The 144179-nt window shown below is 39.2% G+C and overlaps 3 protein-coding genes and 1 long non-coding RNA gene across 7 annotated transcripts; 2 read left to right on the top strand and 2 right to left on the bottom strand.

The window, feature by feature from the left end:
• Positions 1–48042: 48042 nt before the first annotated feature.
• On the bottom strand, positions 48043–66831 carry LOC130409653 (uncharacterized). 2 transcript variants are annotated; one of them, XM_056733737.1, is made up of 8 exons: positions 66140–66831; positions 53147–53316; positions 52832–52922; positions 51001–51195; positions 49531–50639; positions 49283–49451; positions 48550–48682; positions 48043–48138 (listed from the first exon to the last, which is right to left on the bottom strand). In XM_056733737.1, the coding sequence occupies exons 5-7, from the start codon at positions 50399–50401 to the stop codon at positions 48553–48555; spliced, it is 1170 nt and encodes a 389-aa protein (XP_056589715.1). In that variant the 5' UTR covers positions 50402–50639; positions 51001–51195; positions 52832–52922; positions 53147–53316; positions 66140–66831; the 3' UTR covers positions 48043–48138; positions 48550–48552. The 2 variants fall into 2 exon arrangements, with proteins under 2 accessions (XP_056589715.1, XP_056589716.1); XM_056733738.1 differs by lacking the exon at positions 66140–66831 and having other exon boundaries at positions 53147–53625.
• Positions 54223–60585, top strand: LOC130409655 (uncharacterized). The gene is made up of 3 exons (XR_008904877.1): positions 54223–56802; positions 59326–59480; positions 59637–60585. It is a non-coding gene; the product is annotated as an uncharacterized LOC130409655 (long non-coding RNA).
• A 9786-nt stretch (positions 66832–76617) lies between the features above and the next one.
• Positions 76618–80753, top strand: mtg2 (mitochondrial ribosome-associated GTPase 2). Of its 2 annotated transcripts, none has more exons than XM_056733742.1 (6): positions 76618–77119; positions 77200–77347; positions 79146–79176; positions 79280–79364; positions 79844–79982; positions 80071–80753. In XM_056733742.1, the coding sequence occupies exons 1-6, from the start codon at positions 77012–77014 to the stop codon at positions 80436–80438; spliced, it is 879 nt and encodes a 292-aa protein (XP_056589720.1). In that variant the 5' UTR covers positions 76618–77011; the 3' UTR covers positions 80439–80753. The 2 variants fall into 2 exon arrangements, with proteins under 2 accessions (XP_056589720.1, XP_056589719.1); XM_056733741.1 differs by adding an exon at positions 78733–78848 and having other exon boundaries at positions 76625–77119; positions 79146–79364.
• Positions 80754–81116: 363 nt separating this feature from the next.
• samhd1 (SAM domain and HD domain 1) lies at positions 81117–141851 on the bottom strand. 2 transcript variants are annotated; one of them, XM_056733735.1, is made up of 16 exons: positions 141619–141851; positions 141292–141358; positions 133054–133126; positions 132818–132978; positions 122485–122600; positions 121276–121346; positions 111723–111878; positions 103989–104089; positions 103773–103881; positions 85408–85499; positions 85178–85293; positions 82908–83047; positions 82214–82303; positions 81856–81960; positions 81647–81784; positions 81117–81448 (listed from the first exon to the last, which is right to left on the bottom strand). In XM_056733735.1, exons 1-16 carry the CDS (start codon positions 141779–141781, stop codon positions 81287–81289), a joined length of 1860 nt encoding a protein of 619 aa, XP_056589713.1. In that variant the 5' UTR covers positions 141782–141851; the 3' UTR covers positions 81117–81286. The 2 variants fall into 2 exon arrangements, with proteins under 2 accessions (XP_056589713.1, XP_056589714.1); XM_056733736.1 differs by having other exon boundaries at positions 82220–82303.
• Between the last annotated feature and the right edge of the window lie 2328 nt (positions 141852–144179).

Below are 144179 nucleotides of genomic sequence, written 5' to 3'. Positions count from 1 at the left end.
TTTGCACTGAAAACAGCATTCTGTTTAGAATGCAAAGGATCACAGTCACTTTTCACAAACGCTCATTCTGAGTGCTGGAGATTCAGAAACATGAGGTTTGCACTGAAAACAGCATTCTGTGTAAAACTGGCTGTGTGCATAATGAAAAAATGCGTTTAGCAAAGGATCATAGTCAGTTTTCACAAACGCTCATTCTGAGTGCTGGGAGATTCAGAAATGTGGGCTTTTCACTGACAATTGCATCTTGTGTAAAACTGGCTGTGTGCATAATGAAAAATTGCGTTCAGCAAAGGATCATAGTCACATTTCATAAATGCTCATTCTGAGTGCTGGGTGAGTCAGAAACATGAGGTTTGCACTGAAAACAGCATTCTGTTTAGAAACTGGCTGAGGACATATGAAAAAGTGCGTCTAGCAAAGGATCAGAGTCAGTTTTCACAAACGCTCATTCTGAGTGCTTGGCAGAATCAGAAACATGAGGTTTGTACTGAAAACAGCATTCTGTGTAAAACTGGCTGTGTGCATAATGAAAAATGCGTTTAGCACAGGATCATAGTCACTTTTCATAAACATTAATTCTGAGTGCTGGGTGAGTCAGAAACATGAGGTTTGCACTGAAAACAGCATTCTGTTTAGAATGCAAAGGATCACAGTCACTTTTCACAAACGCTCATTCTGAGTGCTGGAGATTCAGAAACATGAGGTTTGCACTGAAAACAGCATTCTGTGTAAAACTGGCTGTGTGCATAATGAAAAAATGCGTTTAGCAAAGGATCATAGTCAGTTTTCACAAAGGCTCATTCTGAGTGCTGGGAGATTCAGAAATGTGGGCTTTTCACTGACAATTGCATCTTGTGTAAAACTGGCTGTGTGCATAATGAAAAATTGCGTTCAGCAAAGGATCAGAGTCAGTTTTCACAAACGCTCATTCTGAGTGCTGGGAGAGTCAGAAATATGTGCTTTTCACTGAAAACTGCATTCTGTGTAAACTGGCTTGTGTGCATAATGAAAAAATGCGTTCAGCAAAGGATCATAGTCACTTTTCGTCGACGCTCATTCTGAGTGCTGGGAGAGTCAGAAATATGTGCTTTTCACTGAAAACTGCATTCTGTGTAAACTGGCTGTGTGCATAATGAAAAAATGGGTTTAGCAAAGGATCATAGTCACTTTTCATAAACATTCATTCTGAGTGCTGGGTGAGTCAGAAACATGAGGTTTGCACTGAAAACAGCATTCTGTTTAGAAACTGGCTGAGGACATATGAAAAAGTGCGTCTAGCAAAGGATCAGAGTCAGTTTTCACAAACGCTCATTCTGAGTGCTTGGCAGAATCAGAAACATGAGGTTTGTACTGAAAACAGCATTCTGTGTAAAACTGGCTGTGTGCATAATGAAAAAATGCGTTTAGCAAAGGATCAGAGTCAGTTTTCACAAACGCTCATTCTGAGTGCTGGGAGAGTCAGAAATATGTGCTTTTCACTGAAAACTGCATTCTGTGTAAACTGGCTTGTGTGCATAATGAAAAAATGCGTTCAGCAAAGGATCATAGTCACTTTTCGTCGACGCTCATTCTGAGTGCTGGGAGAGTCAGAAATATGTGCTTTTCACTGAAAACTGCATTCTGTGTAAACTGGCTGTGTGCATAATGAAAAAATGGGTTTAGCAAAGGATCATAGTCACTTTTCATAAACATTCATTCTGAGTGCTGGGTGAGTCAGAAACATGAGGTTTGCACTGAAAACAGCATTCTGTTTAGAAACTGGCTGAGGACATATTGAAAAAGTGCGTCTAGCAAAGGATCAGAGTAACTTTTCACAAACGCTCATTCTGAGTGCTGGGTGAGTCAGAAACATGAGGTTTGTACTGAAAACAGCATTCTGTGTAAAACTGGCTGTGTGCATAATGAAAAAATGTGTTTAGCAAAGGATCAGAGTCACTTTTCATAAACATTCATTCTGAGTGCTGGGAGAGTCAGAAATATGTGCTTTTCACTGAAAACTGCATTCTGTGTAAACAGGCTGTGTGCATAATGAAAAGATGTGTTTAGCAAAGAATCAGAGTCAGTTTTCATAAATGCTCATTCTGAGTGCTGGGAGAGTCAGAAATATGTGCTTTTCACTGAAAACTGCATTCTGTGTAAACTGGCTGTGTGCATAATGAAAAATGCGTTTAGCACAGGATCATAGTCACTTTTCATAAACATTAATTCTGAGTGCTGGGTGAGTCAGAAACATGAGGTTTGCACTGAAAACAGCATTCTGTTTAGAAACTGGCTGAGGAGATATGAAAAAGTGCGTCTACCAAAGGGTCATAGTCACTTTTCACAAACGCTCATTCTGAGTGCTGGAGATTCAGAAATATGTGCTTTTCACTGAAAACTGCATTCTGTGTAAACTGGCTGTGTGCATAAAGAAAAAATGTGTTTAGCAAAACATCAGAGTCACTTTTCATAATCATTCATTCTGAGTGCTCGGAGAGTCAGAAATATGTGCTTTTCACTGAAAACTGCATTCTGTGTAAAACTGGCTGTGTGCATAATGAAAAAGTGCGTTGATCGAAGGATCAGAGTTAGTTTTCACAAACGCTCATTCTGAGTGCTGGGAGAGTCAGAAATATGTGCTTTTCACTGAAAACTACATTCTGTGTAAACTGGCTGTGTGCATAATGAAAAAACGCGTTTAGCAAAGGATCATAGTCACTTTTCATAAACATTCATTCTGAGTGCTGGGTGAGTCAGAAACATGAGGTTTGCACTGAAAACAGCATTCTGTTTAGAAACTGGCTGAGGACATATGAAAAAGTGCGTCTAGCAAAGGATCAGAGTCAGTTTTCACGAACGCTCATTCTGAGTGCTGGGAGAGTCAGAAATATGTGCTTTTCACTGAAAACTGCATTCTGTGTAAACTGGCTTGTGTGCATAGTGAAAAAATGCGTTCAGCAAAGGATCATAGTCACTTTTCGTCAACGCTCATTCTGAGTGCTGGGAGAGTCAGAAATATGTGCTTTTCACTGAAAACTGCATTCTGTGTAAACTGGCTGTGTGCATAATGAAAAAATGCGTTTAGCAAAGGATCATAGTCACTTTTCATAAACATTCATTCTGAGTGCTGGGTGAGTCAGAAACATGAGGTTTGCACTGAAAACAGCATTCTGTTTAGAAACTGACTGAGGACATATTGAAAAAGTGCGTCTAGCAAAGGATCAGAGTCACTTTTCACAAACGCTCATTCTGAGTGCTGGAGATTCAGAAATATGTGCTTTTCACTGAAAACTGCATTCTGTGTAAACTGGCTGTGTGCATAAAGAAAAAATGTGTTTAGCAAAGGATCAGAGTCACTTTTCATAATCATTCATTCTGAATTCTCGGAGAGTCAGAAATATGTGCTTTTCACTGAAAACTGCATTCTGTGTAAACTGGCTGTGTGCATAATGAAAAAGTGCGTTAAGAAAAGGATCAGTCACTTTTCACAAACGCTTATTCTGAGTGCTGGGAGAGTCAGAAATATGGGCTTTTCACTGAAAAGTGCATCTTGTGTAAAACTGGCTGTGTGCATAATGAAAAAATGCGTTTAGCAAAGGATCAGAGTCAGTTTTCACAAACGCTCATTCTGAGTGCTGGGAGAGTCAGAAATATGTGCTTTTCACTGAAAACAGCATTCTGTGTAAAACTAGCTGTGTTTATAATGAAAAAGTGTGTCTAGCAAAGGATCACAGTCACTTTTCACAAACGCTCATTCTGAGTGCTGGAGATTCAGAAATATGTGCTTTTCACTGAAAACTGCATTCTCTGTAAACTGGCTGTGTCCATAATGAAAAAATGTGTTTAGCAAAGGATCAGAGTCACTTTTCATAAACATTCATTCTGAGTGCTGGGAGAGTCAGAAATATGTGCTTTTCACTGAAAACTGCATTATGTTTGAACTGGCTGTGTGAATAATGAAAAAATGCGTTTAGCAAAGGATCATAGTCACTTATCATAAACGCTCATTCTGAGTGCTGGGAGAGTCAGAAATATGGGCTTATCACTGAAAAGTGCATTCTTTGTAAAACTGGCTGTGTGCATAATGAAAAAGTGCGTTTAGAAAAGGATCAGTCACTTTTCACAAACGCTAATTCTGAGTGCTGGGAGAGTCAGAAATATGGGCTTATCACTGAAAAGTGCATTCTGTGTAAAACTGGCTGTTTGCATAATGAAAAAGTGCCTTTTGCAAAGGATCAGAGTCACTTTTCATAAACACTCATTCTGAGTGCTGGGTGAGTCAGAAACATGAGGTTTGCACTGAAAACAGCATTCTGTGTAAAACTGGCTGTGTGCATAATGAAAAAATGCGTTTAGCAAAGGATCAGAGTCAGTTTTCACAAACGCTCATTCTGAGTGCTGGGAGAGTCAGAAATATGTGCTTTTCACTGAAAACTGCATTCTGTGTAAACTGGCTTGTGTGCATAATGAAAAAGTGCGTCTAGCAAAGGATCAGAGTCACTTTTCACAAACGCTCATTCTGAGTGCTGGGTGAGTCAGAAACATGAGGTTTGCACTGAAAACTGCATTCTGTGTAAACTGGCTGTGTGCATAATGAAAAATGCGTTTAGCACAGGATCATAGTCACTTTTCATAAACATTAATTCTGAGTGCTGGGTGAGTCAGAAACATGAGGTTTGCACTGAAAACAGCATTCTGTTTAGAATGCAAAGGATCACAGTCACTTTTAAAAACGCTCATTCTGAGTGCTGGAGATTCAGAAACATGAGGTTTGCACTGAAAACAGCATTCTGTGTAAAACTGGCTGTGTGCATAATGAAAAAATGCGTTTAGCAAAGGATCATAGTCAGTTTTCACAAACGCTCATTCTGAGTGCTGGGAGATTCAGAAATGTGGGCTTTTCACTGACAATTGCATCTTGTGTAAAACTGGCTGTGTGCATAATGAAAAATTGCGTTCAGCAAAGGATCATAGTCACTTTTCATAAATGCTCATTCTGAGTGCTGGGTGAGTCAGAAACATGAGGTTTGCACTGAAAACAGCATTCTGTGTAAACTGGCTGTGTGCATAATGAAAAAATGCGTTTAGCAAAGGATCAGAGTCAGTTTTCACAAAGGCTCATTCTGAGTGCTGGGAGAGTCAGAAATATGAGGTTTGTACTGAAAACAGCATTCTGTGTAAAACTGGCTGTGTGCATAATGAAAAAATGTGTTTAGCAAAGGATCAGAGTCACTTTTCATAAACATTCATTCTGAGTGCTGGGAGAGTCAGAAATATGTGTTTTTCACTGAAAACTGCATTCTGTGTAAACAGGCTGTGTGCATAATGAAAAGATGTGTTTAGCAAAGAATCAGAGTCAGTTTTCATAAATGCTCATTCTGAGTGCTGGGAGAGTCAGAAATATGTGCTTTTCACTGAAAACTGCATTCTGTGTAAACTGGCTGTGTGCATAATGAAAAATGCGTTTAGCACAGGATCATAGTCACTTTTCATAAACATTAATTCTGAGTGCTGGGTGAGTCAGAAACATGAGGTTTGCACTGAAAACAGCATTCTGTTTAGAATGCAAAGGATCACAGTCACTTTTCACAAAAGCTCATTCTGAGTGCTGGAGATTCAGAAACATGAGGTTTGCACTGAAAACAGCATTCTGTGTAAAACTGGCTGTGTGCATAATGAAAAAATGCGTTTAGCAAAGGATCATAGTCAGTTTTCACAAAGGCTCATTCTGAGTGCTGGGAGATTCAGAAATGTGGGCTTTTCACTGACAATTGCATCTTGTGTAAAACTGGCTGTGTGCATAATGAAAAATTGCGTTCAGCAAAGGATCATAGTCACTTTTCATAAATGCTCATTCTGAGTGCTGGGTGAGTCAGAAACATGAGGTTTGCACTGAAAACAGCATTCTGTTTAGAAACTGGCTGAGGACATATGAAAAAGTGCGTCTAGCAAAGGATCAGAGTCAGTTTTCACAAACGCTCATTCTGAGTGCTTGGCAGAATCAGAAACATGAGGTTTGTACTGAAAACAGCATTCTGTGTAAAACTGGCTGTGTGCATAATGAAAAAATGCGTTTAGCAAAGGATCAGAGTCAGTTTTCACAAACGCTCATTCTGAGTGCTGGGAGAGTCAGAAATATGTGCTTTTCACTGAAAACTGCATTCTGTGTAAACTGGCTTGTGTGCATAATGAAAAAATGCGTTCAGCAAAGGATCATAGTCACTTTTCGTCGACGCTCATTCTGAGTGCTGGGAGAGTCAGAAATATGTGCTTTTCACTGAAAACTGCATTCTGTGTAAACTGGCTGTGTGCATAATGAAAAAATGGGTTTAGCAAAGGATCATAGTCACTTTTCATCAACATTCATTCTGAGTGCTGGGTGAGTCAGAAACATGAGGTTTGCACTGAAAACAGCATTCTGTTTAGAAACTGGCTGAGGACATATTGAAAAAGTGCGTCTAGCAAAGGATCAGAGTAACTTTTCACAAACGCTCATTCTGAGTGCTGGGTGAGTCAGAAACATGAGGTTTGTACTGAAAACAGCATTCTGTGTAAAACTGGCTGTGTGCATAATGAAAAAATGTGTTTAGCAAAGGATCAGAGTCACTTTTCATAAACATTCATTCTGAGTGCTGGGAGAGTCAGAAATATGTGCTTTTCACTGAAAACTGCATTCTGTGTAAACAGGCTGTGTGCATAATGAAAAGATGTGTTTAGCAAAGAATCAGAGTCAGTTTTCATAAATGCTCATTCTGAGTGCTGGGAGAGTCAGAAATATGTGCTTTTCACTGAAAACTGCATTCTGTGTAAACTGGCTGTGTGCATAATGAAAAATGCGTTTAGCACAGGATCATAGTCACTTTTCATAAACATTAATTCTGAGTGCTGGGTGAGTCAGAAACATGAGGTTTGCACTGAAAACAGCATTCTGTTTAGAAACTGGCTGAGGAGATATGAAAAAGTGCGTCTACCAAAGGGTCATAGTCACTTTTCACAAACGCTCATTCTGAGTGCTGGAGATTCAGAAATATGTGCTTTTCACTGAAAACTGCATTCTGTGTAAACTGGCTGTGTGCATAAAGAAAAAATGTGTTTAGCAAAACATCAGAGTCACTTTTCATAATCATTCATTCTGAGTGCTCGGAGAGTCAGAAATATGTGCTTTTCACTGAAAACTGCATTCTGTGTAAAACTGGCTGTGTGCATAATGAAAAAGTGCGTTGATCGAAGGATCAGAGTTAGTTTTCACAAACGCTCATTCTGAGTGCTGGGAGAGTCAGAAATATGTGCTTTTCACTGAAAACTACATTCTGTGTAAACTGGCTGTGTGCATAATGAAAAAATGCGTTTAGCAAAGGATCATAGTCACTTTTCATAAACATTCATTCTGAGTGCTGGGTGAGTCAGAAACATGAGGTTTGCACTGAAAACAGCATTCTGTTTAGAAACTGGCTGAGGACATATGAAAAAGTGCGTCTAGCAAAGGATCAGAGTCAGTTTTCACAAACGCTCATTCTGAGTGCTGGGAGAGTCAGAAATATGTGCTTTTCACTGAAAACTGCATTCTGTGTAAACTGGCTTGTGTGCATAGTGAAAAAATGCGTTCAGCAAAGGATCATAGTCACTTTTCGTCAACGCTCATTCTGAGTGCTGGGAGAGTCAGAAATATGTGCTTTTCACTGAAAACTGCATTCTGTGTAAACTGGCTTGTGTGCATAGTGAAAAAATGCGTTCAGCAAAGGATCAGAGTCACTTTTCATAATCATTCATTCTGAGTGCTCGGAGAGTCAGAAATATGTGCTTTTCACTGAAAACTGCATTCTGTGTAAACTGGCTGTGTGCATAATGAAAAAGTGCGTTAAGAAAAGGATCAGTCACTTTTCACAAACGCTTATTCTGAGTGCTGGGAGAGTCAGAAATATGGGCTTTTCACTGAAAAGTGCATCTTGTGTAAAACTGGCTGTGTGCATAATGAAAAAGTGCGTTGATCAAAGGATCATAGTCACTTTTCATAAATGCTCATTCTGAGTGCTGGGTGAGTCAGAAACATGAGGTTTGCACTGAAAACAGCATTCTGTGTAAACTGGCTGTGTGCATAATGAAAAAATGCGTTTAGCAAAGGATCAGAGTCAGTTTTCACAAAGGCTCATTCTGAGTGCTGGGAGAGTCAGAAATATGTGCTTTTCACTGAAAACTGCATTCTGTGTAAACTGGCTTGTGTGCATAATGAAAAAGTGCGTCTAGCAAAGGATCAGAGTCATTTTTCAGAAACGCTCATTCTGAGTGCTGGGTGAGTCAGAAACATGAGGTTTGTACTGAAAACAGCATTCTGTGTAAAACTGGCTGTGTGCATAATGAAAAAGTGTGTCTAGCAAAGGATCACAGTCACTTTTCACAAACGCTCATTCTGAGTGCTGGAGATTCAGAAATATGTGCTTTTCACTGAAAACTGCATTCTCTGTAAACTGGCTGTGTCCATAATGAAAAAATGTGTTTAGCAAAGGATCAGAGTCACTTTTCATAAACATTCATTCTGAGTGCTGGGAGAGTCAGAAATATGTGCTTTTCACTGAAAACTGCATTATGTTTGAACTGGCTGTGTGCATAATGAAAAAATGCGTTTAGCAAAGGATCATAGTCACTTATCATAAACGCTCATTCTGAGTGCTGGGAGAGTCAGAAATATGGGCTTATCACTGAAAAGTGCATTCTTTGTAAAACTGGCTGTGTGCATAATGAAAAAGTGCGTTTAGAAAAGGATCAGTCACTTTTCACAAACGCTAATTCTGAGTGCTGGGAGAGTCAGAAATATGGGCTTATCACTGAAAAGTGCATTCTGTGTAAAACTGGCTGTTTGCATAATGAAAAAGTGCCTTTTGCAAAGGATCAGAGTCACTTTTCATAAACGCTCATTCTGAGTGCTGGGTGAGTCAGAAACATGAGGTTTGCACTGAAAACAGCATTCTGTGTAAAACTGGCTGTGTGCATAATGAAAAAATGCGTTTAGCAAAGGATCATAGTCAGTTTTCACAAACGCTCATTCTGAGTGCTGGGAGATTCAGAAATGTGGGCTTTTCACTGACAATTGCATCTTGTGTAAAACTGGCTGTGTGCATAATGAAAAATTGCGTTCAGCAAAGGATCAGAGTCACTTTTCATAAATGCTCATTCTGAGTGCTGGGTGAGTCAGAAACATGAGGTTTGCACTGAAAACAGCATTCTGTGTAAAACTGGCTGTGTGCATAATGAAAAAATGCGTTTAGCAAAGGATCAGAGTCAGTTTTCACAAACGCTCATTCTGAGTGCTGGGAGAGTCAGAAATATGTGCTTTTCACTGAAAACTGCATTCTGTGTAAACTGGCTTGTGTGCATAATGAAAAAGTGCGTCTAGCAAAGGATCAGAGTCACTTTTCACAAACGCTCATTCTGAGTGCTGGGTGAGTCAGAAACATGAGGTTTGTACTGAAAACAGCATTCTGTGTAAAACTGGCTGTGTGCATAATGAAAAAGTGTGTCTAGCAAAGGATCACAGTCACTTTTCACAAACGCTCATTCTGAGTGCTGGAGATTCAGAAATATGTGCTTTTCACTGAAAACTGCATTCTCTGTAAACTGGCTGTGTCCATAATGAAAAAATGTGTTTAGCAAAGGATCAGAGTCACTTTTCATAAACATTCATTCTGAGTGCTGGGAGAGTCAGAAATATGTGCTTTTCACTGAAAACTGCATTATGTTTGAACTGGCTGTGTGAATAATGAAAAAATGCGTTTAGCAAAGGATCATAGTCACTTATCATAAACGCTCATTCTGAGTGCTGGGAGAGTCAGAAATATGGGCTTATCACTGAAAAGTGCATTCTTTGTAAAACCGGCTGTGTGCATAATGAAAAAGTGCGTTTAGAAAAGGATCAGTCACTTTTCACAAACGCTAATTCTGAGTGCTGGGAGAGTCAGAAATATGGGCTTATCACTGAAAAGTGCATTCTGTGTAAAACTGGCTGTTTGCATAATGAAAAAGTGCCTTTTGCAAAGGATCAGAGTCACTTTTCATAAACACTCATTCTGAGTGCTGGGTGAGTCAGAAACATGAGGTTTGCACTGAAAACAGCATTCTGTGTAAAACTGGCTGTGTGCATAATGAAAAAATGCGTTTAGCAAAGGATCAGAGTCAGTTTTCACAAACGCTCATTCTGAGTGCTGGGAGAGTCAGAAATATGTGCTTTTCACTGAAAACTGCATTCTGTGTAAACTGGCTTGTGTGCATAATGAAAAAGTGCGTCTAGCAAAGGATCAGAGTCACTTTTCCCAAACGCTCATTCTGAGTGCTGGGTGAGTCAGAAACATGAGGTTTGCACTGAAAACAGCATTCTGTTTAGAATGCAAAGGATCACAGTCACTTTTCACAAACGCTCATTCTGAGTGCTGGAGATTCAGAAACATGAGGTTTGCACTGAAAACTGCATTCTGTGTAAACTGGCTGTGTGCATAATGAAAAATGCGTTTAGCACAGGATCATAGTCACTTTTCATAAACATTAATTCTGAGTGCTGGGTGAGTCAGAAACATGAGGTTTGCACTGAAAACAGCATTCTGTTTAGAATGCAAAGGATCACAGTCACTTTTCACAAACGCTCATTCTGAGTGCTGGAGATTCAGAAACATGAGGTTTGCACTGAAAACAGCATTCTGTGTAAAACTGGCTGTGTGCATAATGAAAAAATGCGTTTAGCAAAGGATCATAGTCAGTTTTCACAAACGCTAATTCTGAGTGCTGGGAGATTCAGAAATGTGGGCTTTTCACTGACAATTGCATCTTGTGTAAAACTGGCTGTGTGCATAATGAAAAATTGCGTTCAGCAAAGGATCATAGTCACTTTTCATAAATGCTCATTCTGAGTGCTGGGTGAGTCAGAAACATGAGGTTTGCACTGAAAACAGCATTCTGTTTAGAAACTGGCTGAGGACATATGAAAAAGTGCGTCTAGCAAAGGATCAGAGTCAGTTTTCACAAACGCTCATTCTGAGTGCTTGGCAGAATCAGAAACATGAGGTTTGCACTGAAAAGAGCATTCTGTTTAGAAACTGGCTGAGGACATATTGAAAAAGTGCGTCTAGCAAAGGATCAGAGTAACTTTTCACAAACGCTCATTCTGAGTGCTGGGTGAGTCAGAAACATGAGGTTTGTACTGAAAACAGCATTCTGTGTAAAACTGGCTGTGTGCATAATGAAAAAATGTGTTTAGCAAAGGATCAGAGTCACTTTTCATAAACATTCATTCTGAGTGCTGGGAGAGTCAGAAATATGTGCTTTTCACTGAAAACTGCATTCTGTGTAAACAGGCTGTGTGCATAATGAAAAGATGTGTTTAGCAAAGAATCAGAGTCAGTTTTCATAAATGCTCATTCTGAGTGCTGGGAGAGTCAGAAATATGTGCTTTTCACTGAAAACTGCATTCTGTGTAAACTGGCTGTGTGCATAATGAAAAATGCGTTTAGCACAGGATCATAGTCACTTTTCATAAACATTAATTCTGAGTGCTGGGTGAGTCAGAAACATGAGGTTTGCACTGAAAACAGCATTCTGTTTAGAATGCAAAGGATCACAGTCACTTTTCACAAACGCTCATTCTGAGTGCTGGAGATTCAGAAACATGAGGTTTGCACTGAAAACAGCATTCTGTGTAAAACTGGCTGTGTGCATAATGAAAAAATGCGTTTAGCAAAGGATCATAGTCAGTTTTCACAAAGGCTCATTCTGAGTGCTGGGAGATTCAGAAATGTGGGCTTTTCACTGACAATTGCATCTTGTGTAAAACTGGCTGTGTGCATAATGAAAAATTGCGTTCAGCAAAGGATCATAGTCACTTTTCATAAATGCTCATTCTGAGTGCTGGGTGAGTCAGAAACATGAGGTTTGCACTGAAAACAGCATTCTGTTTAGAAACTGGCTGAGGACATATGAAAAAGTGCGTCTAGCAAAGGATCAGAGTCAGTTTTCATAAACGCTCATTCTGAGTGCTGGGAGAGTCAGAAATATGTGCTTTTCACTGAAAACTGCATTCTGTGTAAACTGGCTGTGTGCATAATGAAAAAATGGGTTTAGCAAAGGATCATAGTCACTTTTCATAAACATTCATTCTGAGTGCTGGGTGAGTCAGAAACATGAGGTTTGCACTGAAAACAGCATTCTGTTTAGAAACTGGCTGAGGACATATTGAAAAAGTGCGTCTAGCAAAGGATCAGAGTAACTTTTCACAAACGCTCATTCTGAGTGCTGGGTGAGTCAGAACCATGAGGTTTGTACTGAAAACAGCATTCTGTGTAAAACTGGCTGTGTGCATAATGAAAAAATGTGTTTAGCAAAGGATCAGAGTCACTTTTCATAAACATTCATTCTGAGTGCTGGGAGAGTCAGAAATATGTGCTTTTCACTGAAAACTGCATTCTGTGTAAACTGGCTGTGTGCATAAAGAAAAAATGTGTTTAGCAAAACATCAGAGTCACTTTTCATAATCATTCATTCTGAGTGCTCGGAGAGTCAGAAATATGTGCTTTTCACTGAAAACTGCATTCTGTGTAAAACTGGCTGTGTGCATAATGAAAAAGTGCGTTGATCGAAGGATCAGAGTTAGTTTTCACAAACGCTCATTCTGAGTGCTGGGAGAGTCAGAAATATGTGCTTTTCACTGAAAACTACATTCTGTGTAAACTGGCTGTGTGCATAATGAAAAAATGCGTTTAGCAAAGGATCATAGTCACTTTTCATAAACATTCATTCTGAGTGCTGGGTGAGTCAGAAACATGAGGTTTGCACTGAAAACAGCATTCTGTTTAGAAACTGGCTGAGGACATATGAAAAAGTGCGTCTAGCAAAGGATCAGAGTCAGTTTTCACAAACGCTCATTCTGAGTGCTGGGAGAGTCAGAAATATGTGCTTTTCACTGAAAACTGCATTCTGTGTAAACTGGCTTGTGTGCATAGTGAAAAAATGCGTTCAGCAAAGGATCATAGTCACTTTTCGTCAACGCTCATTCTGAGTGCTGGGAGAGTCAGAAATATGTGCTTTTCACTGAAAACTGCATTCTGTGTAAACTGGCTTGTGTGCATAGTGAAAAAATGCGTTCAGCAAAGGATCAGAGTCACTTTTCATAATCATTCATTCTGAGTGCTCGGAGAGTCAGAAATATGTGCTTTTCACTGAAAACTGCATTCTGTGTAAACTGGCTGTGTGCATAATGAAAAAGTGCGTTAAGAAAAGGATCAGTCACTTTTCACAAACGCTTATTCTGAGTGCTGGGAGAGTCAGAAATATGGGCTTTTCACTGAAAAGTGCATCTTGTGTAAAACTGGCTGTGTGCATAATGAAAAAGTGCGTTGATCAAAGGATCATAGTCACTTTTCATAAATGCTCATTCTGAGTGCTGGGTGAGTCAGAAACATGAGGTTTGCACTGAAAACAGCATTCTGTGTAAACTGGCTGTGTGCATAATGAAAAAATGCGTTTAGCAAAGGATCAGAGTCAGTTTTCACAAAGGCTCATTCTGAGTGCTGGGAGAGTCAGAAATATGTGCTTTTCACTGAAAACTGCATTCTGTGTAAACTGGCTTGTGTGCATAATGAAAAAGTGCGTCTAGCAAAGGATCAGAGTCATTTTTCAGAAACAATCATTCTGAGTGCTGGGTGAGTCAGAAACATGAGGTTTGTACTGAAAACAGCATTCTGTGTAAAACTGGCTGTGTGCATAATGAAAAAGTGTGTCTAGCAAAGGATCACAGTCACATTTCACAAACGCTCATTCTGAGTGCTGGAGATTCAGAAATATGTGCTTTTCACTGAAAACTGCATTCTCTGTAAACTGACTGTGTCCATAATGAAAAAATGTGTTTAGCAAAGGATCAGAGTCACTTTTCATAAACATTCATTCTGAGTGCTGGGAGAGTCAGAAATATGTGCTTTTCACTGAAAACTGCATTATGTTTGAACTGGCTGTGTGCATAATGAAAAAATGCGTTTAGCAAAGGATCATAGTCACTTATCATAAACGCTCATTCTGAGTGCTGGGAGAGTCAGAAATATGGGCTTATCACTGAAAAGTGCATTCTTTGTAAAACTGGCTGTGTGCATAATGAAAAAGTGCGTTTAGAAAAGGATCAGTCACTTTTCACAAACGCTAATTCTGAGTGCTGGGAGAGTCAGAAATATGGGCTTATCACTGAAAAGTGCATTCTGTGTAAAACTGGCTGTTTGCATAATGAAAAAGTGCCTTTTGCAAAGGATCAGAGTCACTTTTCATAAACGCTCATTCTGAGTGCTGGGTGAGTCAGAAACATGAGGTTTGCACTGAAAACAGCATTCTGTGTAAAACTGGCTGTGTGCATAATGAAAAAATGCGTTTAGCAAAGGATCATAGTCAGTTTTCACAAACGCTCATTCTGAGTGCTGGGAGATTCAGAAATGTGGGCTTTTCACTGACAATTGCATCTTGTGTAAAACTGGCTGTGTGCATAATGAAAAATTGCGTTCAGCAAAGGATCAGAGTCACTTTTCATAAATGCTCATTCTGAGTGCTGGGTGAGTCAGAAACATGAGGTTTGCACTGAAAACAGCATTCTGTGTAAAACTGGCTGTGTGCATAATGAAAAAATGCGTTTAGCAAAGGATCAGAGTCAGTTTTCACAAACGCTCATTCTGAGTGCTGGGAGAGTCAGAAATATGTGCTTTTCACTGAAAACTGCATTCTGTGTAAACTGGCTTGTGTGCATAATGAAAAAGTGCGTCTAGCAAAGGATCAGAGTCACTTTTCACAAACGCTCATTCTGAGTGCTGGGTGAGTCAGAAACATGAGGTTTGTACTGAAAACAGCATTCTGTGTAAAACTGGCTGTGTGCATAATGAAAAAGTGTGTCTAGCAAAGGATCACAGTCACTTTTCACAAACGCTCATTCTGAGTGCTGGAGATTCAGAAATATGTGCTTTTCACTGAAAACTGCATTCTCTGTAAACTGGCTGTGTCCATAATGAAAAAATGTGTTTAGCAAAGGATCAGAGTCACTTTTCATAAACATTCATTCTGAGTGCTGGGAGAGTCAGAAATATGTGCTTTTCACTGAAAACTGCATTATGTTTGAACTGGCTGTGTGAATAATGAAAAAATGCGTTTAGCAAAGGATCATAGTCACTTATCATAAACGCTCATTCTGAGTGCTGGGAGAGTCAGAAATATGGGCTTATCACTGAAAAGTGCATTCTTTGTAAAACCGGCTGTGTGCATAATGAAAAAGTGCGTTTAGAAAAGGATCAGTCACTTTTCACAAACGCTAATTCTGAGTGCTGGGAGAGTCAGAAATATGGGCTTATCACTGAAAAGTGCATTCTGTGTAAAACTGGCTGTTTGCATAATGAAAAAGTGCCTTTTGCAAAGGATCAGAGTCACTTTTCATAAACACTCATTCTGAGTGCTGGGTGAGTCAGAAACATGAGGTTTGCACTGAAAACAGCATTCTGTGTAAAACTGGCTGTGTGCATAATGAAAAAATGCGTTTAGCAAAGGATCAGAGTCAGTTTTCACAAACGCTCATTCTGAGTGCTGGGAGAGTCAGAAATATGTGCTTTTCACAGAAAACTGCATTCTGTGTAAACTGGCTTGTGTGCATAATGAAAAAGTGCGTCTAGCAAAGGATCAGAGTCACTTTTCCCAAACGCTCATTCTGAGTGCTGGGTGAGTCAGAAACATGAGGTTTGCACTGAAAACAGCATTCTGTTTAGAATGCAAAGGATCACAGTCACTTTTCACAAACGCTCATTCTGAGTGCTGGAGATTCAGAAACATGAGGTTTGCACTGAAAACAGCATTCTGTGTAAAACTGGCTGTGTGCATAATGAAAAAATGCGTTTAGCAAAGGATCATAGTCAGTTTTCACAAAGGCTCATTCTGAGTGCTGGGAGATTCAGAAATGTGGGCTTTTCACTGACAATTGCATCTTGTGTAAAACTGGCTGTGTGCATAATGAAAAATTGCGTTCAGCAAAGGATCATAGTCACTTTTCATAAATGCTCATTCTGAGTGCTGGGTGAGTCAGAAACATGAGGTTTGCACTGAAAACAGCATTCTGTTTAGAAACTGGCTGAGGACATATGAAAAAGTGCGTCTAGCAAAGGATCAGAGTCAGTTTTCACAAACGCTCATTCTGAGTGCTTGGCAGAATCAGAAACATGAGGTTTGTACTGAAAACAGCATTCTGTGTAAAACTGGCTGTGTGCATAATGAAAAATGCGTTTAGCACAGGATCATAGTCACTTTTCATAAACATTAATTCTGAGTGCTGGGTGAGTCAGAAACATGAGGTTTGCACTGAAAACAGCATTCTGTTTAGAATGCAAAGGATCACAGTCACTTTTCACAAACGCTCATTCTGAGTGCTGGAGATTCAGAAACATGAGGTTTGCACTGAAAACAGCATTCTGTGTAAAACTGGCTGTGTGCATAATGAAAAAATGCGTTTAGCAAAGGATCATAGTCAGTTTTCACAAAGGCTCATTCTGAGTGCTGGGAGATTCAGAAATGTGGGCTTTTCACTGACAATTGCATCTTGTGTAAAACTGGCTGTGTGCATAATGAAAAATTGCGTTCAGCAAAGGATCAGAGTCAGTTTTCACAAACGCTCATTCTGAGTGCTTGGCAGAATCAGAAACATGAGGTTTGTACTGAAAACAGCATTCTGTGTAAAACTGGCTGTGTGCATAATGAAAAAATGCGTTTAGCAAAGGATCAGAGTCAGTTTTCACAAACACTCATTCTGAGTGCTGGGAGAGTCAGAAATATGTGCTTTTCACTGAAAACTGCATTCTGTGTAAACTGGCTTGTGTGCATAATGAAAAAATGCGTTCAGCAAAGGATCATAGTCACTTTTCGTCGACGCTCATTCTGAGTGCTGGGAGAGTCAGAAATATGTGCTTTTCACTGAAAACTGCATTCTGTGTAAACTGGCTGTGTGCATAATGAAAAAATGGGTTTAGCAAAGGATCATAGTCACTTTTCATAAACATTCATTCTGAGTGCTGGGTGAGTCAGAAACATGAGGTTTGCACTGAAAACAGCATTCTGTTTAGAAACTGGCTGAGGACATATTGAAAAAGTGCGTCTAGCAAAGGATCAGAGTAACTTTTCACAAACGCTCATTCTGAGTGCTGGGTGAGTCAGAAACATGAGGTTTGTACTGAAAACAGCATTCTGTGTAAAACTGGCTGTGTGCATAATGAAAAAATGTGTTTAGCAAAGGATCAGAGTCACTTTTCATAAACATTCATTCTGAGTGCTGGGAGAGTCAGAAATATGTGCTTTTCACTGAAAACTGCATTCTGTGTAAACAGGCTGTGTGCATAATGAAAAGATGTGTTTAGCAAAGAATCAGAGTCAGTTTTCATAAATGCTCATTCTGAGTGCTGGAGATTCAGAAATATGTGCTTTTCACTGAAAACTGCATTCTGTGTAAACTGGCTGTGTGCATAATGAAAAATGCGTTTAGCACAGGATCATAGTCACTTTTCATAAACATTAATTCTGAGTGCTGGGTGAGTCAGAAACATGAGGTTTGCACTGAAAACAGCATTCTGTTTAGAAACTGGCTGAGGAGATATGAAAAAGTGCGTCTACCAAAGGGTCATAGTCACTTTTCACAAACGCTCATTCTGAGTGCTGGAGATTCAGAAATATGTGCTTTTCACTGAAAACTGCATTCTGTGTAAACTGGCTGTGTGCATAAAGAAAAAATGTGTTTAGCAAAACATCAGAGTCACTTTTCATAATCATTCATTCTGAGTGCTCGGAGAGTCAGAAATATGTGCTTTTCACTGAAAACTGCATTCTGTGTAAAACTGGCTGTGAGCATAATGAAAAAGTGCGTTGATCAAAGGATCAGAGTTAGTTTTCACAAACGCTCATTCTGAGTGCTGGGAGAGTCAGAAATATGTGCTTTTCACTGAAAACTACATTCTGTGTAAACTGGCTGTGTGCATAATGAAAAAATGCGTTTAGCAAAGGATCATAGTCACTTTTCATAAACATTCATTCTGAGTGCTGGGTGAGTCAGAAACATGAGGTTTGCACTGAAAACAGCATTCTGTTTAGAAACTGGCTGAGGACATATGAAAAAGTGCGTCTAGCAAAGGATCAGAGTCAGTTTTCACAAACGCTCATTCTGAGTGCTGGGAGAGTCAGAAATATGTGCTTTTCACTGAAAACTGCATTCTGTGTAAACTGGCTGTGTGCATAATGAAAAAATGCGTTTAGCAAAGGATCATAGTCACTTTTCATAAACATTCATTCTGAGTGCTGGGTGAGTCAGAAACATGAGGTTTGCACTGAAAACAGCATTCTGTTTAGAAACTGACTGAGGACATATTGAAAAAGTGCGTCTAGCAAAGGATCAGAGTCACTTTTCACAAACGCTCATTCTGAGTGCTGGAGATTCAGAAATATGTGCTTTTCACTGAAAACTGCATTCTGTGTAAACTGGCTGTGTGCATAAAGAAAAAGTGCGTCTACCAAAGGGTCATAGTCACTTTTCACAAACGCTCATTCTGAGTGCTGGAGATTCAGAAATATGTGCTTTTCACTGAAAACTGCATTCTGTGTAAACTGGCTGTGTGCATAAAGAAAAAATGTGTTTAGCAAAACATCAGAGTCACTTTTCATAATCATTCATTCTGAGTGCTCGGAGAGTCAGAAATATGTGCTTTTCACTGAAAACTGCATTCTGTGTAAACTGGCTGTGTGCATAATGAAAAAATGCGTTTAGCAAAGGATCATAGTCACTTTTCATAAACATTCATTCTGAGTGCTGGGTGAGTCAGAAACATGAGGTTTGCACTGAAAACAGCATTCTGTTTAGAAACTGGCTGAGGACATATGAAAAAGTGCGTCTAGCAAAGGATCAGAGTCAGTTTTCACAAACGCTCATTCTGAGTGCTGGGAGAGTCAGAAATATGTGCTTTTCACTGAAAACTGCATTCTGTGTAAACTGGCTTGTGTGCATAGTGAAAAAATGCGTTCAGCAAAGGATCATAGTCACTTTTCGTCAACGCTCATTCTGAGTGCTGGGAGAGTCAGAAATATGTGCTTTTCACTGAAAACTGCATTCTGTGTAAACTGGCTTGTGTGCATAGTGAAAAAATGCGTTCAGCAAAGGATCAGAGTCACTTTTCATAATCATTCATTCTGAGTGCTCGGAGAGTCAGAAATATGTGCTTTTCACTGAAAACTGCATTCTGTGTAAACTGGCTGTGTGCATAATGAAAAAGTGCGTTAAGAAAAGGATCAGTCACTTTTCACAAACGCTTATTCTGAGTGCTGGGAGAGTCAGAAATATGGGCTTTTCACTGAAAAGTGCATCTTGTGTAAAACTGGCTGTGTGCATAATGAAAAAATGCGTTTAGCAAAGGATCATAGTCAGTTTTCACAAAGGCTCATTCTGAGTGCTGGGAGATTCAGAAATGTGGGCTTTTCACTGACAATTGCATCTTGTGTAAAACTGGCTGTGTGCATAATGAAAAATTGCGTTCAGCAAAGGATCATAGTCACTTTTCATAAATGCTCATTCTGAGTGCTGGGTGAGTCAGAAACATGAGGTTTGCACTGAAAACAGCATTCTGTTTAGAAACTGGCTGAGGACATATGAAAAAGTGCGTCTAGCAAAGGATCAGAGTCAGTTTTCACAAACGCTCATTCTGAGTGCTTGGCAGAATCAGAAACATGAGGTTTGTACTGAAAACAGCATTCTGTGTAAAACTGGCTGTGTGCATAATGAAAAATGCGTTTAGCACAGGATCATAGTCACTTTTCATAAACATTAATTCTGAGTGCTGGGTGAGTCAGAAACATGAGGTTTGCACTGAAAACAGCATTCTGTTTAGAATGCAAAGGATCACAGTCACTTTTCACAAACGCTCATTCTGAGTGCTGGAGATTCAGAAACATGAGGTTTGCACTGAAAACAGCATTCTGTGTAAAACTGGCTGTGTGCATAATGAAAAAATGCGTTTAGCAAAGGATCATAGTCAGTTTTCACAAAGGCTCATTCTGAGTGTTGGGAGATTCAGAAATGTGGGCTTTTCACTGACAATTGCATCTTGTGTAAAACTGGCTGTGTGCATAATGAAAAATTGCGTTCAGCAAAGGATCAGAGTCACTTTTCATAAATGCTCATTCTGAGTGCTGGGTGAGTCAGAAACATGAGGTTTGCACTGAAAACAGCATTCTGTGTAAAACTGGCTGTGTGCATAATGAAAAAATGCGTTTAGCAAAGGATCAGAGTCAGTTTTCACAAACGCTCATTCTGAGTGCTGGGAGAGTCAGAAATATGTGCTTTTCACTGAAAACTGCATTCTGTGTAAACTGGCTTGTGTGCATAATGAAAAAGTGCGTCTAGCAAAGGATCAGAGTCACTTTTCACAAACGCTCATTCTGAGTGCTGGGTGAGTCAGAAACATGAGGTTTGTACTGAAAACAGCATTCTGTGTAAAACTGGCTGTGTGCATAATGAAAAAGTGTGTCTAGCAAAGGATCACATTCACTTTTCACAAACGCTCATTCTGAGTGCTGGAGATTCAGAAATATGTGCTTTTCACTGAAATCTGCATTCTCTGTAAACTGGCTGTGTCCATAATGAAAAAATGTGTTTAGCAAAGGATCAGAGTCACTTTTCATAAACATTCATTCTGAGTGCTGGGAGAGTCAGAAATATGTGCTTTTCACTGAAAACTGCATTATGTTTGAACTGGCTGTGTGAATAATGAAAAAATGCGTTTAGCAAAGGATCATAGTCACTTATCATAAACGCTCATTCTGAGTGCTGGGAGAGTCAGAAATATGGGCTTATCACTGAAAAGTGCATTCTTTGTAAAACCGGCTGTGTGCATAATGAAAAAGTGCGTTTAGAAAAGGATCAGTCACTTTTCACAAACGCTAATTCTGAGTGCTGGGAGAGTCAGAAATATGGGCTTATCACTGAAAAGTGCATTCTGTGTAAAACTGGCTGTTTGCATAATGAAAAAGTGCCTTTTGCAAAGGATCAGAGTCACTTTTCATAAACACTCATTCTGAGTGCTGGGTGAGTCAGAAACATGAGGTTTGCACTGAAAACAGCATTCTGTGTAAAACTGGCTGTGTGCATAATGAAAAAATGCGTTTAGCAAAGGATCAGAGTCAGTTTTCACAAAGGCTCATTCTGAGTGCTGGGAGAGTCAGAAATATGTGCTTTTCACTGAAAACTGCATTCTGTGTAAACTGGCTTGTGTGCATAATGAAAAAGTGCGTCTAGCAAAGGATCAGAGTCACTTTTCCCAAACGCTCATTCTGAGTGCTGGGTGAGTCAGAAACATGAGGTTTGCACTGAAAACAGCATTCTGTTTAGAATGCAAAGGATCACAGTCACTTTTCACAAACGCTCATTCTGAGTGCTGGAGATTCAGAAACATGAGGTTTGCACTGAAAACAGCATTCTGTGTAAAACTGGCTGTGTGCATAATGAAAAAATGCGTTTAGCAAAGGATCATAGTCAGTTTTCACAAAGGCTCATTCTGAGTGCTGGGAGATTCAGAAATGTGGGCTTTTCACTGACAATTGCATCTTGTGTAAAACTGGCTGTGTGCATAATGAAAAATTGCGTTCAGCAAAGGATCATAGTCACTTTTCATAAATGCTCATTCTGAGTGCTGGGTGAGTCAGAAACATGAGGTTTGCACTGAAAACAGCATTCTGTTTAGAAACTGGCTGAGGACATATGAAAAAGTGCGTCTAGCAAAGGATCAGAGTCAGTTTTCACAAACGCTCATTCTGAGTGCTTGGCAGAATCAGAAACATGAGGTTTGTACTGAAAACAGCATTCTGTGTAAAACTGGCTGTGTGCATAATGAAAAAATGCGTTTAGCAAAGGATCAGAGTCAGTTTTCACAAACACTCATTCTGAGTGCTGGGAGAGTCAGAAATATGTGCTTTTCACTGAAAACTGCATTCTGTGTAAACTGGCTTGTGTGCATAATGAAAAAATGCGTTCAGCAAAGGATCATAGTCACTTTTCGTCGACGCTCATTCTGAGTGCTGGGAGAGTCAGAAATATGTGCTTTTCACTGAAAACTGCATTCTGTGTAAACTGGCTGTGTGCATAATGAAAAAATGGGTTTAGCAAAGGATCATAGTCACTTTTCATAAACATTCATTCTGAGTGCTAGGTGAGTCAGAAACATGAGGTTTGCACTGAAAACAGCATTCTGTTTAGAAACTGGCTGAGGACATATTGAAAAAGTGCGTCTAGCAAAGGATCAGAGTAACTTTTCACAAACGCTCATTCTGAGTGCTGGGTGAGTCAGAAACATGAGGTTTGTACTGAAAACAGCATTCTGTGTAAAACTGGCTGTGTGCATAATGAAAAAATGTGTTTAGCAAAGGATCAGAGTCACTTTTCATAAACATTCATTCTGAGTGCTGGGAGAGTCAGAAATATGTGCTTTTCACTGAAAACTGCATTCTGTGTAAACAGGCTGTGTGCATAATGAAAAGATGTGTTTAGCAAAGAATCAGAGTCAGTTTTCATAAATGCTCATTCTGAGTGCTGGGAGAGTCAGAAATATGTGCTTTTCACTGAAAACTGCATTCTGTGTAAACTGGCTGTGTGCATAATGAAAAATGCGTTTAGCACAGGATCATAGTCACTTTTCATAAACATTAATTCTGAGTGCTGGGTGAGTCAGAAACATGAGGTTTGCACTGAAAACAGCATTCTGTTTAGAAACTGGCTGAGGAGATATGAAAAAGTGCGTCTACCAAAGGGTCATAGTCACTTTTCAAAAACGCTCATTCTGAGTGCTGGAGATTCAGAAATATGTGCTTTTCACTGAAAACTGCATTCTGTGTAAACTGGCTGTGTGCATAAAGAAAAAATGTGTTTAGCAAAACATCAGAGTCACTTTTCATAATCATTCATTCTGAGTGCTCGGAGAGTCAGAAATATGTGCTTTTCACTGAAAACTGCATTCTGTGTAAAACTGGCTGTGTGCATAATGAAAAAGTGCGTTGATCAAAGGATCAGAGTTAGTTTTCACAAACGCTCATTCTGAGTGCTGGGAGAGTCAGAAATATGTGCTTTTCACTGAAAACTACATTCTGTGTAAACTGGCTGTGTGCATAATGAAAAAATGCGTTTAGCAAAGGATCATAGTCACTTTTCATAAACATTCATTCTGAGTGCTGGGTGAGTCAGAAACATGAGGTTTGCACTGAAAACAGCATTCTGTTTAGAAACTGGCTGAGGACATATGAAAAAGTGCGTCTAGCAAAGGATCAGAGTCAGTTTTCACAAACGCTCATTCTGAGTGCTGGGAGAGTCAGAAATATGTGCTTTTCACTGAAAACTGCATTCTGTGTAAACTGGCTGTGTGCATAATGAAAAAATGCGTTTAGCAAAGGATCATAGTCACTTTTCATAATCATTCATTCTGAGTGCTCGGAGAGTCAGAAATATGTGCTTTTCACTGAAAACTGCATTCTGTGTAAACTGGCTGTGTGCATAATGAAAAAGTGCGTTAAGAAAAGGATCAGTCACTTTTCACAAACGCTTATTCTGAGTGCTGGGAGAGTCAGAAATATGGGCTTTTCACTGAAAAGTGCATCTTGTGTAAAACTGGCTGTGTGCATAATGAAAAAGTGCGTTGATCAAAGGATCAGAGTCAGTTTTCACAAACGCTCATTCTGAGTGCTGGGAGAGTCAGAAATATGTGCTTTTCACTGAAAACTGCATTCTGTGTAAACTGGCTGTGTGCATAATGAAAAAATGCGTTTAGCAAAGGATCATAGTCACTTTTCATAAACATTCATTCTGAGTGCTGGGTGAGTCAGAAACATGAGGTTTGCACTGAAAACAGCATTCTGTTTAGAAACTGGCTGAGGACATATGAAAAAGTGCGTCTAGCAAAGGATCAGAGTCAGTTTTCACAAACGCTCATTCTGAGTGCTGGGAAAGTCAGAAATATGTGCTTATCACTTAAAAGTGCATTCTTTGTAAAACTGGCTGTGTGCATAATAAAAAGTGCGTTTAGAAAAGGATCAGTTACTTTTCACAAACGCTTATTCTGAGTGCTGGGAGAGTCAGAAATATGGGCTTATAACTGAAAAGTGCATTCTGTGTAATACTGGCTGTGTGCATAATGAAAAAGTGCGTTTAGAAAAGGATCAGAGTCAGTTTTCACAAACGCTCATTCTGAGTGCTTGGCAGAATCAGAAACATGAGGTTTATACTGAAAACAGCATTCTGTGTAAAACTGGCTGTGTGCATAATGAAAAAATGCGTTTAGCAAAGGATCAGAGTCAGTTTTCACAAACACTCATTCTGAGTGCTGGGAGAGTCAGAAATATGTGCTTTTCACTGAAAACTGCATTCTGTGTAAACTGGCTTGTGTGCATAATGAAAAAATGCGTTCAGCAAAGGATCATAGTCACTTTTCGTCGACGCTCATTCTGAGTGCTGGGAGAGTCAGAAATATGTGCTTTTCACTGAAAACTGCATTCTGTGTAAACTGGCTGTGTGCATAATGAAAAAATGGGTTTAACAAAGGATCATAGTCACTTTTCATAAACATTCATTCTGAGTGCTGGGTGAGTCAGAAACATGAGGTTTGCACTGAAAACAGCATTCTGTTTAGAAACTGGCTGAGGACATATTGAAAAAGTGCGTCTAGCAAAGGATCAGAGTAACTTTTCACAAACGCTCATTCTGAGTGCTGGGTGAGTCAGAAACCTGAGGTTTGTACTGAAAACAGCATTCTGTGTAAAACTGGCTGTGTGCATAATGAAAAAATGTGTTTAGCAAAGGATCAGAGTCACTTTTCATAAACATTCATTCTGAGTGCTGGGAGAGTCAGAAATATGTGCTTTTCACTGAAAACTGCATTCTGTGTAAACAGGCTGTGTGCATAATGAAAAGATGTGTTTAGCAAAGGATCATAGTCACTTTTCATAAACATTCATTCTGAGTGCTGGGTGAGTCAGAAACATGAGGTTTGCACTGAAAACAGCATTCTGTTTAGAAACTGGCTGAGGACATATGAAAAAGTGCGTCTAGCAAAGGATCAGAGTCAGTTTTCACAAACGCTCATTCTGAGTGCTGGGAAAGTCAGAAATATGTGCTTATCACTTAAAAGTGCATTCTTTGTAAAACTGGCTGTGTGCATAATAAAAAGTGCGTTAAGAAAAGGATCAATCACTTGTCACAAACGCTTATTCTGAGTGCTGGGAGAGTCAGAAATATGGGCTTATAACTGAAAAGTGCATTCTGTGTAATACTGGCTGTGTGCATAATGAAAAAGTGCGTCTAGAAAAGGATCAAGAGTCACTTTTCATAAACGCTCATTCTGAGTGCTTGGGTGAGTCAGAGACATGAGGTTTGCACTGAAAACTGCATTCTGTGTAAACTGGCTGTGTGCATAATAAAAAAATGCGTTTAGCAAAGGATCAGAGTCACTTTTCATAAACATTCATTCTGAGTGCTGGGAGAGTCAGAAATATGTGCTTTTCACTGAAAACTGCATTCTGTGTAAACTGGCTGTGTGCATAATGAAAAAATGCGTTTAGCAAAGGATCATAGTCACTTTTCATAAACATTCATTCTGAGTGCTGGGAGAGTCAGAAATATGTGCTTTTCATTGAAAACTGCATTCTGTGTAAAACTGGCTGTGTGCATAATGAAAAAGTGCGTTTAGAAAAGGATCAGTCACTTTTCACAAATGCTTATTCTGAGTGCTGGGAGAGTCGGAAATGGGCTATTCACTGAAAAGTGCATCTTGTGTAAAACTGGCTGTGTGCATAATGAAAAATTGCGTTCAGCAAAGGATCAGAGTCACTTTTCATAAACGCTCATTCTGAGTGCTTGGGTGAGTCAGAAACATGAGGTTTGCACTGAAAACAGCATTCTGTTTAAAACTGGCTGTGTGCATAATGAAAAATTGCGTTCAGCAAAGGATCAGAGTCAGTTTTCACAAACGCTCATTCTGAGTGCTGGGTGAGTCAGAAACATGAGGTTTGCACTGAAAACAGCATTCTGTGTAATACTGGCTGTGTGCATAATGAAAAAGTGCGTTTTGAAAAGGATCAGAGTCACTTTTCATAAACGCTCATTCTGAGTGCTTGGTTGAGTCAGAAATGTGGGCTTTTCACTGAAAAGTGCATCTTTTGTAAAACTGGCTGTGTGCATAATGAAAAATTGCGTTCAGCAAAGGATCAGAGTCACTTTTCATAAACGCTCATTCTGAGTGCTGGGTGAGTCAGAGACATGAGGTTTGCACTGAAAACTGCATTCTGTGTAATACTGGCTGTGTGCATAATGAAAAAGTGCGTTTAGAAAAGGATCAGAGACTCTTTTCATAAACCCTCATTCTGAGTGCTTGGGTGAGTCAGAAACATGAGGTTTGCACTGAAAACAACGTTCTGTTTAAACTGGCTCAGGACATAATGAAAAAGTGCTTCTAGCAAAGGATCAGAGTCACTTTTCATAAACGCTCATTCTGAGTGCTTGGTTGAGTCAGAAATATGGGCTTTTCACTGAAAACTGCATTATGTTTAAAACTGGGTTTGTGCATAATGAAAAAGTGCGTTTAGAAAAGGATCAGAGTCACTTTTCATAAACGCTCATTATGAGTGCTTGGTTGAGTCAGAAATATGGGCTTTTCATTGAAAACTGCATTATGTTTAAAACTGGGTGTGTGCATAATGAAAAGTGTGTTTAGCAAAGAATCAGAGTGAGTTTTCATAAATGCTCATTCTGAGTGCTGGGAGATTCAGAAATATGGGCTTTTCACTGAAAACAGCATTCTGTTTAAACTCGCTCTGGACATAATGAAAAAGTGCGTCTAGCAAAGGATCAGAGTCACTTTTCATAAACGCTCATTCTGAGTGCTTGGTTGAGTCAGAAATGTGGGCTTTTCACTGAAAAGTGCATCTTTTGTAAAACTGGCTGTGTGCATAATGAAAAATTGCGTTCAGCAAAGGATCAGAGTCACTTTTCATAAACGCTCATTCTGAGTGCTGGGTGAGTCAGAGACATGAGGTTTGCACTGAAAACTGCATTCTGTGTAATACTGGCTGTGTGCATAATGAAAAAGTGCGTTTAGAAAAGGATCAGAGACTCTTTTCATAAACCCTCATTCTGAGTGCTTGGGTGAGTCAGAAACATGAGGTTTGCACTGAAAACAACGTTCTGTTTAAACTGGCTCAGGACATAATGAAAAAGTGCTTCTAGCAAAGGATCAGAGTCACTTTTCATAAACGCTCATTCTGAGTGCTTGGTTGAGTCAGAAATATGGGCTTTTCACTGAAAACTGCATTATGTTTAAAACTGGGTTTGTGCATAATGAAAAAGTGCGTTTAGAAAAGGATCAGAGTCACTTTTCATAAACGCTCATTATGAGTGCTTGGTTGAGTCAGAAATATGGGCTTTTCATTGAAAACTGCATTATGTTTAAAACTGGGTGTGTGCATAATGAAAAGTGTGTTTAGCAAAGAATCAGAGTGAGTTTTCATAAATGCTCATTCTGAGTGCTGGGAGATTCAGAAATATGGGCTTTTCACTGAAAACAGCATTCTGTTTAAACTCGCTCTGGACATAATGAAAAAGTGCGTCTAGCAAAGGATCAGAGTCACTTTTCATAAACGCTCATTCTGAGTGCTGGGTGAGTCAGAAACATGAGGTTTGCACTGAAAACAGCATTCTGTGTAATACTGGCTGTGTGCATAATGAAAAAGTGTGTTTAGAAAAGGATCAGAGTCACTTTTCATAAACGCTTATTCTGAGTGCTGGGTGAGTCAGAAACATGAGGTTTGCACTGAAAACAGCATTCTGTTTAGAAACTGGCTGAGGACATAATGAAAAAGTGCGTCTAGCTATGGATCAGAGTCACTTTTCATAAACGCTCATTCTGAGTGCTGGGAGAGTCAGAAATATGGGCTTTTCACTGAAAAGTGCATTCTTTGTAAAACTGGCTGTGTGCATAATGAAAAAGTGCCTTTTGAAAAGGATCAGAGTCACTTTTCATAAACGCTCATTCTGAGTGCTGGGTGAGTCAGAAACATGAGGTTTGCACTGAAAACAGCATTCTGTGTAATACTGGCTGTGTGCATAATGAAAAAATGCGTTTAGCAAAGGATCAGAGTCAGTTTTCACAAACGCTGATTCTGAGTGCTGGGAGAGTCAGAAATATGTGCTTTTTACTGAAAACTGCATTCTGTGTAAACTGGCTTGTGTGCATAATGAAAAAATGCGTTCAGCAAAGGATCATAGTCACTTTTCGTCGACGCTCATTCTGAGTGCTGGGAGAGTCAGAAATATGTGCTTTTCACTGAAAACTGCATTCTGTGTAAACTGGCTGTGTGCATAATGAAAAAATGGGTTTAACAAAGGATCATAGTCACTTTTCATAAACATTCATTCTGAGTGCTGGGTGAGTCAGAAACATGAGGTTTGCACTGAAAACAGCATTCTGTTTAGAAACTGGCTGAGGACATATTGAAAAAGTGCGTCTAGCAAAGGATCAGAGTAACTTTTCACAAAAGCTCATTCTGAGTGCTGGGTGAGTCAGAAACATGAGGTTTGTACTGAAAACAGCATTCTGTGTAAAACTGGCTGTGTGCATAATGAAAAAATGTGTTTAGCAAAGGATCAGAGTCACTTTTCATAAACATTCATTCTGAGTGCTGGGAGAGTCAGAAATATGTGCTTTTCACTGAAAACTGCATTCTGTGTAAACAGGCTGTGTGCATAATGAAAAGATGTGTTTAGCAAAGAATCAGAGTCAGTTTTCATAAATGCTCATTCTGAGTGCTGGGTGAGTCAGAAACATGAGGTTTGCACTGAAAACTGCATTCTGTGTAAACTGGCTGTGTGCATAATGAAAAAATGCGTTTAGCAAAGGATCATAGTCACTTTTCATAAACATTCATTCTGAGTGCTGGGTGAGTCAGAAACATGAGGTTTGCACTGAAAACAGCATTCTGTTTAGAAACTGGCTGAGGACATATGAAAAAGTGCGTCTAGCAAAGGATCAGAGTCAGTTTTCACAAACGCTCATTCTGAGTGCTGGGAAAGTCAGAAATATGTGCTTATCACTTAAAAGTGCATTCTTTGTAAAACTGGCTGTGTGCATAATAAAAAGTGCGTTTAGAAAAGGATCAATCACTTTTCACAAACGCTTATTCTGAGTGCTGGGAGAGTCAGAAATATGGGCTTATAACTGAAAAGTGCATTCTGTGTAATACTGGCTGTGTGCATAATGAAAAAGTGCGTTTAGAAAAGGATCAAGAGTCACTTTTCATAAACGCTCATTCTGAGTGCTTGGGTGAGTCAGAGACATGAGGTTTGCACTGAAAACTGCATTCTGTGTAAACTGGCTGTGTGCATAATAAAAAAATGCGTTTAGCAAAGGATCAGAGTCACTTTTCATAAACATTCATTCTGAGTGCTGGGAGAGTCAGAAATATGTGCTTTTCACTGAAAACTGCATTCTGTGTAATCTGGCTGTGTGCATAATGAAAAAATGCGTTTAGCAAAGGATCATAGTCACTTTTCATAAACATTCATTCTGAGTGCTGGGAGAGTCAGAAATATGTGCTTTTCATTGAAAACTGCATTCTGTGTAAAACTGGCTGTGTGCATAATGAAAAAGTGCGTTTAGAAAAGGATCAGTCACTTTTCACAAATGCTTATTCTGAGTGCTGGGAGAGTCGGAAATGCGCTATTCACTGAAAAGTGCATCTTGTGTAAAACTGGCTGTGTGCATAATGAAAAATTGCGTTCAGCAAAGGATCAGAGTCACTTTTCATAAACGCTCATTCTGAGTGCTTGGGTGAGTCAGAAACATGAGGTTTGCACTGAAAACAGCATTCTGTTTAAAACTGGCTGTGTGCATATTGAAAAATTGCGTTCAGCAAAGGATCAGAGTCAGTTTTCACAAACGCTCATTCTGAGTGCTGGGTGAGTCAGAAACATGAGGTTTGCACTGAAAACAGCATTCTGTGTAATACTGGCTGTGTGCATAATGAAAAAGTGCGTTTTGAAAAGGATCAGAGTCACTTTTCATAAACGCTCATTCTGAGTGCTTGGTTGAGTCAGAAATGTGGGCTTTTCACTGAAAAGTGCATCTTTTGTAAAACTGGCTGTGTGCATAATGAAAAATTGCGTTCAGCAAAGGATCAGAGTCACTTTTCATAAACGCTCATTCTGAGTGCTGGGTGAGTCAGAGACATGAGGTTTGCACTGAAAACTGCATTCTGTGTAATACTGGCTGTGTGCATAATGAAAAAGTGCGTTTAGAAAAGGATCAGAGACTCTTTTCATAAACCCTCATTCTGAGTGCTTGGGTGAGTCAGAAACATGAGGTTTGCACTGAAAACAACGTTCTGTTTAAACTGGCTCAGGACATAATGAAAAAGTGCTTCTAGCAAAGGATCAGAGTCACTTTTCATAAACGCTCATTCTGAGTGCTTGGTTGAGTCAGAAATATGGGCTTTTCACTGAAAACTGCATTATGTTTAAAACTGGGTTTGTGCATAATGAAAAAGTGCGTTTAGAAAAGGATCAGAGTCACTTTTCATAAACGCTCATTATGAGTGCTTGGTTGAGTCAGAAATATGGGCTTTTCATTGAAAACTGCATTATGTTTAAAACTGGGTGTGTGCATAATGAAAAGTGTGTTTAGCAAAGAATCAGAGTGAGTTTTCATAAATGCTCATTCTGAGTGCTGGGAGATTCAGAAATATGGGCTTTTCACTGAAAACAGCATTCTGTTTAAACTCGCTCTGGACATAATGAAAAAGTGCGTCTAGCAAAGGATCAGAGTCACTTTTCATAAACGCTCATTCTGAGTGCTGGGTGAGTCAGAAACATGAGGTTTGCACTGAAAACAGCATTCTGTGTAATACTGGCTGTGTGCATAATGAAAAAATGTGTTTAGCAAAGGATCAGAGTCAGTTTTCACAAACGCTGATTCTGAGTGCTGGGAGAGTCAGAAATATGTGCTTTTTACTGAAAACTGCATTCTGTGTAAACTGGCTGTGTGCATAATGAAAAAGTGTGTTTAGAAAAGGATCAGAGTCACTTTTCATAAACGCTTATTCTGAGTGCTGGGTGAGTCAGAAACATGAGGTTTGCACTGAAAACTGCATTCTGTTTAGAAACTGGCTGAGGACATAATGAAAAAGTGCGTCTAGCTATGGATCAGAGTCACTTTTCATAAACGCTCATTCTGAGTGCTGGGAGAGTCAGAAATATGGGCTTTTCACTGAAAACTGCATTCTGTGTAAACTGGCTGTGTGCATAATGAAAAAGTGCCTTTTGAAAAGGATCAGAGTCACTTTTCATAAACGCTCATTCTGAGTGCTGGGTGAGTCAGAAACATGAGGTTTGCACTGAAAACAGCATTCTGTGTAATACTGGCTGTGTGCATAATGAAAAAATGCGTTTCGCAAAGGATCAGAGTCAGTTTTCACAAACGCTGATTCTGAGTGCTGGGAAGTCAGAAATATGTGCTTATCACTTAAAAGTGCATTCTTTGTAAAACTGGCTGTGTGCATAATAAAAAGTGCGTTTAGAAAAGGATCAATATCTTTTCACAAACGCTTATTCTGAGTGCTTGGGTGAGTCAGAGACATGAGGTTTGCACTGAAAACTGCATTCTGTGTAAACTGGCTGTGTGCATAATAAAAAAATGCGTTTAGCAAAGGATCAGAGTCACTTTTCATAAACATTCATTCTGAGTGCTGGGAGAGTCAGAAATATGTGCTTTTCACTGAAAACTGCATTCTGTGTAAACTGGCTGTGTGCATAATGAAAAAATGCGTTTAGCAAAGGATCATAGTCACTTTTCATAAACATTCATTCTGAGTGCTGGGAGAGTCAGAAATATGTGCTTTTCATTGAAAACTGCATTCTGTGTAAAACTGGCTGTGTGCATAATGAAAAAGTGCGTTTAGAAAAGGATCAGTCACTTTTCACAAATGCTTATTCTGAGTGCTGGGAGAGTCGGAAATGGGCTATTCACTGAAAAGTGCATCTTGTGTAAAACTGGCTGTGTGCATAATGAAAAAATGCGTTTGGCAAAGGATCAGAGTCACTTTTCATAAACATTCATTCTGAGTGCTGGGAGAGTCAGAAATATGTGCTTTTCATTGAAAACTGCATTCTGTGTAAAACTGGCTGTGTGCATAATGAAAAAGTGCGTTTAGAAAAGGATCAGAGACTCTTTTCATAAACCCTCATTCTGAGTGCTTGGGTGAGTCAGAAACATGAGGTTTGCACTGAAAACAACGTTCTGTTTAAACTGGCTCAGGACATAATGAAAAAGTGCTTCTAGCAAAGGATCAGAGTCACTTTTCATAAACGCTCATTCTGAGTGCTTGGTTGAGTCAGAAATATGGGCTTTTCACTGAAAACTGCATTATGTTTAAAACTGGGTTTGTGCATAATGAAAAAGTGCGTTTAGAAAAGGATCAGAGTCACTTTTCATAAACGCTCATTATGAGTGCTTGGTTGAGTCAGAAATATGTGCTTTTCACTGAAAACTGCATTCTGTGTAAACTGGCTGTGTGCATAATGAAAAAATGCGTTTAGCAAAGGATCATAGTCACTTTTCATAAACATTCATTCTGAGTGCTGGGAGAGTCAGAAATATGTGCTTTTCATTGAAAACTGCATTCTGTGTAAAACTGGCTGTGTGCATAATGAAAAAGTGCGTTTAGAAAAGGATCAGTCACTTTTCACAAATGCTTATTCTGAGTGCTGGGAGAGTCGGAAATGGGCTTATAACTGAAAAGTGCATTCTGTGTAATACTCAACTCAACTCAACTCAACTTTATTTATATAGCGCTTTTTACAATTTTCATTGTTACAAAGCAGCTGTACATGAGACACATTTAATACAAGTATGAATTCTAAAGCAGCCCCCCCGGCCAGGCAGATAGTGCAAAACAATATGCAAACGGTGGTGAGGAACCCAAAACTCCCATCGAGAAAAAAAACCTCAGGGGAACCCAGGCCCAACCAGGGGATTCCAGTTCCCCTCTGGCAAAAGCTGCTGCCTCTGCACAAGCTCATCAGTGCTTGCACAACAAGGCTTAATAAAAATATAAAAATTAAAGATTATCATTAACAATCTAATAGCATTTGAAATGTTGTAGAAAAAAACAAAGTTGTCGCGTCCTTTATCCAGCTCTATCCTCTTAGCACTTGTCAGGTCACCGCTTCCCATTCTCAGCTCTGCCATCAGGTCTGGGCATGAACTGCATCCTGGCTGTGTGCATAATGAAAAAGTGCGTTTAGAAAAGGATCAAGAGTCACTTTTCATAAACGCTCATTCTGAGTGCTTGGGTGAGTCAGAGACATGAGGTTTGCACTGAAAACTGCATTCTGTGTAAACTGGCTGTGTGCATAATAAAAAAATGCGTTTAGCAAAGGATCAGAGTCACTTTTCATAAACATTCATTCTGAGTGCTGGGAGAGTCAGAAATATGTGCTTTTCACTGAAAACTGCATTCTGTGTAAACTGGCTGTGTGCATAATGAAAAAATGCGTTTAGCAAAGGATCATAGTCACTTTTCATAAACATTCATTCTGAGTGCTGGGAGAGTCAGAAATATGTGCTTTTCATTGAAAACTGCATTCTGTGTAAAACTGGCTGTGTGCATAATGAAAAAGTGCGTTTAGAAAAGGATCAGTCACTTTTCACAAATGCTTATTCTGAGTGCTGGGAGAGTCGGAAATGGGCTATTCACTGAAAAGTGCATCTTGTGTAAAACTGGCTGTGTGCATAATGAAAAATTGCGTTCAGCAAAGGATCAGAGTCACTTTTCATAAACGCTCATTCTGAGTGCTTGGGTGAGTCAGAAACATGAGGTTTGCACTGAAAACAGCATTCTGTTTAAAACTGGCTGTGTGCATAATGAAAAATTGCGTTCAGCAAAGGATCAGAGTCAGTTTTCACAAACGCTCATTCTGAGTGCTGGGTGAGTCAGAAACATGAGGTTTGCACTGAAAACAGCATTCTGTGTAATACTGGCTGTGTGCATAATGAAAAAGTGCGTTTTGAAAAGGATCAGAGTCACTTTTCATAAACGCTCATTCTGAGTGCTTGGTTGAGTCAGAAATGTGGGCTTTTCACTGAAAAGTGCATCTTTTGTAAAACTGGCTGTGTGCATAATGAAAAATTGCGTTCAGCAAAGGATCAGAGTCACTTTTCATAAACGCTCATTCTGAGTGCTGGGTGAGTCAGAGACATGAGGTTTGCAGTGAAAACTGCATTCTGTGTAATACTGGCTGTGTGCATAATGAAAAAGTGCGTTTAGAAAAGGATCAGAGACTCTTTTCATAAACCCTCATTCTGAGTGCTTGGGTGAGTCAGAAACATGAGGTTTGCACTGAAAACAACGTTCTGTTTAAACTGGCTCAGGACATAATGAAAAAGTGCTTCTAGCAAAGGATCAGAGTCACTTTTCATAAACGCTCATTCTGAGTGCTTGGTTGAGTCAGAAATATGGGCTTTTCACTGAAAACTGCATTATGTTTAAAACTGGGTTTGTGCATAATGAAAAAGTGCGTTTAGAAAAGGATCAGAGTCACTTTTCATAAACGCTCATTATGAGTGCTTGGTTGAGTCAGAAATATGGGCTTTTCATTGAAAACTGCATTATATTTAAAACTGGGTGTGTGCATAATGAAAAGTGTGTTTAGCAAAGAATCAGAGTGAGTTTTCATAAATGCTCATTCTGAGTGCTGGGAGATTCAGAAATATGGGCTTTTCACTGAAAACAGCATTCTGTTTAAACTCGCTCTGGACATAATGAAAAAGTGCGTCTAGCAAAGGATCAGAGTCACTTTTCATAAACGCTCATTCTGAGTGCTGGGTGAGTCAGAAACATGAGGTTTGCACTGAAAACAGCATTCTGTGTAATACTGGCTGTGTGCATAATGAAAAAATGTGTTTAGCAAAGGATCAGAGTCAGTTTTCACAAACGCTGATTCTGAGTGCTGGGAGAGTCAGAAATATGTGCTTTTTACTGAAAACTGCATTCTGTGTAAACTGACTGTGTGCATAATGAAAAAGTGTGTTTAGAAAAGGATCAGAGTCACTTTTCATAAACGCTTATTCTGAGTGCTGGGTGAGTCAGAAACATGAGGTTTGCACTGAAAACAGCATTCTGTTTAGAAACTGGCTGAGGACATAATGAAAAAGTGCGTCTAGCTATGGATCAGAGTCACTTTTCATAAACGCTCATTCTGAGTGCTGGGAGAGTCAGAAATATGGGCTTTTCACTGAAAAGTGCATTCTTTGTAAAACTGGCTGTGTGCATAATGAAAAAGTGCGTTTAGAAAAGGATCAGTCACTTTTCACAAACGCCAATTCTGAGTGCTGGGAGAGTCAGAAATATGGGCTTATCACAGAAAAGTGCATTCTGTGTAAAACTGGCTGTTTGCATAATGAAAAAGTGCCTTTTGCAAAGGATCAGAGTCACTTTTCATAAACGCTCATTCTGAGTGCTGGGTGAGTCAGAAACATGAGGTTTGCACTGAAAACAGCATTCTGTGTAAAACTGGCTCTGTGCATAATGAAAAAATGCGTTTAGCAAAGGATCATAGTCAGTTTTCACAAACGCTCATTCTGAGTGCTGGGAGATTCAGAAATGTGGGCTTTTCACTGACAATTGCATCTTGTGTAAAACTGGCTGTGTGCATAATGAAAAATTGCGTTCAGCAAAGGATCAGAGTCAGTTTTCACAAACGCTCATTCTGAGTGCTGGGAGAGTCAGAAATATGTGCTTTTCACTGAAAACTGCATTCTGTGTAAACTGGCTGTGTGCATAACGAAAAAATGCGTTTGGCAAAGGATCAGAGTCACTTTTCATAAACATTCATTCTGAGTGCTGGGAGAGTCAGAAATATGTGCTTTTCATTGAAAACTGCATTCTGTGTAAAACTGGCTGTGTGCATAATGAAAAAGTGCGTTTAGAAAAGGATCAGAGACTCTTTTCATAAACCCTCATTCTGAGTGCTTGGGTGAGTCAGAAACATGAGGTTTGCACTGAAAACAACGTTCTGTTTAAACTGGCTCAGGACATAATGAAAAAGTGCTTCTAGCAAAGGATCAGAGTCACTTTTCACAAACGCTTATTCTGAGTGCTGGGAGAGTCAGAAATATGGGCTTATAACTGAAAAGTGCATTCTGTGTAATACTGGCTGTGTGCATAATGAAAAAGTGCGTTTAGAAAAGGATCAAGAGTCACTTTTCATAAACGCTCATTCTGAGTGCTTGGGTGAGTCAGAGACATGAGGTTTGCACTGAAAACTGCATTCTGTGTAAAACTGGCTGTGTGCATAATGAAAAAGTGCGTTGATCAAAGGATCAGAGTTAGTTTTCACAAACGCTCATTCTGAGTGCTGGGAGAGTCAGAAATATGTGCTTTTCACTGAAAACTGCATTCTGTGTAAACTGGCTGTGTGCATAATGAAAAAATGCGTTTAGCAAAGGATCATAGTCACTTTTCATAAACATTCATTCTGAGTGCTGGGTGAGTCAGAAACATGAGGTTTGCACTGAAAACAGCATTCTGTTTAGAAACTGGCTGAGGACATATGAAAAAGTGCGTCTAGCAAAGGATTAGAGTCAGTTTTCACAAATGCTCGCTCTGAGTGCTGGGAGAGTCAGAAATATGTGCTTATCACTGAAAAGTGCATTCTTTGTAAAACTGGCTGTGTGCATAATGAAAAAGTGCGTTTAGAAAAGGATCAGTCACTTTTCACAAACGCTTATTCTGAGTGCTGGGAGAGTCGGAAATGGGCTATTCACTGAAAAGTGCATTCTTTGTAAAACTGGCTGTGTATATAATGAAAAAGTGCGTTTAGAAAATGATCAGTCACTCTTCACAAACGCTTATTCTGAGTGCTGGGAGAGTCGGAAATGGGCTATTCACTGAAAAGTGCATCTTGTGTAAAACTGGCTGTGTGCATAATGAAAAATTGCGTTCAGCAAAGGATCAGAGTCACTTTTCATAAACGCTCATTCTGAGTGCTTGGGTGAGTCAGAGACATGAGGTTTGCACTGAAAACTGCATTCTGTGTAAACTGGCTGTGTGCATAATGAAAAAATGCGTTTGGCAAAGGATCAGAGTCACTTTTCATAAACATTCATTCTGAGTGCTGGGAGAGTCAGAAATATGTGCTTTTCATTGAAAACTGCATTCTGTGTAAAACTGGCTGTGTGCATAATGAAAAAGTGCGTTTAGAAAAGGATCAGAGACTCTTTTCATAAACCCTCATTCTGAGTGCTTGGGTGAGTCAGAAACATGAGGTTTGCACTGAAAACAACGTTCTGTTTAAACTGGCTCAGGACATAATGAAAAAGTGCTTCTAGCAAAGGATCAGAGTCACTTTTCATAAACGCTCATTCTGAGTGCTTGGTTGAGTCAGAAATATGGGCTTTTCACTGAAAACTGCATTATGTTTAAAACTGGGTTTGTGCATAATGAAAAAGTGCGTTTAGAAAAGGATCAGAGTCACTTTTCATAAACGCTCATTATGAGTGCTTGGTTGAGTCAGAAATATGGGCTTTTCATTGAAAACTGCATTATGTTTAAAACTGGGTGTGTGCATAATGAAAAGTGTGTTTAGCAAAGAATCAGAGTGAGTTTTCATAAATGCTCATTCTGAGTGCTGGGAGATTCAGAAATATGGGCTTTTCACTGAAAACAGCATTCTGTTTAAACTCGCTCTGGACATAATGAAAAAGTGCGTCTAGCAAAGGATCAGAGTCACTTTTCATAAACGCTCATTCTGAGTGCTGGGTGAGTCAGAAACATGAGGTTTGCACTGAAAACAGCATTCTGTGTAATACTGGCTGTGTGCATAATGAAAAAATGCGTTTAGCAAAGGATCAGAGTCAGTTTTCACAAACGCTGATTCTGAGTGCTGGGAGAGTCAGAAATATGTGCTTTTTACTGAAAACTGCATTCTGTGTAAACTGGATGTGTGCATAATGAAAAAGTGTGTTTAGAAAAGGATCAGAGTCACTTTTCATAAACGCTTATTCTGAGTGCTGGGTGAGTCAGAAATATGTGCTTTTCACTGAAAACTGCATTCTGTGTAAACTGGCTGTGTGCATAATGAAAGAGTGCGTTGATCAAAGGATCAGAGTCACTTTTCACAAACGCTCATTCTGAGTGCTGGGTGAGTCAGAAACATGAGGTTTGCACTGAAAATTGCATCTTGTGTAAAACTGGCTGTGTGCATAATGAAAAATTGCGTTCAGCAAAGGATCAGAGTCACTTTTCATAAATGCTCATTCTGAGTTCTGGGTGAGTCAGAAACATGAGGTTTGCACTGAAAACAGCATTCTGTGTAATACTGGCTGTGTGCATAATGAAAAAATGCGTTTAACAAAGGATCAGAGTCAGTTTCCACAAATTATGTTTTATTAACAAAGTTCGGGAGGAGCACGTGCAAATAATTAAGCAGCTGCACGGCATCAGAAATCACGCAGCTGCCCGGCATTAGCAATCACATCACTTATCCTTCCAAACCAGAACGAGCTCTATAAATCGTGAAACCGCCTTACCTCCTTCACTCATAGATTTTTGCAGCTTACAGCAGCATGTCTGAGATCGAAAATTCTGAAATGGAAAACAACGACTTCTTTGCCGACCAGGGTCCCTCAGAAAACCCGACCGCTCACCAAAGCACCAGCACAGGACAAGAAGCTGTTACGGGTAAGACGACAGAGACACCAAGAGGCCGCCAGCCCTCCCGCACCGTCCGTCGCACCCCAAAACGACGAAGCAACACGACGTCATCTACTTCGCCATCCAGGGCATCAGCAGCTTCTTCCGCCTCTTCCTACACCTCTGCTCAACGCTCGATTCCTGAGATGAGGAAATGGACCGTCGTAACCCTGAGACAGGCCCTAGAAAATGCAGACATCCCTTTCTCCAAGAAGGCAACAAAGGCGGAGTTGTACCACCTATACACCTCCAGCCTGCCCGGAGTTCTAACAACCGCTCCGACATCAAAACTAAAAACCGCTGACAAGACCCGCAGCACCACAATCCTCCAACACCAGGAATCGTCTACTCCAACCGCGGCTAGGAAGAGGCGCCGTTCACCAAGCAAGCAAGGACGGCACTCGGCCAGCCTAAGCCACGCCCTGGACCACGCGGACACCAGCAACCAGCTGGCTGCAGGATCACCCGAGTCCAGCACCTCCGACGACTCCACGCCGGTCCATCACCACCACGGCGGCGCGAGCACGCGCCCGCCAGCAGCAACCCTCCCTACCCTATCCCACTATCCTCCGTCCCACTTTCCCTCCGGTCTCCGGCCTGCAGCCCCAATGCCTTCAGATACCGCGAGGTTGCCTCCGGCACAGGCGCAGGCCCAAACCTTTTTCAATTTTCCTATTGCCACAGGCTCTGGAGCCGCACAAAGCGTGATGCTGCATCCGTACGCGGCTCCAGCAGCCGCCCCCTTATTCCACAACACTCTATCCTACCCTAGCCACTGGCCTGCAGCCACACTGCCAATTGATAACGCGAGGCTGCCTCCGTTACAGGCACAGGCGCAGGTTCAAGCTTCCTCTCCATTTCCTATTGCCTCAGGCTCTGGAGCCGCCCAAAGCGTGATGCTGCATCCGTACGCGGCTCCAGCAGCCGCCCCTTTGTTCCCACACACCACATCCCGTGCCGCCTTCACCATTCACTCCGCAACACCAATAGCCATCCCCCCGAACGCACCAGCCTGGGAACCTCCTCCCGTAGCCAGCAACATTACGGACCAGATATTAGCCGAAGTTCAGGCAGCTAGTTTCAGAAGCAGTCCTACACCCCACCCTAGTACCTCCCTATTCGTAACCAATATTCCCCTAGGCCACCCACTGAAGCCCCTCCTTGACGTCTCTCTCAGCCACATCATCCTCTCAGTCTCCCCCAGGACCCTACAATCTTATCTCACAGCTTGGAAATGCTTCAAATCGTTCCACGCTAGATTCATCCTAACATTCCCAGACTTCTCAATGCTAGCCATCACCTCATTCATCTCTCACCTAAACACCTTAAAAAACCTCCAAGCCAGTTCCATTAAAGGATACCTAAGCGGATTACAATTTTTCCACAAACTCATTTTCGGATCACCTTCACCCCAAATAGCCAGCTCACAGACCTCCATGCTGATCAAAGGCATCCAAAGAGCCCACCCCTCCCGCCCTGACCCCAGAAAACCCATAACACTAGAAATACTAACTAAGTGCATAAACACTCTCCGCCAAGGCTACCACTCCACGCACACTGCCCGCACACTGGACGCCATGTTCATATTAGCTTTTTTCGGTTTCCTCAGATGTTCAGAACTCACTATCACATCCAAATTCAATCCAGACATCCACCCCACCATTTCAGATCTCTCCGTAATGGATGACGACACAATATCTTACTTTATTAAACAGAGTAAGACAGACCAAACAAAGAGAGGCCATCAAATGTACATATTTAATCTACCATCAGCTCTCCAACCATACCAAACCCTCCAAGCCTACCTCAAGCTCAGAAGCACACAAACCCTAATCCCCTCCGACCCTCTCTTCGTAGACGATTTCAACCGCCCCACCACGCGTTTCTGGTTCCAGAAACACCTCAAGCTAGTCTTGATCCAATCAGGCATCCCAGCCGATAACTTTTCCAGCCACTCCTTCAGAATCGGAGCAGCCACAACAGCGGCCCAAAAAGGACTCTCCCAGCACCAAATCAGAACACTCGGCCGCTGGTCTTCAGAAGCTTTCAAAAGCTACATTCGTTCCGATCGTTCCCACATTAAAGAAGCACACCGAACCCTCATCAACCAAAACCGTTAACCCCAGCCCGCCGGCAATCCCCCACACACACCAGCAGCTCACAGCCACAGCCTTTTCCTATTTTTCCACACTGCCGCAGCAGTGCTACCCGAGCAGGGGTCCTTTCCTATATTTCACACTGCAGCAGCAGTGCTTCCCCAGCAGGGGGGCTTTCACCTGCATTTCCCACCGCAACAGCAGTGACGCCCCAGCAGGGGCTTTTATCTCTATTTCACACTGCAGCAGCAGTGCCACCCCAGCAGGGGCCTTTACCTGTATTTCGCACCGCAGCAGCAATGCCACCCCAGCAGGGGTCTTTATCTATATTTCACACTGCAGCAGCAGTGCTTCCCCAGCAGGGGCCTTCACCTGTATTTCCCACTGCAGCAGCAGTGACGCCCCAGCAGGGGCTTTTACCTATATTTCACACTGCAGCAGCAGTGCTCCCCAGCAGGGGTTTCCATCTATATTTCCAACTGCAGCAGCAGTGCCACCCCAGCAGGGGTCTTTATCTACATTTCACACCGCAGCAGCAGTGCTTCCCCAGCAGGGGCCTTCACCTGTATTTCCCACTGCATCAGCAGTGACGCCCCAGCAGGGGCTTTTATTTCAACTGCAGCAGCAGTACCGCCTCAGCAGGGGCCTCTATCTCACACTGCCGCAGCAGTACAACCCCAGCAGGGGTCTTTATCTATCTCACACTGCCGCAGCAGTACAACCCCAGCAGGGGTCTTTATCTATCTCACACTGCCGCAGCAGTACAACCCCAGCAGGGGTCTTTATCTATTTCACACTGCAGCAGCAGTGCTTCCCCAGCAGGGGCCTTCACCTGTATTTCCCACTGCACCAGCAGTGACGCCGCAGCAGGGGCTTTTATTTCACACTGCAGCAGCAGTACCGCCTCAGCAGGGGCCTCTATCTCACACTGCCGCAGCAGTACCACCCCAGCAGGGGTCTCTATCTATATTTCACACTGCAGCAGCAGTGCTTCCCCAGCAGGGGCCTTCATCTGTATTTCCCACTGCACCAGCATTGACGCCCCAGCAAGGGTTCTACCTATATTCCACACTGCAGCAGCAGCGCAACCCCAGCAGGGGTCTCTCATCTACATTTTCACACCGCAGCAACGCCACCCCAGCAGGGGCCTTTATCCGTTGTTTACACTACCGCAGCAGTGCTACCCCAGCCGGGGCCCCTTTTATCTATATCTAAATCCGCCGCAGCAATGCCGCCCCGGCAGTAGCTTTCTACCGCCTCAGACGTAGCGTCGTCCCAGTAGGGGTTCCCATACACGTCGTTTAAACCGCAGCAGCAGCACCTTCCGCACAGGGGCCTCATCCACATTTCCAATGACCACACCAGTATCCGTACCGCACAGAAGCCCACAGAAATCAACCCCGCAGAGGCTCCAGCCGGGACCCTACTCAAAACGAAGGCCAGCAACTCACAGCTGTAAACCTTGCTAATTTTTGGGGGGGCAATAACGCCCAGCTTTGGCTGCTGTCCTGCACTAGTCGCATTTTTGGGGGAAAGCGCTCGGGGCACGGGCAAACAGAGACCAGAGCCCTCGCCCCGAACAAAGGGGGAGCGCTCCGGGGTCGGGAGAGAATGCCGACCCCGGAGCCCTCTCCCCGGACAGCACGCCAAATACGCATACTAAATTCTCAGCGTATCCACGCTGCCCCCCCTTTAATTATTTGCTGATTATTTGCTTTAATTATTTATATAAGGTGAACTCGTGAAATTATGTTTTATTAACAAAGTTCGGGAGGAGCACGTGCAAATAATTAAGCAGCTGCACGGCATCAGAAATCACGCAGCTGCCCGGCATTAGCAATCACATCACTTATCCTTCCAAACCAGAACGAGCTCTATAAATCGTGAAACCGCCTTACCTCCTTCACTCATAGATTTTTGCAGCATCCCACCTCCACCCCGACTCCTCACCATAAAAAACTATTTTCTACCCAAAAGGGGGGGAGAGCGCTCGGGGCACGGGCAAACAGAGACCAGAGCCCTCGCCCTGAACAAATGGGGAGCGCTCCGGGGTCGGGAGAGAATGCCGACCCCGGAGCCCTCTCCCCGGACAGCACGCCAAATACGCATACTAAATTCTCAGCGTATCCACGCTGCCCCCCCTTTAATTATTTGCTAAGGTGAACTCGTGAAACGCTCATTCTGCGTGCTGGGAGAGTCAGAAATATGTGCTTTTCACTGAAAACTGCATTCTGTGTAAACTGGCTGTTTGCATAATGAAAGAGTGCGTTGATCAAAGGATCAGAGTCACTTTTCACAAACACTCATTCTGAGTGCTGGAGATTCAGAAATATGTGCTCTTCACTGAAAACTGCATTCTGTGTAAACTGGCTGTTTGCATAATGAAAAAGTGCCTTTTGAAAAGGATCAGAGTCACTTTTCATAAACGCTCATTCTGAGTGCTGGGTGAGTCAGAAACATGAGGTTTGCACTGAAAACAGCATTCTGTGTAATACTGGCTGTGTGCATAATGAAAAAGTGCGTTTAGAAAAGGATCAGAGTCAGTTTTCACAAACGCTCATTCTGAGTGCTGGGAGAGTCAGAAATATGTGCTTATCACTGAAAAGTGCATTCTTTGTAAAACTGGCTGTGTGCATAATGAAAAGTGCGTTTAGAAAAGGATCAGTCACTTTTCACAAACGCTAATTCTGAGTGCTGGGAGAGTCAGAAATATGAGGTTTGCACTGAAAACAGCATTCTGTGTAATACTGGCTGTGTGCATAATGAAAAAGTGCGTTTAGAAAAGGATCAGAGTCACTTTTCATAAACGATCATTCTGAGTGCTGGGTGAGTCAGAAACATGAGGTTTGCACTGAAAACAGCATTCTGTGTAATACTGGCTGTGTGCATAATGAAAAAATACGTTTAGCAAAGGATCAGAGTCAGTTTTCACAAACGCTCATTCTGAGTGCGTTAAGCGCACTGCCTTTTGGAATTTTTAAGACATTGGACACACCTGCGCTCTTCCTTCTTGACGCATGCATGCGATCTCAAGTGGCCGAGACCGCACAGCGGTCAAGAATTGTAATTAATTTATATTTAATTTGTTAATTGAAAGAAAAATAATATTGTAGAATGTGTATGAATGTTATGTGAAACCAAATATAATACAAATGATGTAATGAAAGTTGACTTACTTTTATTGATCATAACAAACAATTTTAACACTTTATGTCTACACTCGTCTGATTCAGGGCTAAACCAGGCCATTGAAATTAGACTTTACATTGCCTCGATTTTGCTGGGTTGCCTAAAAGCAGACTGGTCCGTGTATCATCTGATCATTTGATTATTCCATTCAATACAACAAACGGGAAAAGAAAAAAAAGAGTAACATATTACATCGTATTACACAATATAGATTTAATGTTATAAGTATACTGAAGGCTAAACTACCTAGGGGGCTTTTGTGATGGAGGGTACCTTAAAGCTGTTGTGATATCCATTATAAATGAATAAGATCATTAATGAATGGACATGTTTTATTCACATATTCAAAAGTTTATTTACACTTACAGTAACATGGTTTCAGCAAAAAAACTTGAATGATATTACACTAAAACTTGAAAAAACAACGAATTTACTAGGGGTGCTCCGATCAGGGTTTTTTTAGCCGATCACCGATCCTCGATCACTGAAAGCTGTATTGGCCGATACCGATACCGATCACCGATTATAGGAACTATTTGAAGCTTTCTGAGTACCAAAAGAGAAAGTGTCATGAATTAACTAATGAATATTAGTAAGTTACATATTTGGTAACACTTTCCTTGAAGCTTTTATGTATAATGCATTATAAAGAGTTATTAAAGGGTAAAATGCATTATTAATATTCATAATGTGTGTTGTAATGCATTATATGTAGTTGTAAATAATTATAACCAATTTAAAATGTGTCGTGTTACAATGAATTGCTTAGTGTTATAATGTATTAACTGTAATAACAATTATCTATTAGACATTACAATGCATTAAAATGTGCATTACACTGCTTGAAAACTACTTTTACAATAAATTAAACATACATGCTTCAAGGAAAGTGTTACCACATATTTTCATAAAACATAGCAGCATGTGACATGAGTCCCAGAAACCCAAATGTTTCTGTTGTCGGACATAAAATAATAATCTAATTACAAGCAAATGTTTATGTTCTTATGTCCATACAATAACAATTACAGGTGCCTGTAAAAGGTGTTTTGTACTCACAAGAAAGCTGTGGTTTGGTCATATGTGACCCTGGATCACGAAACCAGTCTTTAGGAGCACGGGAATATTTTAGTTATAGTCGAAAATACATTGTAAGGGTCAAAATGATCGAATTTTCTCATGTTCCATTAAGATATTTTGTAAATTCAATATACTAAATATATCAAAACTTTACTTTTTGTGAGTGGATGGCCTTTTATTAACAACTTCAAAGGCAATTTTCTCAATATTTTGAATATTTTGCACCATCAGATTCCAGAGTTGTAAACGGTTATATCTCCACCAGATATGATCATATCATGACAACTTATACATCAATAGAAAGCTTAATTATTCAGCTTTATGTATAAATTATGTAAAAATCTTATTTTCCAAAAATGTACCAATAAGACTTCTTTTGTTGTCCGGTTTCACATATATGTGCTGCTTCACTGAACAGAGAAAACGCAGAGAAATTTTTCCACTCACTGAAAGCTATTATTGATACAAAAAGACGCTATTTATGAAGTAAAAACTCTGTAAAGACGGCACCACAGCGCGCCTGTGTGTATGCGGGGAGTGATGGATGCATCTCGAGTCTCTGTTGACCACATGCGCGTTTAGTAAAACTGAATAGACATTTGAGAGTAAGATCATTAATAGAAACACACGTCCCTTCGCGATAGTCTACCTCCTTCCGCTCACAATCACGTTCATTCACGATCACGTTCTAATGACACGAAATGATAAAAAGGGGAATTACAAATCGCCTTTATTGTAGTCCGTCAAAATGACGATTGCCATCAGATATTTCTATCACTGGTAGAACAAATGAATCTTCGGTTGACGCGATCTCCGCATCTGAGTGGCGCTCGAGATGCTGAACTGCCCGCTCACTTTGCGCGAGGCTAACTTTGAAAACTACTCGCACTCCTTTACGTGACTAACCCTCAAACGTCTAAAGGTTGTTGGTGTAAAAATGTTTTGGGTGCTTCTCGCATCGTGGAATTCACATAGTACACACGCATCAGATTGATAAAGCATTGTCTATTTCACACACATTGTAGAATTGCCAGACCTGTGAAGCCATTTTCATATCGCGTAAAATAAACGGCTTTCTGGATCGGCCTTTTTAGAGACCGCCGATCATACTTCCCAAAGTGATTATCGGCCGATTATGATCGGCGACCGATCAATCGGAGCACCTCTAGAATTTACTTAGTTTTTCATTGAAATAACACTAAAAAAATTCAAACCAATGACCGGTGCGGTCATTGCATAATACCCTCTATACATAAACATGTTCAGAAATGCATATTTAAACATTATGATGTTTCTGGTTGAATTGCTCATTAATACACTTGCGTCTGATAGCTGCTCGCACTACTCGCACTTCATAAGCTGTTGTTTGTGGAAACTCCAGTAGAACAGCATCTGTTAACAGAATAGACAATAGATAGCTGAGCAGTATAGCATTTTCTGTCATAAACTGTCGAAAACAAATACTTTGGGACCTGTATTTTATATGCAGTCTTTCTTAAAGGGGTGCTGCAACTGTGTTTCATGCATTCTGACTTCTTTACAATGTTACGCGCGCTGTCTTCTCATGCTTGACATTGTCAGCTTGTCAAAAAACGAGTTGGCTGTATGAGGTAGTATTTCTGTGCTTGATACACTCCCCCAAGGTTCGTGTAGGTTTCGGAAAGTTATTTTCCAACATGAAAATTTGTTTTCTAACAACTGTTCTTAATTCCTCATTGGACTACTCTCCCAGAAAAGCACACCCACGAGTCAACCAGAGAGAGCAAAGAAGGAGCATGAGCACAAGTCAATCTGTCTGACTTACGGCCGCCTTAAGTAGAAACTCGATGCCACAAAAGTGAATACATGTATGATCATCAACGTTTTTCTGTAGCTCAGAAGAGCATTGCGTGAACGAAGTGTTTCACATACATATACATATGGCACTTTCCCACTGCTGACACAAATGTTTATAAGAACCGTAATGAAAGATTACAAGTATGCAACCATTTTGAGTTACAAAGGTAATAAGCACTGTTAAAAAAAAGTTATCTTACAGATAAAGGTCTGTTTTAATTTACAGAATTTTCCCATTTTTTCATTATTAAATGAAATACTGTTATTTTACAGATATTTGCTGTATTTTAAAGCTCTGCTATTAAATGTACAGGTTATTGCTTGTATTTTGGTATTACATTAATTGTCTGTTATTAAAATGAATTGTTCTGTATTTTTACAGAGCAATGTGTAAATGTACATGATAGGTTAGTTTTTTTTCTGTAAAAATATGAAAATGTTTTACCACAAATCAATTCAGCCAACGGGTTTCCATATCATTTAAGATCATTATGCACTGTTGGGGTTTAAGTGAGGTTTGAAGATTATTTGTCAGTTTTGACAGTTACTTGAAGTTTTATTCTCTTTAATGTCCTAACCACATCTATTGTGAACTTCTATTTATGTATTTTATGTTTTCCCAGAGTTGCACTTGCGGCAGGCTTGGCCCTGTATCACTGCTTTTATTACTATAGTTTTTTTTGCTATTGAAATTTATATAAATTATTACTGTTTAAATTAAAATGTGTGCGTGTTCTTGTTTTACTATTTCCTGGTAAAAAAAAATGCCTGACATAAACAAAAGTTCTTAACTTTCCATATTTTTTCAATGACTTCAATGTCTACAATATCCACAAACCAAAAAAAAAACAATGACACAATTCAAAACTTTTTTATTCAACATAAAAACAGGCATTGAGCTAAAAACAAAAGCCGTGTTTACATTGAACATAAACAGAAGTTGTTTACATCAATATATGCATTACACAATTCAACCTTAAATTTGCTTCAATAATAAAAAAAAACTACTTGCTTCAACAAAAAGACAGCATTAATAAAACTTTAAAAAAAAAACATTCTTCATTTATCTAATATTACAACCAAAAATAAGTGTCAAAAGTGAAGTTACTTGAACTTGTCCTTTGGCTTTAACAGGCCAACTGTGGTTCCCTCCTTGGACCTAGAGAACATATTTGTTGACAGATGTTAAGACCTGCATTCAACTTACCATGAAATGTCTACACAAGTTTAATAATTGTATTATTGTCTATTAACGTAGGCAATATACCCCTTACTAATGTCTGTTTTTACCTTATATAGATGTTGGAGGTTATTTTAGTGTTACAGGGGCATGTTACATTTACATTTTACATTTATGCACTAAGCAGACGCTTTTATCCAAAGTTTTTTGGTTGTGTTAAGGATGTTAGCTGTTAAAAAAACATATAAGTCAGTATTCAACAATGTACTGATCATTTTCAACCGGCTCACCGTCAATTGTTACATCCCTAATGTACTATGTTTTTTAAATGTACGTACTATGCATGTTTAATAAAGTAAAAAGTGTGCAAAGTGACAATAAGCAACTTACCAATTAAGCACTCCATTCATACTCAGAAATGTGGTTAATGAGTGTCAGCACTTTTGGGTTAACTGCATTGCTCTTCTTTTTTTGGAGACGCTCAACTTTAGACCCCTTGTCCGGATTGATCTTAAATATGCACCTGTTGATAAAGGAGTATTACAAAAAACACTGTTTTATATCAACAAAATATAAACTCACGGTATTATAATATTAAATTCAGATTCAAACACAAGAATCTTGCTTAAAGGGTAAGTTTACCCAAAAATGAAAATTCCTTTCATTGATTACTCACCCTCACATTATTTTAAACACACAAGGACTTCGTTCATTTTGGGATTTTTTTTTTAATGAAATCTGAGAGCATTTTAAACAATCCATATGCAGCAAGATATAGCTACTTTCTAGGGCAAGAAAGGCAGTAGTAACAACATTGTTAAAATAGTCCCAGAAATAAGCCCTGACAGTGTTATCAGGACCTGACGCAAAGCGACTGCCTGTTCATTCTCCCTTACTTGTTTTTGTACACAAAAAGTATTCTCTTCGCTTCAGAATATTAAGGTTGAACCACTGTTGTCACATGGACTATTTTAACAATGTCGTCACTACCATTCTGGGCCTGATACGCCATGAGGGTAATTAAAGTAATCAATGACAGAATTATAATTTTTAGGTGAACTAACACTTTAAATACTCAAAAACATTCTCATTCTCAATCTGAAGAGAATTAGGGCATATTTACCTTTGAAGAAACTCCAGCGAAGCCCCGAGTTCCACAGGGTAGTGCATGTTGAAACTGTAGTAACAGATGAACATGCTGACCAGTGCATCAGTGAAGCTCATCAAATTGTCAATTACCACCTCCTGGTCTGCTGCCACCATGAAAGCTGCTGCAGATATTGGACTTGTTCCTGTGAAAAAAGTCAAGGCAAATTTACTACTTTATGTGGCTATGACATGTAGGGCACACAAACTCTGCCGCTTACTTACCACATACAATAATGCATGGTGTGGGTGGAAAGTGTTCAGTCTCAACCTCATCTGCAATGCATGTTTTGTCAACTATGTGAAACATTTTTGTCTGATCTTCTTTAAAGTATGAGAGCAGCAACAACACTGCCCCAGAGGGTCCACCACTTGCCTGGATTTCAGCTCTGTCTTTTGCACCTATGGCTGACTTCTCAATTGGAAGAGACTGAAAGTAGTCAAGAACTCTTTCAAGTTTAGTTGTCATGGCCTCATTAAATGCCTCATGTATGTGTACACCAGTTAAAAGTTTGAAGTGTTTCTTCATGCCAACAAATGAGAAAAGGTAGGGCCATTCTTCTTTAAGGACCTGCATGTCCTTACCAGACGTAATGTCACTTCTCTGAGACACAAAAGTATCAGAGATTAACGCATTTACAAGTTTTTCATTCCTGTCATTTTCCTTGAACATTTCTTGCATCTCTTTTTTTTTCTTAATTTGAATATCCATTTTCACAGGCATGGACTCATACACAATACAGCCATAAGAGTCTAAACGTTTCTTCTTATTTTCAGGATCAGTGCTTGTGTCATTTGCTGGAGTACTGTTGCGCTTCTTCAGAATTTCATTTCGCTTGTAGTTGTCAACTCTACACAGAAGTTGTTTTGTTATGGAATCATGGCCACTTCCAACCACTTCATCTTCTATCATGTCTTTCAAAGACTTTGGATATTGTAGGACCATGTTTCGTGCAATTTGATCAAGGTGCTTCTTTGATGGTTTTTTACAAATGGCAATGATTTTGCCTGAAATTATACGAATCATTTCTCTCCTTTCCCTGGCTGTTGGTAGCTCCTGCTTATCCAATTTCTTCCTCAAAACAGCTGGCAGCATGTTCCAAGGGATTTTAAAATTGTAGTGCCAGTCACTGCTCAATTGTGTAGCAGAACTTGTGCTTTCAGTATCAGACTGAGAGGAGGTTGGTGTTGAAAATGAGCATTGTGAAGTAACAGGCAGGCTTGAGCTTGGGCTTGTACCGAGGTGGTACAACACCGAGGTGGTGTTGCAAAAGTTTGGGTTAAGACTGGGAAATCTTCCTCCATGTTTGAGTGGCTTGAAGCTGTAAAGACTGCTAAATGCACAGAAACATATTTTGTTAAAAAGATTTATTACAATCTTTAAGAGATTAACTTTTAACTGTTTAAATAAAAAATTTGTACAAATTGTGAAATGACTACAGTATTTTTACATCTGTTTTTAATTTTCCAAATACAAGCCCCATGTATAAATATTCACAACGATGTAATTAAAATATATGTAAAGGTAAAAAAAGCCTAAACCTTGTGACTAACGGACACTGTCTAAGTCAGTACAGAGCTATTAAGAACTATGATAAGTAGGTGAAATGGTTTCTTTCCAATCACATGGTAGCCCCAAATGCCATTAGTCTCAACATCATCAATCTGACATATTACATTTTAGGCTTTACTAACTGTTTACATGTGCAAGAAGCTTCCTTGCTTGAATTGGTTTGAGCACTCCTGCAAGGTCGTCCATCTGAACAAGCTTCATATCTTCAACTGTTTCCACCCCAAGGTTTTGGAGGGCATCCAAAATGGGTTGCAGTGTATCTGGTGTGCTGCACGCTGGTAATGCCTCTTTAATAAGAGTGGCTATGTCATCCATGGCTAAAAGGAGAAATAAATGATTATTGAAAATGAAACACAACTACTGGTCTAAAACACCATGCTTCAGGGATACTACTTTCATTGCAAACAAACTGTATGCTGGTAGCGGATAAAAATCGAGACACTGATCAGCATTAATGCAAACCATATCCCTTGCAGCTTCTCCAATTTTATAGAGCCCATACTCTGGCATGTAGGATGATGAGTCTGGCGTAACAAGAAAATACACGTCTTTATTTTCTTTCATCACAACAAGCTCAATCTGTCCAAATTTCAGAGACTCATCATTGTTAAGGCATAGAAAGAACCCTTTTTTATAAAGAGTTCCCCTGAAGTTCACTTCTGTGGACACAAAGTCAGGTTTGACCAAGCCTTTCTCAACAGCACTGCACACAGTTCAGCATGGTAAGGAGAGGAGTATTTTACTTGCAGAACTGGAGGAAAGAAGGAGTTGGAGTTCATGTAGGATTGAAGTAACTGGTGACTGTTTGCAAGACTCTTGCAAACATTTGTGAAGTTTTGTGTCCTCCTCACACATCGCTTGAAATATGAGTGTTTGCTTTCAAACCTCAATGTCCATAAGTGAACAAGTGGGCCAAGCCTCAAGGTCAGTGATGGGTAGTGGAGGAGGTAGTGATGCTTTGGTTTCAATTTGTCAGAGGGAAACAGATGCTTTCTTGTTTCAAGATACTCTTGAATCTGGACCTGAAGAAAGCCTGAAACTTGAGCAGCAGATATTTGGGGGGAACAGACTAGCTCCACTACTTCCTTTAGCATTATCACTAGCTGCCATACCGGGTCCTGAATGTCTGCAATTTTGTCACAAATAATGATGGGAAGGAATCTCAGCAAACACCAATTCTGGACAGCCTGCCCACCAATTTTATTTCCACGTTCACTGACTTCTGAAGGAACTGAGCTAGCATCTGATCCAAGGTACCTGAACTGTCTAATTCGCCGGTTGAGTTGCTGTTAAGTCATCCATTTCTTTTTTTCGTTACTGTCTTTCAGTAGCTGCACTGCCTCTTTGTAGTTTTCAACTGTTCTCACTGGAAAACCGACATTTACATTATCAATTTCCTCTCTGGGTACCAAGCAAAATCTACAGAAGTGAGAGGAAGTGCTGAAATTTTCAACATAACCACCAATACAGTGCTGTCCCAAATTGTATCCAACGATGCACAAGACAGTTGCGTATACAGTGTGACCTGAACAAGTGACTAGACCATTGTCTTCTAAATCTCTCATGTCTGACAGCATTCTTGAGAACAATTTCTCTTGACCAAAGTATTTCATATCTTGCTCTGTGCACAAAAGCAAAAGCTGAAGGTGATCAACACTTGTCCGACAGAATGGCTCAAAGTTGGCAAGTGTAAAGTACACTCCCACAATCTTGTGCTTTTTCTTGGCTGAGCCAAGAGGGTTGACTACCTCAAAAGCATCCTGGTACAGAATAAGCTTAAATCTCATACATGACTGCATACACAAATCATTGGTTTTGAAAACCGATCCATCACACACATCGGTTAACACACCAGTAGGAGCGGAATTTTGAGTCTTCACACATTGCTGCCACACCACAGGATCTTTTAATAAAGCTTTTAAAGTTTCTTTGATAGGGATGTACTGTACATACCTTTCTTTTCTATTGCTGTCTGATCCAAGATGAATGGCTTGTGGTTGAACATAAGAAAAGTTATGGTAGAAAAACTGCTTTCTGCAATACTCTGTTGAAAGAGGAACGCTGCATGAAGAATGCAAATCTGTCAAGTCATTCAAAGCTGCTTCTGCATCAAAGTCTGATATGTTTGTATTTGCTTTAAGTATTTCTTTGAATTGTTTTTTGTGTGCTTACTGCAAATGTCATGTAAGCCATTTATTTCTTCAATAATTATCTGTATAGTGGATGAAGGAATTAGGTGTTTTGCCTGATGTTTCATGTAAAACATACACAGATTGTTGGTGTACATGGCTCTCATGTCCGTGTCTCCAAGCAGATCTTCAGATGGAGTTGCATTTCCACTTGCATCCATTTCATTTACATCAGCAACTGGCCCAGTACACACCAACCCTCCAGAAGTTGTATTGGAGACTTGTGCTGCTATTGCGTGTTTATGAGTCCTGGAAATATGGGATGTAAATGATGACCGTAACTTAAAAGTTTTGCTACAATTTCCAAATGGACAGTTTACCATCTCACATTTAGAAAGATGTGACCTAAGATGTGTAAGCAAATCTTTGATATCAGTGCACTGTTTCTGACAATTTGAGTTGTACATGTATACGGTCCATGCATGGTGTCCAAATGAGTCACACGTGGGTTTCTGTGTTGTCGATAAACATGCATTTTTAAAGCATTGTACTTAAAGAAAACACGTTTGCAGTCAGACACTCAGCATGGATATTGGTTATTAGCCTCATGTCTATGAAATGCCTGATGTTCGACATAACCTTTTATAGATTTAAAAGAAAAGCCACAGCGGCATGTAAAGACGTTTTCCATTTCACATCACACTAACTGTAACCAACAAAACACTTAAAATTACTATAATAACAATTTAAGGCTCTAGAAATGTGTGCAAAGAAACAAAACCAGGATATTTTCACAAACCTATTAACGAAAAATGGTGTAGGAAGCGACGGTGCACCTGCGAACGGTATAAAAACCACAAATGAGCAAGAATTTTTTTAAAAGGAAGTATAAAATGTTAAGCGAGGGACCACGAAGAATATAAATGTCCACGTTGTTAACGCCGTCACGTTGCCGTCCTGTGCATCAGTTTTCTAGAACAACGATGGCGACAGAAAAACGTGCTGTACTGTGTGTGCTGGTCTTGTTCGTTGGTTCAGGTAGCGCTGCTCAGAACGATCGCCGCGTGACACGTCACATTACCGCGAGAGAGGGTTGAGAGCTGACTGATTTTTATGTTTTAAAATCCCTCTCGCGGTACTCTGATGTCACGCTCTGGATGAAGTCGAACAAGCCCAGTGTTGTAGAACATCAACTGCTACAGAAAAAGCTTTAGTGCTGCAGAGCAACAAACACAAATGTACACCTGAAGCTAGTTGTCTTTGTACTTGCCTTTGTAAAAAAGCACTTGTTCTTTATTAGTATCTTTTAAACTGTTGGACTGTTTAATACAATATTACCAATACTGCTATAATCAAAACAACATTTAAAATAGCATTGTTTAGTGGTTAAAATCAAATTACAATTCACACATTTTGCTCTCCAAAGCTGCTTTGTAAAGACCAGAGTTTGATGAAATAGTAGAAGACCATATCATGTGCTGTATGAATTCTTGTGCATGTTAAATATGCATTAACAAACATGGAATGTTTGATTATTTCTATGGGTTAGATTAATACAATATATCTTTGGTTGTTTTGTCATTGCTATTGGCAACGACCTGAAAAGGTATGTCCCTACTTCTGTTTCATTAAATAAAGTACTGCAGAGATAATGCATTTTTGCAAATCCTGGTAGTGAGTCACCATTTTAGCACTTCCGGTTCCATTGCCCCAAAAAATAAACGTTTGTTTACCACAGAGCTTATTTTTTTGCAATCTTCCAAATATAAATGGGAAAACTCCATAGGCTTTCGGTCGAGGGAACCAGTGTCGGGTTATCATCTCTGGACATCCATCCATCCCACATGATTAAATGTAATGAAACCTATTAGGAAAAACAAGAAGTAACTAATGCCAAAAAAGATTAATAAAATGTCACCAAAGAAATTATAAATTAGCAGAATATATATTTTATCTGAAATTATAAGAAGAGACAGATCCTTATCCAAGCATAGGCTTTCCCCGACAACTATTTGATTTGAAATTGATCTCACCTTGAGCTCCCATGATATTTTTGATGTGGTCACAATGTGTCGAGGTCAAAGTGAGCTATATAGTTGTGCTAAAATTGTAACCTCACAGCGCAGTCACTGTGTCTACTCGTGATTTCATTGTGTGTAACTGTGTATCTGTTAGTTTAGTGAGTTCACTGTGATCTATCATTTATCTTATATTGGTCAGTAATGTCACAAACATACACAAGTTCATATATATTTTGTATTCTTGTCAGCCTGCAGTTGACGAAAATATGTCTATTTGACAAATGCATTTAGATTCTGCTGTTGTTTTGGTGACTCGTTTTTGGTATTTCTTTTTCCCCTAGAAAAGACTTCACACATTCTAAAACTGAGGAAGCAATCTCAATGCAATCAGGTGGATTACTGAAGCCAGATGATTCCACACCTGACCTGGCAAGATGGATGGTTCACACATACCTGGCCATGCACAAGTACTCAGCTGACACAGGGCCAGGCCACAGTGCATATTGGCATTAGAATATCATATGTGCATATGTGAATAGCAAAAATACCACTCATTTCTCCAGTGTAACAATTTCATGCTGTGTGTCATTTTGTGACAAAAACTCTTGTTTCATTGAACTATTAAGTGCTATAGCCTATTGCTGCAGCATCTATTGTAATTAGGAATTACTACATTCCCAAATTATTGTTTAACTTTAGATTCTTTTAACCATATTTAAATATGTGACAAAGATATGTTGATATATCTGTTCAGAATAATTGTAACAACATTATTTCAACCAAGAAGACAAATAATAACAACCAAACTTTTATTCACCAAAGTGTATTTATTTAAAAATAAAACATTTAGGCGTGTGTGTGCATGCGTGCGTGCACGCGCAGATTCAAATTTGCCGCCAAATACTTTTCCCGCCTAAGAATTTGTTTCTCCACTGCCTCATTCCGAGTCTGCAATCTGAATCTGCACGTGTTGGAAGAGCGCGCGGCTGATATGGGTATGTTGTTTCGCTGTAAGATACGACAGGGTACACACCATCTTGCCACCTGATCACCGACTGAGGTAAATGTTTCATACTACATGACACGACATTTCATATAGCATGGCTGCGTATTTGTGCTAAGTTTAACATTTTGAAGCTAACATTAGCATTCCTTAATGGTGCTCAGTCACAAAACTGGCACTGAGGGCTCGAAAGATCATTTACCCTTGACTCAAAACAAGTCAACTTGTCGTTTAAATCAAAGTTTGTTCAAGTCTGTTATGGCAGTAACCGTAAGAAACGTTAACGTTATTGCAATATACAAACGTTTTTAAATGTTAAACGTAAAAGGCGGGTTAATGTTAACTGTATCAAGTCGGTGATGTTTATTGATCTTTTTCAGTGGCTGTACACCTTATTGAAGATGCTACAAAATTTACAGGAAAGGAGCATTTTCGTATCCTTTTGTTAAAATGAACTGAATTTGTTTTTACATATTGGATTGTTGGAAAATTGCATCGATACAGATGAACAGTTACAACCCAATGCAGTGGCTAAGTGAAAGTACTAATATATATTGACTCTATATAAATAATATAATATTAAATACATGTCACATGGCAGATGAAAACATTATTGTTTTGGCCTTTCCAGGCTCTCAGATCACTGTCTCAGTGGAACATGTTGTGCAATGCAAGAATGTAATTAAAAATAATTGTTTGTTCATTATATACTATTATGCCAGGTCACGTGGAAAGACTGGAGATCTATAGCAGATGACCATGGCAATCCAGGTGTGTAACAAGTTTTTTTTTTTATGTGCATGAAGAAGTCTTCTGATGATGTTGGGCTTTTTATACTGTATAACAGAGGTACTCATCTTCAGGGGCCTGAAGGGCCACATTTCAACCACATGAGATCCAGAGGGCCATTGGCTCATATTAATACGATTTGAACATGTTTATTCATTTAAACCAGGTTTTGGAGATGAAGGACAGTATTGCATTGTAAAAGAGTATGAGAAAACTATATTTACACATGAATTCTTAGCCTTATCAATAAGCACAAAACATGACTGATGTTTACATTAATGATTACTAATTTATAAAATACTGCACAAAACTTTCAAACAAATAAAATGCAAATTATATTTCACACATCAAAAAACTGTGTACAGTAAGTGTTATCCCAGTATGGTGAAAAAGATGCCATTGTGGATTTGACTAGTGAGACATTTGAGTCTGCATACGTTTCACAAGTACTTTGAGATTTGGTTCCTGTTCACTTGTAGCTGCTCTCAGATAATCTGTCAGATGTCTATCCGTTAGACGGGAGCGTTGCTTTGTTTTAACTATGCCCATGGCAGAGAAGGAGCTCTCCAAACATATGTAGATCCAAAGCAGGTCAGGATTTTCTTAGCACACTGAATTAGTGCAGGATATGTGTCCTTGGGAACGAAAGATATCCAGAATGCGTCGTCGCTTTCTTCCTTGTGCCTTTCTTTGAGAATGGTATTGTGCTGCAACTCAATTAGCTGCTCCTCAAACACAGCCCGTTCGACTCCGAGCTGAAGATCTCTGACTAACACTGAAGTAGAAAGTACGTCCCAACCAAACGCATTTTCCGTAAATGCCAGCACGGGTTTCATGGCCTTAATGTCCGTGAATCGCTGAGAAAACTGCTCTTTTAGTTCAGTGAGGTATGCGCAGTAAGCAGCGGCTGACACTGGTCTTGCAACGGACTGCAGAACGGGAAAGTGTGTCAAGTCGTCTTCCTTAAGTTGTTGAGCGAATAAGTCAAGTTTTGTTTCAAATGCGGATACATCATTGAACATCATCGGCAGATTTTTTTGCCTCCCTTGAAGTTTGAGATTAAGTGTATTCAAATGGCACGTTATATCTGTCAAAAATGCAGCGTTTTCAATGAATGTGTCATCATTTAAGAGAGACAGTCAATTATGTTGACCCTTCTCTTCCAAAAACATGCGCACAGCAGGAAGCAATTGCATGAAACGGCATAACACCTTTCCACGACTAAGCCATCGGACATCCGCATGCATTGTCAAGTCACCGTATGCACTCTCGCACTCTTCCACGAGCGATCGGAACTGTCTATGTTTAAATGCGTGTGCAAGAATAAAGTTCACTATCCTTTCCGCACTGTCCATTGTCTCTTTGAGTGCTCCGCCTCTTAGTTTGCTGCATAATTGCTCCTGATGCAGAATGCAATGATATGAAAATAATGCCGAGATTTCAGGATCCTTTCTGAGCAAGGCAATCAATCCTTTCTCCTTTCCGACCATTGAAGGAGCTTCATCGGTAGTTACAGAAACAAGTTTTTTAAGGTTAATGCTTTTGCCTGGACCATGAAAAAAATCTTTTAGCGCAGAGTAAATGTCCTCTCCTCGCGTTTGGTCTTTTAATGGTAGCAAAGTCAACATTTCTTCTGCAAATTTCTCCCTTTGAGAAAACGTACCCAGACCAGAAGCTGCGCGATGTCCCTGTTGTCAGTGGATTCATCCAATGCCAAACTAAAATACTCGGCACTTTCAATGTCTTTTAAAAGCTGTGAAAAGAGATCATCTGTAATGTCTTCGACTCGCCTAGTTACTGTTGAATCAGACAACCGTAGCTTTGAAATTTGTCTAATTATGTCATCCTTGTTCTTGAAATCCGAAAACAGTGATTCCGCGCAGTCAACGAGTGCAATTTTCAGAAATTCTCCTTCTGTAGCTGGTTTCTTTGCTTTTGCAATATTCCAGGCGATTCTAAACGATGCCTCAGTAACATTGTCACTGCATTTAACATGACTGCAAAACAGGGATTGTTGGGACTGAAAGCCATCTTCGCAAAGTCTTAATTTTCTGTTTACTGAGATTACTGTCAGTGGGATACGCATCCTTGAAGAAAGAAAAACACATCTAAAGTAAAAGTAAAATGTCGATGTAGTAAAATGTAAGTAAAATGTTGATGTAAAAATGCCTAAATGTTTCTTTGAATATAGCTACTTCATAGAAGAATAGCTTAGTTGCCTTAGTTTATTAAACCCTGGGACAAAAATGTTTTTTGTTCATGATTAATATCAATAGAAGCTTGAACTTTACTTGTTCCCTGCTACATCTGGTAATGCTAGGAAAACCTCTCTTACAATACTTCAGGTCTGAATTTAAACCATCATAAAACCATGTAATTTGGAAATTGGTTTAAAAATATTTATTTTTAGATAAAAACTAAAATTTCCGTTGTAAACACTTTATCAAAGAATTGTATTAATAAATAAAAAATGATTGTTCAACCAAGTCTGTTTTTCTCACACAGAACAACCACCTGGACAGCAACTAGTCTGGTGAGGAGAGCAGGGTCTTTCTTTTGCTGAATCTGTCTGCTGCTTTTGACAACTATCCTCCAGTTTGTCCTTTCAACCCTCATGTCTCAGAAACTGCACTTCAATGGTTCAAGTAGTTCTTTCACAGGTAGGTCCTCCAGGTTGTTGAGGAGGGGGTGGGGGGTTCAGTGCTCGGACCACTTCCCCTCTCCATGTATATATTTCATGACTGTAATTCAGAAACATGCATTGCTTTTCATATCACTGCTATCCTGATGATATGCGTATTTACCTCTCATTCCAGCTGGATGCTCTGAAGGTTGCTGCACACATCTCATCCTGCTGGATAGAGACTCCTTGCTGGATAATGAATGGCCTTCAACTCAACCTCGACCAAAACAGAACTGCCCATGTTTTCAACCAACCCAACCTTGGTGTTACAATTGACACACAAACTTCACAGACCACGTGGCTTTGCGCGATCCTGCACATTTGCCTTGGACAACATAGAAGGAACAGGCTTACTATCGGAGCAGACACAACTCCTTGTTGGAACTCTTGCTCTATCCAGACTGGACTATTGTAATGCTCTGCATCCACTGTTAAACCTCTGATCAAGAATACACCAGCAAAAGTTGTCTTTAACAAGCCAAAGAGACCATGTCACACCTCTCCTCATTAATTTGCACTGGTTCACAATTGCCGCTTCCATTAAATTCAAGGCTTTGATGCTTGCCTACAGAACAGCCACTGGCTCTGCACCCCATACCTAAATTCACCTTCTTCAGACCTATGTGCAGAAACTTGTGTTTTGCAGTTATCCCAAATTCAATTTCATGGACCTTCACTTTGACTATTGCCTGCTCTTGGAATAATCTGCCTAACTCAACCCATTTTTAAGAAATGGCAAAATGCATCTTTATGAACACTTTTTAAAATAATGTACAGCCACATGTACTGTGCTATTGGCTAACTGGGATTTGTTACTGCACTTATTGATGCTTCTTTTGTTCTCCTAATTTGAATGTTGCTTTGGAGAAAATGTAAATATTGCTGTTTTGTTTTACATTTACATAAAGAATAAATGTTTTCAGCTAATGTAGGTGTTTTTGCATGTTAATAATGTACTAAAAGCATGTATTCCGTATGATTTAATTTATACATCTTCACATACTGTGCTTCTTATATGGTGAATGTGCAGGTTCCTTTAAAATGCACAAGAATACATGAATTGTTCAGAAATTTCAATTGAAATATTTATTTAAGGGTGATTTTCAAGTATAATACTTCTGAAAATTGAACAAATAAAATTGTATATTTACACACATTTGTCTTTGCAATATGTACATACTTTGTTTTTATACAATGTTGCTTGGTTATTGTAGATTATAATATCCGCATTTTAACTGTAAATTATTTTAGGAAGACAGTGGTTTCATAAAATAAATACAAAATACTTTTTATTTACAATGTTTAGTTGGAATTTTTTAAAATATTTTCTGTAAAAAGACAGATTACTCCTTTAAGTATACAAACATTTGGTTTTGAATATACGCAAGTAAAGGTTTTTATAAATTATTTATTAGTTATTGTACATGGAAACACAATATTTTAAAAACAAATTAAAACCCTACATTTACAGAGATTAACCTGGAAGTCAGTTGTTTTATATGTAATTTGACATAATTTTTCAGGTTTCCAATGGTTTAAAAACTAATTATCAACAGTAATATACTGTAATTTAATTAATTTTGACTGTAAATTTTATTTCGTATTTTTACAGTTATTGCATGTAATTTTGTGAAATGGTTATTTGCTGTCATTTAACAGAATTTGTCTGGAAACTCTGCTGCCATACTTTTTACCGTTTTTTTTACAGATATTTTTTTTACAGTGAGTGACATGTTAGTAAGTACATTTCAAAGAGCTCCATTATCAGCTTATGCAGTTTTGTTACAAAACTGCACACTTGATATGTGTGTTAATCAAAACTGATTACATTGGACACATTGAAACCAAGTATACATTGTTCCACTTAAAGGGTAAGTTCATTTTGGTCAACCTCTACTCACACTCTACTTATTACAAATGTGTTGACATTTATTTGTTATGCTGAACACAAATAAAGATATTTTATTGAATGTTAGCAACTACCACGCTTTGGGTCTACATTGACTTCCATAGTAGTTTTAGAAAATGTCCTTTTCTACTAGGGAAGTCAATGTAGACCCAAAACTTGGTACTTGGTAACATTCAATAAAATATCTTTATTTGTGTTCAGCATAAAATATTTACACAGGTTTATAACAAGTTGAGGTTGAGTAAAAGAAGACAAAATTTTAATTTTAGGATAAAATATCCTTTTAAAAGTAACGTAAATACAGTGAGGAGTGTATGTTTAATTTTATTTAACCTGTATTTGATGTTGAACAGAGGTGTACTCACTTTTGCTTATACTGTATTTAAAATGTATTGTTTTTAATGATCATGCACTTACGGTGAAATGAAGCTCATGGTTGTTTTATTGCTTTGTAAGTACACAAAACATAACTTAATAATTAGATAATTACCTGTTATGGCCTGCACTTTGACAAGATCGAGCTGTGCTTTAGGGGATCCTCCTTTTCCAGATTTCCCTGTCCGTGTGGACTGGGCAAGGACATCTTTAGCTCCTGGGCAAAAATGGTCATTCGAGATCCGTTCAGCCGTTTTATTTAAACAGTTTAATTTAATTTGGGAAAAATGATTTAGGGTAAGACAAGAACTATGCTGGCAATGATGGAACATGCAACAAAAGATGGCTTACAATACCTTTGGAAAGCGCACCCCTGTTCTCAATAAGTCAATAACCAGCACGTATAAAGATGATGCTATTTTTAGTTAATAGAGGGTATGAATTCTACCCCTTTTTTTTACTTAAGTTTCGCATATAAAGCACACTAAAACAAAAGGAAAACTTCATCCCTTACACAGTGAAGATGTTGTGGAAATTCATCCTCAGAACTGGTGCGGTGATCTTGTGTGTCTTGGACCCTTTTTTGGGAAAGGGAAATCTTAAAATTTTCTAGTATCTGGTTTCTGGCTGTGTCTTTGATCTTGGTTGGCTTTGCCTGAAGACAACGTACAATTAAACAACATGAGCAATTACTGACATCCTCACAATGTCTATATGGTGGGGATCCCATAATAACTCCGTAGTGACTAATACATTACTTCATGAGAACTAAGTACTGAATATAGTTTTGATAGCTTATCACAGAGAGTGTAAAGTCTTGTGCAAAAGCCTAGAAGAAAGTAACTGGGCATGTTATATACTAGAGGTGCACCGATTAACCGGTCAGAAACCGGAATCAGGCGGTGTGGTCAGTGCATGATCGGCCGTGACCGGTGACCGACCGATCAGTCTCACGTCTTGCAGATTCGATGCCGATCATATGTTGTCAGCGACATGGGCCATAACGTCAAATACGCAAGTAAACGTCCGTTCAATACGGCTGTCTTTCACAGCTCATTTACGCTGTGACTGCGTGGTTCCACCGAACTGTGCAAGTCTCCGCGTGCGCACACACATCATGTAGTACACAGACAATTTTTGACTGTCCAGTAGTTCACCTTCGTTGTTCCGTCCACTTCGGGTATGTACTTCATGCTAATTGTGATGCTAAACTCTGACAGATGCCAAACTCATGTTCAAGTTTTTCACTATGTGGTAAACAAATGTAAATTCAATCCAACCCGATTAATTGTCTTACATTAAAACTATGGTCATTTCACCGAGGTAAAATGACATTCAACACGACATGAAAAAAAAAAAAACTATAAAAAATGAATAAATCAACAAATATTTGTGATATTTATCTGATTGAGTTCTTTACTAACACAAAAAAGGGCAAATACATATTTAGAGTAGAATTCACTCATAAGATCAATCCCACTTCCTTTAGGCCTACAGACCAAAGATAAATACAAGTTATTTTACATTACAGAAAATAATAATAAAAAATTGATAGTTTTATTAACAGAAACAGACAAGAATAAAGTTGAGGTATTTTATTGTTATCTTAGACTTTTGTGAGAGTAAAAAAATGAAAATGGTTGTGATTAAGTTAAGTTATATTTCATCATTTATACTTATTTTCAGTCACAGAGTTCTTCAATTTAAGAGTTATTTGGGCAACAGAAGATTCTGTAATTTAATGCTGTTTGTAGAACTGTGTTTAGGTAAATTGTAATGTTCTATAATTCATGTAATGATAATAAAAATACATGAAAAAATGTGTATTGAAGAAAAGTTAATCTTTTTTTATATACTGTCAATTATAGTTTGTGGATATAAAATCGGAATCGGCAGGTTTCACTTATAATAAAATCTGCAAAGAAAATTGCAATCGGTGCATCTCTAATATATACCTCACTTTTTATGATAGCATATAAGCAAGTAGTAAGCTACAGTGAGGAAAATAAGTATTTGAACACCCTGCTATTTTGCATGTTCTCCCACTTAGAAATCATGGAGGGGTCTGAAATAGTCATCGTAGGTGCATGTCCACTGTGAGAGACATAATCTAAAAAAAATCCTGAAATCACAATGTATGATTTTGTAACTATTTATTTGTATGTTACAGCTGCAAATAAGTATTTGAACACCTGTCTATCAGCTAGAATTCTGACCCTCAAAGACCTGTTAGTCTGCCTTTAAAATGTCCACCTCCACTCCATTTATTATCCTAAATTAGATGCATCTGTTTGAGGTGGTTAGCTGCATAAAGACACCTGTCCACCCCATACAATCAGCAAGAATCCAACTACTAACATGGCCAAGACCAAAGAGCTGTCCAAAGACACTAGAGACAAAATTGTACACGTCCACAAGGCTGGAAAGGGCTACGGGGAAATTGCCAAGCAGCTTGGTGAAAAAAGGTCCACTGTTGGAGCGATCATTAGAAAATGGAAGAAGCTGAACATGACTGTCAATCTCCCTCGGACTGGGGCTCCACGCAAGATCTCACCTTGTGGGGTCTCAATGATCCTAAGAAAGGTGAGAAATCAGCCCAGAACTACACGGGAGGAGCTGGTCAATGACCTGAAAAGAGCTGGGACCACCGTTTCCAAGGTTACTGTTGGTAATACACTAAGACGTCATGGTTTGAAATCATGCATGGCACGGAAGGTTCCCCTGCTTAAACCAGCACATGTCCAGGCCCGTCTTAAGTTTGCCAATGACCATTTGGATGATCCAGAGGAGTCATGGGAGAAAGTCATGTGGTCAGATGAGACCAAAATGTAACTTTTTGGTCATAATTCCACTAAACGTGTTTGGAGGAAGAAGAATGATGAGTACCATCCCAAGAACACCATCCCTACTGTGAAGCATGGGGGTGGTAGCATCATGCTTTGGGGGTGTTTTTGTGCCCATGGGACAGGGCGACTGCACTGTATTAAGAAGAGGATGACCGGGGCCATGTATTGCGAGATTTTGGGGAACAACCTCCTTCCCTCAGTTAGCGCATTGAAGATGGGTCGAGGCTGGGTCTTCCAACATGACAATGACCCGAAGAACACAGCAAGGATAACCAAGGAAAATCCCTCCTGCAGTGTGTGCAAACCTGGTGAAAAACTACAGGAAACGTTTGACTTCTGTAATTGCAAACAAAGGCTACTGTACCAAATATTAACATTGATTTTCTCAGGTGTTCAAATACTTATTTGCAGCTGTATCATACAAATAAATAGTTTTAAAAAAAATCATACATTATGATTTCTGGATTTTTTTTAGATTATGTCTCTCACAGTGGACATGCACCTACGATGACAATTTCAGACCCCTCCATGATTTCTAAGTGGGAGAACATGCAAAATAGCAGGGTGTTCAAATACTTATTTTCCTCACTGTATGTTTTAAAACACACATTCAGTTAAAACTGCATAAGTAAAAACTGTGCAAATTCAACTTTAACTAACCAGCCTGGCTTTTTTTGCCTCCCAATTGGTCTCCAACTTTTTCTTTTTTCTTTTTTTTTCACCCATGCTTTCTTTCTTGGTCCATATATCTTTCCCCAAAATGAATACATTATTTTTTTTGTGACAAGCTCTTTAAATGAATCTGATGTAATGGGAGAAACAGAGAAGTTTAGCTGTTGGGGAAGCTATCATGAAACTGTGCTTAAGATACATTTAAGATACACATCAACCCAAGCAACCTCGTATCAGTAGGTACCTACACAGTACAAGTTACAATAAAAAGCACTCCATTAACAGTTTGGGTTTATAACAATGCAATACAGTATTCACAAATCCCAAATATATATCTCGAACGCACTGTTGTCAAAGTACACTCCTGTCTATCCTTTTTATAATCATCAGACACAATGTAAACATGCCAAAAGCTTGACATAATACCAACAGATAGTGTTAATACACAACGACGACACTGTGTACTTTCAGTGCATTGCATGTTCATCAAAATGGAATGTAGCTTTTTGGTAAAAAATATCAAATAAGGGATTGAAAAGTTTAGGCATAAATTTGCTCGATTTTTCAAATTTGTATGACATTGCGCATGCGCACTGAATCTAATCCCGCGGAATGTTTTTTGACTAATCTAGCTGTTCCTAAATTGTTATTTTAACGACTATATCAACGCGGAACATACACGTAACGCTTATTAGATCATATAAATATAATTCGCAAAAACATTGATATTTACTTGATTTTCTTATCGTGTCCTTGATACATTGCAATCAAACGACACTATTAAGCAAAACAATAGTAGTGCAAACGGAAAATAACTGGTAAATGTAAACTCACTCCAAATAGCAGAACTTTAGCTGCTACTGTCTTCTCCGGTTCTTTTCGTGTGGGCCATTTTATTTCGAACCAGTCATCATCGCTTTCAAGGTCAGGCTGCGAAGTCACTTGATTAAACTGGTCCAAATTTCCAACAATAAGCGACGTACTTTCCACGTGTAGTGTTTTGTTAAACAGGTAATAAATAGCGAACTGGAACGACATCGTGACGGAAATTTTATTCACCTGCAGAACGTGTAACGGCCACCTAATGTTTTAGTGTGCATGTGCCTTTAAGATGATGCTGTGATGCGCATGCACGGGCTCGTGTGCGAGTACGCGTGGTTGCAGAGAGGTGACGGAGAGTGATGGTTGTGTTTAGCTCTACCGCTGACCACGTGTGTACATTATTTTCTTTGTTTGTGACGGTACCAGAGTGTTTTTGGTTTCCCTTTTCTGTACCCGCTCCTTTTGTATGTGTATTCAAAGAGCGCGGGTGAACACCGCTATTAAAGGTTTTGGAAATGCCTATCTAATGGACTCGTGTTCATTCTTCTCCTCCGGCCAGCGGTTTAATTCCGGGTACCGTTGGACCCTAACTCTCTGGCCTGCCGTTACAAACGCTGGGGCCGAGTAACTGCCTGGGGCCGCATACATCAGACGTGCACCGTCATACGTCAGCAGCTCTGATTGGCTGCAGTGAGCTCCAAATCTTATGCACAGAATTTAGCGCCAAATTCAAATTCAGTCTAGGCAGTGTTGCCAGGTACGGGGTTTACCCGCACAATTGGGCTATTTTGAGAATGCAATTGCGGGAAAAATTATGGAGCCAAAATGTTTATTTATATTCTAAGGATAAATGTTAATTGATGAGTTTCTTAATGTATAGTCACACTCCCAATGAATACCTGCCAACTCAAGGACCGGCCCGGTCTTAAAAGTGTGGGGAATGAGTCTGACAGGCAGGCTTCAGTACATGGAGGGACGCGGGAGCTCAGCTCAACCAAAGAGACACATTGAAATCATCATGTGATGTTATATTGTGTTTAATTACAAAAGTTGTATTAATGTATTTGAGTATTGGAGCAGGGTGGGGGAGCACGGTGGCTTAGTGGTTAGCACGTTCGCCTCACACCTCCGGGGTTGGGGGTTCGATTCCCGCTTCTGACCTGTGTGAGGAGTTTGCATGTTCTCCCCGTGCCTCGGGGGTTCTCCGGTTTCCTCCCCTGGTCCAAAGACATGCATGGTAGGTTGATTGGCATCTCTGGAAAAATTGTCCGTAGGGTGTGAGTGCGTGAGTGCGTGCGTGAGTGAATGAGTGAGTGTGTGCCCTGCGATGGGTTTGCACTCCATCCAGAGTGTATCCTGCCTTGATGCCCGATGACTCCTAAGATAGGCGCAGGCTCCCCGTGACCCGAGGTAGTTCGGATAAGCGGTAGAAAATGGAGTATTGGAGCGGAAATTCTGTCTGACAACATCTCAAAAACGCTACGCACCATTTGACTAGTAAGTACAAATTTTAACCATAGTCTGTGTTCTTCTCACCCAACTGTTAAGAATGTAACTGCTTTCAAATGCTTAGAGACTGTGTCTGCCCCCGAATAATACAACCAAATAATAATTTATTTAAAAGTATGAGAAAAAATCTTATCATGATTAAACCAAAAGACAATATATTTAATGAGCAAAACCAACGCCTAAAGTTTGGGCTACTTAATATTAGATCACTAAATCCAAAGGCAGTTATTGTAAATGAAATGATCACAGACAACAGTTTTGATATACTTTGCCTTACTGAAACCTGGCTTAAGCCAAATGATTACTTCGGTCTAAATGAGTCTACTCCACCAAGTTACGGTTATACATGAGCCACGTCCGGTTGGTCGAGGTGGTGGTGTCGCAACAATCTTTAGAGACTTTCTTACCGTTACTCGGAGAACAATGCATACATTTAAATCATTTGAAGTGCTTGCGTTGAACATAACTGTTCCAAATAAAAGTAAAAAACCATTGGTCTCTCTTACATTGGTTACTGTGTATAGACCCCCTGGGCCTTACACTAATTTTCTGATAGAGTTTGCAGACTTCTTATCGGATCTATTGGTTAACGTCGATAAAGTACTGATTGTTGGAGATTTTAATATCCACGTAGATATTGCTAACGATCCATTAGCTGTGGCGTTTAAAGAACTACTAGACTCTTGTGGTGTAACACAATACATCAATAGTCCTACTCATCGCCTTAATTCATACCCTAGACTTGATTATATCTCACGGAGCCGATCTAACCAATATCGATATTATACCTCAAAGCGACAATGTTTCCGATCACCATCTTATCACATGTACACTGCGCACTGCAGAAATCAGTTGTATATCTCGTTATCGACAGGGTAGAACAATCACCTCAACTACTAAAGATAGTTTCGTAAAGAACTTGCCAGATCTGACTCCTCTAATAACCTTTCCAACTAATATAGAATCGCTCGATGACATGACCAGCAACATGGGCACCATTTTCTCTAATGCATTAGAAGCGGTCGCACCTATGAAGTCAAAAAGGATAAATGAAAAGATCACGGCACCATGGTATAATAACACCACTTGCGCCTTAAAAAGAGAAACGCGTAAACTGGAGCGCAAATGGAAGCAAACCCAATTAGAGGTCTTTAAAATTGCATGGAAAGAGAGTGCAAGCTGTTACAAAAAGGCACTAAAAGCGGCAAAAGCCGAGCACTTCCGTAACCTCATAGAAAATAACAAAAACAATCCAAGGTTTTTATTTAGTACAATTGCTAAACTAACAAACAAACAGACTCCACCTGACCTGGGTATTCCGCCGCACCTTGGTAGCAATGAATTCATGAAGTTTTTTACTGAGAAAATCGAAATAATACGAGACAACATAGCTAAAACCAAACCTCCAAGTGTGTCGGAAGAATTAGTTTCAACCGTCACCCAAAAAGAAAAGCTAGAGTGTTTTTCTCCTATAAATCAGGAAGATTTAATTAAAATAATTGCAACATCCAAACCGACGACATGCTTATTAGACCCCATTCCGACTACTTTATTAAAAGAGTTACTACCTGCTGTAATTGAGCCCATTTGTAACATAATCAACTCGTCAATTAATCTAGGACATGTCCCAGGGCCCTTTAAGATGGCTGTAATCAAGCCTCTCATCAAAAAACCAAACTTAGACCCCAATGAACTTGTAAGCTATAGACCAATTTCAAATCTACCGTACTTGTCTAAAATACTAGAAAAAGTAGTGTCAACTCAACTGTGTACCTTCCTACAAAATAATGACATGAACGAAAAGTTTCAGTCTGGCTTTAGACCGCATCACAGCACTGAAACTGCGCTCGTTAGAATTACAAATGACCTCCTTATTGCATCAGATAAAGGTAACATCTCACTCTTAGTCCTGCTTGACCTTAGTGCTGCTTTCGATACTGTAGACCATAAAATACTTATAGATCGCTTACACAGTTATATCGGTATTGAGGGACAGGCACTGCAATGGTTCCATTTAAATGGGAAATCATCAAATCTTACGCAAGTAAATTATGGATTACCTCAGGGATCGGTTTTAGGACCCTTGCTTTTCTCCATATACATGCTGCCCCTCGGCAACATTATTAGAAAACATGGAATTAGCTTCCACTGTTATGCAGATGATACTCAGCTATATATCTCATCAAGACCAGATGATTCCTTTAAGCTATCCAAACTGGCAGAGTGCATCGAGGACATAAAACATTGGATGACTAGAAATTTCCTCCTTTTAAACTCTAGCAAAACAGAAATATTACTTATAGCACCAAAATCAAGTAAACAGAATATCTCCGACTACACCCTGCAAATTGAAAGCTGCACTGTTTCTCCAACAAATACAGTTAAAGACCTAGGCGTTATATTAGACGGCAACCTGTCATTTAAAAATCACATCTCAAATATCACAAAAACAGCCTTCTTCCACCTTAGAAATGTTGCCAAATTACGAAATAGTTTATGTGTTGCAGACGCAGAAAAGCTTATTCATGCATTTGTGACCTCACGGCTTGACTATTGTAATGCTCTACTTAGTGGTTGTCCTGTATCATCGATAAACAAACTACAGTTAGTTCAGAATGCAGCTGCCAGAGTTCTTACTAGGTCAAGAAAATACGACATCATAACCCCAGTTTTGTCATCGCTTCACTGGCTACCCATTAAGTATCGTATTGATTTTAAAATTCTTTTAATTACTTACAAAGCCCTGAACGGTTTAGCACCTACTTACTTAACCGAGCTTTTATCACGTTACAACCCATCACGCTCTCTAAGATCTCAAAACTTAGGACTTTTGATAACACCTAGAATAACAAAATCCACCAAAGGTGGACGAGCTTTCTCATACGTAGCACCTAAACTCTGGAATAGCCTTCCTGATACTATTCGAGGGTCAGACACACTCTCCCAATTTAAATCTAGATTAAAGACACATCTTTTCAGCCAAGCTTTCACTTAATGCATAGTTAATGAACAGCAGCTACGCTAATTATTCTCTTTATTCTCTTTCCGCCTCTGCCTCGGGATTCCCATCCCGAGGTAAGAAGAAGTTCCACCGTGTCCAGACGACTGACAGATGCCCATCCCCAATTTGAGATTACGCCAGCTACAGCTGCAGACTGACTGACCATCCCAGCTCCATCTAAGGCAATTCCACCACCAGCCAAGAGAAATATGACCATCAGACCATCCCAGCTCAGACCACTACATCCCCAACCAAGAGCAAAGACTGTTTATTTGTCTTATTAATGCTGAAGTTACAATATTTGGTATTAAATGCTAAACTAAAATCACATGTCACCAGTTTGAGTGCAGCTATGACACGTCAGAGGGGATCTGGCCCTACCGGTTGAGCCTGGTTTCTCCCGAGGTTTTTTTCTCCATTAATCAATCATTGGAGTTTGGGTTCCTCGCCACAGCAGGGCAGTGTTGGCCTGCTCACCGGGAGACTGCATTCATTCATTTATTTATTTATAAATTAGATATTATTTATTAGAATGATCTTACTCGTTGTATAAACACCATGCACTGTGCTGTGTTCTAACTTATCTGTTTTTCCTGTTTGCCCCTGTAAAGCTGCTTTGAAACAATACACATTGTGAAAAGCCCTATATAAATAAACTTGAATTGAATTGAATTATTTCTATGTATGACACTGTGCACAATACAGTATTAGCTTTGGCAACTTTCGATGGAAGGATTAATGAATGTAACATGATTCTTTGACAGTATTAGCAAAATAAACATTACTCAACTTAAAACGCCATTACAAGAAACATTTGTGCAATACATATATTTAATTGAAAATACAGTATATTGTAAAGGCAGGCTTTCAAACTTTTTAACACTTTTTGAAATATAAGATATGAAGTGAGTTCCTAGCATAAATAACTTCAAAATATATTTACAGTGTATTGTTTAAAAATAAAATATATTTGAAATACAAAAAGTATATTTTTTTCACCAGGGTAAATAAACGGCTTTTATGAAAATAATGTGAAAGTGAAGTGAAAAAAGTGACCGATTTGTTAGATATGGTGACCCATAACCGAAATGTGACCTCTGCATTTAACCCATCCAGAGAGTAGTGAACACGCGCACAGCTAGTCTTATATAACAAAAGCTCGCGGGTTAAAATTGTGGTAAATGAAAACGTTGCTTTAGGTTTTATTTCATTATATTTTATTGTATACAGCACCGGTGGAGGTTAAGAGTAACTTTAACAACGGGACGTACGGGACCTGTCCTGAAGAGGAACGCTGTATAAAAATACAAACAATCACATTACATATCTTTTATTTTGAAGTGTTTTTTGTGATATTTATTCTTCAGTAATTATTTATCTGAAGTGAATCATGTTCGATACTATGCTTTAAATAACTGTAACAATTATAACTGTTATTATAAGTATCTAAAAAAACACTTTGTTGTTCAAAAATGTTTTTAAACATTGGTTAAAGTTTATTTTTAAAAACATTCCAGCTCATAAGGGAAAAACATTGAGTGTTCGTTTTGTTTCATTTATCCGAGGATTCCTTCGTGAACAAGACAGAGATCGACACTGGATTTGTGTCATGACTAAAAGTATAAAGCAGTGTCGTCAATATTGGACCCGATAGGAATGGTGGAGCAATCTTATGTGAGTAAAACATTTCTTTACTTTGTGTCTCTGCTTTGTAAGAGATCGCTTGATGTGCCCTGAAAACTATTGGCACGAGATTAGTATTACCCGGGGACCTCTAGTAATTTAAGATTGTGCGAATCGGCATCTCTGTGATTTGGTGGGCTCATTCAGTATATATTTTTTCAAGGTTTTATCCACTGTTTGCGAATAATGGAGGCTGTTTTGAAATGTTATTTCGGGTGCTGGATGATATCCATAAATTACCGGGAGTCTACCGTTTGTTTATTTATCATGGAAACTCTTTGACATTTGAGACCCACGGTCCTTTTGTCCGGTCCGCGGGTCTCAAATGCTGACAGGTACGGTCATATATAGGGTGACCACCCGTCCCGCGTAGCGCGTGCGCGCACAGCGTTTGAAGCCCAATTCATGCGTCCCGCAAATTGAGACCGTGTCACGCATAATCAATTCTTGCTCAATAAAAAGTTGGTCGCTCTATATCCTCGAGCCCCAGGCAGCCAAACGAACATTACTTGACAGTTCAGCACGCTACTGTTGCCACACCCACCCATCAGTTGAACTGCTGACTAGGTTGTTCCGTTGTTGTTGTCATGACAGCGCGAGCACATGCACACACTAAGAAGGAACTTTTAGATGCGCGCTCCAATTTGAAAAATGGAGAAAGAGAGTCTGAGCCAGGGGCGATTCTAGGTTTTCAATATTAGGGGGGGCTCAGCCTCCAATGAGAATATATATATAGAGAGAGCCACACTCTAATCACCACATATTGTATACGTTACTAAAATAAATAATTAAGAAAGAATATGCAGAAAAGCATAAATACAAGTTATTGTTATTCAAATGAATATCACATTAATCGGTCAATCTGCAACATTTATATTTCACAGTGACAACAACAACAACAGCCACAAATCCATAAAATAAAATGTCACAATCAACTGCTGAATCATTATTTAGTAAAAATAACTTAATATGTTTCCCTACCATTCATTCTGTTTAGCATTAGCGCTGTCACTCTCTGCAGGACTGCGTGTTCATCTATTACCTCCACAATATGTTTTCAATTAATGATAAAAATACTGAAGCGTGTGATAAACGACATGGAGCTTCTGTACACTCTTATTTCCTCTGAACTCAGAACAATGAATAACACTGCCGCACCGGGCTGAACAACATGTAACTCTGCCCGTCCTCTTTCCAGAGCTGTCAAAACTACCGTCGACTCTCTATAACTATAGCACATCATCATTAATGACACTTTCTGTGCGCTACAATATCATCTTTATCGTGGAGGTATGCCGTCATTGGTTTTTAGTGCTTTCATTTTGCTTGAGGTAACGTTGACAAATAGTTAACGAGGGGTGAACGCACATAAAACTTTTAAACAGTGAATGGGAAAAGGTCTTGTATCGCTTCCACATCATATTAAGATGCATTTATAACAAAGAATGGCAAAAATGCAGATGTCATGTTAATGAACACACCTTATAAAGTTACTCTGCTATTGATGTTAACTCCAATGTGCTGACGTGTGTGAACTGAAGAATGCGCTAAATAACGCAGCCTAACGCCGTTTTCATAATAAGAGTTTTAAAGGGGGGTATAAAGCGATCTCGAATTCTTGTGCAGATTACATTACCAAAATATTTTAGGGCGGACTGAGCTAGAACTTTAGGGGGGCTTTAGCTCCCCTAAAAGGGTCTCGCAACGCCACTGGTCTGAGCCATTAATTAAAAAGAGAAGGTGTGGGTACAAGAAAGACTGGGGAAATTAAATAGCTAAAGTAAATCGTAAGTGGAAGTGCATTTGTCAATTCATTGAATGTTCAAAATATTGTGAATCTTTATTTTAAAACATTGGCTGGCCTATTCATGAGCATACATCAGCAATTACACATGTTTAGGGGAATAGGGCATTATTAATATACCATGTAAGGTGGTATGTGCTAGAAATGGGTAAACCACTATCTGTGAGTCTGTCTGGGGAGTGGGGGCACCGCCGCGCCAGCCAGTGTCCCACATTATCCCTCAGAAACATACCCCCTGTCCCCCCTTGGGCTTATTAGCAGGTGTTCACCCTAGTCATATATCATTAAACACCATTCAAATATAGGCTATACAAACTATACGCAAAGCCTTGCCATCACCTCCGGGAAATAACTCAGTAAATTTGAGTAAAAGCATGCACATTATGTCACAAAGTTATGTCAAGGTGACGAATCCAGGAATTTCAATTTTCCGGTCGCCACAACCATAACTCGTTACGTCGCCACGACGTAAATTTGGTCATTAGATTACGTTGACATTACAATAGTTACGTACTTTGGCTAGCTGGGATGCTTCGTTCCCTTACGGAAATTAACGTTTGCACTACAGTTAAAACAAACAAAAAAACATAATTATTATTGTTAAACAAATTTTGCCATAAAATAACCATCCGCTCGTCGTCCATTTCTGGCCTACTGCCAAAGATGTGTGACCGTGAAATACGTTCGAGAGTCAGCAAAGGGTGGTTATTTTGACATTGACATGTGCTTTTTTGACGCGCGGGACATTGACATGTGCTTTTTTGACGCGCGGGAATGGGGCACTTAAGGGCACTTAAAGAAACAGTTGTTTGGTCCCCAACACCCTTTAACCCTTCAAAGCCCTCACTCCAGGGGGTTACCATTCGAAGGGCTTAGGGCATAGGGACCCTCGAAATGGAACGCAGGGCTATTCTAATTTTGACTGTAAAGTCCGCAAAGTTTTATGTCAAAATGTATTTCACATCACGTTTTTCGACATGAGACCATAAATGGACAAAACTATGGTTATTTTGTGGAAAAAATATTGTTTAACTATAACAATAATGTTATTTGTTTGCCATGGTTAATTTTCGTAAGGTAAACAAACCATGACTCATAGCAACAAACACAACAATGTACCAGACAAACATAACCATTTAGCCAACTTATAACATATTATGATATAATCCTATAAATTCATGAAGAATCACGAAAAATTAACGAAAACAACGTCGGACACGCGAATTCAGCCGCTTCACGTTTGAGACGATCCTGGTGAACATTGAGGGCGGAACAAACCTCGCGGGAGAAGTAACGTGCCGCAGATGCGTGCGGTATTAACACGAGCTGTGTCTGAATTCGCCGAGAAGGGGGAGTCTGCAGACCTGGAGCATGCAGTTTTACGCCCCAGGCAGTTTTACGCCCTATGCAGTTTTAGGACCCTGTTGTTCCTTATTTCTCCAGTAGGGGATCTCAAAAACAATAGTTTTTGATGCCAAGCAATGGCCCAACATGCATATATTTTAAATGATTAATTGATATTGTTATGAATTAATTTAAATATCTTAAATATATATATATATATATATATATATATATATATATATATATATAATATATATATAATAAAGAAATGTGTGTGTGTAATTTAAACTCAATGACAATACAATAAATACTTATTGGCGACCAGGTCAATGTTGTGTCTGGATCAACCTTAGCTGACCACGTGTATGCCAACTCGATATCTCTTACTCATTTTCATATTTATTTTCTTTATGATTTATTCTCATTTTGTGGGTTGATGGCCTTTCCCAGTAAGATATTTTTCTGACCCTGTTAACTTGCATTATATATTATATAAAAACCATTTCAGTTTAGCTGCACACATATTCAAGTTTTTTATAAAAAAATCAACAATTGAGCACCAACAACCACAAACATGTTCAAACTCAAATTGAAAACATAAGTCCCATATGGATCTTGATTTGAGTTGTTAAAGAGATGATCCAATTATCGTACCTAATGTGGGTTTTATCACGTTTGTAGTTGTTAGTGCTCAATTAATATTGTATCTTGTTTTCTTAATAGTAGTTGTTGGCTAGCTAATAAGGCCTATTATGTTGTGATATTATTGATCTCATTTGTAATAATACTTGGAAATAATAAAAAAATATTAAATGATCATGCAGTTGTACTGTCTTGTTATTTCAAAAAGTTTTAGAAAAATAAATCTCTATGAACTTGTATGAATCATACAAGCAGGGGCGTAAAACTGCTTACTCCCCCTATTGGAGAAATAAGGAACAGCGGGGCGTAAAACTGCCGGGGGCGCAAAACTGCATGCTCCAGGTCTGCATACTCCCCATATAGGATTTCGCCCGCTATCTCCTATGTAGTGCACTATATCGGGTGTCTGCCATTTTGTAGTGTGTCCGAAGTCTGAGTAAACAACTCATTCCATACATTTCTTCACTACTATTGACCCACAATGCATTCTGATTTTGATTGTACCTCCGATGTACACTCGCTCACTCATATTTCCCATGATACAATGCGAAAGTGACCGTTAATGCCTGTTTGTTCTTGTTGACAGTTATTTTCTACTTTTTGAGAATAAACAGATCAAATGAATGCGAATGAGCGAATTCAGACGCAGCTACCGCGTTTTTTGGCTAAAGGTTGCAAGCTTTCAATCGAGTGGCTTTTGGCATGAGCCTCTATGGATGCCGTACTTACACGTGTACGCAACACGGATGTTATTTAAGTTGTTTTGGGAGGATGAGGTGAAATAACGCATAGAAATAATAGTTGCTAAGTACCCGGCTTCAATTGTAAACATAACCGATATCTGTAACATTCGGAGGACATAAAATACAATGCATATGTTGATGGTTTAACAAATTGCAAAATGAGTCTTCAGATGTATTCCAGGATTGTGCGTTTATGTAAAGGGCTGATGATTCACACAGCACACAAACACTCCGCAACAACAGCGCAGCTCTCAGAGAAAAAACTGGTGTGTCTCGCAACTCCAAAGACCCATATATGCACATGTCTTATTTTTATTGTTTCTAACGACCTTGTGTCTTCCTGCAGAGCCGTTATTTTGTGGATTGTCGTAGGGTGAGGGTTGTGGCAGGTTCAGGGGGTAATGGAGCTTCCACTTTCCACAGTGAGCCTAGGAAAGAGTGGGGTGGCCCCGATGGCGGTAACGGAGGTGCTGGAGGAGACATTATCATTAAAGGTAACCAAGTAAACCGTACTAGTCTTGCCTCGTGCGATGTTTCAAGATATATTTTCCATGGTTTTGCTGGCTATACAAAATAATGTTAATGCTTTTTTCATCCCGTGTTTACTTCATAAACACTTTTTATACCTGAGATGCTTCCCCGTAAGACAGCTTTTGGGGTAAACATTTTAACACAGTTTAAACGGAAGTTTAAACTAAAGTTGCTAAAACACAATTATCGAGTCCACCACTCATTTTTACAAACCCAGAACACAAAACCAGACCTTTAAACTACATATCTTAACCTCTACTTTTTCTTGAAAAATCAAACAATGTTATCAAAACCATGTATCTGTGCCTAAAATCAAACAATGCTTTCAGATGATTCACATAGCTGCTAAACATTTAAAAACTACAAATCATTCATTACACACTACGTTAATTAATTTAAAAAACACAGCATCAAGGGCATGTATAAATACCCTAAATGTTAATTGTATATAACAAAAACACTGCCCATCTAGTAATCACTAGTTATTTCATTAAATATGTTGTATACTAGATAATGCCAGATAATGGTTTTTGAAATTGAACAGTTGCAATTTGTAGCACTTGCATCCTGTAGTAGGCCTACAACTGCAAAAGAACTAAGATAAACTGTAAATGAAAAACAGAATCAAAGTTAATCAGTTATTATGTCAATGTGGTCCAGACAAATGAGTTAATCCCCATCACATCACAAGATGCTGCCCTTTGTCAGACAACAGAGCAAAAATCCTCTGGTGTGCCAGATTCACTGCAGACTAGTGTTTCTCAAAATTTTCTGGCATTCCCCACTTTGAAGGTATGGAAGGGTTCTGAGCCCTACCTGTCCCCAATCGCACCAACAAATTGGTAAACTTGAGGTCCACTGTCTGTCTTGGTTTCTTCTGTTGGTGTTGAAACTCGAGTTTTCTTTTCATTCCATGTCACAAACTTATCCATTGCAAATTTTTATACACGCTACCGCCTCTCCACAATAAATAGTTTGTTCCCATTTGTCATGTCTCTAATCCACACCCATGGGGCCTGCCCCACACTTTGAGAAATGCTTCCCTAGACAAAACTCCACACGTGTCACTACATTTACGCATTTGTCAGACACTTTTATCCAAAGGGTTAGGGAGAATACATTTATGAGTGAACGAGAGTGTCTAAAATGTCTAAATGTGTCTAACTACCTGAACTTGTTTAAGGTTTTGACAAATAATTGAATAATAAAAAATTTGCTTTAGGCACTGGGCATTTGAGTCAAAATAGACTTTAATGATTTAGCAATTCAGAAAACCATAAAAAAAAGGGAAAAAAAATATGTATGTGTATTTCAAGTAAGCCCTGATTTAAATCTTAATTTTCTGCAGTGGACCCGCGCGTAAAATCACTTGCATCAGTATCAGCAGTGTATTCTGGAAAAAACGGAGAAGCAGGGCGCAATAAGGACCGCTGCGGACGCAGTGCCAGTTCCACTTACATTTTAGTGAGTTACACATATTATTTACACCATATCTCAGCAAACAACGGAATTACCAAATTGAACTTATTTGCAAAAACTCATACATTTGCCAAGCAGAGGCCAGGGTAGACTTCAAAATAGCTGATATCAATTAGTCAATAACTCAAGTCAGTTCCTAACAAAATATATATTGTATGCCTGTGTACACAGTGTAGTGATTACAATTTTCAATATCTTCCCTTTTGTCCATGGTAGCAAAATTAATAATTTTTGGGTGAATTTTACGGCTGTATTTGTGTTGTATCTTATGAATTTGAACAGGTCCCCCTGGGCACCATTATAAAGGAAGGGGGTAAGTCAGTAGCAGACCTCTTATGTCATGGCCAGATGTACACTGCTGCATACGGGGGAGTGGGAGGAAAGGGGAACCACTTTTTCTTGTCTAATGAAAACAGAGCTCCCATTAATGCCACGCCTGGAGAAAGGGGACAGGAACGAGTCTTTCAACTGGAGCTGCGGACCATGGCCCATGCTGGACTGGTATGAGCAAATGCTTGCATTTTACATATATTCAGAGCTTTTTTGGCTGGATCATACATGTTTAATAAAGAAATGCTTCATGCCTTGAATATCAACATAATATTCAACACAATCTCACAGGAGTTCATAACTATTTTATGTGACAGCCAATTCATCTAGTCGTACATTTTAGTACCACTTTGCGCCAGTGATGGTTAGACTTAGAGGGAGGGGCTTTAGTATTGGTTTTCTCTAATAAATGTAATTTTTTAAGTGATTTACATCAAATTATCTAATACAAATTTTCAACCTTACAAAATAGCTACAAATTCCTGAGATCAGGTTGGAATATTATTGGACTTTTTTGGCCTGGGCCAGTAATCAACCATCAAGAGCATCTTGACTCCTCCAGGCCTAAACATTTTAAATTGTTGTATTTTACAGAAACCCCAAAATCTGATGTGCAATCTCGCAGCAAATAACTATGTTTTTCTGAGCAGGTTGGTTTACCAAATGCAGGCAAGTCCTCTCTGTTATGTGCCATATCTAATGCCCGCCCAGCTGTGGCAGCTTACCCCTTCACCACACTAAAACCTCATGTGGGCATTGTTAAATACAGAGACCACGAGCAGGTGGCAGGTGTGTGTTGAATACATTAGGAGAACAAAAGAAACACAGATTTATTTGCTAGTGAAGCCACTAAAATATTTTTCTTATTGAATTGCAGTAGCTGACATTCCTGGGCTTACTCCAGATGCTCATTTGAATAGTGGCCTTGGCATTTCTTTCCTAAGGCACATTGAGCGCTGTCGTATTTTGTTGTACGTACTGGACATGTCTTCTGCAGAACCCTGGAAGCAGCTGCAGCAGCTGTGCTTTGAATTGGACCAATACAAAATGCATCTGTCACAAAGATCTAGTGCTATCGTGGCCAACAAAATGGACTTGCCAGATGCCTTGAACAACCTTAGGTCTTTGAGGAATCACGTCCATCAGCGGGTTATTCCCGTTTCTGCACTGACAGGAGATAACATAGAGCAGCTCATTTTACACTTGAGAGAGCTGTACGACGACTACCCAGTAGACAGTGATTAGTTGATATTCATAAAAAACATTGGTACAGGAATATCTGAGTTGTTATAAAACATTTAATGCTTATGATGTTCTTAAAAAAGGGCAATGACACTTGCGATTTTTTTGGCTTAATTCATTGTTCAATGGAAATGGCATATTTTTTTAATTAACAAAGTTGATTCAATAGCGCAAAATTTTATTTTATCAATATGCTGTAACAAAATCTTCTGTACTGAACTCTCAAAACATCAGTTTACAGCAAAACCTTTAACCGATGATACAATGTGAAAACTATACAAAAGAAGACAAAATAAATGTTAAGTAAATCCCTTAGAACATCTCTATAAATGCTTTGTACTGTTCTACAACATGGTATTGAAAATGTATATTCTAAAAAAAAACCTGATGTCATCGAAATCATATATGAGATCCAGTATACTAAGTCTATTCATTTTACTGCCAGTCATAATACTTTTCAGGAAACATAATGAGTGTCATTATAATAAAATGAAAAGTAAACAACAAACGATAAGTTTTAAAGACAAGATGTAACAATTTGGGTGAACTGGGATCACTAAAACAAAATAAACGCAAAGGACATGATGGTTCCATCATTGTCCCTCATAGCGTCAGATCCAGTTGCATTAAAATATTGGCAAAAGAGAATAACAGTGAAATGACACAAACACTATAAATAAAAACATTTGAATCATTTAATCCTTTTCAATTTAAAGACTTCATGAAAATACTGGCAGATTTGTGACCTAACATTTGTTGATATTTTATAGAATAGCATAATTCTTAAAACATTTTTTTATGTAAAGCTTAACATAACAGTAAAGCTGTTAAGGGAGAAGAAAGTTTTCCCCCTAGGCTTGAAAAAGCTTGACTTTGACGTTAAGACCAGCCTTTTTGGGTGTTTCATCTGAAATTTTGGGATCCTCATCCATCTCGCTGTCTTCATCATCTCTTTCATGGGTGTGCCAGTCTTTTTTAAGCGGGGTGAGCTCTGGAGCAATAACATCTCCATCCTGAAAAAAAAAGTTATTTTAATTTACCACTCTTAATTTTTCCCCTGTAGTTCCTTAAAACGCTAATGTAACTGTCAATTTGTGGTTTTTAAAGCATCCGTTACACCAACTTTAAATTACAACCCATTACAGATTCATTTCTGTAAGATTTTGAGATGAATAATGATGGACATGACAGCATTTGTATGCCTGTTTTACCTGTGGTTTAGTGAAGTTTTTGTCCATGCACCACTGGACGAAACACTTCCTGGCAGTTTTTAGGCTTTTGTCATCAGTCTTTTTACAGAAAACCCTGATCAGCTGTTCTGCAAACCGCTCAGGTAGAAGTTTTGACACCTGCCATAGATGTGAGCATTAACATCAAATGAATTTAGTTAGGGTTAACAAAAAAACAAAACAGAAGGTACCTGATTTTTGCGAATCTTGATGGCTTTGGTGGGATCATTCTTGCAGTAGAAGTGGAAGTTGTTGATGGGGTTTTTCTCCTTCATTCCATAATCCATGTGAATGACCTAATGAATAAAAAAGGGTTATTGACAATTCATTAATTGTGTCAATTAAGACTGCATGAATTTGACAATTATTATATGAAAAACTTGTGCTTGTAGAAATATGTATTGAAAACGAATGGGAACCAGTTACGGGTCTATAGACATACATTTCCCCTTTTTAATTCAGATTAAATCTTGATCAAGTTTATAGACATGTTCTGTGGCAACTATCCATTATTGAATGATCAAAGCAAAATTTATTTCATCAACGTACGCTGACCACAAAGTCCTCTGCCATCAGGTTTTCATCTATGTTACTGGGTTTGGAACCAGCTACCTCTTTTGCCCAATCAAGCAGTTTTTCCTACAAGAGGGTGCAGAAGTTGATTCATTACAGAGCACTTAAATAAAGTTGAATATTATAATTAAGAAAAGAGATCAAAACTTTACAACATTGCATTTTACAAAACCAAGACCCCAACTTTATTCAACATTAGGTTATGTTGTTTTTTTAGACCTACAGTTTATATTTCACTAAAATATGTTACAGCTTAAATCTGGAATACACCAAAATACTTTTGCTGGACTTGTTGCAGAAAAACTGAGCCGGTCTGCAGATTTTAACTCTTAGTGAGTGTGTGATGCCTTTCAAAAAGTATGCAAGTGTGTGATGTCTACTTTTTTAATCTGTTCAAATTTTATAAAGTCGGGTATGGTGCATTCCAGCCTTCAAAGTGTATGTTTTTTCTAGAATATTTTAGTATTTTTAAACAACACTTGTACACACCTTATTATACATAGATACATTTACATCTGTCACAAAATAAATTATATGTATAATTAATTTCCCAGTAAGGTTGTTCTAAACTTTTATCAACAGCAATTTATAGTACACCAAAAGCAGAAACAAACAATGTAAAATTGCTTATATGTGGTTGAAAACGGTATCATTTTGACAGATTTCTCACCTGTGACACATCCACATGTGTCTCCGGGGTGGTCTGACCCACACACTTATACAAACGTCTACAGAGAATGTTTTGTAAGATTGCTCTGGCATCAGACAGCTCCGGTGTGGATGAGTACAAAATCTGCTCAAAGATATGATCTAAAAACAAGACCCTTAAAGTTATAAATCAGCAGACATTTGAATCAGCAACACATGCATCGCTCAAATAATATCAATATGGAATGCATTTACAATTTTTTATGCATGCCTTTCTTGATGTTGTTTGTTTTTATTTCCTTTGATAATTAAATGTGGCTTCATATCATGCTAATATAACAAATAAAACATTTAATAAAACATCAATAAATACAATTACATTTCAAATATAGACTCACTGAATTAGCCTAAAATACAAAAATTCAAAAAATCTAATCTGATCACAGGGTAAAAAACCCACAAATTGGATATTTTTTCCAGCAGATAGACGACCACATAGGCAGACCAACAATTTAAAAGAACACATCTTCTGGATAACATGACAACTGGAACCCAAACAATTAAATTAGAAAATGGATATCAGGCTTATAAATCATTATATTGTTTTATTGCAATTTTATTATAACATTTTTTGTAATCTCTGTCCAATTACTTTGGATTCAATGAAATCTTACTAAAAGTGTGAGTGGCAGTGCCCTGACATTAAAGTAAAGGAGCAAGTCTAAATTGCTGACAGATTTGTTCTTCTCAAAAAGATCAGTTAGTGTAAATCATGTCCTAAACCCAACAACTTTCAAATTATTAAAAAGATGGATAATGCATGAAGCTGAAATAGGTTCACAAACACACATTTCCTGACCTGAGTGTTAATTTGTCTTTGGTGTGTTATAAGTTGCCCATGCATGTATTAGACATGTAAAATTGCTAAAATTAAAGTGTTAAACAAAATATACCTTCTATCTAAAAGAGATTGCTCAACCAGACTTGCCTGAAACGCCTCGTGTAACCACACCCCCACGAATGTACGTCATTTCGTGGTATGACTTGACTAAGACCGCCCAAATGTAAATGCAAGTAAGGTGGTTGTACTTGTAAATCTCATTGTATCGTCACTGATGCAGCCATGTAGTGGAGACGCTGTGTGTTTCGATGCGAAAAGAAAGCCTCTTTGATAGGACAGCTAAAATTATATATATAAGTAACAAACGGTTACATTTTATTTACAACACTGTTCCAGAAAAGTACAATTCGAATATTCAAGTTTGTACACCGCATTTCACCGAAGATTGCTTCATGAACCTGGAAGATCTCAAGACCGGCAATGCACGAAAGCTTTGGTTAAAAAGTGGGGCCATTCCAACCATTACAACTTTGCATGACAGGCGCTTCAGATACGCAGTCTTTATGTATATTGTCATTGTAAAAGCCTTTGCTATGGACCAACATGGGTTGAGTTTGTTGTGTGTTTGTGATCTGCAAATGCAGACACGCACGTAACATGACAAAAGACAACATGAGTCGTAATAATGTTCCATCTAAAGGCAACAAATGTCGTGTTTATAATAGGATTTATTGTCTTTTCTGAATCACGACGAGAAGTGCCGTAACACTGGTTGATCACGAAGGGCCAACGCACTTGCGTTATTTATTATGTTACCATTCCCTGGTGTAATGCCAGCTTGTTTCTATCAAACACTAACTCTATATGATGTTTATAGTCTTTATAACGTCGTAAATAAAAGGTAAAACAGTAAGATATCGTTTTTAACTATTTAACATGATATTTTTTTTTAATAAAACCTTATCAATCCTTTACATCCTGTTAAAGTCGCGCTGGCAAAGTTGATGTATCGGCTTGATCATCTTCATTTTCCGTATCAGATTCGGGCTAGAATTGATATAAGGAAGTACAGATGACATTTTATCACCTGCAAGTACAATTGCTTTGGAACCTAATGTTCCGAATATGGTAAGATATGGTTCCGAAGTATGTTACATTTCCGTGAAACGCTCTAGTATTCGACCAATCACTATGCACTAACCAACTGACCAATCATAGCACACCTCGCTTTTCACAGCAATGAGCTTTGTAAAAAATCAGCGCGTTTCAGAGAGGCGTGGCAAAGAGGAGATACAAACATGCAAGGTATGTGGAAAATACAGCGTTTTTTAACCTTAAAACGTGTATAAACATTACAATTACAATCTTAAACAAACGATAATATTGGTTTTAGCCATGTTATTTGACCCCTTTAACTTTGAGACAGGTTCCCACAGAAGTGTGTCCACTACCTGTAAGTTTGGTGTACGCCTCCATGTCGTCTATAGCTGAAGAGATTGTAAACATCCTGCCAGAGGAACCCTGGATCTGGATATAAGGATCAGCCTTTACAAAGGCCTCTGTGATCCTAATGAAAATTCCCAATGATCATTTACATGAACCAATAAACTTTAAAATTGAAAAAAATAATTTGCTTTATAAATTCTACTATAAATTATGCTTTCTGGTAGAATACACTAACATGGTCTCAATGATGCTGCCCACTTTATGCTGATACGCCCGACGATGGAGGCAGTTCCGGGTGTGAAACATGTCATAGAGATTACCAACTTCCTGTAAAGAGGAACAAGGAACAATTCAATCAAAAAAATTCTCCAACACAATAACATTTTGTTATACAATTTTTCCACTGTTGCACACTGGTAGACTTACTGGAGTTAATAATCCATAAGCATCCTACATTTAACTTGTGTATTTGACTTCAATATACATTCTATTTGCATGATATGTTATTATTACATTTACATTTAGTTGACGCGTTTATCCCAAGCGACTCACACAAGAGCAATACAACAAATACAATAGTTGCCAATACAAAGTTACTGGTTTCAACAAAAGCTAGTCCACTACCTGTTGAGAGAAAGAAAGGGTAAGTGTTTTTATTTTCTTCCGTCAAGTACTCACAGAAGAGATTTAAGTAGTTTTTTGAATGTTGTGAGAGATAGTATATTTCTACATGCTTTGGAACTCAGGAATACAATGCGTTATTGAAATCATCTCGTGCATATGCTCAATCTTCTTGATGTTTCAAATATTCAACTTGTGCTTTTACTTGTATGAAGAACAGCTCTAGTGTGCTTAAGCTTGGAATGCGTGAGCAGAGGAGTTTATGGATTACAAGGAATCTTCTACACTAATGCTTAAGCTAAAGGTTGGCGGAGGGTTCGACTAGCATGGACAGTGCTATTTCACCAAGGAATTAACTTCAATTGGATGACTTTCATCTCAAAGGAACTTTGTCTCCCACTGGCATTTAAAGACTGAAAGACTGTCATTAAGTTTTTTGATAAGAATGTACTTTTGTTTGTTTATTTATTTGTATATAGTCAACTTCACTTAATACATTGGCTCATGGTAAAACGTTATTTCTGTGTGGCTCTCTCAATTTCTTATGCATCACTAAAACAAAGTGTTACAACCTTATACAATGGCTCATTTTTGTAGCATGCGCTTGTTTTAAAAATGTTTAGGCTAATTGTTTTCCCCCGAGGTGCATGTGGTAGGTGAATATTGTTTAATGTTGTTTAACCTATTTCTTTGTGCAACGTGTAATACTTTTTCTATGTGTACAGAGGTTGGTAGAGTACCCAAAATTTTTACTCAAGTACAAGTAACTAGAGAAATTGTTACTCAAGTAATTTTTTAAATAGTGACTTCTACTGAAAAAACTACTCAAGTAGCTAGTTACTTAGTAACTATCTGATACTATAGGCCTACTATTCATAAAACGTATATGATCGTCAATATTTTAATATATGTTAATCAATATTTTTAATTATTATTATCATAATATATTTACAATATACAAACAAAGACTAAAAAATATAAACACACAAAGGAAACAAGCATTTCTGTAATTGAATCTAGTCCCACTATCAATGTAGCCTAAACTACTACAACTTATACTTAATAATATAGACAATGTCAAACTAAAGTAAACTGAAGAGTTTTGCGTTTACAATGCATTTTACCTAAGATGATCTAGATCAGCTGTAGTGCTCTAATACAAACTGATTTTAGACCAAACTCTCGTTTTCTCATGTTGTGTCACGTGTGTGTGTTGTGAAAAGCTCTTACTTGTAAACATACAGTAATACAGTCTTCCTTCTGTTCTTCAAATGTATTTTTCTGTAAGCAACGCATTTTATAATGCATAATTTAAAAAACAAAGGAACGTCACGCATTGTAACAAAGTAAAAGTACAGGTTTTCTATTATAAATATGCTCAAGTTAGAGTAAAGGTACCCATTTTCAATTTTACTTTAAAAGTACATATTTTCCAAAATGTTCCTTAAGTAAATGTAGCGCATTTACTAACCACCTCATTATCTCCAGATAGGACTTACACCGGGGTAAATAAGTATTTGACACATCAGCATTTTTATCAGTAAGGGGATTTCTACGTGGGCTATTTACACAGAATGTCCACCAGATGTAGTCATCAAGCCAAATATTGAATTCATACAAAGCAATCAGAACATTTAAGTATACAAGTTCAGTCATAATAAATAAAGTGAAATGACACAGGGAATAAGTATTCAACACACTTTATTTAATACTTTGTAGAAAAGCCTTTGTTGGTGATTACAGCTTCTAGTATGGAGAGACCAGTCGTCTGCATTGCTCAGGAGTGATTCTGGCCTATCTTCCACACAAATGGTCTTTAAATCTTGAAGGTTCCTTTGGCCTCTTTTATTAACTTTGATCTTCAGTTCTCTAGATAGATTTTCGATGGGATTTAGGTCAGGTGATTGACTGGGCCATTCAAGCAGCTTGATCTTCTTTCTTTGAAACTACTTCATTGTGTCCTTGGCCTTGTGTTTGGGATCATGAGAAGCCTTTACAGGCCATCAATTAGGACTAAAGCAGCTGATATCAATTAGTATTGATAGGGGGCAGGGTTTCTCGCTCAATACTGACAGATTTCAGGTGATCTCCTGGCTTTCTATGCCATTTTGCACCTTGTTACCTTCATGTGTTCAATACTTATTCCATGTGTCATTTCCATTTAGTTATTACGACTGAACTTGTATACTTAAATGTTCTGATTTCTTTTTATGAATTCAATATGTGGCTTGATGGCTACATCTGGTGGACATTTTGTGTCAATAGCCCACTTAGAAATCCCCTTACTGATAAAAATGCTGATGTGTCAAATACATATTTTCCCCACTGTATCTACTGGAATTGTGCAATGTATTTAGCACGTTCTAGGGTAAATAAAAAAGTTTAAATCAAAAGTAAAATAAAAGCTGTATGTGTTTGTTAAACCAGATTTATTACACTTTTGGGTAGTGTGGAGATGGCAATTTCAAGTTTAGGTTTATATTAGGGCCTATGTATTATCTAGCTCTCTAGCTCCAAACAAATTTTTTATTGTACACATACATTACCAGCATTTTATTAATAATAAGCAAAAAGTGTGTTTGTTATGAATATGAACCTTTCGATTAGAGAACGATAAAGAGAAGAGCTAATCAATCCAATTTCTTAGCAAATCAGGCATTTAGTTTCTGTAAGTATTGCCTTGTGCAGTTGTTGGAACTTATGATAGGCAGTGTGTAATATATAAAGTTAACAGTCAGAAAAGCTTTAATCACATGGTTCCTCTTATTATTTAGAGGATAGTTCCCAATGGTCTCAAAGAAGAAATCATGGCTGCACTTACGAGCAGCAGGAGAAAGACAAAGACACTGACAACCACAAAGTGATGCACAATATTGGATTTTTTTGAAAAAAACAAGTGGGCATAGCCCGGTTACTTCAGTGACTGTCCCTTCTAACATTTTAAAATAATGATAAACTAAATAATTAAAAAAAAAACATTTGGAAAATGAATTTGGTGCATATTAAATAAAGAAGCAACAAGAGCAGAGGTTAAAGAGGTCACTTGCTTATGCAATGGTGTGTTTTAATGCACAGACGAAAAGTCCCCTTGAGCTCAAGTTCAAAGTCTACTCACGATGGACGATGGGCAGGATTTTACTTTTTACAGAAACTCTGTGTTTTAGTTTAAAACGTTAATCAAATAGGCAGTGCGCGGCTAAGCCGCACAGAGATGCATTTCTTTGCTCACTGGGTTAATGTACAAATGTGCTGCTTTTACAAGCATTTAATAACTATGTTGCATTTGGAAAAAAAAATCTGCGATTATCAATGTAAATGTATACACTATTAACAAAGTCAATTATTAAAACTTAAACGTAAGAACAATACCAGGGCACGACAGAGTGCAGCAAGCACACTGACACAGAGCAGAGCGAGACTTTCAGCCTATGTGCTATACGTGCCACATCCCTGTGGGATGTGCACAAAGGTTTTAATATTCGAATATTCGATCACTATTTGAATATTAAAAATGCGATTAGAATATTATTTTTCATAAGAATAAAACTGCGTCAAAACTTGTCACGTCTTATTTAACGCATTTTCGCTTCAACTGTAATGATTTTATAATATACAGAAAATAAAAATAATAATTTGTATGTGTTCCAAAATCTTTGTTCACTAAGATTGCAAGCTAGTCTAATTATTTTAAGTTTACACGGATTGCGTGTTATGCTCGGCTCACATCACCATATTGAAATGTTTGAGCCACAAAACTTGTGAGCCACAGAATTTGTTAACATTACATTAGGTATAAAAATACCATTTTAATATTAAATGATTAACAACAATTAATTTATTACCATAACTTTTTCGTAGCGGTTGTTCATAGTACATCTATCTATTCGTTCTTGAACAACATGAAAATGTAGGCTACATTTCACTGCAAAGAATGTTAATGAATTTGGCCTTAAAATAAGACTTCCACCTTTTTCCATAACTAAAAGCCAGAGATTTCCTTCTAGAAGATCAAATAGGGTCGTCGCCTACAAGTTTCAACATGTAAATAAATTTGCACAGATGCTTTTTTGTTTATTTTAAAATGCACTGTGATTCCTTACCTTAGTTGAAATATAAAGGCCTACCTTATTTATTGATGCACATGCAATGCAAAGATAAACAATTAAGACACTGGCCGTGAAAGACAAAGAAAACAATATTTATATGTGGTGGTGATAAGGAAATATCTATTGCACTATAATTGCTCAGTCTTTGTTGCAGGGATTTTTTAGGACCTTTTAATTCAATTCAATTCAAGTTTATTTATATAGCACTTTTCACAAAGTGTATTGTTTCAAAGCAGCTTTACAGGGGCAAACAGGAAAAACAGAAAAGTTAAAACACAGCACAGTGCATGGTATTTATACAACGAGTAAGATCATTCTAATAAATAATATCTAATTTCTAATTAAATAAATAAATAAATGAATGAATGCAGTCTCCCGGTGAGCAGGCCAACACTGCCCTGCTGTGGCGAGGAACCCAAACTCCAATGATTGATTAATGGAGAAAAAAACCTCGGGAGAAACCAGGCTCAACCGGGAGGGACAGATCCCCTCTGACGTGTCATAGCTGCACTCAAACTGGTGACATGTGATTTTAGTTTAGCATTTAATACCAAATATTGTAACTGATCTTTACAGTCGGCTTGGAGGTATCAAGCCCGTTAACTTTATTAATTATTATTTTGTTACTGGGAGTTTGAGAAGATCAGCACGTTTTTTCCCGCTGTCGGCTTGTTGAACAGACTTTCACCAGAATTAAATAGACCTAGCCTATATGCTTGATTTTCTTATCAAGAACTTTTAAAACAAAATAAACAAAGATATTATATAACACAGATTGTCAATATACTCACTGTACATTGCGATTTGTTCATTTTGTTTTGTATGTTTTCTTTATGCATTATGCCATTATGCTTGTTTAAATGCAGTTTTTATGTATTTTTCTATATTTTCCACATTTAAAAAACTATATAGAGGACATAATATTAATGTGTTATGAATATTTAATGATAATTGTAAGATTGATGTGAAATTGTGACAAAATAAAAATGAAACAAATTACGTCATAATTAACCTAATTTAAATGAACAAATATTCCAATATAAATTTTTCCTGAGATCAAATATTTAATTATTGAAATACGCCCATCCCTAATTTAAACAGTGCCCCCCAAATAAATACACCACCGACATTCTGCTGTAGCACAAACACGCAAATTGACGCAAACACATATTAATCAATACATATTCCTATCGGCAAGGCTTATCTGCGTTATTTTCTGTATCGGGCTGATGCCAATAATTATCTGCCTGCCAATTTTTTCGATCAACTTAGGGTTACGACACTTTTGGGAAACGCAACCCAAAGCAAGTTAATATGATTACATTTCTTCATTGCAATCACATTCTCCTTTGAATACTTGTGCACACGCGCGTGCGCGCACACACACAGACATTTATATTCTTCTGAATATATTGGCTTGAAGCACTCGATGTAAAACCATGCATGGACTCTTGTTTAAGTTCCTGTCCAAGTGTTTTTGCCTCCTAAATGCCACAAAGCGTTCCAAGAAGAAGACAGTAAAGGCTAATGTAATGCATGGGCGGTATATTTGCAAACTTTTGGTTCTGAAAGTAAAGTTGCACAACTTCGAGGCAGTGCTTTTGTATTATAATAATTTATTTTAATGTATGGCTTAGTTTGGAAACTTTAAAGGAGGCATGAATTAAAATCACAATTTTAACCCGAGCTTTTGTTATATAAGAGGGAATAGTATTCACGCGATCATCATGTAAGTGTCAAAACTGAAAACGCCTTTGTTACTAAGATTACATCTGTTATTGACACCAGGCCCAACAAGGTTCTGGAATGCACCTGTCTATAGGTTGAACACCGATCCCACAGAAAAATATCAATGACTACTTCTCTAGCCCCGCCCACTGGTTCGCACATGACCGAACTGAAGTACCACAAGTGGCGCAGAACCAGATAGAGCAAGCAAGCAATAAACAAATATGCCATTAAAGATAGCTAAATATTGTTCAATCTCTGGTTGTGAAAGAATAAAGTCGCTGCATAACTTTCCTTCGGATTCTGATATCAGGAATGTGGGGTTAAAGTTTATTTTTAAAGACGTTCCAGCTCATGTGGGAAAAACATGGAGCGTTTTCGTTTAATTTCTCTGAGGATTCCTTAGTGAACAAGGCACAGGTTGACACTAAATTTGAGAAGAGTTTAAAATTAAAAAGCAGTGCTGTGCCTTCAATATTGGATCCGATAGGAATGACGCAGCAATCTTATTAGAGTAAAACATGTTTGTACTATGCATCACTATTGCTTTGTTAGAGATCGCTTAATGTTCCCTGAGCACTATTCAAACTAGATTAGTGTAACCTGGGGGCATCTAGTCTTTGGATTTTCAAGGCTTTATCCACATTTGTGAATAATGGAGGCTGTTTTGAAGCCTTTTGGTATTATTTCGGTTGCTGGGGGATATCCATAAGTTACCAGGAGTCTCCCGTTTGTTTATTTATCATGGAAACTCTTTGACATTTGAGACTCGCGATCGCGGTGATCTTTTGTCCAGTTCGTGATCACTGGTCTTAAATGCTGACAGGTACGGTCATATATCATTAAATGCAATACAACTATAGGCAATACAAACTATATGCGAAGCCTTGCCATCACATCCGAGAAATAAGTCACTTAATTTGAAGAAAAATCATCCCGTGCGAATGCGTCACATGAAATACTGATGTGGGGAGGTAATTTATAAATCACAGGAGGTCTTCAGATAATACTAATGTCGTGCGAAAACTGTGAATGGTGCTAATGTGTAACCTATTGTATTGCCAAATTCACAGAAGGCTCTAACTACGCAAACGGCTATCCAAACAAAGCAGTGGGCGTTTACTTACAAGTGTCTTCAATGCGGTACGCCCATTAAAACCGAGAGTTTGCAGAGCTGGCCTCACAACATGTGTAGAAAATAGCCTATTACGTTTGCATGTTTTTTTACATCCCAAAACATAAAAATCAATAAGTAGACCTCATATAACAGTATAAAACAATAAACAGACCCAGTTCTTCAGACCTTTAAAGTCATTTGACAGTTTTTATTTTTATTAGTTTTTTGCCTTAACACTTTTGATGAACAACCAATTGGTTTTCATTTTTAGAAAAATCTACATTTTTTTTTGTTCGTCTTAAAATGAACAACCAACTAGTTGCTCATTTCAAGAGACTTGTATTATGTTGTTTTGTATATTTAATATAGTTATTAAATTAAGCAAAAATAAGTTTTATCCGATTAGATGATTAATCAACGGAATTTTCGGTAGAATACTTGATTACTAAAATATTCAATAGCCGCAGGCCTAGTTGCACATACATACCTTTTTGTGTATAATTTATATTTTTAAAATAGATTAACAATATTAGATTATTTAAAGGGATTTGGTTCACTACAGGTTATTTGAGTCCTTTCTCAGAACTACTTACTACAAACTGTACATTATTTAACTCTCTGCGATCTTCTGGAAGGGGTGGAGGATTGGTCTATATACTCAAAGAAAATTTCTCCTGTCGTGCTTTAAGGACAGATATACAGTATTTAAGCTTTGAACTTCAATTAGTGGTTCTTAAATCTAAGTCTGTTGGTGATTGCATTGATATATCGCCACCCGAAACCACACAAAGACTTTGAGGAATTTTCAGACTTTTTAAGTGGTATTATTCCACATTTTGATAGGTTCCTAATTATTGGCGATTTTAATATTCTTGTATGCTGCACCTCCACTTCGCTGGCCGAGGAATTTCTCAGCTTGATAGACTCGTTTGATTTATTTCAGGAGGTGAAAGGGCCCTCCCATTCGGGTGGCCATACTCTTGATCTTGTGCTGTCCCGTGGTTTTTCAGTGCTAGATTTGGAAGTAAATGTTAACAGCTTCTAAGATCACAACCCGATTTTATTTCTGGTTTCTTGACACCTCCTGCTGTCAAACATGCCTGTTTGACTCGAAAAGTCTCTCCCTTCCCTAGCTCTATGTTTTCATCTGTTTATGGAGTCTTCCTTACCTCTGATCACCTCCTCATCAGATCAAAGTACTGATGAGTTTTTAAATTGTTTTAATGATATTTGTATGAACATCTTGGACATTGGTTTTGGTTGCTTTGGTTGCAATGGGACTAAGTCTGCTCCCTGGTTTAATGAAAATACATGTGTTCTCAGACAGGCTTGAAGAAGAGCTGAAAGAAGGTAAAAGAAAGATAAACTGCAGATTTCCTACGAGATCCTAAAATCCTCGCTCTCTCTATTTCAGAAATCAGTCAAATTGGCCAAATCTAGATATTTATCGGAGCGTATTGATAGAAACTGTCATAGGCCAAGAGTACTGTTTAACGCTATAAATGCTGTTGTGAATGCTCCAGTCAGCAACCACCTTTTTGAAACGGTAGATATGTGTTTAAACTTTTGTGTCTTTGTAGATAAGATAAGGAGTATCAGTCAGGACATTCGGCCCTCTATTTATGACTTTGCTGCTCCTCCAGCTACCAATGTTATTTTTGGCCAGTTTGACTCTTCCTCTTTCACTTCTATATAAGATTATAAATCAACTAAAGTCTTCAGGGTCCCTCTGTGATGTCATTCCTCCCCACTTTTTTGAATAAGTTCTTGATGTGACCGGCCCTCCTCGTCTAGTTTTATAAATAAGTGCCTTGTTTCAGGCACCGTGCCTGACAGTTTAAAGCATGCAATTGTTAAACCTCTTTTAAAAAAACTAACCTAGATCCAACAATCTTATCAAATTTTAGGCCTATTTCTAATCTTTCCTTTCTTTACATTTTTTTAGAGAATGTAGTAATGCAAAAGCTGCAGTGTTTCCTGGTTGAAAATACAGATTTTGATGCTTTCCAATCAGGCTTCAGGAAATTACACTCTACAGAGGCAGCGCTTGTAAAAGTTTTAAATGATATTCTATTGGCTACTGACTCAGGTGACACTGTTGTGATGGTGCTGTTAGATCTAAGAGCTGCCTTCGATACAATTGACTATCTAATTTTGTCATCTCGGCTTGAGCAAGTTGTGGGGCTCAGAGGAAATGTTTTACATTGGTTTCAATCTTATTGTAAAGATAGATATTTTTCATCGGTCAATATAGGGAAGTGTCATTCAGGTGTGGTCCCCCTGACTTGTGGGGTCTCCCAGGGATTTATTTTGGCTACCTTATTGTTTTCCCTTTATATTCGTCCCTTGGGCTCAATTTTCGAAAAGCATGACCTTCACTATCACTAATACGCAGACGACACCCAACTTTATTGCTTCCAAAACACAAAAATGATGTAAACTCTCTCTCTGCTTGTCTTCTGGAGGTTAAAGCTTGGATGTCAACACATTTTTAACACCTAAATGAGAGCAAAACGGAGATTATTGTGTTTGGCTCCTCTGCTATTCTAAACATTTCAAGCTAACCTCGGGTGTTTATTCTTCATCAGCAAAGTCATGTGTAAAAAACCTGGGTGTCTTGTTTGACAGTGCACTTAAATTTGATGGGCAAATAAATTCTGTTATAAGGTCTAGCTATTATCAATTAACTCATTCGCCGCCAGCCTTTTAAAAAAAAAGGTTGCCAGCCTACGCCAGCGATTTTTTACATTTTCACCCAACTTTAATGGCTCACAGTAAATTTTCTGTAAAGAATATATGAACAAACAATATGTCAAATGAAAGAACAGAGTCTCAGCTTTTAAACAAAAGAAACCGTATTCTTCTATCTTAATTTGTTTGTATATCACTCCGTATATGAGGGTAGGTTTCTACAAAAATGCATCATTTTGATTAAACAGCTGAGATAATTAACGTTTTTCGTCAAAGATTCCTCTCAGATTCCACTCAGAACGTTTATGTTTTAGCGGTTTTTATTGATTGTTCTAGGGTCTGGGATTCTGTACTTTTCCCCAAAGGTGTGTAATAGCGCCACCTGCTGTATAACAGTACAAATACTGATTGCCATAAAAACTCGTCTTTGGCCGGGAAGCGTTTTTTTTTTTAAATGACGAGATAACTCTTCAATGGCGCTGAAAGAGTTAAGAGTACTGACGAAAGTGAAATCTTTTCTTTATTTAAACACTTCGAAACTGCAATAAATGCTTTTATTTCCTCCAGACTTGACTGTTGTAATTCACTGTATCTTGGTTTAAACAACTCTCTGTTATCCAGGCATCAAATGGTCCAAAATGCAGCTGCAAGACTTTTAACTGGTGGTCGAAAACGTGAACATATAACCCGTGTTAATGTTCTTGCATTGGCTTCCTGATCGCTCCAGAATCCATTTTAAAGTGCTTTTGTTACTTTTAAAATGCTTGAATGGTCTTGCCCCCATTATCTCGCTGACCTGGTCTGTGAACATCATCTGGGACGTAGTCTTGGATCTGCAAATCAAAGACTACTAAATGTCCCAAAATCAAAATTAAAATCTAGGGGTGATCGGGCATTTAAGGTAGCCGCACTTAAACTCTGGAACAGTCTTCCCACTCATATCAGAACACCACAAACAGTTCATATTTTTAAATCAAAGTTAAAAACACATCTTTTTACTTTAATTTATGCTATGTGATGTTTTTGTTATTTGTTGTTTTTGATGTTTAACATATTGTCAAATTGTATTGCACAGCACATTGGTCAACCTGAGGTTGTCTTTAACTAGTACTTTATAAATAAATTTGAGATTTGATGATGATGCGTAAACCTCTTGAAAGTAATTTAATAAACGTTAAACATATCAAACATGAACAAAATACAGATAATCAACTGTTACGACTCGGATTTCTAACTATTAGATCTCTCTATAATAAAGCACTTTTTGTTAACGATATGATAACAGATCATAAAATAGACATGCTCTGTTTGACAGAAACATGGCTAAAACCAGATGATTATATTACTTTAAATGAATCTATCCCCCACGATTTTTATTATAAACACAAGCCTGGTCTGGAATATATCGCTGCACTTTACAATAATTATTTTAGCATCTCCCAGAAGTCCAAGTATAAATACAATTAGTTTGAAGTCTTCATGCTACCTCTAAGAGATATAAACATTTATATAAAGCTTAACTATTGACAAATGCTCCATAAAACCCTTGTCTTCAGCTAAGAATCTTGCCGTTCTATTTCATAGTAATCTGTCATTTGTCATTAATCTGTAAAATTGCATTTTTCCGTTTTAAGAATATATCTAAACTACGTCATATGCTGTCACTGTCAGATGCAGACAATTTGATTCATGAAATCATGACTAGACTACTGTAATGCACTGTTAGGTGGTTGCCCTGCAGGCTTATTACAAAAACTCCAACTGGTCCAAAACGCGGCAGCTTGAGTTCTTAGACATACAAAAAAGTATGTTCTGTCAACCTTGCACTGGTTACATATAAAGTATCGCTTTATCTTTAAGACCTTGCTTATTACCTATAAAGCCCTACATGGTTTAGCTCCGCAGTATTAGGAAAACTTCTATTGTATTACAGTCCTTCACGTGCATTACGCTCTCAGGCATCCTGTCAGTTGTTAATACCTAGAATTTCAAAATCAAGTGCAGGTGGTAGATCCTTTTCCTATCTGAATCCAGGTCCGGAGCGATGACCTCTCCCCCACTGCCGCCACCGGTCTTCGAGATCCCTACCAGTAACCGCTTTGCCACCCTCTGCGAGACGAAATGCAGCGCTGTGGTGATCGGAGACTCAATCGTCCGGAACATACACGCTTCCTTCAATCAAGGTAAGGTGCGCACACACTGTTTTCCTGGCGCCCTTCTTATCGGACCTATTGGTTAACGTCGATAAAGTACTGATTGTCAGAGATTTTAATATCCACTTAGATAGTGCTAACGATCCAATAGCAGTGGCGTTTAAAGAGCTACTACACTCTTTTGGTGAAAAACAATACATCAATAGACCTACTCATCGACTTAATCATACACTAGATTTGATTATATCTCACAGAGCCGATCTAACCAAACATCGATATTATACCTCAAAGCGACGATGTTTCGGATCACCATCTTATGTACACTGCGCACTGCAGAAATCAGTTGTATATCTTGTTATCGACAGGGTAGAACAATCACCTCAACTACTAAAGATAGTTTCATAAGGAACCTTTCCAACTAATATAGAATCGCTCGACGACATGACCAGCAACATGGGCACTATTTTCTCTAATACCTTAGAAGCGGTCGCACCTATGAAACCAAAAAAGATTAATGAAAAGACCATAGCACCATGGTACAATAGCACCACTCGCGCCCTAAAAAGAGAAACCCGTGAACTGGAGCGCAAATGGAAACAAACCCAATTAGAGGTCTTTAAAATTGCATGGAAAGAGAGTGCAAACTGCTACCAAAAGGCACTCAAAGCAGCAAAAGCCAAGCACCTCCGTAACCTCATAGAAAATAACAAAAACAATCCAAGGTTTTATTTAACCAAAAACAAACAAATTATCAATTGACAAACAAATTAATAAACAAACAGGCTTCACCTGACCTGGCCATTCCACCGCAACTTGGTTACAATGAATTCATGAATTTTTTTGCAGAGAAAATCGAAAAAATATGAGACAACAGAGCTAAAACCAAATCTCCAAGTGTGTCTGAAGAATTAGTATCGACCATCACCCAAAAAGGAAAGCTACATTGTTTTTCTCCTATAAGTCAGGAAGATTTAATTAAACTTATTGCAACATCCAAACCGACAACATGCTTATTAGACCCCATTCCAACTACCTTATTAAAAGAGCTACTTCCAGTTGCAATTGAGCCCATTTATAACATTATTAACTCGTCAATTAATCCAGGACATGTCCCAGGACACTTTAAACTGGCTGTAATTAAGCCTCGTATCTAAAAACAAACTTAGACCCCAACGAAATTGGAAGCTATAGACCGATTTCAAATCTCCCGTACTTGTCTAAAATACTAGAAAAAGTAGTGTCCACTCAGTTGTGCACTTTCCTACAAAATAATGACATACACGAAAAGTTTCAGTCTGGCTTTAAACCGCATCATAGCACTGAAACTGTGCTCGCTAGAATGACAAATGACCTTCTTATTGCATCAGATAAAGGTAACATCTCATTCTTAGTCCTGCTTGACCTTAGTGCTGCTTTCGATATTGTAGACCATAAAATACTATTAGATCGTTTAAACAATTATACCGGTATTCAGGGACAGGCACTACAATGGTTCAGATGTTACTTAACAGACAGATATCTATATGTCCATTTAAATGGGAAATCGTCAAATCTCACGAAGGCAAAGTATGGATTACCTCAGGGATCGGTTTTAGAACCCCTGCTTTTCTCCATATACATGCTGCCCCTTGACAACATTATTAGAAAACATGGAATTAGCTTCCACTGTTATGCAGATGATCCTCAGCTATATATCACATCAAGACCAGATGATTCCTTCAAGCTATCCAAACTGCCAGAGTGCATCGAAGACATGAAACATTGGATGACTAGTAATTTCCTTCTTTTAAACTTTAGCAAAATGGAAATATTACTTATAGCACCAAAACACATAAACAGAATATCTCAGATTACATCTTGCAAATTGAAGGCTGCACTGTTACTCCAACAAATACAGTTAAAGACCTAGGCGTTATATTAGACGGCAACCTGTCATTTAATAATCGCATCTCAAATATCACAAAAACAGCCTTCTTCCACCTTAGAAATGTTGACAAATTACGAAATATTTTATGTGTTGCTGACGCAGAAAAGCTTATTCATGCATTTGTAACCTCAAGACTTGACTATTGTAATGCTCTACTTAGTTGTTGTCCTGTATCTTCAAAAAAACAAACTACAGTTAGTTCAGAATGCAGCTGCCAGAGTTCTTGCCAGGTCAAGAAAATACGATCACATAACCTCAGTTTTTTTATCGCTTCACTGGCTACCCATTAAGTATCGTATTGATTTAAAAAAAAAAAAATTACTTGCAAAGCTTTAAATGGTTTAGCCCCTACTTACTTAACTGAGTTTTTATCAAATTACAACCCATCACGCTCTCTACGATCTCAAAACTCAGGGCTTTTGATGGCACCTAGGATAACTGAATCCACTAAAGGGGGTCAAGCTTTCTCATACGTAGCACCTAAACTTTGGAATAGCCTTCCTAATACTATTTGAGGGTCAGACACACTCTCCCAATTTAAATCTAGATTAAAGACACATCTTTTCAGCCAAGCTTTCACTTAATGCATAGTTAATGAACAGCAGCTACGCTAATTATTCTCCTTCTGCCTTCGCCTCAGGGAGGCCCATCCTGAGGTAAGGAGAAATTCCTCCAGGTCCAGATGATCGACATATGCCCATCCCCACATAGAGATTACCCCAGCTACAGCTGCAGACTGACTGACCATCCCAGCTCCATCTAAGGCAATTCCACCATCACCAAAGAGAAATACGACCAATCGGACAATCCCAGCTCAGACCACTACATCCCCAACCAAGAGCAAAGACGGACTATTTGTCTTATTAATGCTGAAGTTACAATATTTGGTATTAAATGCTAAACTAAAATCACATGTCACCAGTTTGAGTGCAGCTATGACACGTCGAGGGGATCTGGCCCTCCCGGTTGAGCCTGGTTTCTCCTGAGTTTTTTGTCTCCATTAATCAATCATTGGAGTTTGGGTTCCTCGCCACAGCAGGGCAGTGTTCGCCTGTTCACCGGGAGACTGCATTCATTCATTTATTTATTTATATAGAAATTAGATATTATTTATTAGAATGATCTTACTCGTTGTATAAATACCATGCACTGTGCTGTGTTTTAACTTTTCTGTTTTTCCTGTTTGCCCCTGTAAAGCTGCTTTGAAACAATACACATTGCAAAAAGCACTATATAAATAAACTTGAATTGAATTGGTATTATAAAGAATCTGCCCCACATAAATTTAAAGCCATGACCTGCTACTGTTATGAACTGATTTCACGCCATGAGACAGAGGTGGGAAGAAAACCAGAAGTACCAATAGACCGCAATGGTAAGGACTAGTGTTGCTTTCGTCAACAAGAATTATGACGAAATATGTTAGTAAACGAACCTTTATCACGTGACGAAAACGAGACGAGACGCAATTTAAATGCTGGTCATGTGACTATGACTAATTAAATGTATAATGCGATATTGTTGACAAATAAAAACGAGACTAAATGTGGTTTACAAAATAAAAAACTATGCAAAAATGTTTCTTCATTTTCGTTGACCAAAACGAAATGTTATAACGCTATTTAGTCTGATGCTTTAACCTAGATGCGGAGAAGAATCCTGTTATTTAAATGTGATCAGGCTGTTCTGCGTGTCGGAGTGAATTATGTGCACAGTTTAATATACTGTGAAGGTAATATACTGTGAAGGTGGAGGATTTAACAGCGTCTGCACTGAATGAGTTTATGAACAAATGAACATCATTTCCAGAATTGCTCTGAGAGTTTATTTTACGAGTGTTTACTGTTTGAGTGAAGCTATCGGCTAACAGAAAAAGCATCTTCCCAAAGACCCGTCAAAATAAATGTCCTGTTAAATTAAACACTCAGACAAAAATACTTAAGTGAACTACAGTATTTGCCATTGAAAATTGTAGTGCCCTTGTAGTAAATTGAGAAACAAAAAAACCTATAACACTATATTCTCCAAGAACTCTTCTACAGTTTAATATAGTTATTGAAGTTTAATTATATGGCCATAATTTATCCATCTGTATGTACCATGAATGTCTTTTGTCAGTTACCTGCCTATTCATGATGAACTGCACTTGCATCATTTTTTTTAATGATGACAACCAACAATTTATACTTGTGCTCCTACTGTTTGGCCTGTGCTACCAAACTTTAAACCTCTCTAGCTCCAGTGCTATGTGCAAAAAAGTCTGCATTTATTTACTGCATTCTGCAGGCTTCTACAGGGCACTGAGGGAAGTCAATCTTTTCATGTTGGTTCTCTGCAATGCTGGGAAATGTAACCTTCCAGTTGACTGGTAAAATCAGTTCCATTTGTGTTATTAATAAAGGATATTGGTTCGATCCCAGCAGCCACCACCAGTGTGTACTTGAGCAAGACACTTTACTCCATGTTGCTCCAGGGGGATTGTCCCTGTAATAAGTGCACTGTAAGTCGCTTTGGATAAAAGCGTCTGCTAAATGACTAAATGTAAATGTAAATGTAAATATTGGAAGTAAACTCCTTCTGGGTTATGATGAATACTTTCTTTAAATAGTCAAAAGTATTTGACTAAAGTATTGACTAAAGAAAAAGTATTGTATAGGAAAAAGATGCATCGAGAATCGTTTTATCATCGCATTGCAGCCATCTGAATTGTAATCGAATCGCATCGTGTCGTGTCTAGAGATTCCCCCCCTACTGAAGGCTGTAAATTCAAATCAGAGCATCTTCCATGTCTGGAATGGATGTATACTGAGTCTATAAGGTAACAATATCATAAGATAACCTTGTTTGAAATAGGTTTGGCTAAAATAAAATTTGGGTTTTGTCTATATTACTAGGTACTTATACAACACTGACTGGGTTAAATAGAATTGCATTACTAAAAATGGACTGAAATACAATTTTCAATGACTAAAACTAGACTAAAATAGTAAGACTAATTACTAATTACACTAATTACACTAAAATGCTCAGACTTTTAGTCAACTGAAACTTGACTAGACTAAATAGAGTATGAACATGACTAAAACTAATAAAAACTCAAATGACAGCTTCACACAGAGACGTCTGGCTCCTGGACCCTCTTGGGACCTCAATGTGGTTCTCATGGGCCTGGGAAGGGCCCCGTTCGAGCCGAAGGGAAGAAGTTGGCACACTGGATCGTGGACGACATCACTCTGGCGTACCTGTCCCAAGATCTCCCATGCCCACTGGAAGTGAAAGCTCACTCCACCTGGTGTGTAGCCTCCTCGTGGGCACTGGCTCAGGGCACCTCTCTGGCAGACATTTGCAGAGCTGAGGGTTTGGCAACGCCTAAAACTTTGCGCGATTCTACAACCTTCAGGTAGAGCCGGTGTCAGCCCGCATTATGCCAGGTACCAGCATGTAAGACCGGCGGACGGATTGGCGTATGCCTGCAAAGCGCCTTCTTCCCTTCATTGGGTGAGTCAGTGCACTATCCAGCATCCCTACTTCCCCCACCAGGCGAAGTTCAAGCATCCCATCCATCACTAATCATCTCTCTGGTTTATGAGGCGGGCGGAGCGGCCCGTATGCCAAGCACAGTAAATGTAGAGTCTCCCTCACGAGACAAACCTCTATACCTGAGCTAGTGCTCCTCACGTAGAGACTCCCCCCCCTTGGGTTGTCCCGTCTAACGTTTCCTCACTTTTGGTTCCCCTGCTGTTGAACCTTTGAACTCCCCTCGGTGGACTTCACCGCTTCTGCGCACCCCTCCTCTACTCACACGAGATCTCCCCACTGGTAAGACAGTGTAGGTATACCACATGTTATCTCCCTATGGCAGATGTGGTCTCTGCCTCACTTTCAACTTCAAAAAGGCAACAGAGTGAAATCAGTCTATAACTAATAACAAACAGATGTAGACTGTTTGCATCAAAAGTGATGCATTTAAAAAAGCAGTGCTGATCCAATAGTGGCCATTATAACACTGTTTGTGCAGTGTGAATGACTAGTTAAGATCATGATGCAAAAAAGATCAAGCGGTTCAACTCTGCTCAAAAAAGTTAAGCTAAATTAAAAAATAATAAAAACTATCATATAATTTGTCTGATCACAAACTGTTGCCATGACGATGACATTAGTGTCCCCCAAAAACACCACTGGAGAACGTGTGCACAAGTGCCATTGTTCAAATCATGGTACCTTAACAATATCTCAACATAAGAAATGCAAACATACCTTGTCTCTGGTACATATGTGTTTCTTTCCTCTTACTTCACACACTCGTGCAAACTTGAGAAAACGTTGATAGTCGAAGTTGTTTTGAATGCCGAGATGGTAGCAGTCTCTGTAAATAAGAGCACAAGCGCATCAAGCATTTCACTTAATTATGAATATGCCAAGATATTGGTAATTGATCAAATTGTATTTTTAGTTGGTAGCAACTAATCTTACCGGGCAAAATAATCCCATTTGTCCACGTCAATGCCATTCCTTTTATTAGCCACAATCTCATACAGGAATGATTTCTCCTTCGACCTGCCCTTATATGGCCACTGCAGTGTTCAAACAAAAAAGGTTGAACGTTACAAAAAGTACATTCAGATCAGGGTTGGAGATTTACTTAAAAATATAGAGAATTTCAATCCTGTATACACCTAATAGTCTCCTAACACTGCGCAAGATTCATACATAAATATTTGCATTTATAGTTTATAAATGCCATGCAAATAATTTACCATAATGGACACTCACTTTCTTTTTCGTAAGCCTCTGTTTACTGCTGTGAGCTCTGGTGTTTAAGATTTGGCTATACCAGGGGCCCGTGTCAATAAGGAGGTTCAACCAACTCTAGGTTAAACCTTGAACTCAGAGTTGGTTTAATTAGAAGAATAGAAACTGAGTTTTTGGTTTTAGAACAGCTGATTTGAGGCATCTGTAGGGCATTAGACTCTTGTGCAAAGTTAGACTGATCGCTGGTTCGAACCCTGCTGTGAGCGGAAATCCGTTGGAATGTCTGCACGTTAAAATGACTTGTTTATTACCTTCATCGCTTAATTTATGCATGTATGTCTGTATTTATTCATTTTATTATTCATAAACTTTACTTATACACTTTATTAAGTCATTTCTCTGATGTAATACATGTGACGTGGCTGATGTTATTGATGTAAGGATGGATGAGATATATTTTTATATGTATATAATTGACTATAAAGAAAAAAGGGTACAGTTTTAATAAAAATGCAAAGGGAAATGACAAAATTCCCTTCAGGTCCTAAATTACTTTCCTGAAATAAAGTTACATCCCAATGAATTAATGCAGCCTCTTCATGAATCCTCTATAAAAGCACATATGACATATAAGTCACCGAGATGGTGTCTGTGTGATCATAATGTGTGCCATGAATTACTGTAGTAATGAAAGAATGAATTGGGTACACCACTTTCGCTTTAAAAGGGGGAGGATATTGAAATAAACTCTGTTTTGCCAAACAAAACCTGCTCCCGACCAGGTTAGATTCACAGTTTAAGTTACAATGGTTCCCGACTGTGACTGAAAGTTAACTCTCCTTTAGAAACGGGCTTGAGTTACCCCGCTTTCGCGGATTTCACATACCTCACATTCTGAACAGAAAAAAATGAGTTTCCCTAATTTCAGGGTTTATATACTCCGTTCTCACTACACCTTCTTTCTGAAATGGGCCCCTTATTTAAGATATTGTGTTATCACAATAGCAAAATTGTCTCATTATTATCGTGATCACAACACTGTATGAAACGATAGGTCTTCAGGGCCTAAGATAAAGAAAGTTAAAAAATATCATAGATGTTACCATAGTAAAAGTCCATCTGATGCACTTATTTCAGCAAGATAGTAGTGAGGGGTTTTTCCCCCAATCTGCAACTAACACCTAGGCACATGGTCTGGTGACCATAGCAACCCACACCAAACCATTAAGATAGGAGTATTTTACGACAGAACGGTATGTAGGAGGATGAACGTCTTTGTTACGTCTGTAACCTCAGTTCCCTAATGGAGGGAACGAGACGTTGTGTCGAACCGAAAGATGGGGTTTGCCTTCAGAACCTATCAACTCTGACTACTTTTAGAAAAGGCCAATGAAATTGGCGAATTAAATTTGCATGCCGGGCTCCGCCTCCAGATGTCCGGTATAAAAGGAAGCCGGGGTAATTCATTCATTCACCTTGTGTTCTGAGGAGCCTGAGAGCCTCTCAAGCCAACAAGGGGTGTTTGCTTACTGATGGATGGAATGCCTGTTCTTTACCACGTGGGGTGGGAAAGAGGGGAGGCTATGTAGCACACTAATCCAACCTACTGGGAGGGTGGGAAGGTGCTTTCGCAGACATACGCCCAGCCGGCTGCCAGTCCTACACGTGGCCATGCAGGATGCGGGCTGATACCTGTTAACGCGGAGTAGCAATAGTGTTTTGGCGTAGCCCAACCCGCAGCTCTGCCGATGTCTGCCAGAGAGGCATCCCTGGCCGGGGCCCACGTGGGCACGGGCAACTGGGATTGGGACGCCGTCGTGACTGCGTCCACAATCTGGTGCGCCAGTCTCTGTTTGGAGACAGTCCTCCCTGCTGCCCTCCGAAACAGACAAAGAGCTGATCAGAGCTCTTAAGCTCTGCATGTGCTCCAAGTAGAGGCGCAGCTGGCGTGCTGGAAACAACACGAGTGGGGTTGGGTCTTGCTCCCTGATAGGGAGTGCCTGCAAGTTCACCACCTGGTGGTGGGAACTTTGGGCACGTGGCCAGGTCGGGGTCTCAGTATAGCTTGAGACTTACCGGACCCTAGCTCTAGGCAATCAGGGGACATGAAAATGATTAAATCCCCTACCCTTTTGGAGATGAGTGCCAACAGGAGAAGCGTCTTAATCGTGATGAGGAAGAGCGGCCTCTCTGGGGGCTCGAAGGGCCTGGGAGGCACGCCACGGGGATACGGAGCGCGATCGAGGCGGATCTGCCGTCAGGCGCCACTAAGGGATCTACTAATCAGGCTGTGCTGCCCTAGGGACTTTAAAACCACCGAGTAGTGATGAGCGGACGCTACAAACACTTTGTACGCGCCTCTGCAGCTCCAGCAGGCCACGTGGACGCGGGCTCCTCCTCACGGGTCTCGCGCCCCCTTATGGGCGGGGGGATGAGGGGGCTGCTGTCTACCGGACCAGCGCATGTACAACTCTAGGCACTGATATGCCAGCACAGGCGGGGCCCCGTCCTCGCCCCGACACTGCGTGCCAGTTGCACAATGCACCCTCAACCCTGCAGGAAGATGTCTGTCGACATGTCTTCCCGAGAAAAAGGTCTCCATGTACCGACATGCCCTACCTCTACTCGAGAATCGAGACATGAAAGTAAGTGTCGCTCGGGTGAATTGTCATGAACCCATCTTTGACATCCGGAGACGTCGAGATGCGCTTCTGCGTAAGCATCGTGACCGGCAGCTTGAGTAGGTGTGTAGATTGACTGCCAGAAAGTTCAATTTTGCTTTCATCCGACTCATCATGAAAGTATACTATAGTCTATAGACTATAGTCTATAGACTATAGTCTCCCAATAATTCACAGGCTTCTCCAAATGCTCTTTCCTAAACTTTAACCGAGCCTCAACATGCTTTTTGTTCAGCAATGGAGTCTTGCGTGGGGAGCATGCATGGATGCCATGGCGGTTCAGTGCATTGCTTATAGTTTTCTTTGAAACAACAGTACCTGCTGATGCAAGGTCTTCCTGAAGTTCTGCCCGAGTAGTTCTTGGCTCTTGGAGAACTCTCCTGATTATTTTTTGGACTCCTCGGACAGGGATCTTACGTGGAGCACCTGATCGTGGCCAGTTAAGGTGAACTGATGCTCTTTCCATTTCAGGATAAAGGCCACCACAGTGCTCACAGGAACATTCAGCATTCTGGAAATGCACCTATAACCATTCCCATCAAAATGCTTTTCAAGGATAAGATTACGAAGATCTACACAGAGTTCTTTGATTTTACCCATCATGAAGTCTTTCCTGTGTGCCTCCTAGGTAATGAGAAGCCTTTATAGGCCACCAATTAGGACTAAAGCAGCTGATATCAGTACTGATATGGGGCAGGGTTTCTCTCTCAATACTGACAGATTTCAGGTGATATCCTGGCATTTTTCACCTTGTTACCTTCATGTGTTCAATACTTATTCCCTGCGTCATTTCACTTTATTTATTATGACTGAACTTGTATACTTAAATGTTCTGATTTCTTGTATGAATTCAATATTTGGCTTGATGGATACATCTGGTGGAAATTTTTTGTCAATAGCCCACTTAGAAATCCCCTTACTGATAAAAATGCTGATGTATCAAATACTTATTTTCCCCGCTGTATATTCATTTGTAACCTTTCCATGTTTTGATGTTCTTGTTGTTATGTCTGTTTTAAACAATCCAAAAAAAATTGATAAATGTGTATATAACTACTAGAATAATTAGATTTGTAGGAACTAATTTTACCAAGATTATATATATTATATTATTATCTTAACGTTAGTTGTGTTTTAGTTTTATCAAACTTTTAGAAGTTTTCTAGTGAACATCCAATCAGTTTCCACATGCAAAACACCATGTGGAAGAAAAAGACAATTAACTTTCCCTCCAAAGGTGCCAACTCCTGATTGGGTCAGTCATATCTTTAAAATGTGACATCCTTGTAGCATAAAAAAGACCAGAGTCTCTCTCTTCCGTTAGATTCGGTTCTTCCTCTCCACACTCTTCTTGTGTTTTGCTTTTTTTTGTTTTGATTGGGTTCTGTCTGTGCCACATCTACAAGGGTAGAACTATCTCTTAAGGATGGACTAGAAAAATACTTCACCTGGAACCCTAAATTTGTGCCAAGCTGGAGCCTCGTCTTTCCATATACATGGAATGTATATCCATATACTCTGCATTAAACTGGTTCTCTCTGATCACATCCAGCCAAGATCAACTGGAGCCTCAACAAACTGGATCAGGACACTTTCTTTCTTTTGATGGGCAAGACAGGAGAGTATCAAACTTAGTCCTGTTAATGGATGCATAGAGCATAATTAATCCGATTAACAAAGGTGCTTTACAAGAAAAAAACTGATGTTTTGTTCAGGCTTTTGAGATTCTGAATTTCAAATACTGCCATAAATCGATGCTTTGTTCTTCTCTCTGCTTCAACTTGAACCTTCTAAACTGTATGTGTGTGAATGTTAGATTAGTATACGTGTAGTCTAGGTAATAAAGTGCTGTTTTATTTCACACGTGACATTGTTTGTAGTTAATGCTCATAATCCAGAGTCCCTAAGCATGTACATTCTGCTCGTAATGCTAAGTGATTTCCCCAAATCATGAATTTGATACAGATAAGTATAATTGATCATAATCAATTAAATTCATCCCAATTTGGGTTGATATTTGTTTCCCTTACAAAGGGTGGTGGAGAATATATTACTTATAATTGTGATCAAAGCTCATGATAATTCTTACAAATCTGGTGAAGAACAGGGTTTAAATAATACGGTTCCTCATTGAATACCCTACTATAACAAATACCTCTAAGCATCAGTTATTATAAGAGTATATAGAAAAAAAGGATGCTTATGGCACGTTTCCAAGTCATAATTTTTCATTTTAAATATTGCAATAAACATTGTACCTTGTACAATGCACAGTGTGATTTTGATATTGTTAAATACCTACTAACGATACAATACAGTCTTACAGACATCATGTTATCATACACTATGAAGAAATCTAAGCATTTCAAAAGGAGGGGATTCAAAGAAACTGAAACATGGTAACAACACTTTCTCAACAATAGGAATTTTTTATTTAGGGTAAGCACTTCAATGCTTGTCATTGTTCTTCTAATGATTATTTTAAAGGGCCGCTATCCCAGAAAATGTACTTTTAAATCTTTATCTACCAGAAATTGAGTCACCAGCATGTGTGCAGGAACACCCTGTAATTATAAAAATCCATCTATTCTTCTTTTTGTTATCTCCTTTAAACCAAAACAGTGACACAAAACAGGCTGTTGGCAATCCCCTATCAATCTGATGTCACATTGTTTATGTTGTCCACCTTCCACCAGACATGGTTGTCCGCCATTTTCAGGCAAGAGCAGATGTAGCCACTAACCAGTCTAAGAAACAACAAATGTGTGCTGCTTTTGGATGTAAAATGTAACACAAGAGGAGGCAGGGAGGAGACCTTTCCGATGAGCCCGGGTTGGGTGATGATGACTTGCCGTTTGGGAGGAATTAACTTTTTTGGATCGACAAACCAACATTCATAGGTCCGTATCTCTGGTCCAGAAAGACTTTGAGAAACGAGCCAGGACTCATTGGAAAGGTCTCCGCCGGGGCATTCAAAGGACGGTACCGCTCCCGGTAGCCGGAAAGGTTGAAAAATCTAAGCTCCGGGACCAGGTGGCCCGTGAGTGTAGCATGGGTTTCACCAGAAAAAATATTCTCAAGAGTGGATCAGTACCAGCTGTTCGCGATCAAGCTTCATCTCCGGAAGTAGAAAGAATTACAAATCGTTTTTAAATTGCCTTTCTACATTATTGTGTTTAGCGTATTCGCGGCTAAACCTGAGACATGGTCAAAAGACAGGTGTTATGTTGTAACGTTAGTGGTTAACGCAACGCGTCCATCAGTTCAGAAGACTTGTGACCGACAATTTCTGTAAAGCTTATTCATTAAAATCAAAGAAAGTTGTAGCAGTGTCTTTCTCTGTGAGTTCGATAGATAGAAACAGAGTTCGCATTTGTAAGAGAATGAGGTTACGCAGAAATTGCTACTCACAATGTAATAACACCTGTTTGCTGATCTTTACATACCTGTCTTTCATATAAAAGTAATGTTAATGCCTATACAGGTATTTATCTCTGTTAGTAATATGCATACACATGATCAATGGCCAACATTTCGTACAGCAAATGGTCAGCATATGTTGTTCTATCTATGTTTTTGCCTTTTCCATTTAATTTGTATTTATGAATATAGGCATTAAGGTGATTTTTATTGCAGTTAGTTTATGGTTTTGGTTGGCCAAGGCTTTGCAGATGTAATTGCGCTTTCCGCCAAATTGCTTTTCTTGATGTCATCCAAAGAATATGTGCAAGTGCTCTACCTTGTATACGGGGAGGGGAGCAAAATCTCATTTGCATTTAAAGAGAGACACAAAAACGGCGCGAATTCTATTGCAGCCACAAATGGCAATGTTCAACATATTGTTATGAAAGATATTTAGTTTATTTTGAGCTGAAATTTTAAAGAGACATTCTGGGGATACCACTGACTATTTTTACATTGCACAAAACACCTGGATTAGCAGCCCTTTAATACACTTTTGATGAAAGTGTTGTTATTGGGTTAGCTTTACCTACCAAACTTTAATTAAAGAATGTAATGTATATTGAATAATTTTAAAATAGGAAAACCAAACAGCTGTAACATATAAGCAAATTAAGATGGTTATATCAGAAAAGGTATCTGACTTCCCAAGGATCTCAAAATTGACTTGCTCATTCAGTCTTAACCAAAAAAACTAGTAATGTTAACAAATTTATCATGCTGTCTTAGGATGAGCTCATACCATACAGTCAGCCTGAGGTGGCACCACTGACTACTGAATGAAACAAGTAATTTATATCATGTGGTATTAGGAGTCGGGTGGTAGAGGGATGTCAGAACTTAAGAGCAGTCATAAGAGTAAGGTAGGAAAACGATTGGCAGGACCATCTTCAGACTCCTTCCGAACCTACATTTACAATTTAATTGAAAAATATTTTTAGTTTTATCACTTAAATTTATGCATAATTTACTATGTAGAATGCCCCGTCTCATCGACAGAAAATCTAATGAGGACTTGTCGGTAACAATGTGAAAGTGACCTATTTGTCAGGTATGGTGACCCATACCCGAAATGTGACCTCTGCTTTTAACCCATCCAGTGAGTAGGGAACACACGTTAACACACGTTCACCCGGAGCAGTGGGCAGGTATCACTGCAGCGCCTGGGGAGCAAGTAGGGGTAAGGTGCCTTGCTCAAGGGCACCTCAATCGTTACCCGCCGCAGCCCTGAGGATCGAACCGGCAAACCTTCTGGTCACGACTCGGACTCTCTAACCATTAGGCCACGATTGCAAAAGCCACATATACATACCGTAGTGTCCAATATAGAGGTATCCAGGGGTCCGGCAATCTGCTCTTTAATGAAAATAAGATCATCGGGTAGAGTCATGCCGTGCTGTACCATCACCTCTTGAAGACCATTTACCATTACAAGGTGGTCAAACATCTGAACTGAGGCCATCTCGTGCTGTTGAGAAAACATAAAAACTTAAGACTACAAGCAGTTTTTAACAACATGTTTGACAAACCGTAAGTCACATATTATTGCATATCAGAATCAGAATAAGCTTTATTGTGCACGCACGACAAACAATTAAAAGGAATTTGTTGTGGTTACAGGAGCTCTTGCGAGTAAAAATTCAGTAGAGTGCATCAGGGCTCTAGAGTGCAAATGCTACCTTATTTTTCAATTGTGCGACTAAAAAATAATCAGTTTGCACAGGTGCGACCAGCCGTTCGAGGGAGAAAAAAAGTCTCTGCAACTCTGAAAGTCTCCCTGTGATTCAACAACAGCAAACATGAGGCCCTTATCGTGGTCTAAAGCAATCAGAGATGGTGAAGGCGGACCCCCTTCTGATTGGCCGTGGTCCAGATATTCCTGTACGTTTGTGTACCAGAGGTCACGTTAACAGAAAATTCTCTGTCATTGACAGATTTTTTTACCAATGAGGGAAAAATCTGAAGGCCGTCCGTCATTTTGGCGGATTACAATGAGGGCAATTTGTAAATCCCCATTTCCCTTCATTAGATAATGATATACTTTGTACTATTTTCAAAACCTGCGTGTTTTCACCCGTCATTGTTACTGACTAGACATATGTAATGCGATCTAGGAAAATCTGTCGGATGTCACGCTGGGACGCGGAAAGACAGTTCACCTATCAAAGTAAACCACATAACATGTAGAATGAAGGAGTATCAATGCACATTTCCCGCCAGTGTAAACTACGGCATGCAAAGTTTTTTTATACAATATTTCGTGAGATGACAGAGCTCCAAGTCTGCAGCGCCGGAGTTATCCCGTTCCGCGATCACAAAACATATAAGGGATGATCAAGAGTCCACACACTATGCACATGATAAACTTGCCATATCAGAACAGAACAGAAAGATTGCCTTCTGTTTACACTGTGGAATATCATCTCCCCATATTTGTCTTGTGTGCTAACTGTTTCTCTTTTTAAGCGTACATACTAAGACTCATCAAGCAACCATAGTAAATTAGGAATGCACTTCATACCCGGTGAGTCATGGCTTCTATTCCTATTGTTGTTACTTGCACCTCATATCATATGTTTAGCTTAGCCTTCTCTGTCAGCGGCGAGGGTTTTACATGCGATAAATGTAGGCAAGAAGTTAGGCTGACGGAGAAGATCTCAGAATTAGAGTCTTGCATCCAATCTTTATTTGAGGATAGTAAGAGTGTTAGGACCGTAGAAAAAACTTTGGATGCGACCAATGTTAGCGCACACAGCTCAAACTTTGTGACCGTGAGACGGCATAGTCGCAAGACAAAACATCACTCAACCGTTCCGATTAAAGTCTCGAACAGGTTTACCCTGCTCAGTGACGCACGGACTGAGAAACCTGCAGAAAGTGCCCTAGTGATCGGTGATTCTATTGTCCGGAACTTTAACATAGAGGCACCAGCCACCATAGTCAAATGTTTACCGGGGAGCCAGAGTGCCTGACATCAAGTCAAATTTAAATGTGCTGGCTAAGGCTAATCGTAAATTCAGTAAGATTGTTATTCACGCAGGCACAAATGATGTTTGACTCCGTCAATCAGAGATCACTAAAGATAATATTAAAGAGGTGTGTGAGCTCGCAAGCATGATGTCAGACACTGTAATATTCTCTGGCCCCCTCACTGCTTACCGTGGTGATGAGATTTATAGCAGATTATCATCACTAAATGGCTGGTTGTCTGTGTGGTGCCTGCAGAATAATATAGATTTTATAAATAACTGGAAGAGTTTTGAGGGCAGACCTGACCTGTTGAAACGAGATGGTCCCCATCCCTCCTGGGATGGGGTTTCCCTTCTCTCTAGAAATTTGGCACACAGTCTTAACAATGCTAAAGGCTAACTACCTGGGGCCCAGGTCAGGAAGGAGACAGAATGGCTTAACCAACTGTCTGCTTGCCGTCTCACGTTACAGAATACACAAAATATACAACATGTAATAATCCCTTCTCACAAACAACATAAAATAGAGACTGTGTCTGTCCCCCGGATTAGCAAACATAAGATAATGCGTAAACCTCTTGAAAGTAATTTAATAAATGTTAAACAAATCAAACATGAAAAAAATACAGATAATCAACGGTTACGACTCAGATTGCTTAATGTTAGATCTCTCTCAAATAAAGCACTCTTTGTTAACGATATGATAACCGATCATAAAATAGACATGCTCTGTTTGACAGAAACATGGCTAAAGCCAGGTGATTATATTACTCTAAATGAATCCGTTCCCCAAGATTATTACTATAAACACGAGCCTCGTCTAAAAGGTAGAGGGGGAGGTGTCGCTGCACTTCACAATAATTATTTTATCACCTCTCAGAAGTCTAATTTTAAATACAATTCTTTTGAAGTCATGGTACTTCACGTATCAACAGCTAATACTAAGGACAAAACATTTTTTTAATTTATTCTAGCTATTGTATATAGGCCTCCAGGGCACCACACAGATTTTATTAAAGAATTTGGCGGGTTCTTATCAGAACTAGTACTGGCCGCAGATAGAGTACTTGTCGTTGGTGACTTTAACATCCATGCAGATAATGATACAGATGCTTTGGGAATGGCTTTCAAAGACACTCTTAACTCCATGGGCGTTAGTCAACTTGTGTCAGGGCCCACTCACCTTCGTAATCATACTTTAGATTTAATACTATCTTATGGTATAAATGTGGACGATGTTAAAATCGTTCAGCAGAGTGAAGACATTTCGGATCATTATCTGATATTATATTTGCTTCACTGGCCTACGGCTGCAAATCAAACTCCTTGTTACAAATATGGTAGAACGATAACTTCAACTACCAAAGATGCCTTTCTCGAAAATCTGCCAGAATTGTCTCAAATATCTAGCATGACTAAAAACGATGACGATCTTGACATTTCTATTGAAAATTTTAACTCTACCTTCTCGGAAACATTAGACACAGTTGCTCTTCTGCGTTTAAAAAAGATTAAAAATGGCAGCCCAACACCGTTGTATAATGAACACACTCAGGCTATAAAGAAAGCGTCCCGTAAAATGGAGCGGAACTTTAAGAAAACTCATTTAGAGGTTTTTCGTATAGCATGGAAGGATAGTTCTCGAAAATACAGGACTGCCATAAAAACGTCTAGATCCGCCTACTTTTCATCACTAATAGAAGAAAACCATCAAAACCCTAGGTTTTTATTTAACACCGTGGCTAAATTAATTAAAAAAGTAAGTCATCGTCGACTTCAGATTCTGATTATCAGCATAACAGTGATGAATTTATGAACTACTTCACTAGAAAAATCTAAGATATTAGAGAAAAAATTATAACAATGCAACCAGAAGGGAAACCGGTTGAACAAACTAACTACAGCACCCCAAAGGAGGAATTGCAAATATTTTCTACAGTAGCTCACGATGAACTCTCTAAAATCATTAGATCATCCAATTCAACTACATGAGTGCTAGACCCTATACCTACAAAACTACTGAAAGAAATGCTCCCGGAAATTCTGGATCCTCTTCTTAGTATTATTAACTCATCTCTGACATTAGGACATGTGCCTAAAGCATGTAAGGTGGCTGTGATAAGGCCTCTTGTCAAAAAACCCAAACCCGACCCAAGAGAACTAGGGAATTACAGGCCTATATCGAATTTACCTTTTATATCTGAAGTTCTTGAAAAAGTAGTTTCAACTCAGTTATGCTCCTTCCTCCAAAGGAATGACCTTAATGAAGAATTCCAGTCTGGATTTCGAGCATGTCACAGTACAGAGACTGCTTTGATCAGAGTTACAAATGATCTGCGTTTAGCTTCTGACCGTGGCTGTATTTCGTTATTGGTGCTGCTAGACCTTAGCGCTGCGTTTGACACCATTGACCACAGCATACTCCTGCATAGACTCGAAAATTACGTTGGCATTAACGGAATGGCATTGAAATGGTTTAAGTCTTATTTATCTGACTGTTTTCAATTTGTAGCAATAAACAAGGTGTCTTGCAAATCGCAAGCTCCGTCTTAGGGCCTCTGCTCTTCGCATTATACATGCTACCTCTAGGAGATATAATAAAGCGACACGGAATTAGCTTTCACTGTTATGCTAATGATACTCATCTTTATATTTCCTCGAAGCCTCATGAAAACACAGCAGTTCCATCGAATAAAGGAATGCATAGTTAATTAAAAAAACTGGGTGAGTAACAATTTTTTACTACTGAACTCTGACAAAACAGAAGTGTTACTTACTGGACTGAAAACCGCCATACGTAACAACCAAGAATACTGCTTAACTATTGACGGATGCTCCATAAAATCCTCATCGTCAGCTAAGAATCTTGGCGTTGTATTCGATAGTAATCTGTCATTTGAGAGCCATGTTGCCAACACCTGAAAAATTGCATTTTTCAACCTTAATATATCTAAACTACGTCATATGCTGTCACTGTCAGATGCAGAGAAATTAATTCATGCATTCATGACATTAAGACTAGATTACTGTAATGCACTTTTTGATGGTTGCCCTGCAGGTCTATTACAAAAACTGCAACTGGTTCAAAACGCGGCAGCTCAAGTTCTTACACGTACAAAAAAGAATGAGCATATAACCCCGGTTCTGTTAACCTTGCACTGTTTACCAATAAAGCATCGCATTAACTTGAAGATCTTATTACCTATAAAGCCCGACATGGTCTAGCTCCGCAGTATTTGAATGAACTTCTATTGTATCACAATCCTCCACGTGCATTACGCTCTTAGGCGTCCTGTCAGTTGGTAATACCTAGAATTTCAAAATCAAGTGCAGGTGGTAGATCCTTTTCTTATCTAGTGCCTAAACTTTGGAATATTCTTCCCTGCACTGTCCGGGAGGCAGACACACTCCGTCAGTTTAAATCTAGACTAAAGACGCATCTTTTCAATCTTGCATACACTACACTTTCATAATATTAATCCTCAGAGGATCTAGGCTGCATTATTTAGATCAACCGGAAACAAGAACACATCCAACAACAAATTATGTACTTGTTGCATCAAAGATTGCAGAACAGTACTCTACTCTCAGCCAGTCTTGTCTCTTTGTTCCAAGGTTACCGCAGGATGCAGTTCATGCCCAGACCTGATGGAGAGCTGAGAATGGGAAGCGGTGACCTGACAAGAGATGATAGAGCTAGATAAAGGACGCGGCAACTTGAAACGATTTTCCTTCAACACTTCAAATGCTATTAGATTGTTAATGATAACCTTAAAATCTATAATTTACCTTAGTAAGTTTATTTCTTTTTTATTTAGCCTTGTTGTGCAAGCACTGTTGAGCTTGTGCAGAGGCAGCAGCTTTTGCCAGTGGTGAACTGGAATCCCCTGGTTGGGCCTGGGTTCTCCGGAGTTTTTTTTTCTTGATTGGAGTTTAGGGTTCCTCGCCACCGTTTGCATATTGTTTTGCACTATTTGCCTGGCCGGGGGGGCTGCTTTAGAATTTAGACACAATTAATATTGCATATAAGAATTTATAGTCCGTTTAATATTTGACCTGTGTTTCTCTCTCCTTTCTCTCAAATGTGTGCTTTCACTTTGCGTGTGTGCGAGTGTGTTTGCGTGTGTGCGCCTATGTCAATGTGTGCAAGTATGTATGCATGTTGTGTGTGTGGAGCATTTGTATGTCTGTCTTATGTTGTTTTCACCATTTTCTTGTTTTTACAGGTATATGCCTTTAGTTGTTTTTCTTGTATACAATGCATCTCATGTACAGCTGCTTTGTAACAATGAAAATTGTAAAAAGCACTATATAAATAAAGTTGAGTTGAGTTGTGGTCGTCCGCACACCCCGTCCACCTGCAGCCCATTTTTTGAGACTGCGCTGAAATGCCGCGTACAATAGCACATGCGCAAAAAAAAAGTGCACTAGTCGTCTAGGGGTCAATACACTCACAGAAAGTGTGCAGTTAGCCGTTGTCGAAGAAGAATGATACAAAACCAACACGCTGAAACCAAGAACAGTAAGCTTAGAAGCATATCCAATAATTGACAAAATGTTCTTTCTGGCACAGTCTTGTGTTTTTGTTCATTCAAGCATGAAAGAGAACTTAATACTGGTGTGCTGTCTGACAGATTCCGACACAGCCTTAGCCAACGTGTTCACCAGATGCGTTGAGTCGTGTTCCACAGCCAGAAGCTGTCAATCTATACTCTACATGTCAATAAAACCAACTTGAATAGTGTATAAGCCTTTATATGAATAAGCGCATGATTATACAATGTAAAAGTAGACAATGTTGAAAGAAAAAACGGATGTTGCGTTCATGCCGTTAAATAATTTAAAAGAAATTAATTGCATGAGTTAACACGTAAACGTTGATAGCCCCAATTAAAATATATGGAATTATTCCAAATTATTCTCTACACAATGTACATTGATAAAACTTAACTGGTAAGTTACTATAAATGTGGAGAAAAAAACTGGGAGGGCCAGTGCTCCTCTGTCTGATATACGGCCGCTTTAATATGCCAGTTTCTGCAAATCTCATAATAATCTTGAGTGCTTACAGAATAGTATCACACCTTTCAAATATCTGTAGAGTATTTAGTTTGATCACATTTATAAAAGACTAATACAGCTGTACGATTACATAACACAATACAAAACCAAAACAGACTAAAACTGTGACAATATCATTACTTTTGTAATACGTTACTCAATAAACTGCTAGCAACACACCCATGTTGTTAAACGTGGAGGAAGACACAACCAAACAACCATCTAAGGAAAGTTTGGACTATTTTTTTTAGTGGTGGGCATAGATTAATTTTTTTAATCTAGATTAATCTAGATTAATTCCAAGATTAATCTAGATTAATCTAGATTAAAATGGCTCATTTGAATTCTGCCGAAGGCATTCAGAATATGTGTGCTACCCAAATAATGACTAAAAGTAAGTCTTTGAGAACGGGTGTCTAAAGCCAGGTGGCGCATTAGACCAGGGGCTCATCTCCTGTTTCCAAAATGCATCACAAACTGCTTGAGAAAGCTGTTCTACTATGATAATTGGTGATGAAAATTAAATTATGTTCAATAAAATGAACTTGTGACTCCTGAGATAGGCGCAGGCTCCCCGTGACCCGAGGTAGTTCGGATAAGCGGTATAAAATGGATGGATGGAAAATGAACTTGTGTTTACTTCCGCATTAGCTAAGGGATGATTTGCGTTTAGGTGGTACTTGAGACTGGAAGAGCTCCTACAGTACATTTACATTTAGTCATTTAGCAGACGCTTTTATCCAAAGCGACTTACAAAGAGTTAGGGAGCAACAAGCGATATGTCATACAGGAGCCATAATACATTAGATCTCAATACAAAGTTACTGGTTTCAACTAAAGCTAGACCACTACCTGTTGAGAGAAAGTGTTTTTTTTAAACCAATTCCGCATTGCACAAGGTGCAAACAACCTTAGTCTTGTCGATGTTTCCATTGGGAAGCTTTTTTAAAATTAATATTTCCTGAAGCTCGACGACATGACCAGCAACATGGGCACTATTTTCTCTAATACCTTAGAAGCGGTCGCACCTATGAAACCAAAAAAGATTAATGAAAAGACCATAGCACCATGGTACAATAGCACCACTCGCGCCCTAAAAAGAGAAACCCGTGAACTGGAGCGCAAATGGAAACAAACCCAATTAGAGGTCTTTAAAATTGCATGGAAAGAGAGTGCAAACTGCTACCAAAAGGCACTCAAAGCAGCAAAAGCCAAGCACCTCCGTAACCTCATAGAAAATAACAAAAACAATCCAAGGTTTTTATTTAACCAAAAACAAACAAATTATCAATTGACAAACAAATTAATAAACAAACAGGCTTCACCTGACCTGGCCATTCCACCGCAACTTGGTTACAATGAATTCATGAATTTTTTTGCAGAGAAAATCGAAAAAATATGAGACAACAGAGCTAAAACCAAATCTCCAAGTGTGTCTGAAGAATTAGTATCGACCATCACCCAAAAAGGAAAGCTACATTGTTTTTCTCCTATAAGTCAGGAAGATTTAATTAAACTTATTGCAACATCCAAACCGACAACATGCTTATTAGACCCCATTCCAACTACCTTATTAAAAGAGCTACTTCCAGTTGCAATTGAGCCCATTTATAACATTATTAACTCGTCAATTAATCCAGGACATGTCCCAGGACACTTTAAACTGGCTGTAATTAAGCCTCGTATCTAAAAACAAACTTAGACCCCAACGAAATTGGAAGCTATAGACCGATTTCAAATCTCCCGTACTTGTCTAAAATACTAGAAAAAGTAGTGTCCACTCAGTTGTGCACTTTCCTACAAAATAATGACATACACGAAAAGTTTCAGTCTGGCTTTAAACCGCATCATAGCACTGAAACTGTGCTCGCTAGAATTACAAATGACCTCCTTATTGCTTCAGATAAAGGTAACATCTCACTCTTAGTTCTGCTTGACCTTAGTGCTGCTTTCGATACTGTAGACCATAAAATACTACTAGATCGCTTACACAGTTATATCGGTATTCAGGGACAGGCACTGCAATGGTTCAGATCTTACTTAACAGACCGATATCAATACGTCCATTTAAATGGGAAATCATCAAATCTTACGCAAGTAAATTACGGATTACATCAGGGATCGGTTTTAGGACCCTTGCTTTTCTCCATATACATGCTGCCCCTCGGCAACATTATTAGAAAACATGGAATTAGCTTCCACTGTTATGTAGATGATACTCAGCTATATATCTCATCAAGACCAGATGATTCCTTTAAGCTATCCAAACTGGCAGAGTGCATCGAGGACATAAAACATTGGATGACTAGTAATTTCCTCCTTTTAAACTCTAGCAAAACAGAAATATTACTTATAGCACCAAAATCAAGTAAACAGAATATCTCCGACTACAGCCTGCAAATTGAAAGCTGCACTGTTTCTCCAACAAATACAGTTAAATCCAAGCACAACCACGCAGCTCTGTCTAATGCACCTATTCATATTATTCTACATCTATGTGGCACTGTTGTTTTTTTCCCAAATTACTTGTCCGGTCGGGCAAGTAAAAGTCTCTCTCACTTGCCCATACCAAACATTCACTTGTCCCGGACAAGCGGACAAGTGTTAATATCGAGCCCTGTAAGCAAACTTATATATAGTGTATAAATAAAAATTTGGTCTGAAAAGTTTTTTCATGATCTCATCCAGAGTCTTGTGCTTCTACAAATTTAGCGGTTATATGTAGCTTTGGATGGCGTCAAGCAAGTTGCGAGCTCATGTTGATTTACACCAGTGCATGACAGAGTTGGCATCTGTCTGTGCGAGATGTCAATTTGTGAAGATTTCAACACTTACCTTCCATTTCTCTCCAGGCCGAATTTTAGGGATGAACATGCCATCGTACATATGAGAGAATGGACCATGACCTGAACAACAGATAAATATTTGCATTGGGATTGTAATTCACAAAATCTCTCAACACAAACTCATACTTTATATGGGAAAGCAGATTCATTCATTTAAATCATGAGAAATCTAAGATTCAGTCACTGTTTTTTTTCATCGTGATGGTAGAATTTGGTGATTTGAAAAGCTTCATTAAAATAGGACCAAACAAAAACTTACTAAAATGGCTCACTTTTTTCATAAAAAAAAAAAGAAGTTGACCCTCAGACAGGCTAAAGGACTATTCGCATTGCCATAGTCATTTAAACTCAATCTCAACAATACTGTTCCATTGTATTGTTATCATTTATGACTGTGGTGTAGACTCCACTATTGTCTTAAAGGCACAATACGTAAGACTGTTGCTTTCAAAAACCACTAGCAGTGTTATAAATTTTTCCTACTGCTGTCAATTGAGTAAAAAAAGTTTAACTTATTAATCGCAACATTTTCTAAAATTAATTACGATTAACTGATCAACATCGATACCCATTTATTTGTATAGCATGGAAACAAAACTAGGGCTGGGACAGTATATCATGTAATTCTTATGCTCAGTTTTTAATGAATTACAGTTAAATGCCGCCACATCCGAAAGCCAGAGTGCAACAGAAACTGCAAATATAGTCCACAGAAAAAGAACGATTTACAGACGTGAGGTAGGTCCCAAATCGCGCACTTATACACTATTCTAAATCATTTTGTAGTATAAACAGTGTGAATATTCTTTCCCATTGAAGATTCTCAATAAAGAAATGCACTTTAAGGACCTGGATGATCCACTTTTTTAACCGAAAATATGAAGTGTGGAACTGTGGAAACTTCACACACTCAACGGTCACAGTTTCACTTATGTAGCGGAAGGGAGGCAGGGCTATCAGACACTGCTGGAGCAAAAGTTTCCTGCAGAGTGATAAGGCTAGTAATGTTTGGAAACAGATCAGGTGTTTATTTAAAAAAATATTTTTAGGTGAATTCATTTTCATTAACTAAACTTCTCAGCATAACTCAAAAATGCTGTAGAAAGGCTGTAAGAATAACAAAAGAGCTGAAATATGCATGAATCACAGATGTTTTGTTGTACAGAAGGGAAACCTAATCAAAGTATTTTTCTCTCACCCAAGTCATGGCACAGGCCAGCAATCTGGACACAAAGAATGTCTTGCTTTGAAATGAGTAGCTCTGGCTGTCTTGCATTGAGTGCCTGGACTAGACATCCTGCCAAATAACCCACTCTGCACAAAAACAAACATGAAGAAGTGCAGTTATGTTTAAATGTTTCATTCAAATTGAACTAAAACCAATTAGGATGAAAAACAATTACAATTATTATTTGACCAAAATAGGTCATTCACATCCTGTTATCAAAAACGTGTTAATAAAATATGCGTGCAAGTACCCTAATCATTTAATTAGTAGCTTTTCTGTAGCTCAGTGGTAAGAGCATTGATAACAACGCAAGGTTGTGGGTTCGATCCCAGGGGATTGCACATACCTAAGTATAAATGTATAGGTTAATGCAAAATAAGTCGCATTGGATAAAAGCGTCTGCCAAAAGCATAAATGTAAGTGTAGAATTTTCGATAACATTTATATATTCACTTAATAAAGTTTTTTCCAACACACGTTATTCGTGCGATTGTCTACGTTTTAATACTTTCTCTTGTAATCTGACATTGTGCTTCTATTCTATTGGGCTACACTCCTATTGCGTCATCAATAGAATTTTAGTGATTCCGCTTAGCGATTCATATTGATTCCCAGTTTTGATTCCATGGTCATTTAGCCTGCTTTTTGACTGGTTTGCAAATATGAATGTAGAAGCCATTTTTTGCTTCTGTTATGTATTTGTCTACTGCGTTGCACTCTGGTACAGAATTGCCATGGTATATCAGGGCAATGGGGATAATGAGAAAACAAAGTGTTGGTATTTGGGAAGCAGAGAGTTTTTGACAGTATAGTGATAAAAATCCTCTATGTATTCGTCTAGCAAATATATCAATGATTTTATACACTAACGTTATCTCATGACCATAAGTAACGTGACTTTACCAAAACAAAATTAAGAGCAGAGGTAGCATAGATCGAAACATAGTTTAAGTGACCAGTTTGTGAGCGTGAGCACAGAAAACCCATCAAAAATGCCTTTGTTTTTTTTATTAACCTCTACTCTACATGGTAAACAAAATGACGATCTCATAAACACAAACAATTACATAAGACATGAAACACAAATGCGCTAGGAAGCACAGAGAGAGTGAGAATGAAAGAGAGGGCGAGAGAGAGAGAGAGAGAGGGGTCATTGACGCGAGGCACTGCCAAGAGGGGAGCCTTGAGCTGGGGTGTCCGTTGGATTGTCCTCGGCTTCCTCTTTCTTTTCCCTTCCCATTCCTTATTCCAAAAGCCTCCGAAGTGGATCGGTGATGGTGTTTTAAATGCATACCTGCCCTGCCTCGCAGATGGTCTGCGGGCCAATGCCATGAACTTAGTGGGCCAGAGAAAGTTCCTTTGTTTCTCATGGCGCCTCATTTGCATAGCTCTGACAGTATGGTCAGTTTGCATTTAATACCTGAACCTGCGTTATGGACATAGTATGATGCATGCTATGCTTTTATACCATAGCTCATCATATAGGGAATTCAAAGATATGTAGTTATATATGAAACATGAAAGTCTTTGAGCTGTGAATCAGCCCAACGCATGGATACGTCGAATGAACCCTATATCAAAACTTGTACATCTAACAGTTACAGACTATTTAAAATGGCACGAGCGCCAACACACAACCTAGACATTTAGATTTTAGTTTGATTTAGTTTGATATGTACCAAAAAAACAAATATATTTATTTCCAGGCATCGGCATTACCCACCAAGAGAACTCAGCTAGTTTAAATTGTGTAAAGATGAAAGATAACGCGGGTCTGTTTTATGATTGTGAACAGTTCTTTGGTCCCGTCAGACTGAATTTCTTTTATTTTCTGTTGCTTAACAAGGATTCTTGGTCCCTTTTTTGGACAATTCTCCCAGAAAAGCACACCCACGCTTCATTCGGCTGATGGAAGTTTAGGTGCATTTATTTGCTCACTGCATTTCAGTACAGAATGTTATATAAACAGTGGATATATCCCTGGATTTGGAGACCCTTTGATACTGATAGATGGCGTGGTCTCAGTGCTAAAAGATGCCGGACATCCAAGTCATATGTCTGTGTTTTGTTGGTAATCAGCCCAAATGTGCATAATGTATTTGTAATGTTTTCAGGGTTTTTCCTGGCTCAAAATTAGGCTGGTGCCACTCTGATCATGTGCATGCACACACTACGTTGTAAAATCTGCACTTCATGGTACCATCATTTTAATTTTGTATTAAAAACAAAGTATGTTGTTTTAAGTGAATTTGATGTTATACAGCACATTAAAAAACACATGTTTAAAACCCCTAAAATGCAAACATATCTTACAATTTTAATTTACAGTTATTTTAGTTTTTAATTACTTTTTTGAAATAACTTTAACTTGTATACTATTTTAATTTAAGGCAATTTCTCATTTTCATATACAGTTGTGTTCAAAATTATTCAACCCCCAATGCTGTAAATGGTTTTAGGGAATTTAGTGTACATTTGTAATTGTATTCAGAATGAAATCCTACAAGGACTTCTTAAAGAACCATATGCAACTAAAATGACATCAATTAGTTTTCTTAATACAGTAGTAAATGTTTCTTTTGTGAATTCTTCATTGACATAATTATTCAACCCCTTAAAGACTACCACTCTGAAGAACAGAGGTTCAATGGAGTGTTTTCAATCAGGTATTGAAAACACCTGTGGATATCAGGGAGCAGCAAAAAAGCCTAATAAGCACCAATTAGGCAGCTTTAAAATGACTGTGATACTCAGCTCCTTCTAGACATTTACTGGTGTGGTTACAAACATGGTGAGGTCAAGAGAATGGTCCAGGAAGACAAGAGAACAGGTGATTACTCTTCACAGGAAGGGCAATGGCTATAAGAAGATTGCAAAGATGTTAAACATACCAAGAGACACCATAGGAAGCATCATTCGCAAATTCAAGGCAAAGGGCACTGTTGAAATGCTACCTGGTCGTGGCAGAAAGAAGATGCTGACTTCGACTGCTGTGCGCTACCTGAAGCGTAAAGTGGAGAAAAGTCCCCGTGTGACTGCTGAGGAACTGAGAAAAGATTTGTCAGATGTGTGTACTGAAGTTTCTGCTCAGACAATACGGCGCACCCTGCGTAATGAAGGCCTCCATGCAAGAACTCCCAGGCGCACCCCCTTGCTGTCCCCAAAGAATAAGAAGAGTCGACTGCAGTATGCCAAAAGTCATGTGGACAAACCACAGAAGTTTTGGGATAGTGTTCTGTGAACTGATGAAACAAAATTAGAACTGTTTGGGCCCATGGATCAACACTATGTTTGGAGGAGGAAGAACAAGGCCTATGAAGAAAAGAACACCTTGCCTACTGTGAAGCATGGCGGGGGTCAATCATGCTTTGGGGCTGTTTTGCTTCTGCAGGTACTGGGAAGCTTCAGCGTGTGCAAGGTACCATGAATTCTCTTCAGTACCAGGAGATATTGGATGACAATGTGATGCAGTCCGTCACAAACCTGAGGCTTGGAAGACGTTGGACCTTTCAACAGGACAATGATCCCAAGCATACCTCCAAGTCAACTAGAGCATGGTTGCAGATTAAAGGCTGGAACATTTTGAAGTGTTCCATCACAGTCACCAGACTTAAATCCGATTGAGAACCTCTGGTAGGACTTAAAGAAAGCAGTTGCAGTGCGCAAGCCTAAGAATGTGACTGAACTGGAGGCTTTTGCCCATGATGAATGGGCGAAGATACCCGTAGATCGCTGCAAGACACTTGTGTCAAGCTATGCTTCACGTTTAAAAGCTGTTATAACTGTAAAAGGATGTTGTACTAAGTACTAAGATTGAATGTCACTTGGGGGTTGAATAAAACTGATAATGATGTGAGCTCAGAAAAGACATTTGTGGTTATTTCATTATAAATGTTATGTTATATTTGTCTGACCTACACGTGCCTCTTTGATTTAATTGTAAGCAGGATGACTGAATGATCATAATCAATGTCAAACCGACCAAAACAATCAATTTCAGTGGGGGTTGAATAACTTGTGGTTGAAGGCTGGTGGCGGTTAAAGCCTAGTTTGTTCGTTTTCAATTGTCTTAAGTTTTAGTTGAAAATTATCCTTATTTTTATAATGTAGCTGAACAGAAACATAAGCTTTAAATTTATAAGTCTTTTATTTATAATATTTAATTTTTACAACCGACATTATGTAGATTGGAGAGCATTGTAGTTTGGCTATTTTCTTATCTACACAGTTCACAACCAACAGCAGAACATTTAAGTCTCCCAGTTTTCATTTTATAAAATCTCTCATGCACTCCTTGTAGTCCAAGGCCACATCTTCTGGTTCTGCATTACTTGTTTCAGACCTAAAAAAATTCCTGCATCTCGTCAGTAACATTGATCACAACAGATTATATTTATTAAGCAACAATATTTATAACTATCTCGCTGCATGCAATCTGCGCATTACTACTGTAAGCAGGGCACACAATTTTAGTCCAACCATAACTGCGAATGTGGAAAAAGACGATGACATGATGTGAGACAAGGCCAATTTTGCGAGTGGAGGCCATTAAGTCTCTTAACTTCTTAATGTGTTATCATATAGCCGAAATCACCACACACCGTCAATCACCACACAGTCTTTAATGAACGTACATGGTAAGTGTGGCAAGGGGGGCGTGGCCTAGCGGAATCTGGAGAGAGAGAGAGAGGAAATCGACGGGAGGTAAGTAGGTCAGAGACCAATTGTAAACACCTGTCTGTAATTCCAGTGATTGGCGAGAAGAGTATAAATGCCAACAAAAGACGTTCGAGGAGAGAGAGGAAAGGAACGAGAAGCAGAGACGTTCGTTTGAGAGAGAGAGACAGGACGTGAAATACTTATGTGCCAGGAGGCCATAAATTACATATTATTTACTTTTGCTTTGTGTTTTACCGAAGAGCTGAATAAAAACTCTGAATCAGCCAATCCGACCTCATCTCCTTCTTTCCATACAAAGAACCTTATTTACACTGGTGCCGAAACCCGGGATAGAAGGAGAAAGCCGCCGCCATGCAGAACCCGCCAACCTCGCCATTTGCGGAAGTGATCCAGGCACTCGCGGGTCTCCACCAAGAGCAACATCAGGCTCTGCTGTCGCTACAGGGAGAGCAGGAAAAAAGGTTTCAGAGACTCTTCCAGGCGCAGACGGATGACCGCGAGTTGTTCCGGGGCTGGCTTGCTCGAGGGGAGATACCAGCGGCTACCGGCCCTCAGACTCCTGTGCTGCTTCATAAAATGGGGCCCCAAGACGACCCGGAGGCTTTTTTGGACCTTTTTGAAAGGTCCGCGGAGGTATCCGGCTGGCCCCGTGCCAGTTGGGCGGCCCGACTTATTCCATTGTTGTCGGGAGAGGCCCAGCTCGTGGCTCAACAACTGCCAGTCCAGAATCTCCTGGATTATGCGGACCTTCGAAAGGCAGTCCTCCAGCGGGTCGGACGAACCCCGGAGCAGCAGCGTTTGCGTTTCCGGTCGCTGGAGTTTGGGGACGGTGGTCAACCCTTCGTGTTTGCCCAACAGCTCCGGGACGCCTGCCGCAAATGGCTAATTGACGAGGACAGTGACGTCGACAATACGGTGGAGAAGGTGACGCTGGAACAGTTTGTGGGAAGGCTGCCCGCAGGAACTGCCCAGTGGGTCCGCTGTCACCGGCCGACGTCGCTCACCCAGGCCATCCAGTTGGCGGAGGATCACATGGCGTCGTGCTGTGGGGTCGGAGGATCCAAGGTATCGGTTCTTCCCCCTTCCCTTTCTGTTTCCTCTCCCAGGTCCCGTCTGGTACCGCAGACAGCTGCCCAGGGTCGAGGCAGCCCGTCGCCCCGATTCTTACCTGACATCAGGGCCAACCTCCAGCGTGGGGGAATGACCGGTGGGAGAGAGCTCTCCCGGTTGTCTACACCCTCCTCTTCTCGCCAATCCCCTGACCTACTTCCGACCACCGGAGCAGTGGGTCGGCCTGGGCCGGTCTGTTGGCGGTGCGGGGACCCGGATCATTTCATCCGGTCATGCCCGGTTATGGAGATTGGAGCGATGATCCGGATCCCCGACGCCCCGCGGACTGCCCCCGATCAGTCTGGGTGGTACCAAATACCTGTGAGTATTGAGGGGGGTACTTATCAGGCCTTGGTGGATTCAGGCTGCAACCAAACCTCGATTCACCCAGGAGTGATTCAAACTACGGCATTGGATACGGGCCGCGAGGTTAAGGTAAGGTGTGTGCACGGGGAGGTGGTGAGTTATCCCTTAGTCGCCCTGGTAATTAAATTTAGGGGGGAAAAAGCATACAGTTTAGGTAGCTGTTAACTCACACCTCCGACATCTGCTAAATTTGGGGACGAATAGGCCGGATTTTAGTGTGTTATTAGGGTATTTATGTGCGGATGTCTCTGGGGATAAACATGGGCGGATGGGAGCAGTTGCGCAGTTTGGAGAGGCAGAGCCGGGACCCTCAACGACAGATTCAGGGGAAGGAGCACGATTGAGAGACGAATTCTCTCATCCTGCGATGATTTTCCCCTGGATCAGTCGCGAGATGAATCTCTCAAAAATGCGTTTGAGCAGGTCCGCATGATTGACGGACAGTCTCTCCAACCAGCACAGCTGCTTACCTATCCATATTTTGCCATAATAAAAGACAGGTTGTATCGAGTGGCCCAAGACACTCAGTCAAAGAAGAATACAACACAATTGGTCATTCCAAAGAGCCGCCGGGAAATGCTTTTTCAGGCGGCTCATGCTAATCCGATGGCAGGGTACTTAGGGCATACCGCGACACTGAATTGCTTAATGGCCCGTTTCTTTTGGCCGGGCATACACGAGAATGTGCGCAGATGGTGTGCCGCATGTCGTGAATGTCAGTTGGTAAACCCACCGGCCTCTCCAAAAGCACCATTGTGCCCGCTTCCCTTAATCCAGGTCCACTTCGAACGAATTGGTATGGACCTGGTCGGGCAATTAGAGCGTCTGCACGAGGGCATCGATTTGCATATGTGCTGTGCGCGAGGTCCCCCAAGCCTCCACTAGGTTTTCCCCTTTCGAGTTGCTCTATGGACGTCAGCCCCATGGGGTGCTGGATGTACTAAGAGAAACTTGGGAGGACGGACCTACCGCTAGTAAAAACGAAATCCAGTATGTAATGGACCTGAGAACAAAACTCCACACCTTGGGGCGGCTCTCTATGGAGAATTTGTTACAGGCCCAAGACAGACAAAGCCGGCAATATAATAAGGGTACCAGATTACGTCAATTTACACTGGGAGAGAAAGTTCTTGTATTACTCCAAACGTCCAGCTCAAAATTACTCGCCAAGTGGCAAGGACCCTTTGTGGTTACACGACGAGTAGGGGATCTCAATTATGAGGTGGGTGAGATCAGACAGAGGCGACACACATCAATTATATCACCTCAACCTCCTTAAAAAATGGAGTGAGGCGGACACGGTGATGCTGGCGACAGTGGTAGGAAGGGAGGATGATCTCGGACCAGAGATGGGAAGGAAAACCCAATCGAACACTCTGCCCCCAGGGGGAATCATCTTTCGCCGTCCCAGACCACTGACGTTGCCAGGTTGCAGGCTCGTTTTGCTGATGTGTTCTCGTCTCTGCCTGGCCTCACTACACTCATAGAACACCATATTGAGACCACACCGGGGGTGGTTGTACGTGGCCGACCGCATCGGTTACCTGAACACAAGAAAAAAGTAGTTCAGGAAGAATTAGAGGCCATGCTGGATATGGGGGTAATAGAGGAGTCCAACAGTGACTGGGCCAGAAGTGTGCAATTGGGCGAGTGGAGGTTAGGTATCTGGGCTTCCACTTGGGTCACGGACAGGTGCATCCTCAAATTGATAAAACAGCAGCAATTGCAACCTCTCCGAGTCCCAAGACCAAAAAGGAGGTGAGGCAATTCCTGGGGCTGGCAGGTTATTACAGAAGGTTTGTTCCGGACTATTCAACCCTCACCAGCCCCCTGACGGATCTCACTAAAAAGGAAGCACCAGATCCCGTCCAATGGTCGGAGCTGTGCCAGCGGGCTTTCACCCAGGTTAAGGCGGCTCTGTGTGGTGGCCCGTTATTACACTCTCCTGATTTCTCTCTCCCTTTTCTTGTACAGACAGACGCATCGGACAGGGGGCTAGGAGCGGTCGTGTCTCAGGAGGGGGAGGGGGCGGAGCGGCCGGTGCTGTACATCAGCCGTAAACTCTCGAGAAGAGAGACGATGTACAGCACCATTGAGAAGGAATGCTTGGCGATCCGGTGGGCCGTCCTTACCCTCCGCTATTACCTCCTGGGACGGGAGTTCACCCTCTGTTCGGACCACGCACCCCTCCAATGGCTCCACCGCATGAAAGATACCAACGCGCGGATCACCCGTTGGTACCTGGCATTACAACCCTTCAAATTCCGGGTGGTCCTCAGACCGGGGACCCAGATGGTGGTGGCTGACTTCCTCTCCAGGAGGGGGGGGGGAAGCTGCAGGCCAGATGGGGCCCCGGCCTGAGTCGGGTGGGGGTATGTGGCAAGGGGGGCGCGGCCTAGCGGAATCTGGAGAGAGAGGAAATCGACGGGAGGTAAGTAGGTCAGAGACCAATTGTAAACACCTGTCTGTAATTCCAGTGATTGGCGAGAAGAGTATAAATGCCAACAAAAGACGTTCGAGGAGAGAGAGGAAAGGAACGAGAAGCAGAGACGTTCGTTTGAGAGAGAGAGACAGGACGTGAAATACTTATGTGCCAGGAGGCCATAAATTACATATTATTTACTTTTGCTTTGTGTTTTACCGAAGAGCTGAATAAAAACTCTGAATCAGCCAATCCGACCTCATCTCCTTCTTTCCATACAAAGAACCTTATTTACAGTAAGTTTTCCATACATTCAACGACAGTAGATAAGCAACAGGCAGCGATTTATTCTGTATTAAGGGTTATTCATTATGCAAAGCTGAAAGAAAAAATATCCAACTATATTATGTTAAAGAAAATTACACCATATTTACGACTTGTTTAAAGAATATTGGCCAATTTACAGACTGGAATAGCGTTAGCCTCTTGCTGTCTGCACTGTTAACCTGCCCTTGTGGACCGCCTGCTCACAAACTTATCTGTGATTTTACGAGCCATATCTGCTAAATTAAATACATAACATGTGATGAAATGTATAGTTCGAAAGCCTTTAAAAACATTTTAGGGTGCAAAACAAACAATACTAACCTAACCATTCACAACAGAACGAGGAAAAATCTTTGGAAAACGTCTTGGTTACGGATGTTACCTCAGTTCCCTGATGGAGTAAATGAGACATTGTGTCGAACCGACAGATGGGGTTCCTATTAAAACTCGCCACAACGCTGTGCCGTATTACAATCTCAGCGAAGCAACGGTGACAGGCCTGGGCGTGTCTGACGCGAGTGCTTTCGTGAAATTTGTAATCTTCCAGTGGATAGGTGGGCAGAGGGTCCTAGAGCTTTTTTAGAAAAGGTGGGAAGCCTTTACCTTCTGTCCTCACGGGCCATCGTGTCTGTCCCCACTCTTCAATGAGTGTATTGCACCCAAGAGAACAGCGGGACATGCCAAGCTGGAGAAAATGTATCTTTTAGAGAAAAAAAAAACGAACACTTCTGGAACTGCCGAGACGCCCAGGGGAAGTCGCTGCAGGAAGGGACAGTCCACTGCATCACATTGTAGAATCCAGCAATATTTTACCAGAAGATCTGTAGATCGCTGTTCAATCATAAGCGAAGGCTCCGAAGAACAAAAGTTGAATAAATGCGCCATGTCGTCTCCGTTTTATACCCGGATATCCTGGGGCGGAGTCCTGCGTGCAAATTTCATTGTCCTGTTTCAAAACCAGTCGAAGTGATAGGTTCTCAAGAGAGAACTCCATCTGTCGGTTCGACACAACATTGAGAGACCGACAGAAAGGGAACCGCAGTTCTATTTTCTTGAAGCAGTGCAGCACTGTACCTAATTGCGATACAGCACCACCATAGTGGAGTAATGTCAAAAATACAGTTACAAATGCCTATTGAGTGCAACGCTTGTCCATGGCATGAAGACAGCGTTTTCTGCGACACTGTTTTTGTCGAGAGGGGCTGAGGTGGTGCAAAATTAGGCAGAGACGGCCACCTCCAAATTCTCTATGCAGGAAAACCCCTGTGTATTTGAGCAATACATTTCTAACATCTACAATGTGTTTAGAAACAATTCTCCGAATTCTCTTTACCCGGACTCCCCAATTGCTTAAATTGCAAGGATTCACTTTTTTGCTTGGTGCACTTTTACACTTACCCAATCGAATGCTCAAAGCGGTTGTGGGAAGCCCCAGGGAACACCAGGTAAGTTCCTCCAAGCTGTTTGATGTGACGAAGTCTCTGAAATTGTGCCGTGTCTATGATTTGGACAAGGAGAGGATGAATCTCAATATGGCCATGGATAGGATCATTAAAAACCTGTGACAAAAACAGATCATTCATGGTAATGATATCTATACAAGTGTTAAGAAAAGTTGTATGTTTAAGGCATACCTTCATGCTTTCATTTGAGATTTGCCAAAGCTTTTGAAGACAGTGAAGAACTCTCAGGCGTGATCCTAAAGAGCTAAGAAAAGTTTAAAAACATATCAGACAGAGGCACTCAATGATTTAATAGAAAATATAAAAACGCCCTTTATTTAATCATGGCTTGGACATTTAAAAACAAGCACCAAATAAGTATTCATTAGGGTGTGAGAAACAAACGCATGCAGAGTCTGTTAATACAACAGTCAATCATATGACAGGGGTTTACAAGTACAATTAGTAATTTAGCAGACACTTTTATCCAAAGCGACTTACAGATAGTTCAGTGAGCAATAAACAACATGTCATTCAGGAGCAATAATACAATAGGTACTAATATATAGTTACTAGTTTCAACAAAAGCCAGACCAATATTTGTTGAGAGAAAGAGAGAGGGTTATTGTTTTTTAATCATTCGTCTGTCACGTATTCACAGAAGAGATGGGTTTTAAGAAGTTTTTTGAATGTTGTGAGAGATGTTGTTGTCTAGACTGAGTTAGGAAGAATGTTCCACCAGGAAGGAGTTGTGAAGAAGTATGAGCGGGAAAGCGATTTACTGCCCTTTTGAGAAGGTAATACAAGACACCGCTCATTTGCTGAAAGCAGGGTTCTTAAAGGAGTTTATTTTTGTTCTGAATCAGCTGGAGTGGTTTGATAGCCGTTGCAGGAAGACCAGCAAGGAGAGCATTGCAGTAGTCCAACCTTGAGATAACCAGGGCCTCGACAAGGAGTTGTGCCGCATTGTAAGTTGAGGACTAGAGGTTATTTAAATTATAATAAATGATTTACATTTAAACAAATAGTAGGTCAAGTAATATTAAAATATGTTTCTTAATAAAACTTACTAACAAAAATATATTTTATTTTGTGTTGTAACCGGTATAACATATATTATTGTATTGTTTCCTATTGGAGACTGAGGTGGGCGCTATCAAACGTGTATATGGGTAAGCAGGTGGAGTAATATTTGGGGAGTCACCAGGGTCACAGTGTGAACAGACTCAAGTCTTCCTTTGGAAGCCATGTTTGTCTGTGTCTGCCTTTCTCTATGTCCAGACTGTGATCACGGAGTCTGTTTTCGGTGAGGATACGTCTCTGTTTCACATCTCCAACAGTTAAGAGATAATTTGTAAAATTTTATTTTCTGTTAAGGGTCCAATAGCATTTTGAGTTTACTTTGGGTTTTCCTTTCCTTTTCCCAATGATCTAAATATAACTTTCTACTTTCTTTGATAATTTGGTTTATTCTGATTTGGTTTCGTACAGTTGTGCTGGTCTGAAGTTTTTTGGATGTGTATTATGAGGGGGTATCTGCTTAATTCAGCGCTGCATGCATAATTTGTTTGTATATGTGCAGCAGTTCAAATAAAAAATTGCTCTCTCGCTCTCACTCGCTGAGTGCATGAGGGGAGCGTGGCAGGTGGTGTGAGAGTGACACGCTTGTTTCTATTTCTTGTTTTTTTGTGGGGAAATCATGTTCTGGGTTATTGTTTTGGGTAAAAAAAAAAAGTTGCTGTAAATACTGGACTGATGGAGAAAATCAAGGCGCCTTCCATGGGTGTTGGTAGGGGTGTCGAAATTAATCGTTTTTACGATCCATCGCGATGCAAACGAGGACGATTCGGTATCAGAAAATAACCGGTTATTATGTACTTACGTTTTTCTGACGTCATGTCGCAAACGTGCTTTTACTGCTTTAGCATACAATGGCGGAGGAAGGCAAGACGCGAGTAATCAAAAGTGCTCAAACTACTTTGAAAGCCGACATCTGGGCACATTTCGGCTTTTATGAAAAACCCGGTAAGCACGACCTGGACAGGATACAAGCTGGGTATTTTGTCACGCACAAATAAAACACACGGGGTGTAATACCACAAACTTCAGAAACCACGTAAGCTGTTTTCACCCTGAGCGTGTCTGCAGAGCGTGCTTTCTCCACAGCAGGAGATTTGGTCACTGCTAAAAGAAGCACTCTTAAACCAGAGCATGTGGACCAGTTAGTGTTCTTAAAGAAAGACCTACAAATTCCCAAATGCTGAGCAGTGACTCATGCTGAGCAGTTTGTGATGTTTCCGTTCTTTTATATTTGTTATTTACTTTTGAAACACTGAAGTGCAAATGTAGTTTTTTTTTATTTTGAAGATTGACTTCACAAGTAGGTGTGGCCTCTTGTTTATTTTGGTGTATTATCTAATTTAATGTTTATAAATTTGTTTACATTAAAATGTGTTACAAGTACATTAAACTATTTAATGTAAGTACTAAAGTACACTCCTTGCATTGTGCACTTTAAGTATTAGCTACTGCTGCTCCTACACAAGCTAATGCCCAGACTTGACATTTGTTTGATGTTTGATACTCGAAGAAGACAAGGTAAAATTTAAGTTTCAGTTCATATATAAGACCGCTTGTTTTTATTGACAAAGTGAAATAGTCTGGTGGAAAACGGAATTGTTGTATCTGACATGTGGGTGCAAGTAACGCCATTGCGAGCACCTGCTACAAGTCACAATTTCAAATGTGCCACCTTTTATTTCCAACGAGGAAATGTTATGGAACCAAGTCGTTTTGGAAAGTTTGCTGGATCTATGAAAAAAGTTCCGCTTAGGAATGCCAAATTGAAAAGTGCGTTGTGTTTAGAAGACAAGTTCACATGTTTTAAAATGCGCCCACAAATTCGTTGGATATTTCTTTTTGCATTCAACTTGGTGATAGTTCTTACATGGTGTAATCAGTAGGGGTGTAACGATACACTCAGCTCACGATTCGATACATATCTCGATTCTGATTTCACAATGAAACACATCTCAATATTTTGAACAAAATTTAAAAAATGAAACTGAAATGCAAATAACATTTATTTTCAAAATATTAACAATTTAGTAACTTTTTTGTTGTACATACAATTTAATAAAGAATTTTAACATTTTAAGGCTTAACTGAAATTAGAATTAAGATCAGTGTCAATTTTGACAGCAAATTTTTATTTGGTTTTAGTTTATTGACTAAAATGCAATTTAGTTTAAGTCATCCCATTTTATCATAGTCTAGTTAATAGTCATATTTTAGTCTACTTTTAGTCAACGAAATCTATATTACTTTGGTCTACTAAAATCTATCTTGATTAACTCATTTAATTGGTGTAATTAAATGTTCTATACAAAAATGTAACGTTTTGACATAATTTACTTTACCTTAGAATTAAATAAAACCAGGTCATTACCTTTATTTTTCAGGAAAGTTCAGTAACTGCTGGATTTGCATTGTCGCAACAAAGAGAATATTAGACCATGAACGATATGTACTTGTTCATTCAGTCTCAATTTGACTCCATTTACTCGTTCGTGAAGGATGTGTTTATTCAGTACGTTTAACCAATGAAACGTTCTGATAGAGCTCACACTCAAACCCCATTGGCTAATGTCTTTGCACGGCCTTTGCTTGAGAGGGTAATGAATGAGAAATATCTAATCTTTCAAGGCAAATAACATAAACTATTACATTTCTTCAATTATGCAAATCACATATTTTTTTTAGCATCTCATTCAATCTTTTAATACACAGTACGACTCACTTCATCACTTCTATGATCGAAACAGCGCTGGTGTCTTTTGGTTAAACACTCTCACAGTTAAACATTAAACGTTGCTACATATTTACACATGCCTGGCTGGTTGCAAGATGCCGTGTTGCTATACATAACACTCTCCTTTATTAGATACACCAGTTCAATTGCATGTAAACCCAAATTGCTATTCAGCCAGTCACATGGCAGCAAATCAATGCATTGAGGCATTTAGACATGGTGAACATGACTTCCTGAAGCTCAAACCGAACATCAAAATGGGGAAGAAATCGGATATATTATGTGAGGTGTGTGTACCAAATAAGCACTATTTAAATGGCATGGCCATCCAGAATATTATTGCAATTGTCAATCTCCAACTGACACCAGTGTACCCATCTTCTTATGGTTACTTCCAGCTACCGTGAATGTGAATCAATGTATCCATTTAAGATGATGGTACACAAAAAGAGGCCATTTTGAAGAATGTGCATTGTATCAACAAAACAAACCTACATCTCTGCAGTTGAATATAGTAGAGACACAGGGGTTGGTTCGTTATACTCATGGATAAGTGTATTATAATATTATAGGTGACAAACAACGCCCATAGCAACCAAACAGATTATTTTAGCAACCATCTAGCCAGACCTATATCTCTGCTGTAAAACATTGTAGAGGCTTTCATTTAGCTCTGTGGTAAGAGCATTGCGTTAACAATGCAAGGTTGTGGGTTCGATCCGAGGGAATTGCACATACCTATGTATAAATGCATAGGATAATGCAATGTAAGTCGCTTTGGATAAAAGCGTCTGCCAAATGCTTAAATGTAAATGTAGAGGCACGGGGGTTGGTTTGTTTTCCTCCTGGCTTAGTTAATTATCAATTGATAGGTGCCAAGTCACGCCCATAGCAACATAGATAAATATATCTAGAATAAAGAGGAGAGGGCCACGGATGATCTTCTCGGCTGTGTTTGCTGTCCACTGGGTGTTTGCTGTAGGGTGTTGCGGTCTGCTGCACTGCAGTGACTCTTCTATTTGCATATGTATGTAAGCATTTGTTGTGTCCATTAAGTCTTACTGACAAACCCTAGCATGATTTAGCATGTGGATGACTTTTATACATCGTGGACATGTTAGGGTGCGAGTCCTGAGCTTAGTCGGCAAAGGTGCCGACCGGTGAGCGTAATGTGAGCGGAGCATGAGCGTAATGTGAGCGGAGCGTTTGCTTGGTCCGTGAGCAATTGAGCGAAATATTAAGACACTGTGGTTATGGAACTTTTTAAAAACAATCAGTTTTATTGTATATGGGCAGAAAAGATAGTCTATGGTTAGTTTTTTATTATAATAGTGTGTTCTCATAACTATCAGGCATATGCAGGGCCCTATGGCTGTCTGAAAAAAATTATCCTTATATGAACCTCCGTGATCATAACATGTTTGTTCTAACACTTTTGTTCTAATTATTTAATGATTACTTTAAAGTGTCCTGCATTTGGCTCAATTCTCCGCTTCTTTGTTATATTATAAACGTGAATAACTCTTGATTTAATCTGTAATGTGTTGCCTCGGGTCATGTTATAATGAATTTATAACATTGAATTTCACTGTTTCACATTACATATTGTCAAGGTGGGACAGTCGCAAATGAAGCCTATCCAATACAGCATCAATGATCAAATTCATAAGAGACAATTAAATTAAATTAAAGTGAAAATTCTCATACAATTTAGTTTTAAATATAGATAGAAGCATCAGTTCAATGGTTTAAGCACATTTTCATGATGTTCAGAATTTCTAACCTTTCTACCCTCTACAAAGTTTTTGTAGTAGCAACCATGGTGTATTGATAACCATTGGCAAACCCATAGTTTTACTGTGGTTCAACAAAATTATATATTTTCTTGAGGTTATATAGTAGTAATGATACATTGTAGCATTTTCAGCAGTGTATGTTCAGTGTATGTGACCATAATAAACAAGCTAGAAAGATAAGAAGCATTTACAAAAGTTAATCCATAACCGGTCTCACGCATTTCGGTCCGGTGTCATTTCATAGTACGAAAACAAAATCTAACAAAGATTAAAGTTCGCTCATGCACTAATAGACCTCCGTTACACTTCAATCGATCCGCATGTTTTTAACCGATAAAGTGAAGTTGACACCATTGTTACTGTTTATTGCTAAAAGCCAAAGTTTATGAATAAACGTGAGAGGGGCAACGAACAATCACAACACCCATTGTAGCAAAAGCCAATCACGAAAGACTTTGTCAGCTTTACCAATCAGAGCATTTCAGAAGGAGAGCTTTTATATAGACCGGAAGAAATCCAGTCGTTTTGTTATAAGTGGGACAGCTATGAACAATAGAAATATGTGAAATATAAAGCATTTTTTTTAATTAGAAACATGAAAATCCATGGTTAAACAAAAACGTAAACAAAGCCTCTAAAACAGTTGGATTTATGATTATATTTTCTTTTAGCTTAAAGGAGTTGTTCACTTTCAAAATAAATTATAATGATAATTTACTCACCCCCATGTCATCCAAGATGTTTATGTATTTGTTTCTTTAGTAAAAAGTATCTTTTCAACATAATTATGAATTTTGTGAAGTCATGAACGTGCATTGCAGAACAGAGCAAGGAGAGCTTTTGTTTTTATGAAGCGTATATTTTTTTGGGGAAAATGACCGCTCATTTCACTAGATAAAACCCATATAAATTGTCTGATTTCGGTTAAAGCTGCACTGAAAATTGAAATTTTAACCTCCAAGCGTTTGGAGTATTGAAGTCCACTATATGTGGAAAAATCCTGGAATGTTTTCATCAAAAACCTAAATTTGTTTCTACTAAAGAAACAAATCCATAAACATCTTTGATGTCATGGGGGTGAGTAAATTATCATGAAAAGGAAAATACTTATTTAATTAGTTTATTATTTTCAGCCATTAACTGTCACATTTATTAATTGAATTGGGTCATTATAAGATGTTTTAATGTGATCTTAATTTCTGTATTGCACATCTCACTGACGTTTACCAGCTTCAACCATTTTTACCACTAAAAACTAAAAACAAATAAAAAAATACCCATCAGGGAACAAAATTTTCTGTATGCAAAAAATTATCAATAAATAACCATCAGGGAAGGATATTTTCTGGATGCAAAAAAAGAAACTATTAATAATCATCTGGTTATTTTCTGGTTGAAAAAGGAACCAATAAATAACCATCAGAGAACGTTATTTTCTGGTTATTTAAAAAAAACATAACCAATAGGGAACCAAAAACTAATGTTAGTGTTTCTGGTTTACACTTTATTGGGTATTCAGTTCAGTAAGCTCAGAGAATAAATGCATGTACATAGTGATGATGTCACAAACATGCTAATTAGCACGTAACGGCCCATTGCACCATAGTGACGGGTAAAAACCAATTATGACAAGTTTTTTTCTATAAAAAAAGTCTAGCGCAACCTCTAAACTGAGTGTATCGTTACACACCTAGTTAATACAGTTATACTGTAACCTATTGTCCACCACTGAATAAAGATCTAACAACAAACAAAATGAATAATAAAATGTCATCTGGCATCTGTTATCAAGACTCTGTCAGTTTTGGGTTGGCTGCCCAGTCAAACTTTAACAGTACTTTAGTGCGAGAACATGCGACTTTGCATAGCGGCGAACTCAATAAAACATCACTTTAAAAAAAAATAGCATTGACCTGGAAGAGAAGCTCTCCATCTCACCGCAGAGATCAGATCAAGAGCAGGTAAAGAGGATTGTTATGCTCGCCGTGGCAAATCAGATGTTGTGTTGTTTTTGTACGTGGAGTGCCAGTGCCATCCGAGTTTGCATTATAGTTACAGAATTGTAAAACTACAACAGAGAATATGGAGTACAGGCCAATTGTGAATATAATCAACGTATTGATTAATTAGAAATGAATCTGCTCTTAATAGGAACACGTTGTGGTGTTTGCTTACATTGTTTACCTAATTTGTAAGTCGCTTGGATAAAAGCGTCTGCTAAATGACTAAATGTAAATAAGCATGTTTTACTGCTAATTCTATTTCAATACAAAGAACAGAAGAGTTAGATTGATTAGTTTGCTTTGGGTTATAGAATAATAATTTAGGCTAGAGAAGACCCTTGATGAAAGGACTCGAACATTGTGCTTGTGGATATGCTTTTTTTTTACAGAAACTTGTGAAGTAATAACTAAACCATACCATGACTGTACGCATAAGTACGTTCTGTATGTTCATTGCTGTATTCTGCTTAATCGGCTTTGATTAGTTCATAAAGTTTGTTTTGTAGGCTTCTTTACAGTTTGCATTGAAATGCACTAAATGTTTTCAACAAAAAAGCAAAGCAAATAATGTAAGATTGTTCTAATCTGTAAAAAATCTTAATTAACAATAACTTTTACCAAGTGCACCCATGAGAGAAGTGTAGCCTAATGCACTACAACGATATTTTAAAGAAGCTGTTCTGTATTTAAACGGCAAAATGCATATTGTCTAGCTAAAGCATTTATTAATTTAATAATTGTATTAGCCCACAAAACGTTTAAGCCTATGGTAATCTTATAAATTGTTACAAAATATTTACGAATAATTATTGATACTCACGAAATGCCCATGTCTTCCAAATGTACCTCCGTAAGGTATGGTAGCCCCAGCCCTGATATTTCCTGTTCTGAGAAAGTAAAGTGTTGCCAGTTAACATCTACCAACAGTACAAAACACAAGAAATACGCTATACTTAAAGTGAGTTCTTGTCTTATACCGTTAGTCCTGATATTTCGTAAAAAGTTAGCACAGATACGACATATTTCGTTTCTTCCCATGCATTGGACGACATATTGTTAAAATTACAACGTTTATCCTACATAGTTACTGATTTGATCAGGAAAACAGAATATATATATGCCCATTTTAGCTGTACTAATCAAGCACCTCTGAAGATACGCTCCCATTCACCGAGTCCTGCTCTCTGCAGATAAGAGACAGTTTCGTCGACGCCCCAGAGCCTAAAATCTTCATCAGAAACCTGTTTCACATTCAACACACTTGCTTCATCTTGATCTTCTCTCGGCCGTTTCATTCCTTTATCCATCATAAAAACCTAACTAAAACACACTGAACTTTCGGTTTCAAAGCCGGTCTTAACCACGTTTGGTTGTGCTCACTCTTCGTCTTCTTGTTATATGGCGGGAGGCATCAAAAGTGTAGGTGCATTACCGCCACCTACTATACTGGAGTTTGGACCAAAGTATCAACCGGAACTTACAAACAAACAGACCGAGACAGAGACAGAGAAGTCATGCTTTACTTCAGCTGTTAAAATTGAAAAAAAAAATTCACCTCTAAACTGAACCAAACCCGACAAAACCAACATTAAATTGAAGATAAAAGAAGAAACTCACAAGAGTTTACTACAGAGGACGGTTCGGACTGCTGAGAAGATCATTGGTGCTCCCCTGCACACCCTCGAAGAACTGTATACATCCAGAGTACGGAAAAGTACGGTGGTCGCCGTAGAAAAGGGCTCAGAAAATTTTCAGTTTTTCCTGTTTGCCCCTTACTTTTCCTTTGGAACAATGCACATTGTGAAAAGCGCTATATAAATAAACTTGAATTAAATTGTTTTTTTTAATTATTTTTTACATGCAATTAAGAACTTGAATTGAAAATCACCCTGGACCTCTCACATCCAAGCCATCATCGCTTCACAATGCTGCCGTCTTGTCGGCGCTACAGAGCACTGAGCACCAAAACATCCACAAAAATAGCTTCTTCCCCAGGCCATCTACCTCTTGAACAGTTAAATGTTTTTTAGATTAGATTAGATTCAACTTTATTGTCATTACACATATACAAGTACAGTGTAACGAAATGTAGTTTAGGTCTAACCAGAAGTGCAATTAGAAAGTGCAGGATATACAGTGTGAATAAATACAGAATACAATATTAGGAAAATACTATACAATGGGCATGTACTATGAAAATATGACAGTCGGTATGTACTATGAACAATATAAACAGAAGGCTATATACTGTGAACATTAATGTACAGGTGGTTATGAACAGATAACAATATAGGCTATACAATAGAGCAAGTGACTTGAGTGTGCATAAGTTACAGACATTAGCTATTAAAGTTACAGTGCAGTAGATGAGTTGATGCGGTTATTAAAGGTACGGTGCAGTACATGAGTTAATGCAGTTATTGAAGTCATAGTGCAATACATGAGTTGATGCAGTTATACAGTTACAGTGCAGTAGATGAGTTAGTGCAGTTATTGGAGTTACAGTGCAGTAGATGCGTTAATGCAGTTATTGAAGTTACAGTGCAGTAGAAGCATTAATGCGGTTATTAAGGTTACAGTGCAGAATAGATGCGTTAATGCGGTTATTAAGGTTACAGTGCAGTAGATGCGTTAATGCGGTTATTAAGGTTTTACATGCAATTGCGAACTTGCGTGCAAAAAATTTACGTGCAATTAACTATAAAGATAATAATAAAGTGAAATACACCATAGACAAGACTTGCAACAGGGGAAGTTAATCCAGCTCCGGCAAGCAGCCATCCGCTCCAGTGCCATTACGGCACCGTTCACAGACCCGCTTGTCAGGCTGGCGGTTCAAAGCGACGGAGGCGTGGGATCGGGCAATGTCTTTATGTGTGTGCGTGTGTGATAGTTCTGAGTCTGTAGAGTGGGGGAGGAACGCAAGAGCGTCTCACTGCAGTGCTCTACACAGGGTTGATTTTCCAGCTGCGACCTTGGCCAAGGCCAGTGCTGGTTCCAGGGAGCCGAAAAAGAAAAGATTGCGTTTGTTTAGTCTTGAGGCGAGAAACCATATCCAATTCACGGCCACTCTTATTGTCCATTTAGATCTCCAATAGCTTCAATCGATACGGTCAGCCTTGTGAGGCTTTGGACAGCTGTTCCCGTTTTATGAAATTCTTCGATAACCCAGGGCAAAGCCTAATCCAATCAGCAGAAGACCTGTTATCATGGTTCCGAATAGGTAGATGTCTTCGATGTCCTCCACGGAAAGAGCCGCCAGACACACGATCCGCCATGTCTCCCACGCGTCCATCGTGTAGCCAGCTGCGAACATTCCATCAGGGCAGCTAGGTTCCCCCGAACCCATTGGTGTCAATTGCGTTGAGAGACCAGTTGATCAGATCCATAATTTTCAAGTTTGGAGAGCAGTGCAGAGAGAGTCTCTCAATAGATGAGACGAGACAGGATACAGGAGACAAAGCAGGGAAAATAAGGGCAAGGACGGGGAGTGAAAAATGCGACCGCCTCCGCTGAGAGCCAAACGAGAAGGTGCATTAATACACTAAACATAAATACATAAATCTATTTTTATACAACTTTTTCTGTAAATTATATTTCATTCTACTGTATATAACACATACCTTTTACTACTATAGTCTATTCTTATTTTTTACTTGTACATATTCATAAACACTCATAACTTTACTCTCTATAGCTTTACTCTTA

The sequence above is a fragment of the Triplophysa dalaica genome, chromosome 20, assembly GCF_015846415.1.
Source record: "Triplophysa dalaica isolate WHDGS20190420 chromosome 20, ASM1584641v1, whole genome shotgun sequence".
Lineage (NCBI taxonomy): Eukaryota > Metazoa > Chordata > Actinopteri > Cypriniformes > Nemacheilidae > Triplophysa > Triplophysa dalaica.
The sequence above is the reverse complement of the archived record's forward strand: the minus strand, read 5'-3'. Positions and strand labels throughout refer to the sequence as shown.

Excerpts from the sequence above, each read along its gene's own strand:
- LOC130409653 (XM_056733737.1), bottom strand. The coding sequence starts at position 50,401 with ATGCTGCCAGCTGTTTTGAGGAAGAAATTGGATAAGCAGGAGCTACCA. Across the intron at positions 49,452-49,530 it reads ACCATGCATTATTGTATGTG|GAACAAGTCCAATATCTGCA; the intron begins GTAAGTAAGCGG and ends CTTTTTTCACAG. Across the intron at positions 48,683-49,282 it reads TCGCTGGAGTTTCTTCAAAG|GTGCATATTTAAGATCAATC; the intron begins GTAAATATGCCC and ends CTTTATCAACAG.
- mtg2 (XM_056733741.1), top strand. The coding sequence starts at position 77,012 with ATGAGTCTTCAGATGTATTCCAGGATTGTGCGTTTATGTAAAGGGCTG. Across the intron at positions 77,120-77,199 it reads AGCTCTCAGAGAAAAAACTG|AGCCGTTATTTTGTGGATTG; the intron begins GTGTGTCTCGCA and ends GTCTTCCTGCAG. Across the intron at positions 78,849-79,145 it reads CCAGTTCCACTTACATTTTA|GTCCCCCTGGGCACCATTAT; the intron begins GTGAGTTACACA and ends GAATTTGAACAG.
- samhd1 (XM_056733735.1), bottom strand. The coding sequence starts at position 141,781 with ATGATGGATAAAGGAATGAAACGGCCGAGAGAAGATCAAGATGAAGCA. Across the intron at positions 141,359-141,618 it reads ATGGGAGCGTATCTTCAGAG|AACAGGAAATATCAGGGCTG; the intron begins GTGCTTGATTAG and ends TTACTTTCTCAG. Across the intron at positions 81,961-82,213 it reads CAGAGGACTTTGTGGTCAGC|GTCATTCACATGGATTATGG; the intron begins GTACGTTGATGA and ends TTTATTCATTAG.